Source organism: Cervus elaphus, chromosome 30 (assembly GCF_910594005.1).
Source record: "Cervus elaphus chromosome 30, mCerEla1.1, whole genome shotgun sequence".
In the NCBI taxonomy this organism is placed as follows: Eukaryota; Metazoa; Chordata; class Mammalia; order Artiodactyla; family Cervidae; genus Cervus; species Cervus elaphus.
This window is the reverse complement of record NC_057844.1, coordinates 30,731,838-30,876,016: the sequence shown is the minus strand read 5'-3', so window position 1 is coordinate 30,876,016 and position 144,179 is coordinate 30,731,838. Positions and strand designations below refer to the sequence as shown.

General features: G+C 42.5%; 1 protein-coding gene, 1 non-coding gene and 1 pseudogene across 11 annotated transcripts; 1 reads left to right on the top strand and 2 right to left on the bottom strand.

Annotated features, from left to right (window-relative positions):
* Positions 1 to 14,416: 14,416 nt before the first annotated feature.
* Positions 14,417 to 14,489, bottom strand: TRNAG-UCC. The gene has a single exon. It is a non-coding gene; the product is annotated as a tRNA-Gly (tRNA).
* Positions 14,490 to 21,738: 7,249 nt separating this feature from the next.
* Positions 21,739 to 21,853, top strand: LOC122687139 (annotated as a pseudogene).
* Positions 21,854 to 46,460: 24,607 nt separating this feature from the next.
* KATNAL1 (katanin catalytic subunit A1 like 1) lies at positions 46,461 to 104,189 on the bottom strand. Of its 10 annotated transcripts, XM_043891939.1 has the most exons (12): positions 104,131 to 104,189; positions 103,993 to 104,063; positions 87,824 to 87,996; positions 85,766 to 85,926; positions 71,561 to 71,729; positions 65,183 to 65,310; positions 64,689 to 64,794; positions 61,103 to 61,261; positions 60,251 to 60,377; positions 58,067 to 58,201; positions 52,216 to 52,342; positions 46,461 to 51,073 (listed from the first exon to the last, which is right to left on the bottom strand). In XM_043891939.1, exons 3-12 carry the CDS (start codon positions 87,983 to 87,985, stop codon positions 50,875 to 50,877), a joined length of 1,473 nt encoding a protein of 490 aa, XP_043747874.1. In that variant the 5' UTR covers positions 87,986 to 87,996; positions 103,993 to 104,063; positions 104,131 to 104,189; the 3' UTR covers positions 46,461 to 50,874. The 10 variants fall into 10 exon arrangements, with proteins under 10 accessions (XP_043747874.1, XP_043747876.1, XP_043747873.1 ...); XM_043891941.1 differs by lacking the exons at positions 103,993 to 104,063; positions 104,131 to 104,189 and adding an exon at positions 103,664 to 103,768; XM_043891938.1 differs by lacking the exons at positions 103,993 to 104,063; positions 104,131 to 104,189 and adding an exon at positions 103,605 to 103,724.
* Between the last annotated feature and the right edge of the window lie 39,990 nt (positions 104,190 to 144,179).

Sequence of the window (144,179 nt, the reverse complement as noted above, 5' to 3'; positions counted from 1 at the left end):
TTTTCACCATAACAGTCCCAAATAGGGCCTGGGGTCAGGCTCTTCTGTAGGACACGCTGAGGTCTGCCTGGGGGGGGGTACCTTCCCGTCAGTGAGCGGTCTGTGAAATGGGCTGTTGACTTCTTGTTTCGCAGATTGTTTGCAAGGATCAGTGGACATCCTGGATACACCAGATGGCCAGTGGCAGAGGTGCGGGAATGGGCTTATTGTTAGGGCAGCTCTGACCAGCCCCCAGAAGTGCGTCATGGCCTAGGAGGCCTGAAGAGTTACCCCGTCTCTCCAAGGGATCGTGCCACAGAAAACCTGGCTTTGAGGCTGTCATTCAGCTACCATCACCGTCAGGCCTGTGATTAGCCATGTCTGGTGGACTTCAGAGGCCCTGCTTGGCTACAGCCTAACAGCCAAGCTCCCAGGACCCTATTAGGAGAGGCACAGATGCCATGGTTTCTCATGAGAGACCATCGTGACATGTATTAACAGCTCTGAAATCCTGAGACCCACCAGGCCTGACGTTAATAAGCAATGTTCCCCCTGTTTCTTTCCTGTTCCCTCTCCATAAGTGGCTCCTAGTGAAGAAGATTGTCATGACAACCTGAGCGCGGGCACCACGGCAGGCGGGCAGCCACCAAGGGGCCCCGCGTCCGGATGAAAGAGCCTGATGAAGTTGAGGCTGCGGAGCTCGGCGGTGTGAAATCCAAGTGAATGTCGAAGGTCACGGCTGGTTTCATGAACAGAAAGCTGGGTTAGGGGCTTCTCCACACACAGGCTCCCGGCCCCAGAGAGGTCTGAAGGATGCTCAGAGCCTGCGTGGACCTGGTCCTGCCCCGGGGTTTCTGGTCTCTTTGTGCCTTCAACCTGGGTAACCTTGGTGCCAACAGGGGAGCAGCGCTCCTTTGATGCCTCTGACCCAGAGCTGTTGGAGGAAGCAGGTTGCTGATCCCAGCAGAGCTGTGAGAATGCTGTAAAAAGCCTGGCGTGCTGTTTGGGACAGTGAGTTCTCTGTGGTCCGGAAAAGAAAGAGCAGGCCCAGTCTCCTCTCCCTGGCTGTGCGGGCAACCTCTTAGCCTCCAGACCCCTATCCAGTCTCCAAGGTGGAGCTCTTCCTGCCCGGAGGCAGATGCCCCTCCCCCCCACCCCCCAAGGCACTCTCCCTGGTCCTTCTGACCAGAAGATCCGAGATCCCTGGAAACCAGCTTCTGCAGTGGAAAGGACAGGCCTTGCTTGTCAGGACGCCCTGGATGGAATCCCGACTCTGTCCTCCGCCCTGTGTGACCTCAGGCAAGTCACAGAAACTTCTCCAAAACGCATGCTCTCTCTCAGGCTCCGGGTTTCCAGGCCCAAGCGGCACTAGGCTGACCTCTCAGCGGACACTTCTAAGCACTATACACATGCCCCTCACCGAGTCCCCACTATGGACCAGCTCTATTATCATTCAGTCCCATTTTATAGATGAGGAAACTGAGGTCCAGAGATGTTAGAGTTCTTGCCCCATATAGCAGGCCCATGAGAGGCAGAGCCCAGAATTGGACCCAGGCGGTCTGACTCCACATCTGTAAACAGTTAGCCCCACGCTGGATTGTTCTAGAGCCTACCAGCTCCTGCAGGACCCTCACCAATCTTGGCTTTCACCACGCACCTCTGTCCCTACATTCCACTCACCCATGCTTTCCTGAAGCAGCCAAGCCCACACTAACCTGGGGCCTTTGAGTCCGCAGACCCACTGCCCAGGTCTCCCTCTTCCTCAGCGCCTGGCTGCATCCTCCCCCTTTGCCCCTCTGCCTACACACCTCCTCACAGGCTATGGGACCAAGAAGGGAATCGCCTAGACTTCCATCTGGGCCTCCTGTTAACTTGGAGGCGTAACTAGCCTGTCCATTCCCACCAGGGGGTCTCACTGTCCCCCACTCCTGTCTGCTCTGGGGGATGATCCTTTCCATCCTCCTGGCCCAGTCCATGCCCCCTTGTGGTCCACAGTCAGCTCGATTTAGGTCAAATCCCCTAGCTTGCTTTCTCATCTGTAAAATGGGAAAAACAACACTGACATCCTAGGGCTGTTGTTCGGAGCCAACGAGAGAGTGTACGCACGGCCCACACGGCCTTCAGCTTCCATCATCATTAGCATCACAGCGGAGGCGGCGACGGTGGTGGGGGAACTTGTTTTCAAACAACTGTCCTACTAAGGAAACTTCACACACAGAGAAACACAGAACTATAGCAATCCTGGAATGGCATCCCAGCCATTTCTTCACCTGGATCTCAGATCTATTTGTCTGCCTGTTTTGAAAACTGGAAAGGCTGCATATAAAATTATAGCGATAATCTGAGCTTTTAGATGACGTTATCTGCCTGACTCTAGAGATTTACTTTTGCTTTGAGTAGGCACTTCGGCCAGGGGTAGATTATCTTAATCCGTCCTGGATGAGCTGATTCAAAGCTGGTTTCAGTCTGTGAAGGCTGGTCCATTCCTGGTTCACCCTTGTGGCCGGCAGTAACCCCTCTGTTGCCCCACCCAAAGGCCTGGAGCGTTTCCTAAGCCCCCTCTGCTTCTTGACAGAACCCAAACTCAAATGTTTGTTTCTGCAGTCTCTTTTCAGTAGACTGAAAGTTCTAACCAATTCCTCAGCCCCTCATCTGGCACATAGAAATTGGCAAATGCCTTGTGGGGTAGGGGACGGGAAGGCTACCCTCTCTGTAATACCCTCGTTTTCTTGATTCTGGCCCCTCAAGTCCCAGCCCCCGGGAGCTCTCTGATACCTTCAAAAGAGTTTGTAAAAAATATTTTATCTGGTTTTTCTAGCCTCAAGAGAGGCGGGTTGGATCCTTAGTTATCTCAAGGTGGGGGTTGATATGATATAAGCTAGTCCACCATATTGGAAGTGAACATCTCTATTTGAGTTATTCTTCATTTAGGTTTTTTCCCCCTAATTGTTCTGTTTTCCAATGCTTTGGTTTTTTTTTAAATTTATATATATTTTAATTGGAGGGTTATTATTTTACAATGTTGTGTTGTTTTCTGCCATACATCAACATAAATCAGCCACAAGTATCTTATGTTTCGTTAATTTAAAGGTCTCACCAGAGTGTCTGGGGGAAGTGAGAATCCACATTTTTCATGCTGGTCTAGGATCGAATTCCTCAGGAGGCAGACAGGGAGGGTGAGGAGGGTGTCTGGCCATGGATTCAGATGGCACCTTGTCTTAAGCCAAGATCAAAGAAGGTATGTGGACCGAAGGTTTCTATAGCAGCTGAATTCTCCAGGCATTTTTCTTCAACAAGTCCACAAACTAGTTCGATTAATGCTAACTTTTCCTCCAGATAATGCAGCTTAGAAGCAAGGTAAGAGGGCCATCTCCTGGTAAGAAATATGGTGATGTTGAGACCTACAGAGATTCTCAAACTGTGCAGGACCCTGAGGGTCCCGGGAAGAGCAGGTTTGGGAAGGTGTTCAGAGGGAGTGGGGCCCTGTCTCTGTCTTCAACAAGTCCAGCTCCCTCTTGGTCTATTTTATGCACTGGGTTTCTGACCGAGGTTTCCACCATGTGGACTCTGAGAAATTGTTCCATCAAAAAACTTTGAAACAGTTTCATCTTATTGATAATCTGAGTTCTCTAGACAGAAGTGACTTTCCTAGGGCCATACAAACGGTTCCTGTAAAACCAGGACATAAACCAGCTGTTTTGATCATGGATCAGGCACTTTTCACCACCTCACATGGAGTCACCTGGAGATTCAGTTTCCCAAAAGGTCCTTTGCTTTAAAAAAAAAAGTTTCTCTTGAAGACCACTGTTCCTTGCTTTTTGTAGTTCTGCAGGCCCTTCTCACAAGCTCCCCCTAGAGGACATGGAATGAACAAAGCTGCCGTCTTTCTACTGATGGGACCAGACGCAGCAAACCTCCCTGGGAGCACAGTGATGCCCTGCCTCAGAGACCCTAGGAGACCCTGCATCCTAGCTCCCAACAAGTCAGGCCACCTCACTGGTCCCTTCTCCTCCATAAAATTAGAAATCCAGAAGGCTGAATATCTTTGCACCTTCTTGTGGAAGGCCCCTCACAGAATCCCCCCAAGAGGGCTTGAATCACCTGGATATGGACACATGATCCTTCCTTCTCTTGGGAAACCAAGGATGTCAACAAGCCCAAATGAGGATGTCAACAGCTCCAAGAGAGGAGCTCTGTCTCTGAGACCAGGGAGGAGGATATACAACATCAGTGTTCTGGGCTAAAGTGTGCGTGCTTAGTTGCTCAATCATATCTGACTCTTTGCGACCCAGTGGACTGTAGCCCACCAGGGTCCTCTGTCCATGGGATTCTCCAGGCAAGAATACTGGAGTGGGTGGCCATGCCCTCCTCCAGGGGATCTTCCCAACCCAGGGATTGAAACCAGGCTAAACCGTGTCCCCCACCCCCCCACCCCCACCACCCAAATTCCTGTGGTTCCCCTGATAGCTCAGTTGGTAAAGAACCCGCCTGCAATGCAGGAGACCCCAGTTCAATTCCTGGGTCAGGAAGATCCATTGGATCTTCCAGTATTCTTGGGCTTCCCTTGTGGCTCAGCTGGTAAAGAATCCACCTACAATTCGGGAGACCTAGATTCGATCCCTGGGTTGGGAAAATTCCCTGGAGAAGGGAACAGCTACCCACTCCAGTATTCTGGCCGGAAGAATTCCATGGACTGTATAGTCTATGGGGTCACAAAGAGTCGGACACAACTGAGCGACTTTCACTTTCACCCAAATTCCTATATTGAAGTCCTAACTCCCAGTACCTCAGAATGTGACTGTATTGGATGCAGGACCTTTAAAGAGGTTAATTAAGATACTGAGATCACCATTTTAGGTCTTAATCCAATATGTCTGGTGCCCTTATGAGAAGCCAAGGGGAGAAGCCACAGGAGAAATCAGATCTGCTGACACCTGGATCTTGGATTTCAGCCTCCAGAACCATGAGAAAATGAATGTCTGTTGTCTGTCACCCAGTCTGTGGTCCCTTGTTATGGTGGTCCTAGCAGTCTAACACAATTGGCAAATCCCCTGCTCAGCAACGTCCCCCACCTCTTTGGGAATTATTCCTGTTTGCTCTTTTGACAATCTCTCTTGCGAATGAATTGGAGAGAAATTCAATCCTTAGAAAGAGTGAGATAAATAAAGTTATAATGAGATGTTGCTATGGACCCACCATTTCTGCCCTGGGGGAGAAGTCACAGCAATGAAGACCCAGTGTGGCCAAAATTAAATAAGACAAAATAAAGATATTTAAGTTCTTTTGTCTTCAACTGCAAAAGTAAGATTAAAACAACTTCCTTGCCCTGGTGCTGTAAGCATTGTGTTCAGTACGTAGTTAAGCTCGGGCATAGTCAGAAATAATTTTTGAAAATAACGTACAGTTGCATGACATACAGGCATAAACATATCTATTTCATGAATATCCTGTGACAAAGCTGAATGTAGAGATCTGGGCTTCCCAGGTAGTGCTAGTGGTAAAGAACCCACCTACCAGTGCAGGAGACTTAAGAGCCGTGGGTTCGATCCCCGGGTCAGGAAGATCCCCTGAAGGAGGGCATGGCACCCCACTCCAGTTTTCTTGCCTGCAGAATCCCATGGACAGAGGAGCCTGGAGAGCTCCAGTCCATAGGGTCACAAGAGTCAGACACGTCGGAAGCGACTTAGCACGCACACAATGAAAGGATACAATAGCAGTTGATTTTTCATTGAGAGGGCAAAAGTGGTGTGTTTCTCCAGCCCAGAACCAAGAGTTGGTCAGAGGAAAGGATGGGGGACGATTTCAAAAGATAAATAACCAAATGTCTGAAAAGAATTTGCAAACACAATGGATTTCCTTCCCAAGGACTGGAAGTGGCGTGGGCAGTTGGGCAACGAAGGAGCTGCAGTCATTTTCCGCTCCATTTCTACAGACGGCAACAGAAACATGATGGCGGAGAACAACGCCAAGTGACAATCTTCATTTCATTCCTCGGGGATAGAAAACACACCCGTTTATTAAGTCTTTAAAAGCTGTAACCACAGATTGCGGCAACAAGACGCGACAGAGAGAAGAGAGCTTGGGTTGAGCCAGCCGTATGTGGCAACTGAATGAAAAGACGATTCCCGTCTGGTGGAGCAGCAGCCAGGCCCCGGGAAGAGCATGAACAAAGAGCTTCTCATTTACAGCGGAGATGCTGACATGCAGTGTGTTTTCCTTGGCAGACGGGCAAGTTCCCCAGAAAAAGAAGATTAATGCAAGCAGGGAATACGAACACACTCTAGCAAACCATGTCCATTTTCTGCCTGGGGAGATCTCTGAGAAACAGAAGGCCTTGGCTGTTGATTAGGAGGACGTGAACAAGTTCTGCCCTAGGACCTTCTCCCGCGTCTCCACTCTGCCCAACCTGACTTTCACAGTGAAGTCTCTCTTGTCTCAACATCCCTGGGCAAGAGGCAGCCCACCTGAATTCATTTCACCACAAATGGAGACTTTCCCATATAAATTTCTAACAATTGGTCATCAATAAATACTTGTTGAGTGAAGATTTTTTTTTCACTGTAGTCATTGAACCTGCTTCTAGACACAGAGGATACTGATTATGAGCAAGGATTTTAAAGTCAGACTAATGAAGATTCAAAAAATAGCTCTAACCCCATTTTAGCTGTGTGACCTTGGGGAAGGTGTTGAACTCCTCTTAATGTAGTTTTATCATCTTTTAAATAGGCATGATGGGGCCTTTCTGGTGGTCCAGTGGCTAAGACTCTGAGCCCCCAAAGCAGGGGACCCAGGTTTGATCCCTGGTCAGGGAACTAGATCCCACATGGCATAACTAAGAGTTCACCTGCCACAACTAAAGATCCTGCATGCAGCAACTAAGACCCAGCATAGCCAGATAAATAAATAAATAAAATAGGCATCAGTTCAGTTCAGTTCAGTCGCTCAGTCGTGTCTGACTCTTTGCAACCCCATGAACTGCAGCACGCCAGGCCTCCCTATCCATCACCAACTCTCGGAGTTTACTCAAACCCATGTCCATCGAGTTGGTGATGCCATCCAACCATCTCATCCTCTGTCGTCCCCTTCTCCTCCTGCCCCCAATCCCTCCCAGCATCAGGGTCTTTTCCAGTGAGTCAACTTTTCCCATGAGGTGGCCAAAGTGCTGGAGTTTCAGCTTCAGCATCAGTCCTTCCAATGAACACCCAGGACTGATCTCCTTTAGGATGGACTGGTTGGATCTCCTTGCAGTCCAAGGGACTCTCAAGAGTCTTCTCCAACACCACAGTTCAAAAGCATCAATTTTTCGGCGCTCAGCTTTCTTCACAGTCCAACTCTCACATCCATACATGACCACTGGAAAAACCATAGCCTTGACCAGACGGACCTTTGTTGACAAAGTAATGTCTTTGCTTTTTAATACGCTATCTAGGTTGGTCATCACTTTCCTTCCAAGGAGTAAGCGTCTTTTAATATCATGGCTGCAGTGACCATTTGCAGTGATTTTGGAGCCCCCAAAAATAAAGTCTGACACTGTTTCCACTGTCTTCCCATCTATTTGCCATGAAGTGATGGGACCAGATGCCATGATCTTAGTTTTCTGAATGTTAAGCTTTAAATCAACTTTTTCACTCTCCTCTTTCACTTTCATCAAGAAGCTTTTTAGTTCTTCTTCACTTTCTGCCATAAGGGTGGTGTCATCTGCATATCTGGGGTTATTGATATTTCTCCCGGCAATCTTGATTCCAGCTTGTGCTTCTAACAGCCCAGCGTTTCTCATGATGTACTCTGCATATAAGTTAAATAAGCGGCATGACAATGTACAAAAAAGTATGTAAAGTACTGAGCACAGAACATAGCAAACTCCTCATTCAGTACATATATGTTGTATTATCACTACGACGACACCTTAGTGCAGGTAGCCATCATCTGTCCCCTGTTGGCTGCAAAACCACCAACTCATCTCCCCGACTCCAGCATTTCCCGACACCCCAGATACACACTAGGGCCAGAGTGATCTTCCAGCACACAAATCTAACTGGTATTAAGGAGATCCAAAAATCCTCTCTTCCAAAAAAACTGATCATAAATTGTTAAAACCAACTTTGCCTGAGGTCATGAAATTATCCAAAGGCTTGCAGTCATCTGGGAAGCTTACAAATGGCTAAATCTTGTAAGAACAGTGAGATATATGGGGGTTTAACTTGCTCCATTCCAGTCTTTCCACTTCCAGCTCCATGGTTGCCTTGAAAAACTAGTCATAGTAACACCAGCAACCTGATAGCCACCAGACCGGTGGAGATAGCCCTGGAGTTCCTTTAAAACTTCATTTCCAGGGAACCATCAGTATCTGACCTCTCTGGTAGTTCCCTGCAAGTGTCCACCTGCGAAGTCATCTTTATTTCACCTGACTTGGCGTTCATTCCATGCAAAAAGCCTTTTCCCCTGGGCTGGGTGGTGGGGCTGGGTGTTGTGGACAGTGGTGGTCAAAAAAAGAAATTAAAGGCAACAGTTTAACTTTGCAGCTGGGTGCTTTGTGGCCGCCTGAGGCAGTGAACAACAGTTGGGACAAACAATTAGCTGGCCAAAAAGCTTAAAGGGAAAGGCTGAGGAATGAATTTCCAAAGGGACTTTGAAAAATTTCGACACTTTCCTGGGCATCTCGCAGGCCATGTGGACCTGAAGGGCTGTGAGTGTGCCCAGGGCTGTGTGGGATGTTGCTGTTCAGTCAGCCAGTCGTGTCCCACTCCTTGCGACCCCGTGGACTGCAGCATGCCAGGGCTATGGAAATGCTCTCAAAGCCCCTCAAAAGGCCCTAAGCTCTCGCCTCTCCCCAACCTTGATGCGCTGCACAACCAGGAAGTGATAGCTAAGACATACCTGTCAACTTCCTGGCTGAGCGTCGAAGATGAGCCCCTCCGGGCACAAAGAGCCCTTGGCAACGAATGAGAGATTTTTTTGGTTATAGAAATTTAAGGAAATCTCTGTCCATTCATTAACTGACCAGTGAGCTAAAGAGTTTAGTGGCTAAACACAAAAAAGACGATTTTGCAAAATTCATTCAGAAAAGGTATTAAAACAGCAACAACAACAAACCCTGGAGACAGGGCAGAACCTGATTTTTGGAAGTTATGTCACATTATTATTGCTGCTGTTCAGTCACTGAGTCGTGTCCAACTCTGCAACTCCTTGCATGGCAGCACACCAGGCTTTCCTGTCCTTCACCATCTCCCGGAGTTTGTCCAAACGCGTGTCCATTGAGTCAATGATGCTACCTAACCATCTCATCCTCCGTCGCCCCCTTCTCCTCCTGCCCTCTATCTTTCCCAATATCAGGGTCTTTTCCGATATCATATGACATCATTTTAAATGTAATCAAGAAAGGAGGAGGGTCTTCCCTGATGGTCCAGTGATTAAGCCCCCGAGCTTTCAATGCAGGGGGCACTGGTTAAATCCCTGGTAAGGGAACTAAGATCGCAGATGCCTCACAGTGCTGACCAAATAAATAAATAACAACTAAAAAAAAAAAAGAAGAAGGAGGAGGAGGAGAAAATAAGACTCTGGTGAAAGGGGAAGTTACTGTGTGCCAGACACTGAGCAAATGCTCTGCACTTGCCAACTCAGGTAACTCTCACACCCACCTGCAAAGGCATTGTTCTTTTTTTTTTTTTTTTCTTTTTTTTTTTTTATTATTATTATTTTTTTCCAGTAGGTTTTGTCATACATTGATATGAATCAGCCATGGATTTACATGTATTCCCAATCCCGATCCCCCCTCCCACCTCCCTCTCCACCCGATTCCTCTGGGTCTTCCCAGTGCACCAGGCCGGAGCACTTGTCTCATGCATCCCACCTGGGCTGGTGATCTGTTTCACCATAGATAGTATACATGCTGTTCTTTTGAAACATCCCACCCTCACATTCTCCCACAAAGTTCAAAAGTCTGTTCTGTATTTCTGTGTCTCTTTTTCTGTTTTGCATATAGGGTTATCGTTATCACCTTTCTAAATTCCATATATATGTGTTAGTATGCTGTATTGGTCTTTATCTTTCTGGCTTACTTCACTCTGTATAATGGGCTCCAGCTTCATCCATCTCATTAGGACTGGTTCAAATGAATTCTTTTTAATGGCTGAGTAATATTCCATGGTGTATATGTACCACAGCTTCCTTATCCATTCATCTGCTGATGGGCATCTAGGTTGCTTCCATGTCCTGGCTATTATAAACAGTGCTGCGATGAACATTGGGGTGCACGTGTCTCTTTCAGATCTGGTTTCCTCAGTGTGTATGCCCAGAAGTGGTATTGCTGGGTCATATGGCAGTTCTATTTCCAGTTTTTAAGAAATCTCCACACTGTTTTCCATAGCGGCTGTACTAGTTTGCATTCCCACCAACAGTGTAAGAGGGTTCCCTTTTCTCCACACCCTCTCCAGCATTTATTGCTTGTAGACTTTTGGATAGCAGCCATCCTGACTGGTGTGTAATGGTACCTCATTGTGGTTTTGATTTGCATTTCTCTGATAATGAGTGATGTTGAGCATCTTTTCATGTGTTTGTTAGCCATCTGTATGTCTTCTTTGGAGAAATGTCTGTTTAGTTCTTTGGCCCATTTTTTGATTGGGTCATTTATTTTTCTGGAATTGAGCTGCAGGAGTTGCTTGTATATTTTTGAGATTAATCCTTTGTCTGTTTCTTCATTTGCTATTATTTTCTCCCAATCTGAGGGAGCAGAAAAAGAAGTAAAAGGAATCCAGATAGGAAAAGAAGAAGTAAAACTCTCACTGTTTGCAGATGACATGATCCTCTATATAGAAAACCCTAAAGACTCTACCAGAAAATTACTAGAGCTAATCAATGAATATAGTAAAGTTGCAGGATATAAAATTAATACACAGAAATCCCTTGCATTCCTATATACTAACAATGAAAAAACAGAAAGAGAAATTAAGGAAACAATACCATTCACCATTGCAACAAAAAGAATAAAATACTTAGGAGTATATCTACCTAAAGAAACAAAGGACCTATACATAGAAAACTATAAAACACTGATGAAAGAAATCAAAGAGGACACAAACAGATGGAGAAACATACCGTGTTCATGGATTGGAAGAATCAATATTGTCAAAATGGCTATTCTACCCAAAGCAGTCTATAGATTCAATGCAATCCCTATCAAGCTACCAACGGTCTTTTTCACAGAACTAGACCAAAGAATTTCACAATTTGTATGGAAATACAAAAAACCTCGAATAGCCAAAATAATCTTGAGAAAGAAGAATGGAACTGGAGGAATCAACCTGCCTGACTTCAGACTCTACTACAAAGCCACAGTTATCAAGACAGTATGGTACTGGCACAAAGACAGAAATATAGATCAATGGAACAGAATAGAAAGCCCAGAGATAAATCCACGAACCTATGGACACCTTATCTTTGACAAAGGAGGCAAGGATATACAATGGAAAAAAGACAACCTCTTTAACAAGTGGTGCTGGGAAAACTGGTCAACCACTTGTAAAAGAATGAAACTAGAACACTTTCTAACACCATACACAAAAATAAACTCAAAATGGATTAAAGATCTAAATGTAAGACCAGAAACTATAAAACTCCTAGAGGAGAACATAGGCAAAACACTCTCCGACATAAATCACAGCAAGATCCTCTATGACCCACCTCCCAGAATATTGGAAATAAAAGCAAAACTAAACAAATGGGACCTAATGAAACTTAAAAGCTTTTGCACTACAAAGGAAACTATAAGTAAGGTGAAAAGGCATTGTTCTTATGTTACAGACTATTAAAACCCAGTCCCAGGGGGTTAGCCTGATTGGTCATACAGCCCGGAAGTGGCAGGGGAGGCAGGGCATGGCCCCCAAGAGTCTGGCCGGAGCACCCCCACTCTCCACCTTTGGGCGATCTGCTTGGGGACCACCTGTTGTGTCTTTAGAACACCCAAGAGCTGTTTGAGGTAGTCATTAGCTGAATAAATGCTTTTCAGCAAGGGGTAATCATTATATTAATTATCATAATAATCAGGTTCATCAGGCACTGGGTGCCACTCTTCCTAACAGAATAGAAGTGCTCTCGGTGCTTTTCACAGGCACCAGGCAGCTTAACACAGCCCTCCAGCTTCACTGGATATTCGTGAATGCTTCCTGACCAAAAGTCCTGGGTCCCTTGGAAAGTCACTGGAGCAAAGTTCAAGCCCATGAGTTTCCAAGCGTCACTTCATCAGGCTTCCATCTGGAGGCAGTGTGATGTTGGCATCACCCTAGGTCCCCTGTGGGTGAGGGGACAGACCTGTGTTACCCACAGGTAACCCACAGACCTGTGTTAATGCCAAACTGGTAGGTGGAGCCCAAGGGGCCCTTTTTTTTAAACGGCTCAACTGTGAACTGGTTAACTTTTGCTTGTGTTCCGTAACTCTCAAAAACTTGAATATGTTCAGGGTTAAAAGACTTTCTCAACATCTCTGCCTCCTAGCTAAGGAGTGCAGTATTAGAGTTCACCGTGTGCCATAACCTGAAGGTGACATTCTGACCCAACTTCGGAATAAATAGACTTAAAACAGAATTTCACAAGAAGCAACAATTCCATTATATCTTAAATTTTAAGAGCTTTTAACTTTGTCTTTTTTCTCCCCTCATAACCATTAGTGTTGATGGAGCATGGAAATCATCTGGGGAAAGAAGAGTGTCCTTTGTTGGCTAATGTTTTTTCCTTTTCCTCACTATTGTGAAATGCAATTTTCTAATAGATGATGTTTAGTGTTCTTTGTTCACCTCTCGTAAGGCTCTGTTGAGCATGACAAATGTAGGGATGATTGCTTCTAGGGTTTCACTGAGAAGATAAAACATTAATATATTAAATTGTATTTAATCAAGTTCTTCTACATGAGCCCTTCATTGTTTGGCCTTGTTGACACATGTGAGTTGCCCAGTTTCTAGCTGATGCTACGCTTGCCCTTCAAGGTGCTGGGCACAGTCCAGCTTCTCAGGAGCCTTCTCATCCGGATTCCCAGGAGGTAGAGCTGGTGTCCCAGGGTGAGCTCACTTCTACCTGTGGGAACAGCAGAGCAGTGGGGTGCCCCTCATCATCTGGGGCAGGAAGGCGTGCTGCTTTCGAATCCCCTCTAGCCTGAACTCCATCCCACACGTGAAGGATTGCAAATTCACTTCCTGTCCCAGTAACTTGTCATGGAAAGTTTTGGGCTGCAAAACAGCCCATCCTTTTATCTTCAAAGCTTGAAAGCTCTTGGATCTAAGGAAATAGCTTATTTGGGTTGAGAAAAGACAATTTGATTTTAGGATGGTTAAACAGAGGGTTAGTGAAAAATTAAAACCAAACAACTGTAAGCTTAATAAAAGATTTGAGTGGTTGTAAATCTGCTGGTGACTCGTTAATGCCACCTAAAAGCAGGCAGCCTTCTGTAGAGGAGGCAATACTGAGGGGCGTGCTGAGTGAGGGGATAGGAAGCACCTTAGAGGTTCTGATGAGAAAGGTTGGGACAGCATGTGTCGGGACAGGACTGTGAACACGAGACAATCACATCGTGGTCCAACATATACATGGGTGTGTGCACACATGCACGTGCGCACACACACACACACACACACACAATCTGTGTTTGCAAAAGTTACTTGCCCACTAAGCCAGCAGGACTTCACTAACCACATGGTCTGCCAGGACTCTGACAGTTTAGGTTTTCCCACAGTGATTTAAAATCTTATTATTACCAGGCTGTTAAATCACTTACTGTGTGACCTTAGACAAAGTGTCCAACCTTTCTGGGCCTCAATTTCTTAATCTATGAAACTGATTAAAGAATTCCTTGTAGGCAGGTTGTTGGTGAGGAATAGCAATAATGGCTGAAACATCCAGGGCAGCAAGTGGACCACAGGGAGTGCTCAGTACACAGAACGAATTGCTTCGACTTTTATTCTTATTTTTAATCAGGGGATGAAGATCAGGGATTTGAGGGAAATTAATCTCAATTGTCGTTTTTAAAGAAACGTCCTAGCGCTGAAGTAGTTTTTCTTTAAAATGTTGCCTATAGTGTCCTTATCAGAGCTTTAAGACTGTGTGTGTATGTGTATGATAAATCCTGCTTATGTGTGTGTGCATGCCCTCTCACTTAGTTGTGTCTAACTCTTTGTGACCCCAGGGACTGTAGCATGCCAGGTTCCTCTGTCCATGGGATTTCCCAGGCAAGAATACTGGAGTGGGTAGCAATTCCCTTCTCCAGAGGATCTTCCTGGACCAGGGATCAAACCCATGTCTCTTGAGTTTGCTGCGTTGGCAGGCAGATTCTTTATCACTGAGCCACCTGGGAAGCCCCAAACCCTGCATAAATAGCTATTTTTAAATCTTTTATTTTTTAAAGTATTTTTATTTATTTATTGGCCATACCTCAAGGCATGTGGGATCTTAGTTCCCTGACCAGGGATCGAACCTGTGCCCCCTGCAGTGGAAGTGCAGAGTCATAACCACTAGACCACCAGGGAAGTTCCTAAATCTTTTAAAATGTGTTGTGATTATATGTTTACAGGAAAGAATGGGACATCAGATTTCTGGTTCCTCAAGTAAAGAGCTTGGAAGTTGCCCCTCTGTTCTAGTAAGTCAAAGCTTAACAGACTGAAAATTCAACAACTCTCTAGGATGCAATAAGAGAGGGAGTGGGGACACGGGGCAACCACTGCCCGCAAGACTGGAGACCCAGCCAAGCAAGTACAGGAAGCGGCAGCCACCCGGAGCAGGCTCAGTGGGAGCCAGTACTGGGAAAAAAACCTCAGCCGTGATGTTCAAATCCCCTAGATGCTCCATGTAGACAAGTCTGAGAGCTAAAATCTCCAGGGGGATGCCATCATAGCAGGCCCCCACAGTCTTGCAGGATTTATCTCCAGGGTCTCAGCCAGGTTCCCACAGTAAAAATCAGAGAAAATCTCCCTCATGCTCCCAGCAGTGGGAAGGGAAAAGGAATCATGTTAAAATACACCAGACATATTTCTCCTGGGACTGACACATACACACTGCAATATATAAAATAGACGACTGATAAGGACGTAAGTAAGTACAGCACACTGTGCACCCCGTGCTCAGTCATATTTCCTTGCGACCCCACGGACTGTAGCCCACCAGGCTCCTCTGTCCATGGAATTTCCCAGGCAAGAATACTGGAGTGGGTTACGATTTCTTACTCCAGGGGATCTTCCTGACCTGGGGATCGAACCCGCGTCTTTTGTGTCTCCTGCATTGGCAGGCAGATTCTTTACCAGTAGTGCCAGACAATCTTGGCTAGCACAGGGAATTGTACTCAATACTCTGTAATGATCTGTATGGGGAAAGAATCTAAAAAAGAAAAAAGAGTGGATATATATAAAAAAATATATAAAACTGATCCACTTTTCTATATACCTGAAAATAACAACATGGTAAATCAACTACAGCCCAATAAAAACTTTTAAAATAAAAAGAAATACACCATAGCCCTCTGTTCTTCTTAACAACGCCCGCCCTCAGGGGAAACTAGGTAACCAGAGCCTGGCCTGCTGGGGTATGATCTGAACCAGACTGCCTGGGGAAGGGAAATCCCCACCTCCACCCGCCCTAGCCATCCTGTGCCTCCTAAAAGAGGAGGAAAAATAAACCGAGAAACACTTGTGAAGCTCACAGTCCAGAGACACAGGCTCACGGAAACACCGTGACCCTATCATAGGACTAGAACGCTTTCCCACCCTTCACACCTCACCAACACATCACTCAGGGCCTGTTTATGGCTGTTCCTTTTTACCCAGCACATCACGTCTGGCTATTAAGAAAAATCACAAGGTCTACCAAAAGGCAGAAATCACAGCCGAAGAGATGGAGCAAGCATCAGAACCAGACGTGGAAGGCATGTCGGATTTATCAGACCAGGAATTTAAAACAACTCGGATGACTATGCTGAGAGTTCTCATGGATAGAGAAGACAGACACAAGGACAGATGGACCTTGTAAGCAGAGAGATGGAAGTCCTAAGAAGGAACCAGAGAGAAGTGCTAGAGGTCAAAGGCACTGTAGCAGAAATGAAGAGTGCCTTTGATGGGCTTACAGGCAGACCTCATTTTATTGCACTTTGCTTTATTGAGTGTCACAGACACTGGGGTTGTTCTTTTTTTTTTTAAACAAATCGAAGCAACCCTCCTGCATAGAACTAGTCTATCTGCACCATTCTTTCAACAGCATTTGCTCACTTTGTGTTTCAGTGTCATATATGGGTAATTCTCACAATACTTCAAACTTTTTTCATTATTATTTATTAGAGTACTGTATAGTCAGAGATCTTTGATGTTCCTACTGTAATTGTTTTGAGATGTCACACACCCACAGTAGATGGAGAACTTAATCAATGGCTCCACCAGGACTGTTACCCTGTCTACTTCCCTACTCCTTGAGACACAACAATATTGAAATTAGGCCACTTAATAACCCTACGATGGCCTCTAAGTGTTCAAGTGAAAGAAAGCATTGCACATTTCTCACTTTAAATCAAAGGCTAGAAATGGGGCTTCCCTGGTGGCTCAGAGATAAAGACTGCCTGTCAGTGCAGAAGATGTTTGATCTAATGCCATGTTTGATCCCTGGTCTGGGAAGATCCCACATACCATGGAGCAATTAAGTCCATTTGCCACAACTACTGAACCTGTACTCTAGAGGTCAGGAGCCACAACAAGGAATAACCCCCACTCTTCCCAACTAGAGAAAGCTCACTCGTAGCCACGAAGACCCACCACAATCAAAAAATAAAACAAACAAATAAGTCAATCTTAAAAAAAAAAAAAAAATCTATCAATATATTGGGAATTCCCTGGCAGTCCAGTAGTTAGGACTCCAAGCTCTCACTGCCAAGGGTCCAGGTTCAATCCTGGCTGGGGAACTGAGATCCCACAAGTGGTGCAGCCAAAAAAAAAATCAATATAATCCATCACATCAACAGACTGAAAAAGGAACACAGGAAGGTTCTGGAAGAGTTATAACCCAGGTCTCACCGTCCCCCACCACACTGCTTTGGGACAATCCAAGCCCTTCTGGTCCCACAGAAAGAGGAAGCAACAGCCCAGCTCTTAACATGAGCCCCCTGAATCCAGCTGAGCTGAGGGACGATGGAAGCAGGGGGACTGGTCTCAGAACTGGAGCCCGGCAACCTGAGGGCCCTGAGGGTTGACAGGCACAGCTCTGGGCAGGAACAGAAGTGATGGGGTAGCTGCAGCGATTCCAGGTTACTGTGGTCTACTGGGGAGCTTCCCTCCTCTCCCCTCACACTCATCAGGGCAGACACACAGAGTCCTCCATCTCAGTAACACACGTCAGCAAAGAGGGGAATGGACAGGTCAGGGAGACAGAGCTCATGATCCAAACTGCACCTCTGCAGAGAACCACCACTAGAAGAAAGACATCAAGCCAACAGCATGAACCTCAGGAGCAGAACTTTTGGGACAAATGGACCAAGAGGGAAGTTGACAGATGTGTGCGCTTAGTTGCTCAGTTGTGTCCCACTCTGCAACCCCCTGGACTGTAGCCCGCCAGGCTCCTCTGTCCATGGGATTCTCCAGGCAAGAATACTGGAGTGGGTTACCATGCCCTCCTCCAGGGGCTCTTCCCAACCCAGGGATTGAACCCAGGGCTCCTGCATTGCAGGCGGATTCTTTACCAGCTGAGCCGACAGGGAAGCCCAAATTGACACAATGAATAGGCTCAAAGAGGTGAGGGAGTACAAAAGTAATGCGAACCAGGCGGAGAAGTTATCAGATAGGAAGCAATGCCTGGTCTACTAAAGGTGGGGCAGGCAGTCATTCCAAGGTCCAGCAAACTTCTCAGCACAGCAGATGGAACTCCAGCCCCATTTGTACCTCCCCAGTGAGAGTGGGACAGGTTACGGGGGATGCTGTCAACCCTACCCTTCCTTGGATGCTAAGGGCCTCCTCTGCAGACCTTAAGCAGTCCCCCACCACACGTCCATGAGCTGCAGTGCTGAGGTGGAGAATGGCGCACTGTTCTGCGAAGAGAGTTTATTTCTTAACCATGGATCTGACAGGGTGATTCTCCAGCCCAAACTTCAGTGGCCTTCCGCCATCAGCCAAAGGTTCTCGGAATGACTCATGAGGCTCTTACATTCTGACCCCAAACCACCATCCCAATTTCTCCTCCTGCCACCATCCTCCAAACACCTGATGGTCCTGCAACATGAAAGCCTGCATGAAAGATGTCAAAGCACAGAGGTCCCTTCCAGGCACTGATTCTGCAGGTCTGTGATCGCCACCTGGAACTGCTGGAGAGAAGTGGGAGAAATGGCCATGGTCCATGAGCATGTCTGCCTGGGGGCTGGCAAGATGGGGAAAGCTTGCCGTGCTGAGAGAAATGAGCTTCAGCTAGAAGCTCACACATGTAACGTGGTTTTTCATAGCTTCACGCCTTGGAAAATGCTGCTACAACTGCCTAGAAGGTTCCTCCCCACTCCATCCACCAATTAAACTCCTACTCATCCTTCAAGACCCCAGCCCCTCACAAGGAGCTTTAGTGCTTTATTTTCCTTGAGGCTGCAGCTGTGATTTCAGGCATACAACACACGGCGCCAGGGTGTGGTCTATGGACCCATCTCTCCAACAGTGAGCGCTTGGAGGGCAGGGACCAACTTTATGCTGCTCTGGATCCACTGTTCCTGTCATGTAGAGACCATTTAATAGATGCTTGAGTCATTAATTAAATACAGATGTCTAGCTAGCTAATTAATCATAAAGGAAAATTATACTCTACTAGGAGGTCTGTCCAGCGTGATTCTTTGGAATTCCTGCCTTGAGGGAGAGTAGAATTAGTCTAGTCTGGATTATCCTAGAGGTAGGTCAGCATCATTTAATTACAAGCCCTGTTAGGCCTCCTCTGAGCACCTGTCTGTCTGAGACTGGAGGCTCCCCCAGAAGGGTCCCCCAGTTTCCACCGCAGAGGCTACTGCTCCAGCAATGCCGACCAGTATCCAGCAGGGTGTGCGTCCAAGATTGAAGGGTTGATTTTCAAATCTCCTGGACCCCACAGATAATCTTGTTCTGTGGGAGAGAAACTTCATGCTCTTTTATAGGCATAGAACTCCTGCCTATCTGACCAGCCATAATGAACAGTTTTCAGTATACATTTCAGTGTAAATAAATGATTTTCAGCTTCCTTGAGGGTCGGGGCTGTGGATGGTGTGAACCCAGGGGTCCTGGGTACCCTTTGCCATCTCGCCTCTCTGTGCATCCTCCCACCACCCCACCCAGCCCCCCACACATCCCCTGGCTGCCTCACCTCTGGTCCAGGTGTTTCTTTGACCTGGAAATCTCGACCCACTCCCGCCCAGCCCACCCTCTGATGGTAAACACCTACTTACTGGTCTTTCAAAACTCAGGTCAATAGATTCATCTCTACCGTTATTTTAGATTCCACATAAGCAATATCCTGTGATATTTGTCTTTCTTTGTCTGACTTATTTCACCCAGTATGTCAAAGGAACAGGAATGGAGTCACAGATGTAGAAAACAAACTTATGCTTCCTAAGAGGGAGGAAGGGGTAAATTGAGGGGTAAATTGAGAGTTTCGGACTGACATATACGAATACTATCTATTAAACAGATAACTAGTAAGGACCTGCTGAGGGTCTTCCGTGATGGCTCAGTGGATAAAGAATCTACCTACAATGCAGGAGACACAGGAGACGTGAGTTCGATCCCTGGATTGAGAAGGTCCCCTGGAGGAGGAAATGGCAACTAACTCCAGTATTCTTGCCTAGAGAATTCCATGGCCAGAGGAGCCTGGCGTGCTGCAGTCCGCGGGGTCACAAAGAGTCAGACACAACTGAGCACACACACGTGCACACATATATAAACTAGATAACTAATAAGGACCTACTGTACAACACAAGAAATTCTGCTCAATACTCTGTATGTAATGGTCTCTACGGGAAAAGAATCTAAATAAAATAGTGTCTTCCTTGCAAGGAATGTAAACCTCCTTGGTAGGCTGTAGAGGCCACCTGTGGTTAAGAAAATGATGGAACTCAATCCTGAGGGATGGACCAGAGTGACGAGCCAGCAGCAGCACAAAAACCCCCATCACAAGAGCTTTGGGACTTCCCTGGTGGTCCAGTGGTTAAGAATCCACTTGCCAATGCAGGGAACTCAAGTTCAATCCCTTGTCCAGGAAGATTCCACATGCCACAGGGCAACTAAGCTTGTGAGCCTGCAACAACTGAGCCCTCATATCACAGCTACTGAAATCCACCCTCCTTGAGCCTATGCTTCACAATAAGAGAAACCAACGCAATGAGAAGCCCTCTCACTGAAACCACAGAGGAGCCACTCACCACAACTACAGAAAGCCTGCTCACAGCAACGTTGGCCCAGCACTGCCAAAAATAAATAAATAAAATGCCATCCATTTACAAAAATAAAAAAGAAAAGCTTTGGAGCCAAGTTTCTAAGTCAGTTGACAGAGGAGAATAAGAATTAAAATGGCACTAACTTTTTGTGGCATTTCTTCCATGGTTGTTCTTCAAGAAAAGTCTGGTTCAGGAGTTGATATTAAGTTCAGCTTTTTTAGGGGAGAGAACTGTTTTTGAAAATTATAGGCAGAAAAGCATCCGGATTGCCCTCCCCCTCCCCTAAACCTGGCTCTGATCTTAGCATCCCAGTCCAGGCTGAATGGCCAGGCGCACCAGGAGTGACACAACAGAGGGACTCATAGAATTACAGAAACAGTGTTTCACAGCTGGCTTAGCTTGTAAAGATTAACTTAGAAAAATAGTAAATGCGTACCACTTATGTACTGGCCTCTCTTCTAAAGGCGTCACATGAATTATTTATTGAATCTTGCCAACAACCCTCTAGGGTAGCTACTGTTATATTGTTGTTATTCAGTCACTAATTGTGTCCGACTCTTTGCGACTCCATGGACTGCAGCACGCCAGGCCTCCCTGTCCATCACCAACCCCCAGAGCTTGCTCAAACTCATGTCCATTGAGTCAGTGATACATCCAACCATCGCAGCCTCTGTCGCCCCCTTCTCCTCCTGACTTTAGTCTTTCCCAGCATCACGGTCTTTTCCAATGTGTTAACTCTTTGCATCAGGTGGTCAAAGTATTGGAGCTTCAACATCAGTCCTTTCAATGAATATTTAGGGCTGATTTCCTTTAAGATTGACTGGTTTTTTCTCCTTGCTGTCCAAGGGACTCTCAAGAGTCTTCTCCAACACCACAATTGGAAAGCATCAATTCTTTGGTGCTCAGCCTTCTTTATGGTCCAACTCTCACATCCATACATGATTACTATTATGATCCCCATTTAATAGATAAGGAACCTGAGGCTGAAAACTGTGTCAACTTGTCCCAGGTCTCCCAGCTAGAGAGAGACAGCTGGGGAGAGCAGCCAGGTAGCACCCAGCCTCTGGAGCCCCTACTTTTAACCCCATGCCATCCCACCCTCAGCATGGAGGCAAGAGTGAGGGATGCAAGACAGAGGATGGTCACCTCATCCTTGTGGGGTAATGGAAAGACTAAACTGGATTTGGGGGTGACTCTTTCTGGGTGAGGATGGATGAAGGAAAGGAATGAGGAGCTGGGCCATCTTTGGGAGCTCTGGTCAAAAAGACAGTTGGGTAGGTGATGACTGAGAGCAGCCAGGGGACCAGTGTGGATGCATCCCAGGGAATGTCAAACATCAGAACTAGGGAGACCTGGAAGACAAGGAAAAGCCAAGATGCACCCTAAAGTTGAGGATAGCTGTGGCTGCAAACAGCAACCTTCTTGGTAGTGTATTCAGCCTGTTGTCTGTACAGGTTGCCCTAAGGGACCTTGAAGACAGCTCTTTCCAGTGGACATTCATGACTGGCCTGGTGTCCCCAGTCTAGGCTCCAGCCAGGTATGCGTGGGGCCTTTGGAAGCCCCAGGGCACAGTGGCCAGGGTTCACACTGGCCGAGTCATCATGCCCACCTGCACCAAGCTGCAGAACAAGGAGCGTGTAACTGAGGCCCTCCTCAGGGCCAGGTTCGAGTTCCCAGGCTGCCAGAAGATCCATATCTTCAAGAAGTGGGGATTTACTAAGTTTAACAGGGGTGAATTTGAAAACGTGGCAGAAAATCAGCTCACCTGGGATGGCTATGGGGTCAAACACATGGATAATTGTTACCCCCCTGGACAAATGGCAGCCCTGAACCATGAGAGCCTGGGCGATGTCCGTTCCTTACTCGGGCCCATCAGTAAATCTCAGTTCTCTGTCAAATCAGTAAATCAGTAAAGTTGAGGACAAGAGCAGACGCCTCAAGGGCCGAAACCCACACGGATGAGGGAGCAGGAAGCAGGACCCCGGTGCAGAGGTAGTGCTGGCCTTGTGGGAGCCTCCATGTGTGAATAATCAGCCAGTTGCCGGCCAGAGGGTCAGGCCAGGCACAAGGAGGAGGTCTGGGTAAAGGAGTGTCATGGTGAGCTGACCACAGGCATTTGAAGTCTGACCATCAGCAGTGAAAACGGCCCCCTAGAGCAGCGGTCCCTAACCTGCTTGACACGAGGGAGCAATTTCGTGGGAGACAATTTTTCTACAGACCAGGGGTGGGGTGGTGGTTTGGGGATGATTCAAGTGCATTACATTTACTGCACACTTTATTTCTAATCTGGGCTTCCCTGGTGGCTCAGACAATAAAGAATCTGCCTGCAATGCAGGAGAAGTGGGTTCGACCCCTGGGTCAGGAAGATGCCCTAGAGAAGGGCATGGCAACTCACACCAGTATTCCTGCCTGGAGAATCCCACGGACAGAGGAGCCCAGTGGGCTACAGTCCGTGGGGTCGCAAAGAGTTGGACACGGCTGAGCTTCAGAACACTTTGACTTCACTTCTTTCTTATTTCTAATCTAATGCTGCTATTGATCTGATTGGTGGTACTGGTCCACGGCCGGTAGGTTGGGGACTCCTCGCCCAGAGAGATGAACCAGGATGGGCTGCTTGGAAGCACGTGGTCAGGAAGTGCTCAGGCCTCTGAGTTCCCCCTGGGCAGGGAGGCCATAATTTCAGGCTTCTGAAAGGCCCCCAGGGAAATCTCCCTCTCTGACCACAGGCTCATGTGCCCTGGCCTCACTCACCAAGGGTGCTGCCAAGTTCTGTCCTGTAAATTTTGGGCACTGAGCAAATATTAAGCCGTAAAAAACGGGAGCAGAGAAATCATTAGCGATGTACCAGTGATCGCGTAATGTCACTGCGGAGACTTCCCAAGTAAATAATTTCCTTTCCAGTCACTGAGTATCATAATGACACAGCCAAGATGGGTTTCTATTTATTCCTGGCCAATCTCTCTCAGATTTACGTCCCAATCATGAAATGGGACCTCTCACTGCATTTCAGAGCATTACTTAATCAAATGGTATGCCGGTTGACCCCAGTGTGTCTTAAAGTTGGGGTTATTTATGGATATGGTTTCTCGTGGAGGGTCACCGTGGGGCCTAATCTGCATATGCCTCTCAGGAGAGCTGGGACGTTATTTGCATAAGAAGCCCTAGGTTTCTGGGGAGGACCCAGAAAGAAGACTGCGACACAGCTGAAGGGCAGAGTCCCTGCGTTTAGGGACCAGCTACTCAAGGGAAGACTCTAGTCAAGCGACCAGGAGAGCACGTGGGGCAAGTGGGGCTCCCACCTCACCTCAAGTCTAAAGTGACCAGTGAACCAGTGCTCTGCTTCGGAGGCCGTCTTGGTGCCCTGCGCCATGACACCATGAACAGTCCCCCTAGTTCCTCCCAGGCTCTTCCTAGAGAATTTCTTGTTGTTTAGGCACCAAGTTGTGTCCAACCCTTTGCATGGACTGTAGCACACCAGTCCTCCCTGTCCCTCACCATCTCCTGGATTTTGCCCAAGTTCATGTCCATTGAGTCAGTGATGCCATCCAACCCATCTCATCCTCTGTCACCTTCTTCTCCTTCGGCCCTCAATCCTTCCCAGCACCAGGGTCCTTTCTAATGAGTCCGCATAGAGAAGAGGGTGTCTTTATGAGCTACCTTGCACTGTCATGGACTTTTTACTTTTTTAACTATTTCACTGGCATTTTATTCTTTTTTAAGAATTTTTAATTGGAGGATAATTGCTTTACAATGTTGTGTTGGTTTCTGCCATACATCAACATGAATCAGCCATAGGTATACATATGTCCCCTCTCTCTTGAACATCCCTCCCATCCATTCTTATCTATCTAGGTTGTCACAGAGCACCGGATTTGAGCGAATTCCCACTGGCTCTCTGTTTTACATATGGTAATGTAAATGCTTCAGTGTTACTCTCTCAATTGCCCCTCTCTCCCCTCCCCTCACTGTGTCCTTATGAGCCACACTGCACTGCCATGGACTTTCACTGAATTTTATGCAAATCGTTTCTTAATGATGTTCTGGGTGAAACAGCAAGACCAGTAGGTGTGGTTCCTGCCCTGGAAGGCTCTTACCATCCAGGGAGGAAGAGAGACGTGTGCCACGGAAGCCGGGGCAGTGGTTTATCTTACTGCGGTATGTCTCCCTGGGGGCCTGAGCCTTCTGTCATATGTAACGTCCCTCTCTGTCTCTAGCAATTTTCTCTGCTCTAAAGTCTACTTTACCAGAAGTCAATACAGCCACTCCTGCTTATTATTATTTACATGGTATATTTTTTCTATCCTTTTACTTTCAACCCACCCATGTTGTATTTGAAGGGAGTAACCCAGCAGGCTCCTCTGTCCATGGGATTTCCCAGGCAGGAATACTGGAGTGGGTTGCCATTCCCATCTCCAAGGGATCTTCCCAACCCCCGGTCTCCTGCACTGCAGCTGGATTCTTTACCGTCTGAGCCACCAGGGAAGCAACTCAGGTATGATCCCTGGTTGAGGAACCAAGATGCACATGTTGTTGTTCAGTCGTTCAGTCGTGTCCGACTCTTTGCAACCCCAAGGACTGTAGCCCACCAGGCTTCCCTGTCCTCCACCATGTCCCAAAGCTTGCTTGAATTCATGCCCATTGATTTGGTGATGCCATCCAATCATTTTATCCTCTGTCACCCCCTTCTCTTCTTGCCCTCAATCTTTTCCAGCATTAGGGTCTTTTCCAGTGAATTGACTCTTCAAATTAGGAGGCCGAAGTATTGGAGCTTCAGCATCACTCCTTCCAGTGAATACTCAGGGATGATTTCCTTTAGGACTGACCTAAGGATCAATCTCCTTACAGTTGGATCTCTTTGCAGTCCAACGGACTCTCAAGTGTCTTCTCCAGCACCACAATTCAAAAGCATGAATTCTTCAATGTTCAACCTTTTTCTTTATGGTCCAACTCTCACATCAGTATATGTCTACTAGAAAAACCATAGCTTTGACTATATGGACCTTTGTTAGCAATATACTGGAATATATATATGTTGGCAAAATCTGAAATCTACTGGATGTGACAAAGAAACCCGGGAGACCCACCACTGTGATGTTCCTCAAGTCCTGAGGACCCTGGGAAGCCTGCCTTCTTTCTGTCTTTCAGAGTCTTCTGGGGACTTCCCTGGTGGTCCAGTGGATAAGATTCCACGCTTCCACGGCAGAGGGCACAGGTTCAATCCCTGGCTGGGGAACTAAGTTCCCGCATGTGGTGTACCTAAGAAAAACACACAAATCCCTGCCAAAGCAGAGTCTTCTCAGACTTTTCTGTTGTGTTATGTCCGTGGTCTTTTAGTTGTGAGAGTGAGGGGCTGGAAGGAATGCAGCCAGTTCATCTTGACTAGAACTGAAGTCTGACTGTATCTGGCATGTTTGGGAGAGATCAGATGTGTTCCGAGACCTAAGGCAATCTCAGAGCTCCCTTATGACCAAGTGAGTGGAGAAATAGCTGAGAGAAAGAGCCAGTGAGCTTGCCAAAAGGTTGCCGTGACATGGGAGGAAAAGTTTTTATTGCTTTAAACATAATGCCTTTCCCACAAATTAAAACTCAGTCATGATCCAGGAACCCTGCACCCTGAGCCAGCTTCAAACCATAAACTACAGACTTTATAGAGCACAGTTCACTTTCTCATGTTGGTCGGATACATTTGGTTATTATTAATTACTCAGTAGGCGAGCTAAGGCACTTAAAACACCACCATGAACACCATGAGTGAGCCAACAGTTCTAGAACCTAAATTCTAACGTTTTTTGACTGTGGCTTTTTCAGCCTTTGTCTTCGGAGGCACTTTATGAAGCACAGCATACACAAGGCCCCACAGCTGCACCCAAACAAGTAGGAGCAGCACGCGTGGTTAATTGAAACGGGCTTTACCGGGAATGCAGTGTGAAGAAACCGAGTCAATCAGAGGCTCATTGAAAAGGAAGACTTTGATATGCTGCAAGAAATAGTGACTTTTGTCCCCAATTTCTGACATCTCTTTCAATGTGACGTTTTAAACATCTGTTTCTAGAGCAGAGCAGGAAATCTCTAAGCAGCCATAACTCTTTGCTTGGTGTCACATGGAAACTACAGGCTGTAATTTTTTTTTTTTTTTAATCCTACCATGAAATCTTTTTTCTTTTAAGCCAGTTCAAAGCAGAGCATTTAATGGGCATTTATACACAGGGAGAGTTTGAGAGGCTACTTTTTACAAATGGCTGTCACGAGATGAGTCATGATAAATGATGAGATTCTGCTTTAGGCAGGGTTATGAATGGAGCTGCTTTATTGGCAAGCTAGGGGCAAAGGGGGAGCCACCTGATTCTGAGTCAGTCCTATAGAAAAGAAAGGCAAACTGCAAATGGATCGATAGGTACCTCGCTTCTGGGCACCTCTTTGAAGCAAGAATAACTCTTCTGGCCCTTTGTTTGACTGCATGCTTTCAAAACTGTGTTCCCAGTCCCTGTGACCGAAGTTTCTATGGCTTCAGTGGCTGTGGATTACAGAGAGGGGAGTGTGTGTGTGTGTGTGTGTGTGTGTGTGTGTGCCTGCTCAGTAGGCGGAGGTCAAGGTAGTTTTTTTTCTCCTTGATGAAATATATGAGGTGCCATATGGTGGAGCAACCTGAGAATACCAGGTGTGCCTGCATCAGAATCTAAAGTGCCGTTACCATGGAGACCAGCACTCCCTCAGCGATGTCGGGCCTCTACTTCCGCCTTCAGAGGAGCTTACTTGTCTAATAGGAACAGGTGCTCTGACATACAAAAGAAGTAAACCTTGAAGGCAAGCCTTTAGGAATTTCTAATTTTTTTTTTCCTGATTCTTTCTAAAGAGTTTTCTCCCTCTCTACTTCATGAGTGAAGGCTTTGTTGAACTAACAATAATAATAATAGTAGGAAATGGCAACCCATTCCAGTATTCTTGCCTGGAGAATCCAGGGACAGAGGAGCCTAGTGGGTTGCCGTCTATGGGGTCGAACAGAGTCGGACACGACTGAAGCGACTTAGTAGCAGCAGCCTTTGTTACAATGGTGTTCTTCATAGGCGGTTCAGTGGTAAAGAACCCGCCTGCCAATGCAGAAGACATGGGTTATATCCCTGGGTTGGGAAGATCACCTGGAGAAGGAAATGGCAACCCGCTCTAGTATTTTTGCCTGAGAAATCCCATGGACAGAGGAGCCTGGCAGGCTACAGTCCATGGGGTCACAAAGAGTCAGATACGACTGAGCAACTAAACAACACCAAAACAAATTAAGATGATGCTTTGTGTTATATATACTCTATCTATCCTTGGATTAAGTGTTTTATCTATATTTTACAGATAAGAAAACCAAACCAAGACTTCAAGAAAGTTTCCCAAGTCATAATCTCACAAACAGCTGTCCAGGTTGGAACTCGAACCCAGAACCATCTAACTTCTGCCTGTGCACTTAACTCCTTGCCAAAAGGTGATGAATTCATTACATCTGGAGTATGTCTATCTGTTCAAAGGATCATCAAGTTTTTCAGTCCTATGAACTAAGAACTGAGAAGCAAAAGAAAAAGGAAGTGAAGTTCCTGAAAGCTTTCCAGTGGCCAAGTGGTGACTTATTGACAGGACAAGCCACAACTGCATTGAGAACCAATGGCTAAGATTTATTGAGCATCTGTATGTGTCCTTCATTCTTTCATCAAATATGTACTGAGACCTACCCTACGCCAAGCATTGCTCTAAGTCCCGTGGATGCAATGGTGACGAAAACTCTTAATAACAAATCAGACAAAAATCCCCGCCTGGGGGCACTTCCTAAACTCCAGGTTGTGACTGTGTCAGACACTGGACTGTGAGAACTCAGAAGCAGTAAGAGTTTATGATTAAGAAGCCAAGACAGAGATACAGATAACCTAACTGCAATGTGCTGAGTTAAGAGCTAGATTCCAAGGAGGTGCAGAGCTCTGGGATGGTGCTACTAGGTGGGCACCGGGGGATCCAAGGTTTCTTTCTCTAGCTTTAGATGGCTAGAGCCCTCAAAGATCCCAGATCCTCTGACCTCCCTGGAGCTCCTTTGGGACCCTCTTGGTCAACTCCTGAGAAGCTGGGACCCCTTGGGTGGGACATTCTAGGGCAAACCATTGTCATGGGGTGACTGTCATACCAGGGCCCCCACATTTGTGCATCAGACAGATGATTGATAAGCATAGGATTTGACGTCTGTGCCTAACTCATGGTGTTTCTTTACATTTCATTTTGATCATTCTGGTCTTCCTTCCACCTGAGCTCTGTTTAAATATTGTTTCAACAACCTTAAATATAATCTGTTCTTAGCTTTGGGTCATCCAGAAATTTGATATCTTCACCTTCACTTGGAGGGAGTTCTCTGATGGTCCAGTGGTTAGGACTCCACTCCTACTACCAGGAGCACTGGTTTCATCCCTGTGCAGGGAACTAAGATCCGACATGCCATATAGCCAAAAAACAAACAAATAAATAAATAAACTAAAAAAAAATGGGCATGGGAAGGAGGCTCAGAAGGGAGGGCATATATCTATATACTCACAGTTGATTCACACTCTTGTGCAACAGAAACTGACACAATTGTAAAGCAATTATCCTCCAATTAAAACTAAATTGGACTTCCCTGGTGGCTCAGTGGTAGAGAATCTGACTGCCATTGCAGGAGACGTAGGTTTAATCCCTGGCCTGGGAAGATCCCCACTCCACTATTCTTCCCTGGGAAATCCCAGGGACAGAGGAGCCTGCTGGCATACAGTCCATGGGGTCGCCAAAGAGTCAGACATGACTTAGCAACTAAACAACAAATTAAATTTAAAAAAAAAAACAAGCACCTGGAGAACAGTATCAAGGACAGGCCTAGAACAAGGCACTAAAGTCTTCTTTCCAGCCCAGCGGAAATCCACTAAGTAATACACTTTGGTGCAGTCATTTGCCCCGCCAAGAACCCATGGACCTATTATTGAAGCTACACCTCTCTACCTTGCCCTGAGGACATGATGAAGGATGTTGCCAAAAACCTTGGCAAAACTCCTTCTCCCAGCCCCAGAGACAGAGCGCTTCTATATTGGGAGAAGGCTGAGGTAGGGAGATTGCAATTGCTTTGAAATCCAAAATGTAAAATGAGAAAACCGAACTGTTTGGCTAGAGCCAGGAGAGTAAACTCAGGGCTGTTGTTCACACCTGACTTCTGATGACCCAGTGCCAGTCTGTCAGTCAAGCACAAATGAAATGCTACTAAACAACTGTCTCACTTTGTTTCATTAACGTTTTCGTAGACAAGCAGTATCAGAGCAACATATAGACAGAGTTCATTGTTCGCATTCAATAAAACTTACAATAAAGTAAATCTAATACATTTTAATGAAATGCATGACCACGATTGTGTTGTATGGTAATTAAATAGAATTACAAGAATTTACAGCAACTGAAATTATTTCTTCCACAGTACAAAATTCTAGGGGTAAGAACTGGATAAAGAAAGGTCCTTGAAAAAAAAGGAAATGAGATGGATTAACGGGGAGGGAACTAGGATCATCTAATAAGATCAGGGTTATGGGTGGGTTTTGCCCTGTTTTAAGCAAAGCAGTTCCAAAGACTGTAGAATTTCCAGTCCCTGCCCTTGGCTAAATTTACAAGCTAGGAACTTGGGCAGGAAGTATAGAGTCTAAGAAGACACATTCAGTTCTTCTAAGAGAAAAGAAATGAAAGAATTCTAAGAATCAACTACAATCAGCTAAAGCTGATTCTAGGAATATTGTTAAGATACTGAGGTGAGGGACTTCCCTGGTGGTGCCGTGGTTAAGACTTGGCCTTCCAGCACAGAAGGTGCGAGTTCAGTCCCTGGTTGGAAAAGTGAAGACCCCACATGCCTCGTGGCCAAAACACCAAAACATAAACCAGGAGCAGTATTGTAACAGATTCAACGAAGACTTCAAAACCGGTCCACATAAAAAAAAAAAAAAAACTTACAAAAAACAAAGAAGATTCTAAGGCGAAAGGCAATGCCTCCCTCTATTATGGCGACAAGAGGAAATTGGGCCTTCGTGTGCAAGAACTTGGGGGTTGGATTCAGATTATCCAGGAGCTCTTTAAAAAGTCAGACACCTAGATCACTCTGAAGCCCACTGATCAAGGTCTCAAGGAAGGACATTTAGACCTGCGTATTTTTCAGAGCTTCCTAAGTGGTCCTGACAGACACCCGAGCTGATTATCTAGAACCTTTAGGTACAGAAGGTTTATACCTGGGGGAGATTAGAACGCACAGCCAGAGAGAGGAAAGAGTGGGGAGAGACAGATGAAGAAGTAGAGTGTCCCACGTGCTACAACACCACTGTGTGTAAGAAAATCTAATCAGATTGCATTCCTAACACCCACCGCCACTCAGGGAAAAGGCTCTCTGCCTGAGACGGTCAGGTGCTCAGCCGCTTCAGTCCACTCCGACTCCTTGTGACCCCATAGACTGCAGCCCGCCAGGCTCCTCTGTCCATGGGATTCTCCAGGCAAGAGTACTGGAGTGGGTTGCCATGTGCTTCTCCAGTGGATCTTCCCGACCCAGGAAGACGTCTCCTGCATTGACAGGTGGGTTATTTGCCACTAGTGCCACTGAGACGTCACTGTGGGCGGTGGGGGAGGTCATTTTAAAGGCGATACAGAGCAGGCTGGGTGGGATGTTAAAACACAAGGTTTGAGAAAACCTATGTAAGGGAACTGGCACTTGATTCACAGGGAGAAGATGCTTCAGGAGGTGAGAGGAAGTGATAAAACAGAAAGAGGCCTTTCCAAAACTGAGTCAGACTAATCTTGCCTCTAGTCTGCAGATGCCAAAGCAATTTTCAAAGAACTCTTTTTAGGTGTGTCCCTTCCTCCTCCTCTCCCCTTCCACTGCCGTGGGCTAAAGGTGGAGACTCCGTCCTGGGAGGGGTGCTCTGTCTGTCCCAGAGCACAGCCCAGATCAGCCACTCAAGCTCAGCTATGCTGGCAGTTCTGCCAGAAATTTCATACTTCTGTGATCTATTTTGTCTAAGATGCTCAAATGCAAACAAATATTTAAATTACGCTGGTCACCGACTTCCCTGGAGGTCCAGCGGTGATGACTTCATGCTCCCAACACAGGGGGCACAGGTTCGATCCCTGGCTGGGGAACTAAGATCCCACAAGTCACATGGCACGGCCAAAAAGGATATAAATTATGCTGGTCACACACCTAAGAGCTTTTAGAATGTGAAATACGGTTGTTGCCAAGTGTTGTGCATCAGTAGGTGCTTGCCTGTGAGCTGCCCCTCAAAGAAAGAGGCTACACTGTACCCTGAAACCTTCCTGGGTGTACGGGAGGTCACGCCATTCACTTTCCTCGTGGATCTTATTTGTGAGCCTCTCATGCAACAGGCAGGGCTTCCCTTGTGGCTCAGCTGGTAAAGAATCCACCCGCAATGCTGGAGACCTAGGTTTGGTCCCTGGGTTGGGAAGATCCCCTGGAGAAGGGAAAGGCTACCCACTCCAGTATTCTGATGTGGAGAATTCCATGGACTGTATAGTCCACGGGGTCACAAAGAGTCGGACACGACTGAGCGACTTTCACTTTCATGCAACAGGCTGGAGGAGGAAATTGTAACCCACTCTGGTATTCTTGCCTGGAAAATCCCATGGACAGAGGAGCCTGGTGGGCTACAGTACTTGGGGTTGGAAAGAGAGGGACCCGACTGAGTGACTGAGCATCTACACGAGCAGCAGGCCCTGTGCCGCCCCTGTAACCAGCCCCTCCCCGGAGTAGTGGCAGCTCCTGTTTTGCCTCTTTCTGTCATGTCACAATCCTAGGCTTCTACACGGGAGCTCTTCCAGGAACTTCCATCTATTTTATCACTTTTTCATTGGCCATTCACTTCAGAACTTGAAATCTCTGGAGAGCAGAAGTGGGGTGCTGGGAAAGTCAGTGGCTACATAAAGGTTATCCGCGTTTCCCACAGGCAGTGCTGGGTCTTGTTATTTCTCCTCAGTTGAGCCATGGCGGAGCATTAGAGGCCCACGGAAGCCCCGCTGAGCAGTTTAATGTCTCCAGCGTTGACAGTCATCCCCCCACTGTTACCCCACAAAGGCTAAAGGAAGCACATTGCCTACTCCATATGGGGTTTAAATCAAATCGGCGCAGGGCGACATCTATTTGTAAAATAGAGATGCTATTTGCCTTGGCAGAACTGTGCCTTCCTATTGTACTAAACGGCTCCCGGTGCTCTGTTGACGCTACGTAATAAATTTAAGTAAGTTACCTCTAATATGAATGTGGCTGGGTAAAAAAAAATTGATAGAAAATTGAGCCAGTTTTCATCCCCAGACCGAGCACCAGGTTCGAGGCTGTTTCTGTCTCCAGAAGGGGTATGATTTCACTAACAGTAGAAGCCTTTTCTCATCCAGTTAGCAAAGCACTTCTTCCCTTACGGTTTTTCACAAGGTGATGATGTGAAGAGAGGGCTGCTGGGAGATCTTGCTGCCGATCACCTCCCCAGACCTCAGTCCCTCTACCAGAAAAATAAGAGCAGGAGATAAGACCTCTAGATATCAACCCCGCCCTAAAGCTTTCTGGCTTTCCAATTCTAAAAATTCCAAATAAGAAAAAATGAAAGTTAAAGACAGAAAGCCATGGGGATTGACGCATATACACGACTCACACTATGTATACAGTAGATGACTAGTGAGAACCTATTGTACAGCACAGGAAACTCTAAATGCTCTGAGGTGACCTAAATGGGAAGGAAATCCAAAAAAAAGAGGGGAGATATGTATACATATAGCTGATTCACTTTGCTGTATGATAGAAACTAATGTAACATTGTAAACAACTATCTTCCAATAAGAATTAATTTTTTAAAAAATTAAAAAAAAAAAAAAAAGCAACCGGGAAAACCAAATTGAATAGCCGGGCCAGCCAAAGCGGATGAGTGGCTGTGAAGCAGTTACCTGGTGGGTACCACCTGTGTGGAGTGCATTCCTGTCCCAATTATTTGAACCAAGCCCCTGATGCTGGGAAAGATTGAAGGAAAGAGAAGGGGACAACAGAGGATGAGATGGTTGGATGGCACCGCCGATTGAATGGACAAGAATCTGAGCAAACTCTGGGAGTTTGTGAAGGACTGGGAAGCCTGGTACACTGCAGTTCATGGGGTTGCAAAGAGTCAGACACGACTCAGCGACTGAACAACCACCACCATCCCGGGAGGAGGGCTATACCTCTTGATGCTTCTCAGAGAGAATAGTTCCTGATTCCACTGACAAAAAGTTTGGCCATGTGACTTGTTTTGACCAGTGGATGGTAACAGACTCGATGTGTGTGACATCTCAAGAGGAGTTTTAAGAGCCTCTGAGAGCTTGCGAACCCCCTTGCTCTCTTCCCGATGCTGTGAGAAGAGAGTCACTAAAGGTTTTAGGGATCTCAAGAAGGGACCACTGTATGGAGCAAAATCGCAGCTGTAGCAGAGCTGCAGATGATGTGAGAATAAGAGTCATACCTTTGCTCTTGCAAGCCACTGAAACCTGGGGCTTATTTCATCCCTCAGTCATACTGAGAGAAAGCTGACTGATTCCCCACCCTCCATGGGGCACATATGATAAATACTCAAAGAAGGACAAGGATGACATGGCTAACGTGTGCTCTTAGGCCGAAAGCTCCTGGCGGCAGCAGCCTCATTCCCATGGATGCCGGAAATGCACAGCTCTCCAAACACACAGCCCCAGCTGCCGCCCACAGGAATTTGAGGCTGGAATGACACCACTATCATGGTGATGCCCTCCATTCGCTGTATTTTAAACTGGAGTTCAATGGGGGTAAAGGCAGGCCTTGGACTTATCATCAGAGTCCCAAGCCACTCCCTGATCGCTGATTGCCCACAGGTCTGCAGGAAACCTCGAACCTAACCCTCAAGTCCTGTCACGTGAACTTTGAAATCTCACGATGGATTCTCGGTTCAGAGAGGTCATCCCCCAGGACCAGACTGTGTTCATTTTTTTTTTTTTTTTGGTGGTGGTTCATTTGAATGAAAGCATAGTATTTAAAGGTTTCTCATAGAACAAATGGGTTCTCTTGCTCAATATGAGGAACACTGGATTCAACGACCTGCAAGGTCCCTTTTGGCTCTGAAACAGATCAGTCTTACAGCATTATCTAATTTAGATATCATTTTCCTCACCATTTGACAGGCAGATATCAAATTTATTAGTAGCACATATCAACTTTATGCAGTTAATTAGGACAGAAAACAGACGAATTTTCTGAGTGAATTGACATCATAATCTAGGTGAGATGAACATGGTTATAAGGCAAACCTGTCTTCTTATCAGTCTTTGTTCAGAGAGTATTGTGTATGTTACTTTTAGAGAAAAAAAGAGAGAACTAATTAGATTAACAATCTGTGAACAAAGTCAAAACAAAGAATTCAATATATATTTTTTCACTCTTATACAGCCTGAGGGCAATAGCCAAAAGAAATTACTATAAAGTGTGAGTAATGCAAAATAGATTTTGTGAATTTCCATCTGAAATGTGCGAATTTAATATACAACTGCAAATTAAGAAATGCTTTTTGATTTATAAAGTAGACTTGATTCATATGCAGAAAAAATTATGTCCGGGAGACAACTCCAAGATGAACCCCAGGCTGCGTGTGGAGAAGTGGAGGGGAATTTCGTAGACTGAGAAGACGCTGTGACCACAGAGCCGGACCTTCATCCATGTTCGTCAGAACCAAAGCACCGAAGGCCACCACCACCTGTCCTGAGAAGATGGGCCAAGCAGTCTGTCAGTGACTCCACGACCAGCTGTCACAACAACGGACCTCTAAGCCACGTAAAGATGAAAGGAACTGAAGTTCTGTGCTTACTTAGGTCAGGTATACAGACTAACACCCAGCCTCACCCTGGGCTTTCGGCTGAGGAGCCAATGTCCAATCCCAGCTTCGCCATCACCACGTGGTGAATAAGTTTCCTCGTGTCAGTGTTTTTCATGAGGGCTTTTGCTTACAGGGTCACAGTGAAGACAGCCTTCTAGCAGGAGTCTCACTGCCCACCGGCCACAGAGTCACGACGTGTGCGAATCCTGCAGGGGGGACAGCAGTAACCAATGCCCCTGCCTCCCAGAGTTCGCGGCTGTCTAGTGTGTAAAAGAACCTGCTCTGAGAGAAGGCAGGCTAAAACAAGTCAGCAGCGAGGCAGGACCGTCACCTCTCTCACCACATGATAAGCTTTTCGTGCTTCAGAGCCTGGCTGATATCACCTTCTCTGTGAAGCCTTCTCTGCACTTCTCCTCCTCCACGCTGCTGCTTGGTCACGTGCTCACCGTGGCTGATGGATGGATCTGGAGATGGTTTGTTTCAGGGCTTTCTCTATGGGATGAGTTCTGTAAGGCAGGGGCTGTGCCTCAGATTTGCTGGGCATTCAGTAAGCTAAACTGACTTTCTGAAGGTATACATAATAGACTAAGGATGTGAATGTTAGTCGTTCAGTCGTGTCTGACTCTTTTGCAACCCCATGGACTGTAGCCCGCTGGGCTCCTCTGCCCATGGAATTCTGCAGGTAAGAATACTGGAGTGGGTAACCGTTCCCTTCTCCAGGGGATTTTCCCAACCCAGGTCTCCTGCATTGCAGGCAGATTCTTTACCATCTGAGCCACCAGGGAAACCCCCTAATACACCTAAATAAATCAATAAATATCTGTATTAGATTCACATGCGAAAAATACAGAAAAATAAGTCCAGGCTAGATCTTTCTAGACACCCTCTGTGCATAATCCCCTGTGGATTACACAGAAGACTTCCTTATACAGAAAACTTTGGGAACCCACCCCCCCTCTTTAGGAAACCTGAGACCCTCTGACATGATGTGATGCTTTTTCTTTCTATGAAGAGCAAACCGCAGCTCTGGTCTGTGATTCTTGTGTGAGAAACACCAAGGTCTTCCCTATGTGACCTCCTCCAGGACACACACCTGTATGTGCAGTAAGAAAAGACAGTGGGACAGTGTGTAGTTTGTCAGCTCCCTGTTTAAAGTGCTTCTTTTCGAGGAAATTATGCTTGCTTGTATTGTTCCTATTATAAAGAGGGAGAAATCTGGGTCTTAGTGTGGTGAACAGGGCAAGAGCGCAACCACCAACATCCCTGCTTTGGTTCGCAAAAGGGACTAAGAGAAGTAAGAACAGAAACCTCTCTCCTCTAGCCTCTTCTACCTTTGCTGGAAAAATAGCCCAAGAGCTCACGGAGCATTTGGCAAAAACACTTTAGTGTACACGTGTCTACTGTGGCCACTGGGGCCACTAGGCCAATTTGGGGGTCCAGAAATTTTAGGGTGACTTTAGGATCCCACTTTTGGTAAAAGTAGTGTGGGGACCGCCTCAGTACAGCTCAGACTATGTCTGTCAGCAAATGAAAGGGTAGTGGGACACTTTGGGCTATTTCTGGTGTCCTAAGATTTCTGTTCCATCACAATAGAAGCCTCAGAGCCAAGTCTAGTTCAAAGAAGAGAGTGGTCCCTAACTGCGGCAGATCCCTTCCCGCCCTTGAGTCAAAGTGGCTCACTGCCAAGCAAATGGACCCCACGCACTCTGACTGCAAGGGTCATCACTCCACCTACTGATCCCAGAGGCACTGACAGGGAGCAAGGATGGGCAACCAGAGGCGCTTTCTTTGCAGGAAAAAACCCAAACAAAACCCAAACAAAATAAAAGGAGCTACAGTGATGTGCCCAGAACTAGCTCTGCAAGGAGGCCTTGTGGAGGAGGAAGCCTCACTTGTGGTGGTTGCTAGTTTTCACGGTGTAATTAATCTCACCATAGCTGATTTCAAGCCATCAGCAGGTTGAAAGACTGGCAATGTTGCTTTCAACAGTCAACAGTTGGCTCCGAAAAAGCCTGTGATGAGCCAACTCTAGCACACTGTGCAACTTACATTTATTGAGGGTTTATGATGGGGCCATGGGCTTTCTCTCGTAGCTCAGATGGTAAAGAATCTACCTGCAATGCAGGAGACCCTTGTTTGATTCCTGGGTCAGGAAGATACCCTGGAGAAGGGAATGGCTACCCACTCCAGTATTCTGGCCTGGAGAATTCCATGGACAGAGGAGCCTGGCAGGCCCCAGTTCATGGGGTCACAAAGAGTCAGACATGACTGAGCGACATTCACTTTATGGTGGGGCCAGAGACTGATAAGCACTTTATATTTCAAGTATCTCATTTTTTCATCTTCCCAGCAGTCCTATAAGGAAGGTCCATCGTCATCATCCTCATTTGAAGGTGAGAAAACAGGGGCACAGAGAGGCTAAGCCACTTGCCCCCCTGCGGCTGGGAAGCAGGGGCTGGAATCCTAGTCCTACTCCCCAGCTGAAGTTCTCCCAGCCCCACAGTGCTCTTGCGAGACAGGCCCTTATTTCCATAGTAACAGATCTCTAGCCAAAGGGCAGCACCCTCTGACCAGAGTCCACAGGGCCCAAATGAGTCCAGACATCCCTCACCCAGGCACAGAACACATGAGGGGGACCCCTTGCCTTTGCGAACTCTGCCTCCTCCTCCCATTTTCTTCCCTCCAGTCTGACTCTCACCCCTTCATGGTTCCCTACGAGGAACAGCCGCCTCTGTCCTGCTGGTGGTGCCCCCGCAAGCCCACTCAGGTTTAGCTGACCTGCTAAGCGTATCAACAAGGATGGGTCAGTCAGCAGTGTCCTCCTTGGGAGCCTCACACTGGGAGAGGCCCCTGCATTCCCAGGGCAGGAGCCAGCGAGGGCACGGCCCCAGGGCTCGCTGTCCGCAGGAGGAGGAGGGCCTCTGGTGGACGCAGCACAGGGATTACTGATCAGTGAAAACAAAGAGGTGGATGGTGATATATTCCTATATCCTAAAGTCAGGAATTATTCCAAATCTGGGGAGACACGAAACTCAGGATGGGAATTAAACTTGTCCTAAGTCCTTGAAGCGATCACCTCTAGGCTGAGCAGAATCAGGAAAACCATCAGTGGGACTGACTGACAAGAATTTATGGGCAGATGAGGGTCAAGGAGCCAGGTGGAAGCAAGACTCCCAGGCCCTGACCCCAGGATTTGTTTCCATTGTTCTGTGATTTTGTTGCCAAAAACAGCCAGTCTCTTATTAGAATCTCTAATATGTGCAATTTAACTTGACATGATTTTCCCTATTTAAAAATCTTCCCAGTGAAGAGGTTCAGTGGGTTTTTAAACTATTCATACAAAATGCAACCTTCCAATTAATTTACAAGAACTGACTGATACCAGGAAAGATGCAAATTTAACAGCCAAAGTTAAATGAACACTTCTGCATATTCAATGGCCCATAATTAAAAAAATGAAGCTCATGATTTATAACTGCAGCCAATGATTTATATTTCTTCCACCTGGATCTACACACTTTTGTGGGGTAACTTTTTCATTACAAAAGTCATTAAAAGTAAGCATGAAAATTAACAGAATCACTGTACCTAGTTAGCCTAGACCAAGGTTTGGTTTTTTTTAAATGAAGCATATTTAATCTCATGGCTCTCAATACAAATATTATTCATAATTTTTGGAGGGTATTTTGTATCAGTAAAATTATTTTCCATGTTTTCATATTTATAGTCCTTAAATTTTTTAATTTTTTGCATATTTTTAGAAATTAAAGACTTAATTACAAATATTCTGTAAATTATCAATTAGTAAATATAATACAGTGTAAAACTCACAAGCATCTAACTGGCCGAGAGCCACCATCACAGGAGTTTGCAAGCACGCAGGAGTTTGTGGCCCAGGTCATACAACGTGACCAGCATGATCCTGTCCCATAAGTCAAAGGCCATGAGGTCAAGAGCCACGACTAACTTTGCCAAGGGCTTTTCAGAGGCAAAAGTGAGGGCAGGGACCGACTGGATTTCTATAAATACTGCTCTTTAAAAACCACCTTAAGGACTTTCCTGGCAGTCCCGTAGTTAAGACTCATTGCTTCCAAAGCAGGAGGCCCTGGTTCCATCCCTGGTCACAGAACTAGGATCCCACATGCCAAATGGTGTGGCCAAAAAATTTTTTTCTTTAATTTTTTAATTAAAAAAAATCTTAATATTGTAGGCATAATTCCTTTGAAAAGTAAAATAATTATCATATAAAAGCAAAAGGTAAAAGTTGCCCTTTCAAGAGGTTTTTCATTTTGGTATGAAGAAAGAAAAATTCAGGTATTAAATTTTATTTCTATTTTTTAAGATAGCTTTCTATTTTTATTTTTTTTTTAGTATAGGCTGCAATTTTATTTTTATTAGTTGAAGGCTAACTACTTTACAATATTGTAGTGGTTTTTGCCATATATTGACATGAATCAGTCATGGATTTACATGTGTTCCCCATCCCGATCCCCCCTCCCGCCTCCCTCTCCATCCCATCCCACTGGGTCTTCCCAGTGCACCAGCCCTGAGCACTTGTTTCATGCATCCAACCTGGGCTGGTGATCTGTTTCACCCTTGATAGTACAGGTATTAAATTTTAAAAGGAACTTATCTAATCATAAAAGACTGTCCAAAAATATTAAAAATTAACTTATAGTATAAACTAACCAACTATGTAAGAAATAGGTATATTTTGAAAAGTACTGAAAAGATGTTCTCATTGTTTAATAATCCCACACTGAAAAATTCAGGGTGAAATGAGGTTTCATTAAGAATAGTAACTAAAGAGGTTGCTTCTTATGATTTGCAAATATGTATTTCATACCATTCTCTAATGAGAACCTAGGAAAATGGTGCTTTTCTTTTACTGTGAATATTTATGGATGCAGTTTCTAGCTGCCTTGAGCAAACTCCATTCTTAAGTTGCTGTGTCTCTACAAATCTCTTAGAGCCGCTGTTCGGGATGACATTTTGTCCAATTAGTTGTCAGCGTACTTCCTTTTACCTTCCCAGCAATAACCTTACTTTTTCTAAGACAATTTCACACAGTCAATCCGTTCAATTAAAACTATACAAAAAGCTGTTCTGAGAGACCCACTGCTAGGCAACAGAAACCTGTTGAACTAAATCTCAGGTGGAAAACATTCCTGAAGACAGATGAGAACAATTACAGTCATCACACAATAAATTATCAATTTAACCCAGAGTAGAATACTGTTTTGTTAGAATTTAGAGGTCCAAACAAAACAAAAAAGACAACCTATGAGGATGTGAACATTCTTATGAATGTGTACATGTGTATTTGAATATGTACAAATGTGTATACATATTCAGCAGACATGACAGATCCCCAATCAATAGCTAATTGGGCTTGCTCTGTTTGATCAACCCACACCTGTTCCCTGTGCTGTGACTCCGGGAGACAGCTCGGAATGTCAGCGCGCTGGGTTTTCAAGAGAGTACTTCGATCACCAGTTCTTCACAGAAACGTGCTTTGAAGAGACATAAATGAAGCGAGTTCTTACAATAAAGGCAGAACAACTTATTACACGAAATTCAGAGTGAACTTAGATTCTGAAATATAGGCTCTGCATTATAAACCAAACTAAAACACTGCACACACGTTCATCTTGGAGAAAATAGTTTGATTACGGAAAAGGCTTTTAAAGGCTCACAGAATTTATGAGAAGGGTTTCCTAAGGACTTGGAAACTAAATTTTTAAAAATTATTTTTGGCTGCATTGGGTCTTAATTGCAGCATGTGGGAATCTTAGTTTCCTGACCAGGGATCGAACTCCCGTGCCCTACATTGGGAGGCAGATTCTTAAATCACTGGACCGCCAGGGAAGTCCTCTAAATTGTTCTTTAAAAATAACAGTGATGAGTTACGCACCAATGAATCAGAAATGTGAATTATATTCCCTTTAAAATACACTAGGGCTTTAAAATTAGAGGAAATATTCTTGTTGAAGTATGTTTTAGAAATGTTATAAAATGTATTTTAAAATGTTTGAAAAATAGCTGGAGGTATTTTTATAAATCCCAAATGAAGCCTGACTCATCCATCTTTAATTACAACAATTACTAACACTATTGTTTAGGATTTATGTTATGGAATACGGTAGTCAGACCATGATTAGTTATTTGCTGAAAGAAGATATTTAAGATGTGCTAATCGAAAGCATTTTGAACATTCAGAGCTAAACTTATAAACTCAGTTCTGGGGTAGTTTTTCAAAGGTGGACACTGAAGCCAGGGCAAGTCATAGAGAAACATTTAGAATGACCAACTCATTTCATAAAGCTTGCCCTGAAAGAGAAGCAGGTGTACTTTTACCCTTAGATACAGCAAAGGGCAACAATATTCCCAAAGTCATGGCTTTTATTTATTTGGCTGCACGGGGTGTTGGCTGAGGCACAAGGACTCTCTGGTTGCTGCTGACTCAGCAGTTTGTGTTCGGGCTTAGTTGTTTCTGGGCCTGTGGGACCTTTGACTGTGTGGATCACAGTGAACTGTGGAAAATTCTTCAAGAGATGGGAGTATGCGGCCACTTTACCTGCCTCCTGAGAAACTTGTATGCAGGTCAATAAGCAACAGCTAAGAATCAGGCATGAACAATGAACTGGTTCAAAATTGGGAAGGGAGTACATCAAGGTGGTGTATTGTCACTCTGCTTATTTTACTTCTATGCAGAGTACATCATGTGAAATGCTGGGCTGGGTGAAGCACAAGCTGGAATCAAGATTGCTGGGAGAAACAGCAACAACCTCTGATATGCAGATGACACCACACTTCTGGCAGAAAGTGAAGAGGAGCTAAGGAGCCTCTTGCTGAAAGTGAAAGAGAAGAAAAGTGAGAGTGAAAAAACTGGCTTGAAACTCACCATTAAAAACCTAAGATCATGGCATCCAGTCCCATTACTTCATGACAAATAGAAGGGGAAAAAGTGGAAGCAGTAACAGATTTTATTTTTTTTATTTTTATTTTCCTGGGCTCCAAAATTCACTGCAGACGGTGACTACAAGCATGAAATTAAAAGATGCTTGCTCCTTGGAAGAAAAGCTATGACAGCATATTAAAAAGCAGAGACATCACTTTGCTGACAAAGGTCTATATAGTCAAAGCTATGGTTTTTCCAGTGGTCATGTAAAGATGTGAGAATTGGACCACAAAGAAGGCTGAGCGCTGAAGAGTTGATGCTTTCCAATTGTGCTGGAGAAGACTCTTGAGTCCCTTAGACTGCAAGGACATCAAACCAGTCCATCCTAAAGGATATCAACCTTGAATATTCATTGGAAGCTGAAGCTCCAATACTTCACCTGATGTGAAGAGCCAACTCATTGGAAAAGACCCTGATGCTGGGAAAGATTAAGGGCAGGAGGAGAAGAGGACAACAGAGGATGAGATGGTTCACTGGCATCACTGACTCAATGGACACAGAGAGACTGGAGAACAGAGAAGCCTGGCATGTTGTGGTGCACGTGGTCACAAAGAGTCAGGCATGACTCAGCAACTGAACAACAAAATGTAGATCTTAGTTCCGTGACCAGATTTCAAACCTGAGTCTCTTGTATTACATGGCAGATTCTTAACCACTGGATCACCAGGGAAGTCCCTCAAATTCCTGTTAATCCCCCAACACAAGCCACTATTTTTTCCTATCATTAGAAACATAAATACTGTGAAAGAATATATCACTGTAGTCTGCCTAAAAGTCTCTTGGTTAAAAACAAACAAAAAAAAGGGCACTACAGGAAAGGGACAGTAAAACAGTGAACAATAACCTCAGAAAAATGGGTGAATGTTAACATTTATTTCAATAATTGAGAACTTTTGCATTTAACACTGTTTGGAATATGGCAAAGGCCTAGGCTTTGGAACTAAACTGACTTAGATTCCATTCCTTTTTCCTGCTTCTTAGGAGCCAAATGACTAGAGCCAGTTACCCTATAAGCCTCACCTGCTGCTTCTGCAAAAACAAAAAATGTGAATGTGAAAGTCACTCAGTTGTGTCGAACTCTTTACAATCCTGTGGACTATACAGTCCATGGAATTCTCCAGGCCAGAACACTGGAGAGGGAAGCCTTTCCCTTCTCCAGGGGATCTTCCCAACCCAGGGATTGAACCCAGGTCTCCCATATTGCAGGTGGATTCTTTACCAGCTGAGCCACAAGGGAAGCCCAAGAGTACTGGAGTGGGTAGCCTATCCCTTTTCCAGCAGATCTTTCCGACCTAGGATTTGAACTGGAGTCTCCTGCATTGAAGGTGGATTCTTTACCAACTGAGCTATCAGGGAAGCCCTCTGCCAAAAAAAAAAAAAAAGGATAATAGTAAATACATCTTAAAACAAATGTGTGGACTTAATAAAGCAATAAAGGTAAAGTTCTAGTGTGCAGCAAACATTACAAATGTCAGCACCAGTGCTGTATGATGTCAATTCATCTGGTACTTCTTATTCTTAACTACCATCTATTTGGATGAACCGCCTCTATCTGCGCCACGCTGCAGAGGTTTGAAGCCCCTTCATAAATGTGCTTACTGTCTGGCATGCTTTCTTTACAGCTTACCTGCAGCATTTATCAAGAGGAGAAATAGCTGTCCTGTTTCCCAATTCAGAATGTGATCCTGAACACACATCTTAAACTCTCTGTGGGCGCCATTCCTTCACCTGTAACACGAAGGGCCTGGACCAGGTCATTTGCTCCCCATTTCAGGTCTCAATGCCCGAGGCTGCTGCTGAGCCTCTCAACAACTCACAGGAAAGGTCCTAAGAAGATCACAGAAGATCAGAAATCAGGGAAGAGCTAGCCATGACTTTTCAGATCACAAAGAGGATGCGAAGTGGGCACCGAACACACGTGTTCTCAACTCCCGCTCTCACCTGGCCGGCGGAGCAGCACTGGCTGGGAATCGGAGGGGGAGGCGTCGCTGGTGAATTCCGGCCTCTGCTGGGCGGGGAGCAGCTGATCACGGGGGATACCCAGGCGGGCAGGGAGGAGAGCTCGGGGTGCCAGTCTCTCAAGTCTGAACCTGGGTGGATGGGATCCGCCAGAGGAGACTCGAGCCCACCCTGCCTCTCTCCCCATCTGTTTGCAAGCAGAGGCTGCCCCTGGCCAGGCAAGGCTTCCCTCACCGTTTGCAACTGAAGTCCTGGCCCAGGCAAGCCCCCCAGCACGCGTGTCCTCTGCAGCGTAGCGGTCAGCACAGCGCTGGGTCATGGGAGGCAGCACTGGCCGCGGGCGCTGGAGAATGTAGAAGAGACTGAAGGGAAGAAGGCTCTAGCCACGCGTGTGTCCTCTTTTTGTCCTTAATTAATTTTGTACCTCATTCTTTTCCTTTATACCCTCTAAGAGATCAAAACCTCAACAGTCACAGCGAAGAAGAAAGGGGAGCCGTGGAATCAAGTTGTTGCTAGATGCCTTCCAGCTATAAATATCATACAACATGACAAAATAATGATGCATAAATAACTGCTTCACACTTGGGTCTACCTGGAACACTCTGGGAACCAGAGATAAAGCCAAAAGGCCACAGATAGCCTAGAGAAACAACACAAACACTGAACACTCAACCAACACACCTCCCTATCACTCTTCATCCCCAAATGGCTGTACTCCTAATTTACCCATAATTCTAACATGTCTAACAACGTGTTTCTTTCCATTAGGTTCATTGAAAGACTGCAGGTTGGAAATTGGAAGAGAAATAAAGGTTGACAGCCTGATAACAGGAGAGTAAAAATGCTATGAAAGCAAACGCCACAACTCAAAGACCACGGAGTGACAGGCAGAAAAGCTTGCTCGCCCCTCCACTGGCTGCTGAGGGGGGCGCATCACAAGGAAAACTCTGAATCACAAAGAGAAGGAGATGTTCAAATTCTCTGTCTTACAAAGTCAGAGAACAAGTGTGACACCTTTTAGAAAGCTTTTAATAAAAGTCAATTAAAAATAGATAAGCATATGAAAAGATGTTTGACCTCATGTCACTAGAGAATTCAATATTCAAACAGCACTGAGAACCCAGGAGACCCCTGTTAGCATGGCACAGTGAGAACCCCGACAACACCAAATGCCAGCGAGGACACTGGTGGGGATGCAAATGGTGCAGTCACTTGGAAGGGCAGCCTGGCGGTTTCTTACAAAACTGAACATAACTCAACCACACACTCCAGCAACTGTCCTCTCAAGTATGTACTCAAATGAGTCAAAAACTTACGTCCACACAAAAACCTGAGCAGGAATGTTGACAGCAGTTTTGTTCATGAATGTTAAAGCCTGGGTGGGAGCAACCAGGATGTCCTTTCAGTGGGTGATGGACGACCAGACTGGCACATCCACGTAATGGAATATTATTCCCTGATGAAGAGAAATGAACCATCAGCCACAAAAAGACGAGGAATCTTAAATGCATACAGCTAAGTGAAAGAAGCCTGCCTAAAATGGGCACGTGCCGTGTGACTGCAGCTATATGGCATCCTGGAAAAAGACAAGCTGTGGACACAGTAGAAAGCTCACTGGGTGCAGGGGTGAAGAGGAGGGGCAAAGGTGAAGATTTTAGGTCAGTGACGCTATCCGTGTGACACTGTAATGGTGGGTTTATGACATGATGCTTTTGTCAAACCCAGTGAACTGAAATGTAACCTGTAAACTTTAGTAGTAATCAATACTGACCCAACTAACACAAGTCAATCACACTGAAGTGAAGATACTGATAAAGGGGAAATGGCAGGGTGGGGTGAGGACAGAAGAAGTGTATGAGAACTCTACTGACACACAAGCTTAATTTTTCTGTAAACATAAAGCTGCTCAAAAAATAAAGCCTATGAATTTTTAAAAAAATAGTTTTGGGGGATTCATAAAATAAGACACAGTCACCAAGAAAATTCACCTTATGGAACACCCACTTTGCAAAATGGTCCTACACAAGGAAGACAAATGTATTTGTTAAAACAGAATTAACTGAAAAGCCATTCTTATCTTACCTGTATCAAGCTTGAAGTTATTAGCATAATGCATGGCAAACACAAAATAACGGGTTTACAATATGTGATTTTATAAGAACTAAAACTCTGGAAAAAGTCATCCCTTGTAGCGAGGGATCTGTTACTCCCGCTGGTGGCAATAAGTGGACCGAAGACTGTAGATCAAACATGAACCACAGAGAGAACACCGACAAGCCACGCTCTAGAAATTTATTACCAAATTACACTCTACGCACAGACACAGCTCAGCTCATGAAACTGGCGGCCTGGCCACACAAAATGTGAGGAGAAGCACATCCAATAAACACAATTTGGAAACATCTTTTTAAGTTAGGTTCAAACACTGGGACACAGACACTGAAATAAAAATCTTAACAGAACACCAACGGTCACAGCACAGAGCGCTCTTCCTGGACGCTGTGTCCACACAGCATTAACCGAAGGCATCAGTTGCTGCCGTGTGAATGGACGTGTTACACGGCCCCCTCTCTGTGTTGTCACGAAGCACTCAGGTCCTTGTACAGGAAGGGCTAGGTCCTTGCCACACGAGTGTGTGTTTATGAAGCTATTGAGAAGGTGCACTGTGTCTGAAACTTCTCCTTGAATGGAAGCACCGGTGGTGAAGCTGCCGTGACAGAGGTGGGAAGACTAACATAGACGTTCGCAGAGGCTTCACCTGGAGGGTGTGGCTTTGCCAGAGGAAGAACCACCAGCATCTTCAATTAAACTTCCAGTGTTAAAAAAAAAAATAGTGAGTGAGAGAGGAGAGAGAAGGAAGCGATTCAGGAGACAAATCTGCCTAGATGATGAACTGAATTTCAACATGGTTCAGTTCATTCCCACATGAAACTAAGCTTGTTGAACTGAGGTAGACTCCAGAAATAACATGTGCAAAGACTCAGGTTTTCCAAAGGGCAATATTTAGTCATTTCAGAGCTTGCAGAACAAAAGTGTGTTTTATAATTTTGAACATAAAATCAGAGTCCTTTCACAGGAGGAAAACCTCCATATTAATTCCCTATTTGTTGTGCCAAATTTCCATAAATGTACAGAAACGTACACACTGCTGGTGACAAAGCAGAATCTAGGTTATTTTTATACATATAAAATAAAATCAATCAAGAAATGAGAAAGGTAAAATAAAAAAACTAAATCTGATGACATTACCTTCATATTTTTCCCGTTTTTATTAACAAGTCAACTGGAAATTAAGAAATATCCCTAAAGAGTTGTCCAGAGCCCAAAAAAACTAATAAAAATGCAAAGAATTATTGTCAATTTGTGAATGTTTAAAAACATAAGTGTTACTTAGGGGCTTTATTTTTTAAATATTCATATCGTTTCCACAAGAGAAAACAACATTAAAAGCAAATGTCCTAAAAAATTAAATAAATAAGCATAAAAAGCCTAATTTAAAAGTATAAATAAGTAAACACAGTAATTATAATGTGGTTTTTAGCTTTTTCTGAAAAAAAGTTAGCAGCAATGGGACTAAAACATTTGGGGTTTAAATATCTGAATTCCTCCAATATGCCTTCCAACTGTAATTCCTACCCTTTTCTATTGTGACAGATTTTTAAATTCACATAAATATTATGTACATCACAAAGTAAGTGTATATATAGTATATAAACAAATCTATACAATCAAAACATTATGGAGCAGAAGATACAAAACGAATGTTAAAAGAATGATTACCATTGCTTCCTTATGTGGTTAAAGTGTCCCTTTCTTGGAAAAGGCCGGCAATTACCCTTAGCATTCTATGCCTATCACACAGGAAATACCCTAAGGTGACTTATCATTCGCAAAGAGAAAAGGAAGTGTGGGAATCTATTATGCCAAGACTCAATGATCAAGACAACCTGGAAGGAGCCAAAGCCCACAGGACAAGCAATGTCTGCCTCGTCCTTCACCGGACCTCAAAGTCCTTCGGGGTCAGGAGAGTAAAAACAGAACTGTGTCAGCTGATCTGTGAGTCTCATCATGGATTCAGCAGCGTATACAGAAACCTCCCAGGAAGGAATTCAAACAAACTCAAGCTGTTCAAAACCTACAGTATCAATAATGTCATGTTTCAAAGAGTCAGCCTACATGTAGCAAAGTGGAAGAGTGGCAATTACACTGAAAATCTGGGCGGTGTATTTTTCCTGGTGTAGCAGCTATATGTTTGTTTACGGTAGATTCACCAGACACTTGCTCATTTTTTTTTGAATAATTAGTGATTTCAGCCTAGTTTTTTGACAGTCAAGTATCACATCATAAAAAGTGCAATCTCCAGAGCTCAAACAAAGCCCCCACTGGCAGCTAAAACATAGCATGCTACTTCTTCCAAGCTGTCCTGGCATTTTTGGAGGCAGAGGTCCAAGCCCAACATGTATCTGGTCATTCTGGAACGCTCACGATGCTGCTGACTAGAAGACAAAATCTGGGACGCCAACGTCTACTTTCTACTTGGATTTCTAGAAGGTTTCAGCCATTTGTCTGGCACATTTCATGAATATTAATTTCCTTTTAAAAACAAAGGAATTATGCAAGCAAAATGTTTGCTATAAACATGTAACAGTTTACAGGTTCTCCATAATTACATGTGTACATGTTCACAATAAACATGTAGCTTGGGAAATGGCAAAAATGGTTCTTGAAAACATCCAGGTCTATAATAGTTGTATTGTTCAACAAAATGGATTCCAGTTCTAATTTTAAAGCAAATTTAAAGAGAGAAAAACTTTTATATATTATCTTTTCAAAGCACACACAGGTTACTGTGCCTTTCATTTTCATTAGCTAGAGCCAGGATCCTTTAAGGGGGTTAACACCTACAAAGCATTCACCATCCTCTGACAGAGAAACCAGGGAAGTAAAAAAGAGCACACGACTGACAGAACACAGTAAAGACAAGCTCCCAGGAATTAATCAACTGACAGTTTTTTTAAAAAAATCACAATTACCATGTTATTGTGCATGAAGAGGTCAGGAAAAATTGAAACATGAGCCAAGACAAATAACATAAAATCTAGAAATATGGTCTAACTAATCAACTAACATATACAAAATTTTTGGCAATCAAAACACTAAGGTTTTAATGACGACTCCTAGAACTTAAGGAAAAAAATAAGCTACTGCCTGGCAATAGTCTGCAAGATGATGTTAGTGGGATTATTTCTTTATTTTAAAAGTTCATGAATAAAAGGAATTAAGGTGAACTAATTCAATTAAAAAATGATTTTAACTCTTAAAATCTATGCCTCAGAGGAAAGGGGGAGGGTGATTTAAAGCATCAGATGAATACTGCAGTTCAGAGTCAGACTTACCTAAAAATTATATAGTTCTTAGTAGGGGAAAAGCTCCTAAGCAAGTTGCTAAAAGTTATCTTCAACTGTCAAAAAAGCTGTATTATTTTTAGTTAAACTAGTAGCTACTGTCTAAAATTGAAAATTCAGGATACCATCCAATACAAATTTTTTTAAAGCTTGACTATCAAAGCACAGGTTGCCCAGTCAAAATAATGCAATTTTTAAAAACTAACATTCGGCTACTCATAACTAGATACACGACCTCTCTTTTTCTGGCCTCCTTCTTGTCTAATTTCTGCTGAAGTGAATGAGCAAGGCCGATTTCTAACCTAACCTTAGTGTGCGTACAAGCACTCAACCTAGACAAGGAATGGTTTCTAAATGTTCAACTGAACATCATTCATTACACATGATGCTGTTTTGTTAATAAACAAGCTGTCCAGAAAACCATAAAGAGTTTGCTTTGTTTTGCATTAGCCACAAGAGAGTGGACTTGTTTAGAATACCAAAGCATTTATTTAGAATATGAAAGGCAAATTCAGCAAAAAACAATGTTAGAGCAAGGGTTGATCTGTTGAACTTATTGAAAGAAGAGTGAAAACAAACTCAGAAGTCTAGAACAAAGAGGAAGTTCTTATGCAAACATGATACTTTTCCTGCCCTTCCAATATGAAGTACTGCCAGCAAAAATACTCCAGATCAGAGGAGCCACCTGGCAAGATGATTCAAAAACCACAAAGCATGAAGCTATACACCCCCACAAAGCTCAATAAGTGATTAGCTAGCAGAGGAAATGGTGAGGGAAGGAAAGGTAAACCGTGTTAACAGCCTCTAACAGTAGTGGTTGACTGCTGAAGGTTTAACTAGCAGATTCATTATTTAATCCAAAACTATCTACTCTTCAAAACAAGGAACAGACCTGATACAAACCCAGTTTTGATGCTAAAAGTCAACAGAAAAGGTCCTTCATGTTCAGAGCTAAGAAGAGGAAAAAAAATGCAAAGTCAGAAACACAGTTCCTTCTAGATGTTCTGTAAACAAGTTTCTACAACAGCACATGGGTCACTTTCTTCAGCCCTCCATACTCTGGTGCGGGTGTGCAATTGTAACGCATGGATATGTGAATGTCAGGCTCTCTATGTAGGCTTTTCTTATTTCTCTACTACGTGTATACTCTTTGTGGTTTTACTGTTTTCCTTTCAGAGAAAAATCTCTCCAATGAAAAGTTCCAAACCTGTTTAAAAAAAAAAAATTGCTGGAATTTCTTCACATTTTATAGACAAAAATACCAGAAATGAAAGAGCTGACAGAAATTCAAGCAGATCCAAATTCTACCATCCACTTTTCATATTTCTCTAAGTCTGCTGCAGAGACAGACTTTGCGATTTTCTTAAGAGCCAACTCAAAGTCTCCTCTGGTCACGGGCATCTGAAGCTCCTCTTTAGAGAGTGCACGGATCTCTTCTGGACTGAGACCATTGATTCGCCGTCTCATGGCCATTAAGGATGCATCCCTAAAAACATACCAGGATCAGTGAGAATTTACTGCTGTGAATGTTTCAGACACATTCGATTATGATAAAATTAAGGGAACACATTCAAAACATCATTTTTACATGTTTTTACGATGCCACTCAGAATTTTCCACTTCAGACATCCTGAGGGTTCAGGAAAGGTGAAGACAGGATGCTAAGGACTTAACATAAAAGGGACTGTTGGTGAATCCTAAAAGTCTAGGTTGGGCTCAGATGGTGCTGAATTTTCTTTTCCCTCACTTGCTCTTCACAGACAGCCCAGAAGTCTAGGAAACTGAAGGGGAATTATGAAATACTGAATTGCGGATTTGGAAATAAATATAAGGCTAAGGTTAGAATAACTTAAATCTTATGCCAGTTTGTCTACAATCTAAGCAGAGGAAGAAAAGTCAAGAACCTTTCTCCTTGGAGCATGAATACATGTACACACAGTAGATATGGAATTCCCCACAGGGAATATTTGTGGGCAAGTGAAGAAGTAAAATCTGACTTCTCCAGATCCTATTTTCAACTCTATTCTTGATCACTTATAATTATGCAGGTTAAGTAGACACTGAGTGTTCACAAGATAGCGAACAGGCAGCCAAGCCAATCAAAACTTCACATTTTTATACATTTTACTATAGTAATAGTAGAAGCTATTATGAGCTTACTGAATGCCACTAAACTTAGATGCATAGAAAAGTAATCGTAGAAAAAAGGAGTAACATAGATTTCACGGTTTTTACTGATGTCAACTTAAGTGTTGTCAGGAAAGTTAAGTACTAAAAAAAATCCTCTTGAGTGATGTGAACTGTCTAAAAGTTATGTTACTAAACTGAAAGGGAAATTTACATATATATATATGTAAAAGTGATCACTTTTCTTCATATGTGTGCAGTAAAATGACGCCAACCCAAACTAAATGATATTATTTTATGTTGATGTAGCTAGGCTCCAATTTAGGGCTAAATTAATCTCAGGTTGTCGAAGTCATTATTACCAAGTTAGGCAATACAATTTCTTAAAAATAAAAAGTTATACAAGGTGAACATATTGTTATATAACTATCCATCTAACAATGACCAGTGAAGTTTCACAGAAAACAACAAATACAAAAACCATTAAAAAAAACAAAATACCTGCAAACGTTAGTTATATCAGCACCAGAGTAGCCCTCAATCTTCTCTGCTATATCTTCCAGTTGAATATCTGGATCCAACTCAACTTCACGAAGATTGATTTTCAGAAGCTCAGTTCTTCCTTTTGCTGTTAAAAGATTTTTCTGCTATTGTAGATATTTTACTTTACAAACCATTTTGTTAAGAAATCATCTATTAACATTCAGGAAATGAAACAGAGTCTAATGCAAAGAATAGTAAATAACTCTGAGTCTACAGATAACTACTGATATACCCCATGACTCGTGGAAGCATGTAACTTCCTGTGTGCCTTAGCTGCAATGACTAATAACTGAAACAAAACTCAAGAGTTTTCCTAAAAGATTGTGAAGACACTTGCCATGAGAACAAAGGGTCTGAGATCCTTTATGAAAAATAAAAACATTAGTATTCTAGCACCAGAAATGCTTTTGTAAAAACAAAAATGTATTTAGCCTAGCTTTACGAAACTAGAGTGCATGGGGTGTAACTCCTGAGTTACTCTGCTCATCTTTTAGTACGACACAGGAAAAACTTTCTAGAACTCTAATCGGTATTTTTTTTAAAATCTAGTTTTCTTTTCCTAGAAATCAGCAATTGGCACAAAATGCTTATTAATATATATTTTTTTTACTTGGAGAGCCAGTGCACAGACATTCGTTGTTCCAATGTGACTGAAAATGCATATGAAGTAAGCCGAAACAAACTACAGACTTTTTAATGTAACCACTCTTGCTGTTTTACCACCAGTTTTTGTGGCAAATCTGCTTAATACAGCACAGTAAGATGATGCAAAATTAGTTCAGATGTGGCTCTCTATTATTTTCTAATAGGCAAAATGAAATTTAATTCTCTCAATTTTTATTTTGAAAATTTAAATTTTCAAGTAAAAACAGAATCAGTGAACGCCATCTACCTTTTCTTTAGATCCCCCAATTGTTACCCAGTTATCACCCCCTTGCCTTCTCCTCTACTCCCCTACCTTATCAACTGTGAGGAGCTATAGGCATCACAACACTGTACCTTAAATTACTCAGCAGTGTCTCCTAGGAACAAAGGTATCCATACAATCATCTCATTAAGCAGGAAATTTAACACTGGACGTGAGGATTATCTAATACACAATCCAGACTGAAATGTCCACATTTGTCCCAGGCTTTCATTCCTTTCTTAAAGACCTAAATTACAGATGGCATTGAGTTACTGTCTCCTTAGTCTTCTTCAGTCTAAAACAGTTCCCCAGTATTGTTCTGTTTGTACTGTCCTTCACAACACTGACAATTCTCCCTCAGATGATCTTACAGAGTTAAGGCATTCCAATAAAACACTCTATCAGGTACATTTGAACCTGACAGGCAGACAGATATGAAAATGTTAAGGGAAAGAACCAAGAATAACCAAGACACTCCGGAAGAAAAATGGCAAGGTGGGAGGAACTTCTCTACTTCAGAGCAATAAGATTCAAATCTCTGTAACACTCTTGCAGAGGCAGATAAACAGATCCAGGATAGAGAATGGGAAGCCCAGAAGCAGAGCAGGGCATTCAGTGTGGACACCTGATTCAGGCAGTGGGAGAAAAGGTGTCTTTTCAATAAATGACACCAGAAGTGACTATTCACAGAAGGAAAAAATTGAAATTGGGTCATACCTCACCATACATAAAAATCAGTGCCAGATGTATTACTGATCTAAATATAAGATGCAAATTCATAAGCATTTCAGAAGATAAAGCAGGAATCTATCCTAATGACCTCAGAGTAGGTATTCATAACACATAAAAGAAATTGATTACAAACAAAAAGACTAATAAACTGACCATATTAAAATCAGGAACTCCTGTTCATCAAAAGACACGGCTTATAAACTCAGTGAAAACATACAATCTACAGTTTGAGAAATACAACAGACTAAACAAAAAACTTATATCTAAAATAGTTAAAGAATTCCTACAAATCAATAAGAAAAAGTCGGACCACCTAATAGAAAAATGGGCAAAAAACTTGAACACATATATCACAAAACCCAAATGGCCAATCGATAAAGGAAAAGATGTTCAAATTCCTTAATAGCAAAGGAAAGACAAAGGAAACCACAATAAGCACTGGTACACATTTACAAGTCTGACAAGACTAGGCAATGGAGAAATGTCAACTACGGGAACTCTCATACGCTGCTGGGAGGAGTGTACACTAGAGCAACCATTTTGGAAGACAGACTGGATTTATCTACTGATGTTTCAGCCATGCTACACAACGCAGCAATTCGCTCCTAGGACGGAATGCTCCATCCTGGCCTGAGGAAACTTAGGCACTGGCACCATTATAGCATATAGAAGAATGTTCAGAGCAGCATAGCAGCCTAAAACTGGAAATAAGCATTAACATCCATCAAATAACATGATGGGTAATTGTGGTATGACCACATAATGGGACATTATGGGCTGAACTGTGTCCCTGCTAAATTCTTAAGTTGAAACTCTAGGCTCCAATGCAGTTGGTAGTGCTCCACACACAGCAGGTGGATGTTCGTGAATGAACATCACTTTGCTCTTTTAGTCCCAATACTAGAACATCATTGTGTTTGTAAATCAGAATGTTTTACTGTGGCCTGTCCTAAGAACTTAAAACACTGAGTTTAACCTAACGTGATCTTACAGAAATAAAACTCCCAACAGCCAACTTCAAGGAACTCTGGGGCATAAGCCTCCCCTACATGAGGGCCTGGTAGGACTGAAGCTCAGTAGGCAGCACGCTCTTCTCCTTCAGCGACCATGACGTGGGGAAAGTAACTTCTGACACTGGTTCTATCAGTGATTTGTTAGAAGATTCTAAGTAGGATTTATCATCTGTATAAAACCGAATTAATGATACTTAATAACGTTGTGAAAGTATTTAATGAGGGGTTAATGTGGTAACAACAGTATAAAGAACTGTCAACGCTACAGGACCAAGTTAATACACATTTGAAATTTAAATAAACACTGTTAGATGGATCACACACTTGTAGTAACAATTCTTCTCGAGTACCCAAGGCTGTCCAGCACCGCGGATAACCAGCATGTGCTCCGGGGCCGGGCACACATCCAGCTCTGCTGCCCTGGAAGGACACCTAACCCTCAGGGCTTCAGGCTCTCACGAGGAAAGGTGAGAAGAGAATCGACCTCACAAGCCTCGCGCCGTGAGCTAACACCTGAAAGGCGCAGCCCACAGGCAGCAGGCAGTAAGTGGTCATTGTCCCACCACCCCCAGTCAATCAACAAACAGGACTAGAGGGTGACAGAGAAAGCAGAGCCCTTCTATAAAGGACCAACTGGGAGATACAACACAGAGGAAACGGCCACGGGAGTGACGCCCACACAGGGAGAGGGGCCAGGGCAGAGAAGACCTCAAAGAACTGGTGTGTTCTCAATGACTCAGAAAAACCAATAAAATTTAAATAGAAAGGAAGAGAGAAAACACCCTGGGAAGTGAGAGCACTGTAAACCATGACATGGAAGTAGGAAGAAGCACGCGTGGAAAAAAATGTAAGTAGAAAAGTACAACAGAATACTAAGAAATGCAAACAGACACAAAGAGGAAAGATAAGGTACTGAAAAGAGAGCTTAAAAAAAATACTCTAACCCTGATGTGATAGGAACTAAGAATCATTTGGAGTCTAAGAGACTCTGTGATGCCCTGGTGGTTTAGGGAGGCGAGTCTAAAAGCCAAGCGTAACTAAATGAAGGTGCCGGAAAAAGGCGGTCTTCAGGCTGACAAGAGGTTGCTGCCGTCATTCAGATGCATCAAGTATTCAGTGCTCGGCCAAGCTCCACCCGAGCCTGTTGCCTGACTTCCTCCTTCTGTTGACCACGGAAGATGGTAGTCACCAAGATGGTGTGACAGCCTCTCATCCACATGCACTTCTACAACGTGGTGTGCATCCCCACCCACTGGTGGTCTCATTCTCCTCCACGTGAAAATGGGTGGGCTTGTAAATGCTTCTACCCAGGGTACAAAGAGGTGACACTACTTGACCTCCACGGCCAGGTCAAAAAAAACAGTGCACTGTCTACCTTTTCCAGTGGAACAGTCACACCTGGGGCCCTGAGCTACCATGTATGAAACGTGATCAGCTGAGGCCGCCATGCCTGAACAAGCCCAGGCCACATGGAATAACCCCAAGTAACACACAGAGGTGCTCCACCTGAGGCCCCAGGTGTCCGCCCCAGGTGGAGACACTCCAGATGAGTCAGGCTCCAGTGTGGAGTCACCTCCTCTGCTGACCTTCCAGCTGTGACCCCAGACATGAGGGGACACACACACAGTATCCCTGCGGTGCCCTATCCAAATTCCTGATCCACAGACTCTGTGAGCAAAACAAGACTGTTTGCAACGGCAAGAGTAACCCATCCACTGCCTTTCCTTGCCATCAAGTTCTAATTGCCTCTCAAACTTAAAGAAATCTGCATATTTCTTTATGTAAATTATATAACTTACAATATGTCTTTTTGGGTGGCTTTTCTTGTTTTATCTATTTTCATTCCTGTACTTCTTGCCTTTTCCAACTAAAAACGTCTTTTCATGGCATAGATTTTGTTCATAAAATGTCCTTCCATTTTTTTAACTTTCTAAATCTACTTTTCTTTCCATTCCTTTTACTCTAGATTTCTAAACCGTTCTTTCAGGCCTGTTGTCTTCCCACATTTTCTTTATAGTTCTGTCTCTTCCATACCCTTTACCCATCAGATTCTTCCACACCCTTCTATCCCACCAGACTATCCCACAATAGCTGTCTACTCATTTTCAAACAGCCATGCCTCTGTTTTCATCCTTCTCTATGGAAACTCAGTGAAAAATGCAACTTCCTCCATGAAGTCTCCCCTCAGCACCTCAGTCAGAATTTACTATTCTTCATTTCCACCCCAAAAGACTACGGGCAACCCCAGTATTATGTGTTCCCTGGTTTCACTGCAGTTAAACTGGGTAGGTGTATGGCCCCCTTCCAACCATACAGAATGCTCTAAGGACAAGGGTCACACATCTTTACATTGACACAATATCTAATAACAAATGTCCTGCAAACAGCAAAGAGCTAAATAACACTTGTGACATTAATTAACACAGATGAAAGAAGTTAGAAACAGTGGAGTTCTAATTATGAGTATTTGTTTGGGAGCCCTTTAGGAGAAAGCAATTTCTCCAGTTCTATGGTCATGAGCTACACATGTTCAGACTAGTAATGAGCAAAGAGAAGCACCTAAAAGTCATTACCCACGATGGACATAACCTTTTCATACAGGAAAATAAGTTCAGAAAAAAAATCTCAATAGTCAGCCAGGTCTATGTTCCCCAATATTTCAAAGAAAGCTGAATCTCTGCCTTCTTACCATCCACTTGTATCTTTCCCCCCAAGCTAAGCTTTCCTCAGCAGTTTATAAAATTCTGTCATCAATTATCTTTCTAATTATATATTTTCTGTCTCACAGGAGTACTGGGTAAGTACATCAAGGAGCTAAGCCAGGAGAGAGCACAGTATAAGCACACAAATATCAGCTATTACTATGCCTGGGTCTGGGGCCTCGGGAACACGGGTCACCTGTGAAGTGGGATCAACATTCCCTACCTAACAGGGTTGTATTAGTGTTAAATAAAATAAAGCATGTTCCATGGGGGAAAAAAATACCGCCGCCCTGAATGTAAGAAACTTCACTGTAGCCTCTGTCTCCATAAATAGCAAATTGGTTATTTATAAACTTCTATAAGTGAAATGCCAATGGAATGAAGACTTAGAGAAACAGAGAAAGGTAACAAGAAGTAAATGAAAGATCAAAATGGAGTAAAAGAAGGCATCATACCTGTTGGCAGAGGTATATATATCCTTTTTTCTAATCTCCTCCGCAATGCTTCATCAATGTCCCATGGGAAATTAGTGGCAGCCAATACCATGACCATTTTGGAAGGATCATCATTCTCTAAAGCTCCTCCGACTCCTATGGACAACAAGGGTAAAGAAGAGCATTTTTCTTACAGTCCCTTATTCTTTGATTCAACCAATACTTCTAAGCATCAGCTATAGGCTTGGTGGGAGGCTCAGGGACAAACATGATGTGGTCCTTCTCACCTGTGTGGTGTCAGAAACCAGACAGATCCACAGGTAAAGAAAAGAGACAGAAGACTTCCCATGGTCTATCGCAGAAGTCTAATCTGATAAGAAAATCTAATTTTTTTCTGTAATCTTTTCTGTGTGTTTTTCCTCTGCAAAGAGGAAGCAAGGGAGATTATGCTGTTTTACTACTTTATTTTTTTTTAATCAAGAATTTTTTAGTTATTACTCTCATTTGTTCTTCTCAAGAAAGGAGAACAGAATAGGGCTCACATTTATTTAATACTAGCATGCAATCATAATTTTGAGAGACATTATACTGCAATAATTTTGTCCTTATAATTTTAAGTGACTGAGAAAAAATAAACAAGAAATTTAAGAATGAATGTAATAATCAACTGCTACTGAAAATAACCATTCTTTTTACACAAAACCAAATATATGTACACAGGGTCTACCTTCTCAGAATTAAAATTCTAGAACAAAAAACTAGGTTTACAGAACGGAAACTCTGAAAATAAACAATAAACAAAAAAAATTATCAAAAACGCACAAACTTTATTGATATGAATTTTGAGTCTGATATAACAAAGTAGTAGATTCAAAACAACTTAATTCAATGGTATTTTCTTAACAAATTACTAAACTCCTATTTCAATCGTTATAAACAGTTAAGCTGTCCAACTAATGGTCACAAATACCCAGCAATAAAATTCAGCTAATACAAATAATTTTGTATTTGGTGATGTTTTTAAATGTTTTGTGTGTTTTCCTCCATATCCCTTCTTGCAAAAAAATACAACACAGACATTCCTTTCTTTTATACTTCAACAGACATAAAAATGGTAAACTCACTGAGGGAAGGGTCTCCTAGTACTGAATTATTTTATACCTCTTACACTGCCTGGCAATCATAGTCACATATCTCTAAAAAGTAGCTCTGGGTCCATTACTCTCTTCCTCCAATTGGCTCCCCAAAGCCTTTCCTTCTTAATCTGAAATAACTTCTACCAATACTTCAAAGCCCCTTGGCTATTCCCTTCTATGACTTCCTTTGTCCGGGTGGTACCCCTCCTATACTGGTTTTCACTACACTCAGAGTTTAGTTCTACTGCAGAACTAGCGATACAGTGTACTCGTCTATGAAGTGTCTGCTTCTCAACTAGAACAGTGGTTCTCAAACTTTTTGGTCTCAGAATCCTTTTTACACCTTTAAAGATTACTGAGCTCCAAAGAGTTTTTGTGTGTGTGGAGTATATCAATATTCAATACTTATTATTAAAAACTAATACTGAGACTTAAAAAATATTAATTCATTTTAACAATAAAAAATACATTATTTGTTAACATAATTAACATATTTTATGAAAAATAACTGTTTTTTTAAACCAAAAAAAATTAGTAAGTAGGAAGGCTCTTTTTTTTTTTTTTTTTTTTTTTTGCATTTCTGCAAATCTCTCTAATGTCGACTCAACGGAGAAGAGGTGGATTCTTATATCTGCTTCAGCTTTTTACCTACTGTGATATTCCACATGTCTTATACCCTCTGAAAGTCTCCACTGCTCTACTTACAAGAGAATGAGAGTGAAAAAAGTAAGTAACATCTTGATATTATTATGAAAACAGTTCAGCATCTGTGTACCTTTTAGGAGTTTTAAAGACCCCTGGAACCCTGGACCACATCTTTAAACAGTAAGCCCCTTGAAGGCCACGACATTCCTTTTCTTTGTAACCTCAGAACCTGAAACAGTACAAGTATGTAGCAGACGCCTTCTGAGTGCATGAAAAAATGAACAATTAGGTGGATGAACAAATGACTACAAATAAACTCCAGCGGCCATCTGGTCCATTCACTAAGAATTTCCAAAAAATCAATTTACACAAAATTCAAAAAGGAACTAGAATAGTTTTGAGGCAGTAATTAAGTATCAATTACCATCCATCTGAATGAGCAGCTCAGACTTGACTCTGCGACTTGCCTCATGTTCATCAGAGGTTCCTCTTCGACTGCAGATAGAATCTATCTCATCGATGAAGATCGTGGTCGGGGCATAAAACCTAGCCTTTGTGAAAATATTTGAAAGAAATCATTTAATGATCTCATAAAACAAACTGAATTTCTAAAATGCCATTTTCCTCCATCTAAAACAACAGTAAAAAAAGAGCAGAAATTTCTCACTGCTTTAATGCCATTCTTTGGTTACTGATATGTTAATCATATCAGAAAAAGGAAAATCCTAAAAATAAAAGATAAGTTATACAGTTGGTGAAGTCAGGTGACAGATACACGAGGATTCATGGTCCTATCTTTCTAATTCTGTGTTTGAAAACTTCCATAATACAAAACGCTCCTAAAGATAAATCATCAATGTATCCTCAAATATACATTCCTAAGTAACTATTGCAAATGTTTATGAAAAAGGAACAAACTTTAATAATAGATCAATTCCTAATTGGTTTTCAAAATATATATTAAAATAAACTTCTGCTCAATCAGCTTATTAGAGAATCAGAAATAGCCTCCAAACTACACACATTTCCCAAGTCTTTTCTACTCTCCCTGGATGAGATGCCACGGGGCTTCAATCTCAGAGAGGAATGCAAGCTAAAGACACAAGAGCCATTTCACAAAACTCACCACCCCATGTCTTACTAGTGTCAAGAACTCTGAAACTACAACCACACTTGACCTTTTTTAAAAAGATACCTAGGTGAATGGATCTAGGTTACAGGGATACCATGTGCCTACACAAACAGGACTCTGAAATCCAAACATATCATCACTCACCATTTCAAACAACAGACGAACCAACTTCTCAGATTCCCCTCTATATTTAGATGTCAGTGTGGAAGAGGAGACGTTGAAGAAGGTTGTGCCGCACTCAGTGGCCACGGCTTTAGCCAGCATGGTCTTACCAGTGCCTGGGGGCCCAACCATCAGCACTCCCTGAAATTTCAAAAGATGTATTAAGTGATTTATCAGATTAAAATGCTTTCTTATAAAATATCATCAGCTAATAATGTACATGAAACTCTTCCATCAAAAGAGAAGTTCAACTGTCACAGTAAAATCATGGTGCATGTGACACATTTCATTTTATAGAGAGAAAAAACTAAAATGACGAATCACTTCGCAGAATGTCTCAAAGGTATCAGAGGTACTGAGAGCTGGACTAACAATGGGCCTAGACAACAAGGAATCACCTGGGACATCTGGAGAGGACCTGGCAGAAGACAAACATGGATGGTCTTGGGCATAGCTTAAGACTTACTGCTCTGTTTAAGCAATGAAAATACATGACATTTTCTACCACATGGAGCAGAATTATATATCCTTTGCCCTCCTTAGGCACAAAACCTATCTTCCACAACACACAATATATACTTTCAATCAGAAATAAAGATCCATTTTTCAGCTTATAAGGTAGCTAAAATCTACTGGTGAGTCAAACAATCAAATTAGCTAGCATTTAAACTGTGCTGGACAGTTAACAGTTTACATAAAATACTGTTAGTAATGAAAAAGCCAAATATAACATAGACAAAAATCTAAATTTTAGTTATTTCTCACCTTTGAAAGCAAATAAATGGAAGTATTCTATAAAAATAAATCGAGGAGTACAAATTATTCAAGAACACTAATTTTCCAGTCCTGAAAACTAGAAGATTTTTAAATACTTACCATTTTCTTCTAATACTTTCAATGAGAGTTCAGATATATACTTAACACTACATTTTTTTGGCCTAATAGTTGGTGATCTTAAGATGAATTCTGAGCTATTTGTTAATAAGCTTTGGAGGAGTTAAACTTTGAAAACTACGTGCATAGCAAAGTTTCATAAACTCTAAATTCAGAAACTGTCCAAACCTGCTTCTAGCTATGAAATTTTGATACCCAGGACAATGAGGGGTCAGTAGGATTTAAAACACTAGTTTTATAAAAAATTTTTTTTGCTTTGCAAGAAACCTTTAACTACATGTGACACTGACATTTCAAAACCTGTAAAGACAACTAACGGCACAGGCACAGCTACAGGAAAGGCCCTGTTTCTCTTCCCACTGTCCTCTCAACGCCCTCAGCTCTCATGATGTCATTCACATGGCCACGACCAGGAGATGATTTCCAGTGTCAGCATCTGTGCACAAACATAGCTCACAGATACAGGACAGCATTCAAACACGTCACCCCCTCATGATGTTACTCCATCAACTGTCTCCTCTCTTTCCTGGATCTCCTCTTCTGTTTATTCGAAAAATGATATCCTTTACTTGACCCTACAAATCGTCTAATGATTATCTATCTCTCCCTTTCCCTTCCTGGCCAAGCTTCTTAAAGAAATGTTTTATGCTTACTGTTTCTTCATGAGCTACAGTCTGACTTCTGCCCCCACTGCTTCACAAAAAATACCAGACTGACTAACCCAATAGTCACTTTTTAACTCACAGCTTCTCTCTTCCCTCTGACCTTTGATGCTGCCAATACCCGTTCATTCCCTTCTCCCTGAAACTATTCCTCCCCAGGCTGGTTCTAGGACACAGGACTTGTCATGCTAGGGAGGATACACCTACCATTCCAGGTGTTTTAAAACCCCTTTAAACACCTATTTTTATGAAGGCCTTATTATTTCTTTTAAACATTGTTTTTAAAGTTATAATAAAGGGGGAAATTTATGGTACTGTTTCCTAAATTAGTAATCTCTATAACAAATAGATATCTATATCTAAAACAAATAGATAGATATCTATAACAAATAGATATTACAAGCACAAGCTGGAATCAAGATTGATGGGAGAAATACCAATAATCTTGGATATGCAGATGACACCACCCTTATGGCAGAAAGTGAAGAAGAACTAAAGAGCCTCTTGATGAAAGTGAAAGAGGAGAGTGAAAAAGTTGGCTTAAAGCTCAACATTCAGAAAACTAAGATCATGGCATCCGGTCCCATCACTTCATGGCAAATAGATGGGGAAACAGTGGAAACAGTGGCTGACTTTATATTTTGGGGGCTCCAAAATCACTGCAGATGGTGATTGCAGCCATGAAGTTAAAAGATGCTTATTCCTTGGAAGGAAAGTTATGACCAACCTAGATAGCACATAAAAGGAAAGACATTACTTTGCCGACAAAGGTCCGTCTAGTCAAAGCTCTGGGTTTTCCAGTAGTCATGTATGGATGTGAGAGTTGGACTATAAAGAAAGCTGAGCACTGAAGAATTGATGCTTTTGAACTGTGGTGATGGAGAAGACTCTTGAGAGTCCCTTGGACTGCAAGGAGATCCAACCAGTCCATCCTAAAGATCAGTCCTGAATATTCACTGGAAGGACTGATGCTGAAGCTGAAACTCCAATACTCTGGCCACCTGATGTGAAGAACTGACTTATCTGAAAAGACCCTGATGCTGGGAAAGACTGAAGGCAGGAGGATAAGGGGATGACCGAGGATGAGATGGTTGGATGGCATCACTGACTCAATGCACATGAGTTTGAGTAAACTCCGGGAGTTGGTGATGGAGAGGGAGGCCTGGAGTGCTGCAATCCATGGGGTCGCAGAGAGTCAGACATGACTCAGTGACTGAATTGAACTGATAACAAAGTCTATTTAAGTTGTGAGAGGCAATCAAAATGCCATGGTATAAACACACAATTTCTTCTCCTTTCTCCTTTTGGGCACAAACAAGGAGGAGGTATTGAGAACATAAAAGACCTTCCAGCTAGTCTAGAAGGGGCAAAGTAAGATCACGCTTTTATTTCATTCTGCCAGTCAGAGCAAAGCAAGACTCTGCCTATGGCTAAGACCAAAAACAGTTCAGGCAGCAGCTATTGGAAGGACTTTTTTAATACACTAGAATGAAAGCACTGAACTTAGGAGGTGCGAGTCCTGGCCAGGCTTTAGACTATAAAGCACAGGGCAAGCTAGAAAGATCTAAACATTCTCATTACCTCTGAGAATTTATACCTGGCCTAGATGAAGTGATCAAAATAATTAATTACCGAGAAACAGGTCAGCTTTTAAAAAGATATTTATTTGATCAAACACTTATTCTATGACTATGTACTAGTACTATTTAATTTGTTTGGTAACTTTCCATTTACAGAAACAAACACCAGGAAAATTCTTAAAACTCACCTCCAGCTCAGCGCCCTTGAGGGAAGTGACTCTAAAGATGACAGCATCAACACTCCCGACCCCTCTCCTGCCAGGCAGAGGCAGCATCTCAACCACAAATCCTCATCCAGGTACCCGAGGTACACACCAGCCTCCCCCAACCTTTACAGACCATGCTAATAAGTGCATAAGGAAACTACAACGCTGGCTTTCTTTATCATGCAAGCTGCAGTTTTATGCCTGTATTATTTTAATAAATTCTCACCTTCCACGGCCTTCTAATCCCTTTGAAAAAGTCAGGCATCCACATGGGAAGGACGACAGCTTCCCTCAGCAACTTCTTAGCTTCTTCCAGATCTGCTATGTCATCCCTTTGGAAGAACAGTCACGTTACAGGCTTATTCGGGGTCACCTTTGATTTATAGTCAATAGCAGCTCTTTGAATTGTTTTTCACTTAGGAAATTATTCTTATAGGAAGAACAGTATTCTAATTTTTACTGTATAAAATGATCAGTGAAAACATACTACAGTTATAAATCAGGACATTATTCAATTAGCAACCTTTGTTGGTTACATCAACATCAAATTAACATGAAAATGTCTTGGCTGTATTCTGAAAGAACAACTGTTCTGCCAAGTCTGCACACTCATATTACGGGTGAAGTCATAATCAGGAGGTGAAGGATAGCAAGACAAGACACACGAAGCCAACCTACAGCCTTCTCCGCAGCTGTGATTCAAGAACCTAACAGACTCACCAGTGAACGCTTGGGTTCCTGGAGACGATGTCTCTCTCAAGGGCTTCTACTAGGTCCTTATCATATGCGGCACCATCAAATTTTGGAATTTCACCATCACTTGTACCATCTTGCATATTTTTCCTTCCCTGGGGACAGGTGTAGAAAAAAAAAATCAATAACAAGATAGTTTTAATAAACATCATTAAGCTTTCAAAATACTGCAGTGGAACTATTTTAAATGGCTTATTTTTTTTTTAATAGTGTTTTCTAATTACCCCCAAGGCCATCCTCCCCTATCTAATTCATCAGCAATAGACGAACTGGCCAACCTTAGGAGACACTACATTCTTGAGGGGAGAAGTGCACATTAACACTAAACAATATCTCTTGATATCTCTAAATTTGGGATTGCTAGGGATTTCTGCCACTACTAGAAAATATTTCAAGCGTTAATACAGAGGAAGAAAAAACCGACTTACTGAAAACCTACTGCACAGCAAGAAGTCTCAAACATATTATCTCGTTTAGTACAACAACCCTAAAGGTAAGGTTGTATTATTACCCTGTTTTTACAGATAAAGAACTGGGACTCAGAAAGTTAATTAAGTTCACAATTATTAAATGTCTGAGGATAGATTTTAACTCAGATCTTCCTGACTCCCCAAACTCACGCTTTTTCACAACATCAGACCACCTCATGCCTGTCTGGGTCATTTTAAAGCTTAAAAGCAGGTTATAGAGGCAGGAAGGGATCAATTAGGAAGATGAGGTTAAAATATACACACTACTATATATAAAATAGGTAACCAACAAGGACCTACTAGCACAGGGAACGATACTCAGTATTTTATAATAACCTATAAGGAAAAAGACTGAAAAAATATATATATATATATATCCAAACCTGAATCACTGCTCCGTACCCCTGAAACACATTATACATCAAATATATTTCATTAAAAAAAAAAAAGAGTAGGTTACATATGGTAGAACTATTACATCCTCCTAAGCATCTAAGAGGCTGCAGATGAGGAAAGACTTGTGACGTTGAACTGCAGCTTACAAAGCTTTTTCCCACTCAGTGTAAGTACACACTTAGGGTTCAGGGTTTCTTCCTAGTAAGGTCCTTGGACCACATCATAAAGTCACTATAATGACAAAGATAAAAGGATCTTTTAAAATAGTATCATTAGGGTCATTAAAGCAGTACACTTTACCCCAAATTCTTTATTTAATAACACACTATCTTGGAAGAAGAAAAAAAAAGAATTACATGCTATGGTTTCTATGGGGTTCTGCCAACATTTACTCAGCTCTGAAGAGCTTTAAATGAGACGTGCCCAGCTGCCAGGAACAGTTCAACCACTAGAACTACTTTAGCAGAGCCAAGCACCTCCCCAGAGCTTCAGCCCCACAGTTACTGTTAAGGCAAAAATGAAGGAAAAATGGTCCAAACACTGATCAATTTCCTAAGCTTCAATATGAAGAGAGAGAACAGGATGAACCTCACCTACCACACTCCATCTGAAATAAACCATAAACTAGACCCTAAGTGCAGAGAGAACTAAATCGCTCCCTGTGGGCTGACGCTCCAGTTCTTTAAGCCACTGGTTAAATGACCAAACAGTACTCTGGTAATTTGACTCCAGAATGAATAATTTACTGTCTCTGGTTAGCATGGTATGAAACTGAATTTTCAGGAAGATTCTTGTACTTCAGATGACAGATCCCAATACTGACAACTTAAAAGGAGTAAATTTCTGGCGTGCCTATGCAACAAAGATAACGTCAACAAATTTAAAATAAGCTCAGCCTAGAATCATATTTTATAATAAAGATGGGCCAAGGATAGTCACACTCAAACAGATCACTGCAAACACTCTGTTATCGTTTTTAAAACTCTTCTAAAAATAAATCAACCAGAGAATGCAACAGAAACTGATATATCTGGGATTTAACAAGCTTTGATACGACATTGTAATTGGAGACTTAACAAAAAAAAATATTAAAAAATATAGGCAGAGAGTCATTTTAATACGAATATCCAAGTGGTGGGGAGGATTTGATAAACACTATCAAGGGAAAGTAAAAGGTATACACTTGTCCGGAAGCAACAGGAATCATAGGATTTTAAGAAAAATAAATATATGACTATCTATGTCCAAGACATTCTATTGTGCCTTCAGCGTAAGATCAGTGCATGAAAATAAGATTATCTGCTGGACTACTGGCAGGAAGTTAACAAGTAAACCCCAAACACACACAAACTATGAAGTGCTGTGAAAAAACCGAGTGGTCAGTATAGTTAAAAGGTACCACGCAAAAAGGAGAGGCTGGAGGGGGCCTCCCCTGGCAGTCCACTAGTTAAGACTCCTACATTCCACTGAAGGGGGCACAGGTTTGATCCCTGGTTGGGGAACTAAGATCTTGAATGCTGTGCAGTGTGGCCAAAAATAATAATAATAATAATAAGAATAGGTTGGGAAGATGGTCAGAAGTCAGCACACTGGGCCCTCTAGCCCATGGGGAGAGGTTTAGATTTTATTCTAAGCAAATGGGGAAATTTTTGAAACTTGCTAAGAAGGGCAATGACAGAATCTGATTTACATGTTAAAATGACCCTTGTAGTTGCTATATGGGAAAAAGGGTGGGGTGGAGAAAGAAGGAAAAGCAGGGAAATAAAAGCCTGTAGCAGCAAAGTCAAGGATCTCAATTCACAGAAGATACGTGGGTAGAAAGTCAGTCAAACCACTTGCCCTCCCACCCAAAGTTTCTCAATAGTACAGATGAGACCTGAATACAAAGTAAGTACTCCAAAGAAGATTCTAGATCTTTTTCAACTCAAAATGGTGAGGTGACTAAAAAGCAAAACTAGGAAACTAAAAATAAATAATCTATTTGGTGATACTGGGAGATCAACAAAATGGGTGACAACTATCCTTCTTAACAAACAGATCAATTAAAATAGGAAATATCAAATATGAGTGAAAAGCTGTGGTTTCAGTTAACCCACTAGATTAACTGCAACCAGAAGAGTGGTTCTCTTTGGGAAAGCAGTAAGTGGCAGAGATCAGAAGGGATCATGAGTATGGCTTCTGAGGAGCTCAATGTTCTATTTTTGACCCCTGAGCGATAGTCACACGGATTACATGGTAGTTACAGAGGTTGCATGCAATCAGTCCAAGTTGACTCTTACTGGTTTGTAAGAGCCAGTTATCAAATTTTCAGGAATTTTTCAAGCCAACTGTGAAAAACAGCCATTAGTAAAAATTATACAAACTTAGAATAAATTATACTAAAAACAGAAGAAGTAATTACTCGAAACTCCTCACTGCCAACTATTGAACTATCACTGACGTACTAGTACTGCGTCTACGCTGCAGAATGGCAGGCTGCTACTCATGTCAACTCTGAGTTCAGTGATCTCGTGTTGGTAGCCTGGAACCAGTCATAGTGGAAGTGTTTATACCATAGAAACCAGCAAATACTACAAAGTGGGGACTTGATTTCTTGTTCTGTTAACTGTCTAGACTTAAACTAATGGGAGAAACATTAAACTAAAGAGTGTGTCATTTCTATAGTTTTTACGATGTAAATAGCACAAAAAATTAAGGAAATAAGTTTTCAGTATTTGAAAACCATGATATGATTCATCAAAGTTGTTCAAGTGATTGATGGAGGAGTGAAGTTCTGACATATGTTTCTGTTGTCTCATTTTCAACTGACTCACTAATAAAAACAAAGTATCAACCAAATCCTGTCAGAACTACATTCCTAAACATCTGTCAACTGCAACCAAAGGTACCTACAGATGCGAGAGTTAAGTAAGCAAAAAGCAGCAAAGGCATCTCATGAGGGTCCATGGGCCCTATAAAAGTTTACAATAAACAGTCTTACCTATTTTATTATTTGTAAATTATATGTTGTACATCCTTTATTATCAGATTTATAATAAACTTGTGTGACTATGTATGCATACTTGCATATATATGACCTTTTTTTTCCAAAAAACTAGTTATGAGACATTTACCAGTACACTACTAGTTAGATGATCATCATTCATCAAATACTACCCTTATAATCTATATAGTTTTCTTCAATAAAGAGATTTTTTAGATCATTGTTCATTTGTATAACTACCGATCCACATTTCTCAAAAGAATACTTCAACCCAGTTTATATCTCTCCCTATCAGACATTCCTAGACTTAAGCAAGAGGAAGAAAATATTCAAAAAATGGCCATTTGCTAGTAAGTAATTCAATCAATTACTTCAATCAATTACCAGATAACCATGATGGTGTGATCACTCACCTAATCAGACATCCTGGAGTGCGAAATCAAGGGGACCTTAGGAAGCATCACTACCAACAAAGCTAGTGGAGGTGACGAAATTCCAGTTAAGCTATTTCAAATCCTAAAAGATGATGCTGTGAAAGTGCTGCACTCAACATGCCAGCAAATTTGGAAAACTCAGCAGTGGCCACAGGACTGGAAAAGGTCAGTTTTCATTCCAATCCCAAAGAAAGGCAATGCTAAAGACTGTTCAAACTACCACACAATTGTACTCATCTCACACTAGCAAAGTAATGAAAATTCTCCAAGCTAGGCTTCAATAGTACATGAACTGAGAACTTCCAGATGTTCAAGCTGGATTTAGAAAAGGCAGAGGAACCAGAAATCAAATTGCCAACATTCGCTGGATCGCAGAAAAAGCAAGAGAGTTCCAGAAAAACATCTACTTCTGCTTTATTGACTATGCTAAAGCCTTTGTCTATGTGGACCATGACAAATTGTGGAAAATTCTTAAAGAGACGGGAATATGAGACCACATTATCTGCCTCATGAGAAATCTGTATGCAGGTCAAGAAGCAACAGTTAGAACTGGACATAGAACAATGGACTGGTTCCAAATTGGGAAAGGAATATGTCAAGGCTATATATTGTCATCCTGCTTATTTAACTTATATGCAGAGTACATCATGCAAAATGCCAGGCTGGATGAAGCACAAGCTGGAATCAAGATTGCTGGGAGAAATCTCAATAACTTCAGATATGCAGTTGACACCACCCTTATAGCAGAAAGCAAAGAGGAATTAAAGAGCCTCTGGATAAAAGTGAAAGAGGGGAGTGCAAAGCTGGCTTAAAACTCAATATTTAAAAAACTAAGATCATGGCATTTGGTCCCATCACTTCATGGCAAATAGATGGGGAAACAATGGAAACAGTGACGGACTTTATTTTCTTGGGCTCCAAAATCACTGCAGATGGTGACTGCAGCCATGAAATTAAAAGACGTTTGCTCCTTGAAAGAAAAGCTATGACAAACCTAGGCAGCATATTAAAAAGCAGAGACATTACTTTACCAACAAAGGTCGGTCTAGTCAAAGCTACAGTTTTTCCAATAGTCATGTATGGATGTAATAGTTGGATCATAAAGAAAGCTGAGCGCCAAAGAATTGATGTTTTTGAACTGTGGTGTTAGAGAAGACTCTTGAAAGTCCCTTAGACTGCAAGGATATCAAACCAGTCAATCCTAGAGGAAATCAGTCCTGAATATTCATTGGAAGGACTGATGCTGAAGCTGAAGCTCCAATATTTTGACCACCTGATGTGAAGAACTGACTCACTGGAAAAGACCCTGATGCTGAGAAAGACTGAAGGCAGGAGGTGAACGGGATGACAGAGGATGAGATGGTTGGATGGCATCACCAACTTGATGGACATGAGTTTGAGCAAGCTCCAGGAGTTGGTGATGGACAGGGAAGCCTGGCGTGCTGCAGTCCATGAGGTCACAGAGTTGGACACAACTGAGCAACTGAACTGAACTGAAGCACAGCACAGAATCTCTACCCAGAATTATGTTTATTCACCAATCAATTTCCCAGATAAATGTATATAATAAAGGAAATTTTCTCATGAAAGAAAAAAAAATCTTGTTCTACTCAAAAATTTCCAGATAAATCTAAATTTTAAAAATCTGTATCAGTAATAAACTGTATCCACTGTCTTATTCTGTGAAGACTATATATACATCTATTTCCTTATAAATCTTTCCCCTAGTTATGTTTAATTTATTGTTCATTTTACTTCAGAATACTAGCTAAAATATTTTTTTAAGTTTTAAAACTTTATTTTGAATATTTCTACAAAAGCTCCATTTTACTTACGATTTGTACACACAAATTTGTGTGTGTGTTTATTTAATACATCTCTGAGTTTACTGGCACTGCAAAATGGCCTTCAAAATGCAAAGACCACGTAAGTTTTTAATTCAGAGTTCTTTTTTAAATCTCTTCCATGTCAAAACCAGAGTCCTCTGAAAAGCCTACAAAAATTACAATATGCACCAAGGTCATGGGCTTAAAGTGAATGAGTCAGGAAGAGGGAGGCTTGCCTTGTCATCTCTCCCTCTGGCTCTGCAGTCCTTGTCCCGGCTGGTGGAGGGCTTTTCGCTCTTAGATATGGGATGTGCTCGGCCTACGGGTCCCCGGGCACCGCCTCCTGGCATCTCTTTCCTCAGAGGTCTTACTTCTCGATTGGGACGCCTTATCTGAGGTGGAGCTCTAACCAAAAAAAAAAATAAATAAATAAAATTAAAATTAATCAAAGGCAAAAATACTTCAATACTACCTCAGTTAATAAAACTATTAAATCAATTAGCCCACAAAGTCAATTTTTCCCCTTTTGCCAATTCATGGTCACAACTATTAGGTCAGTTTTTGAAAGTACTTTTCTGTAAAAAATCCTGGTTGATACAAATATCAAATACATATAAATGATACATATAACAGCAATTACTTTGTCAAAGTAACAATTAATCACCAATAGAGGGCAATACAGACTACTCCCATATAATAATACTGTAATAGAATATCAGTTCCTTATTCATTACTGTCCTAAACCAAATAAGTAACTTTAAAAAAAAAGTATTAAAAGCTGAAAAGACAAGAATTGAAAATATGTCTATCTGCATAGCTTACTAGTTTATCCTTTACAACCAAAATTATTTTCTCTGCTTCTGTATTGGAAAAACCAGCATTTTATTCATCAAATTACAAATAGCAAGGCTTAATGAAACCTTAATTTAGGTGTATCTAAAATTCATGCTTTGACGGTGTCAAAAATCAAGAATCATTCAAATCATACAGGCCCCCAAACGTGAATCAAGAATTCTGACAACTACATGCGGCAAAAGACACTAATTCTATTTATGGTGGTGACCACTTCACAATACATACAGATACTGAATCGTGACGCTGTGCACTTGAAACCAACGTAGTATGTCAATTACACGGCAATTTTAAAAAAGAATTCTGATAAACATATAAATATAACTATGTTGACAAAGTGGCACACTCTGTCTCATGTAATGTGAAATGAGTCTTCTTCAAACAGTAAAGTCAGAGGGCTCCTCAGCACAGTACTTACTTGCCCCTCTCTGGGTGCTGGCTGAGACACTGTCACTTTGTGTCTGATTTCCTGAGCTGTCTCTGCCTGTTTTCTACCTTTACTCTCTCTACAGTTCCACCTGTATTTGTAGCCCCTCACATCCCATATGTATATCCCTTTCTCCACCCACATGCCAAATCTATCATTATCTCTTTTCCAGCTTCTTGCTTTTAATTCATCTAACTCATCATGGAAGTTTCTCTCTCTGCTATCAGGGAAGGCTCACATGTGTACAACTCAATAAACCCAGGAAAATGGATGACAAGCCAGGAAGGCTGCAAACTCAAGGTGAAAAATGGGTAACATACCGTGGCATCTTCAGACCACTGGAATCAGACCACCGCGTGAAACTGTTACGGATGAGAAAGCCTGGTGGAAAATGTGTGTCTACCTACTAGGGTACCACACACTGACATGGGAGTCCTTGGAATTCAGTCCAATTAAACAATTATGTACTGAACACCCAGACACCCATTAGGAGGCAGATAGTTCTCGGAGGAGACAAAGATGAAAGAGCAATCTTGTGGGGGAAAAAATCCACAGGAAAGGAATTCAAAAATCATGTAGAGTGAAATGGTTATACGACATTTTCAAATTTAAAGGCATTACTACGTTTTTGGTTCTAGAGCATTATTAGCCTTTTAAGTATTCTGACTGCCAGTAAGATTAAAAAAAATGTGATGAGACTGGCAAAGAATAAAAAAAAAAGAAAAATGTTACACTGCTCTGTTCCTAGTATTTCATTGCAACCATTATTTTTTGACTGAACTCCCTTTTTGATGAAGAGGTATCAAGTAGGCGAGCAGAACCTTATTATTCTACATATATATAAATAAAACAGTAAATATATATATAACGGTAAATAAATATATATATATGTAACAGTAAATGCATATCTGCATATATATAAATGTCTCTCCTGAATCAGATTCGTGGCCAAAGACAATCAAATGCAACCAACAACCTCCTTACGCAGAACACACTTGAAGTGTGTTTGCCTTCTGCCAGCAGCTGTGCCTGCTATTTAAGTAGTCCGTCATTGTTTGTGGTCCTGCTCTTCCGAGGCACAGCCAGCCTGAGGCTTTCGCTGGCAAACAGCAAGCCCGTCCTTCACAGCTGCGCAACAGGCTGCCGCACGGCTGCTGGGCTGGCCCGGCTGGGCCTCTGTGAGGAGGGGAGAACTGCAGTGAATCCTCAAACAGCTCTTCTGCCTCCTCAGCTTGTGCCTTCCCACCTCGGCTGGCTACTTAGCAGTCTTGGAGGAGTCCTGCTGTAGTGCATTTTGCACACACATCCAGGTCAGTACAGCTGTGCTGCGAGAGGAATTATTTCAAAGCTCGTACACAGGCGGCACTCCAAGAGTGCTGCTGCCGACCTTGTCCTGCCGCTCAATATTCTGACAAGCTCATCCCCGGCCTGTGTGAAACTGCTCAAAGAAGCCAGACACGCCACTGGTGGCCAGTCCAGAGTGGCACAGAGAGCCTGCCTGTGCTCCGCAGGTCTTCGGTTCCGACTCACTGCAGTTTGAAACTACACTTGAAACAGACTCTGTCAGCTTCCCGAAGGACACCCCTGATTCTGTCTGTACTTACTCCTCCATCAGCGCATCACTGCACAGTGTCACGCTTCAATTAAGGACTCAGTGACAGCTTCCAGGCTGTAAACAGTAAGGCTCAAGGCTGGTTTTACTGGTCTCTTTTTTAAAAAAGACTTTATTACTAGGGCTGCACTGCATAATCAGAGCTTCCCTGGTGGCTCAATGGTAATGAATCCACTTGCCAATGCAGAAGATTCAGGAGACAAGGGTTTGATCCCTGGGTTGGGAAGATCCCCTGGAGAAGGAAATGGCAACCCACTCCAGTATTTTTGCCTGGAGAATCCAAAGGACAGAGCAACCTGGTAGGCTACAGTCCGTGGGGTCACAGTCAGACAGACACGACTGAGCGACTCAACCCCCACCTGCCACAGTGTCATCAACCTCTGCCCCAACAGTCAAACCCAGGCTGACACCCTCCTAGCTTACAGCATTTCAAATCAGAGAAGCACTGGCAATCTGCAGAGAAACAAGCAGCATGTCTACACGGAGCTCAGCTCTCCCATGGGAGGATATCTCCTTGTAGGAATGGGAAGAAGGGTGCCTTATTCTATCATGTGCAAACAACCCTGATTTCCTTCAAAAGTCAATTCCTCCTGTCTAAGCAAAATTAATCATCAATGTTGTATGTAAACGTTCCTATCTGGGAGTGGTGGCACTGCTGATCGGTAAACACCATGAAATAACCCAAAGGTCCAGAATCAGAACAGATGCATGAATCATCATACACATAATGGAATACTATATACACGTGAACATAAATCATAGCCATGTGCAATAACAACAGATCAATCTCAGGACCATAATGCTGGGTGAAAAAGTAAGGTAAAAGAACAGACAGTAGGATTCCAAGAAAAGCAAGATACTGTTTGGAAATAAAAACAAATACCTGAACCTTTGATGAATGCAAGACACTACACTACATAATATAAAAGGCTTTTGTATATTGGGTTAAGTTTTCCCTCATTATCTAACGAGCAAATCAATCCCATTCAGAACCCAAGGAGAACCGCAAGCCAGGCTGATATGAGTAGTTCTGTGTCCTCAAGGCTGTTTCTTGTGAGGAAAATCTCTTCAGAGCTCTGCTTCGATTTTTTTAAATATTCACCTTACTAAAGTTAAAAATGTAAAAAATTCAGTAAGTCCTTAAAGTTTGTGGATTTGTTTACAAATCTTTTTCTATGCATAAAAGGAGCAGATTTTAGAAGTCACTTTTAAGAGGCTCCTGAATAATCTTGAAGCCATTTAAAACCTGGCTAATTAAATGTCACTAAAAATTTTAACCTACAATTATAAATGTAATATATTTCACAATCTTCTTAGTTCTTCAATTATGTTTCTTAACAAAGCACAGCTTATATATACATACTTTCATAAACTTAGTAACTTAAACTTACAAATGAAGCCTCAAATTCTCCTAAACGTTCCGCCAAAGTACTTAACACAAATTTTTATGTAAAAATCACAGATTTAAATTATTCCACAATACATCTGATTGGAATTGCATGCTTATCACTCTCAATAGCCATATTTTCTTAAATTATAGGTACATAAAAATAATAAACATGTACATATCTCCTAACAAAAAAATACTACTATAACAATTTTGATTCTTTTAAGACATTTTTGTTCTTCATTCTAATGACACTGGAATTGAAAGATGCTTACCCAATACAGAAGATAATTATTGCTCTAGTTAACCAAGATGACATTTAGCCAGAAACTTAAAATGTATGAGATCTGGGGCTGCAGACACATTTCTCACACCAAATATTATACAATCCCATTTAACTATCATCGGGGCTGCCCTCTTAGCATTTTGATGTCACCCACAACTAGGAATTTCAGCAAGGACAGTGACTAAATTCTTGTCAGAGACTCTGATGGGATGCACTAGGCCTCATTCAAAGAGCTACTAAGCCAGTCATTCTATCACTTCTAAGATAGTGTGGGAAAGGGGATGATAACATCACTGATTATTTAGTCTAATGGTAGGATGCCACCACTCCCAGGCAGGGTGATAATTTATTAATTTTACTTTGCTCTTCTTTGGGTCTAAAGACTGGCCCTTGCCTTTTCTATTTAACTCTAAAGAACTTTGAACTTAAAAAACTTAAAATACCTTTCTTCTGCCTAACTCTAAAGACCCTAAAACTAGATGACAACAGCACTGCTTCAGGATATAGAAACAGTGTATAGAGACAGGCCACAGAAATCTACACAACTTTTACAGATTATATTAAAATACTATCACGTTGAATTTTAAATGTCTCACAGTTCTTTGTCCATAGTCAAGTTCTGAAATTATTCTACTGATTTGCAAAACATGGGAATACAAAAAAATATGAATAATCACTGCACTCAAGAAGCTTATAGTTTAGCTAAAAATATATACATATTTTATGTATTGTATTGGACATCCCTTTTCTATCCACATATAAATCCTACAACTAAAGTCTTGCTGAAGAAGATTTCCCAATTAAACTATAAACAAGAGTCCTCAAAAACAATAAAGTGGAGGGTAAGGCCCTCAAGAACTTAAGTATATAGATATAGTTTATTGCTAATGAATTGAATTTTCTTTTAGTTGTTTTTTCCTGTAACATTAAAAAAAAAGATAGGTATTCTGAATAAAATGTGACAAATATCCTCTTTATACATAGGTGATCTTTCCAGAAGATAAAGAGAAATACAAAACAGCCAAAAGATAAATAAAATATAGCTGATGGCATTGTGGTTCTTGAAGGTTCCAGGTCTCTGCCACCTCAGGGCTTGAGACTTTAACGAGCACATAGTGAGGCCTGAGAGAGGCCTGAGGCCTGCACTGCCGAAGATGACCAGAGACTAGCACGTGAAGCCAGGACTCTCAAAGGGCACATTTAAAGGTGCACACGGAGGAAATAAGTACGTCTGTCCAGCCCAGCTTATACTCTCTCTGTGTGCAGTAAGCACAAGTCTCCCCTAGAAATAGTAACCAGGGGTCTGCGCACATGAGATTTGGGATTTAGTTTCACACTCACTTAAGCCAAGAAATTTACCTAAAAGTGGTCCAGGCAGGTGACATCCCTAAGGCAGCTGGCTGGGGCCAACACAGACCCTCCAAGAAGCGACATTCCTCTAAACAAGCCACTCGTCAGAAGGGCTCAGATCTCGAAGGGACACTCTCAACTTGACCACAAACAAGAGCCATCAGAAATAACAAAAAAGATAAGGTACTAAATAACTTCTAACAACAGAACTATTAGTTATGAACTATAAAATGGCTAAAAGCATAAAAAAGAAAAAGAAGCATCATTCTTAAGTAGTGTTAAATAAAAATAAATCCACAGTTAGATAATCTGTAGTGAGACTACTTAACACCAAGACAAAAAATAAAATCATAAAAACAATGAGAGAGAAAACAGAAGGTATCTATCAGTACAAACACCAGTGTGAGTGCTCATGCAAGCCAGCAGGCAAAAATCCCGCCATCACTAACATCTCATCTGCAAAGCAGGGTGAACAGGCTGGGGCTGAAGTGAACAAATCAAGAGCACAGGCCAGCACCAGCGAACGACGAGAGGACGGAAGAGAAGCAGAAAAGGCCAGATCCCGGGGGCGGGGGCGGGGGCCAAGAAGGAAAAGCGAAGACAGCAGCGTTGGAGAAGCCAACAGAAGAGGAGCACTCCAGAGAAGAGAGGTGGTGAACACAAGCAACTGCTAACAAATGTAAACACCGTAACTCTTGAGAACCTGGCATTCCATTTTACATTAGGAAGCTATCTTTTAAGAATTCAGTCCCAATGCTGCAATGAACAGAGATCTAGGACCCCTACTTCTTAGGGAACAAGAAGCAGTGAAAGGCAACAGAGGGAGTGTATACATCACAGCAGCTGCCAAAGGAACAAAGAGGGAAGAAGACAGAGGAAATTAGAGTGCAGCAGGGCGAAGACTTCTTTCAGGAAAGAAGAAACAAAATGAACACGTTATGATTTCAGTCTGACTTACCACTATCTTGTTCCCACTCCTTAGTTTATCTCTAATGAATTAAAATTTCTATCTTTCAGTTGTCTTTTCTGTAACATAAAAAAAAGATAGAAATACCATGTTTTTAGGCACTTATTATAATAAACACCTCGAATACCAAAATAAAAATTTCAAATGAGTGACTACTGAGTCCTACAGAGTAAGACAAATGCTCCCTAGAAAACTTACATAAAAGAAATAAAGTAGCCAATTGGATGGAAGTCCCACTCTTGGGACCCTTCAGCTGAGAATTTAGACCCTGGAAAACACCTGCACCCCTGCCCTCACTCTCAGACAATCTTGCTGCTTCTCTTCGTAACTGACTGTCTTCCCTACAGCTACTCTGACCAGCTGTCCTGCACCCCCTCCCGCACACGGGATCCCATCCCCTCTTGCCTATGCGGGGACACTGCTCCAGCATGGTCCCCTTTCTCCCCTGCACCATCACTCTGCCCCTTCCTGTTGCAGCACTCGAATCAGCACACAAACATCTCTAAACAACAAATTCTGATTCCACGTCTTCCCCAACTACTACTCAATTTCTGTGCTCAACAACACTTGTTGAAAGAACTGCAAGTACTCATTGATTCCAATTCCTCTCTTCCCATTCTCTGAACCCACCGGCCATTCCACCAAAATCACTCATCAGGGTCACCAATGAGCTCCACACTGCTAAATCCAATCCAATTCTCAACACTTATCTCATGTAACCTATATGCAGCTTTTGATAAAGTTGCTTAGAATCTTCAAATTTCAATTTCTTCTAAAAAAATATAGCGATGATATTAATAGTACCCATTTTAGAGGGTGGCTGTTGAAGATTAAGAAATAAATCATGTAGAGAGTTTATCAGCACAGTATCTTGTTCATAGTTAAAAACTCAATAAATGTTAGTTATTGTAGTTAATCAGCACTGCTAGCTACATTCTACCATAGTCTGTATGCTCCATACTCCAGAAACAGAATTCTGGAAGAGACTAAGACTCCAGAATGTTTAGAAGTGAGTATAATCTCAACCTGCCCATCATATTAGGCAATAACCTATTCCACCATATGAAGAATGACCCTAAAATTTCTTTCTTAAAATGCCTTACTTGCTGATGATTCCCAAGTAACTAACTACTAGTCCCAATCACTCTTAAACTGGCTCTCACTTTCAATTCCTATTCAACAGTTTCGTCTAGATGTTTAATTATCTAATTTTTCTCATCCTCTAAAGCTCATTAATCACCATATCCAGGCAATCCTAGCTCACTAACGGCTCTTACACCACTTTACGAGACTGCAAGCTCAGGAAGGCTGCACCCCGCCATATCCCTACAGCGGGACTGGCCCCCAACAGAGCACCTGGCATATGACAGGGGTCAGCATCATAGGTGAAGCTTTCCACAATGTCTGGATTATTTCTCATTTAGCTCCACTTCAGGGATTTGAACCTGGCCTACACTGCAGGCAGATTCTTTGCTATCTGAGCCACCAGGGAAGTCCCTAACACAGATGTTGGATAGATCAACAGTAGTGTTTTTTTCTTCCTAAGATTTCAAAACGATTTTACAAAACAATCTCATCATGATATACATTTTAAAGAGGTGAAAACTGAGGCCGGTAGAAGTGAAATTAACTTGGAGGACCACTCCATTAGCAGTGGCACTGATACAGAAACTTGCTCTCCCATCTCCCAACCTCGGGAAAGTTTCCCAGAGCCTTGGTGAGACACCGTAAGGATGAGAAGGCAGGGTACTCTGTATCAGTACCCAACCTTGGCCGTGACTGAGTTTTTTCCAGTGAAAACTGGGATTTTAACATGCAAGCAGTTACTTCATCTATTAGGGTATCCACAGAAAACATAAAGCAATGACTTTAATACCGAGTCAACAAGAATTTCCTCTTGGCTGAAATTCTACAGAACAGCACAAAGTTGCAAAAATCAGTCTTCCCACCTATCTGTACGCAGAAACACATTATGCCATTTCCCTTGGTTCCAGGTGAAACCGCATTAGAGGGCCTGTTAGAGTTATCTTTTTAAACCTGAATGGAAGAAACCAAGATGATGCTTTTCAGGCTGGGGTATCCTATTGCTACCACCATCTCTCCCAAAAGATGTCACTTTACAAGACCTAACACAATTATTTTTGAAGTTGAATAAAAAATACTTCGTTGAATATAATCTATGTCACATACTGCTCCTATACAGAAAATCTTAATGTCATGGCCTTAGGTCTCACTGGGAAAGATCATTTCTAAATGGCCTCATTAAAGAAAGTATGCTTGAAAAACTTACATGGCAAATATTATAAAACAATGTAATTAACACAAGATAGCTTTTAACTTGGGACACTAAGAATAATCTGGAAGCTCCATCTCTTTTGAATTTAATTCTAATATTGCCAGTACTCCCCATTATAATCCTACTTTTGTAGCTCAGTTTCCCCCAAATTTAAAGGCAATAAATCTAATTCATTTTTTAAAAGGCTGCTTTGATTTATCCAAGCAGCTGCTAGTGATCTAAAATAGGATCATGATTAAACTCAGAGGACATACAACATATGAGGTATAATCTGTAACGACAAGGCAAACTACTACCAGAGACCACCAGGGGTAACAGAAGAAGCTCTGTGTGAAAAGGACAGACCCACAAGCAGGGCTACCAAATTAGTGGCTAACAGCAAACATCAGATGCATCCTGGAAACACTTTATACAGAACAAGGTAAATTATATTTTCCGACTGACCCACACTGCAATTTCAGTGCGGTATTACCAGAGAGAAATTTTTTAAATTACATTATTTATTTCACTAAGCATTTTCAGTTTCTTTAAGCATCTTTAAGTACTTCATTAAGCATTATTTATTTTCCTTTTCTCCTACCCCCTCTAGTAAGAATTTAATCAAGTGCTTAACAGAATTATATATTATGTATTAGGATATACAGACACTTGTCAAAATATACCCACAAATATCACCAAGTATGTGTAGGAAAGTAACATGGCAGAGTGGATATAAACAAGACTCCTAAAGTTGAAGAGATCTGGGTTCAAATCCTGGCTCTACCACCTTCTTGTTCAGATGACTTTGGGAAAATAAACTCTATAAGGTTCAATTTCCTTAGCTCTAGATGGAGTTCATAACAGTAAATGAGCAATAGGAATATGGGTACACAGTACAAGTAGCTATTTCATAGGATCACTGGAGGTTTAAATAAGAGAATGCTTGCAAAGCACAAAGTGACCGATAACTAGTTATCTCATCCTTTTCCTGAAAATGATCACCCACTTCATGAGGCTTCAACATCTAAAAAAACCACATCCTGTCTGCCAGAGTTATTCAAAATGTTTCAGAAAACTAAGGATTTATGTAGAATACAAGAAGGACATAAAATTCCTTGCGGGATTTTATGAATGAGGCAGTATCATTTTTTAAATTCTGTTAGCTCTTACTATTTACATGAAAGAACACTGTAGCACTTTATTTCAGAGTTGATGATTCATTTTAATTATTACATGCCAGTTACTGTCTTAAACATTAAAATTTCTTAATTAATTTCATGAGGTAAATATCCCATTTTACAGAGAGTGAAGCTAAATGTTTAGAAGTTAAATAACTTGTACAAGGTCACAAACCAAGGTGGTGTCAGAAGTAGAATTCAAACTCAGATCTCATGGACTCAAGTGTCTTCCCACCACACCAAGAATATCTAAGGGCTATATTCAGTTTCACTAGCTCTAGGTGGATATTTTACTACATTTGTTTTATATGATCTGTAGAAGAAATGAAATTGTAAAAGGAAAAAAATTATACAAATTCAATCTCCCATAACTTTTAACCCTAATTCTATCAGCACATGCACACATTCTGTGCTACAATGAAGTTTACTTCATTCTACCTTACATAGATATCACTAATGCTGATATTACTTGGTAAAGGATCTGTGGATTTGCTGATATAAAGATTTTAAAGTTTAAAACTCCTAATTCTATATTACTCATGGTAATAGCATTCCTTCACTAGTAGAAGCTTGCAAGTCTTAGATTTGCTTTTATTAAGGATTTCTGATCCACAGAGAAAATATGTATATACACAATGGCTACACACCCACCATTATGGCAGAAAGTGAAGGGGAACTAAAAAACCTCTTGATGAAAGTGAAGGAGGAGAGTGAAAAAGTTGGCTTAAAGCTCAACATTCAGAAAACTGAGATCATGGCATCTGGTCCCATCACTTCATGGGAAATAGATGGGGAAACAGTGGAAACAGTGTCAGACTTTACTTTTTTGGGCTCCAAAATCACTGCAGATGGTGATTGCAGCCATGAAATTAAAAGACGCTTACTTCTTAGAAGGAAAGTTATGACCAACCTAGATAGCATATTTAAAAGGAGAGACATTACTTTGCCAACAAAGGTCTTGTCTAGTCAAGGCTATGGTTTTTCCAGTGGTCATGTATGGATGTGAGAGTTGGACTGTGAGGAAAGCTGAGTGCCAAAAAATTGATGCTTTTGAACTGTGGTGTTGGAGAAGACTCTTGAGAGTCCCTTGGACTGCAAGGAGATCCAACCAGTCCATCCTAAAGGGGATCAGTCCTGGGTGTTCATTGGCAGGACTGATGTTGAAGCTGAAACTCCAATACTTTGGCCACCTCATGCAAAGAGTCGACTCATTGGAAAAGACCCTGGTGCTGGGAGGGATTGGGGGCAGGAGGAGAAGGGGACGACAGAGGATGAGATGGCTGGATGGCATCACTGACTCGATGGACATGGGTTTGTGTAGACTCTGGGAGTTGATGCCTGGCATGCTGCAATTCATGGGGTTGCAAAGAGTCGGACATGACTGAGTGACTGAATTGAACTGAACTGAACACACAAGGGAAACTTTTTAAAATTTAGTATGGAGGAAGGAGGTTTGGAGAAACATATTCTGGTCCATTGATCTTTCACTTTCATTAAGAATAAGGCTTAAAAGACAAGTATAAAAATAAATCAAATCTGTGCTACAAGCCAGTTAAGGGAGGTCAAAGAAAAAGAAATAACTGGGTTGGTGTTTCTCTAATGAGAAGTTTTCAGGAAAGTGTTCATCAATGGGAAAATGCCAGCCACACTTTTTATTCAGTTTGAGCCACAGATATTAGTGTTGTTATCTGTGGCCACTGCTTTCTGCAGTATATCATGGTGCTCCAGCAACTAAGAACAGGTACTTCCTACACCGAAAGTTACTCCTAGATCCAGATGGCTTCACTGGAAAATTCTCCAACCATTTAAACATAATTAATGCCAATCCATCTAAAACTCTTCCAGAAAACTGAAGAAGGGAGAACACTTCAAACTCATTTTATGAAGCCAGCATTGCCCTGAAACCAAAGCTAGATTAGGACATGACAAGAAAAGAAAACTATAAATCAATATCCTCAATGAATACAGAGGCAAAATTTCTCAACAGAATATTAGCAAAGCAAATTCAACAACACATTAAAAGTATTATACATCATGACCAAGTAAGATTTATCCTTGGGATGCCAGGCTCAACACATACAAATCAATAAGCATGATCTCTCCCATCACCAGAATAAAAGATAAAAATCATATGATCATCTCAATAGATGAAGAAAAGCATTCGACAAAATACAAGATCCTTTCATGAGAAAAACCCTCAATAAATTGAAGGAACATACCTCAGCATGATAAAGGCCATGTACGACAACAACTAAATTACACTCAACAGTGAAAAATTGCAAGTTTCTCCTCTTATATCAGGAACAAGACAAGGATGACCTTACTCTCATCACTCTTATTCAACAAACACTGAAAGTTCTAGTTAGAGTAATTAGGCAAGACAAACAACAGGCACCCAAACTGGAACAGAATAAGCAAAAATCATCATTATCTGCAACTGGTAAGATTTTAAATACAGGAAACCTTAAAGGCTCACCGGAAAACTACTGAAAACTAATCAATGAATTCAGTAGGATACATGATCAACATAAAAAAATCAGCTGTGCTTCAATATATTAACAATAAAACATCTGAAAAAGAAATAAAATTATCCCATTCACACTGGCATCAAAAACAATACTTAGAAAAGAATCATCTTGTGTTTTTATAATGGGAATCATAAAATTATCTCTAACTCAGTGGAAAAACTCCTGACAAAATAAATTAACTACTTTTCAGTTCTTTAAATGCTTTTTGAAAATGTTAAGAGATCAACAAGCTAAACACATGATCACAGCTACTAATCAAAAGGAAATTTTATTTTCTGTGATGCAACACTCGGACCACAATATGACTTCACAAAAAAAGGGACTGAAAGCCAGAAAGAACTAAACACAGCTCCTGGTCTAGCCTAACTTACGGGTCAAGGTCTCCCAGGCCTCAATTTCCTTACCTGTAGAATTAATGAAGTTACTCGGTGTTGGCTGAATGCCTGCTGCTGCTGCTAAGTTGCTTCAGTCGTGTCCGACTCTGTGTGACCCCATAGACGGCAGCCCACCAGGCTCCCGCGGCCCTGGGATTCTCCAGGCAAGAACACTGAAGTGGGTTGCCATTTCCTTCTCCAATGCGTGAAAGTGAAAAGTGAAAGTGAAGTCGATCAGTCGTGTCCGACTCTTAGCGACCCCATGGACTGCAGCCCACCAGGCTCCTCCGTCCATGGGATTTTCCAGGTAAGAGTACTGGAGTGGGGTGCCATTGCCTTCTCCGAGCTGAATGCCTACTATGTGCCAAATGCTGCGTGAGCAGTGGAGTTTGCTATCTGTTATTTGTGTTGAGTAAATAAAGCCATGGTCCTTGCCCTTGCAAACTCCTACCCTTGTCAAGAGACAAAGAAATATAGCATAACTGGGATGAACACACTGTCATGCCTGGGCAAACCAGAAAAGGCTGCAATGAGGAAAAACAGTTTAACTGAGACTTGAAGAGTGAATATGAATTTCTTAGATGAGGATTATGGCTATTCCTTAAGGAAGAACAGACTGTGCAAAGACAGGAAGGTAGCAAAAAACAAGAAGAGAGAGGTTTAATATAGATGGTACACAGGCTGAGCATCAAGGAGATAAACCTCAAGCCTTACTGCCACACTACTGATTCACCCTTCCACCTTAAAGGAAAGGTAAGGTTCCTTCTATACTAAGATTCTGGAAACCGGCTGTAGGCCCAACCAGATGGATCCAATTTGTCCACCATTTCATCTGAAATTGTTAGTCTTTCAAAGCAAAAAAGCTTTGATGTTGACATTATGAAATCTAAAAAGAACTTGCTTAACTGATAAATTTATCAGTTAAACTAAACTTTAGGACCAGAAGTGGATTTCTACTGTTATGATTACAGTAGTAAAATATTTCAAAAGCAAGATATATGACAAATGACATAGTTCTGTTCTTTATCAACTACAAACCCTGTAGACACACATGTGTGAAAATTATAAACAGCTACTAAATTTACATGGGGCATGCCGCCCCAAAGAGTTTTTCATACTTGGTTCAAATAAAGCTTTACTTTTCACTCTGAACATCAATTAATTCAAGAAGTACCTAAGGAGAACAAACATAAAGTTCCACTTACCTGTGTTCCGCAGGTACGGGGGGCGGCCACACGGCAGGATCTCTAAATGGTTCATCTTGACAGGACACAGGGAAATCTGGGGGCCTGTCGATTTTAAAACTTTCCAAAGTACTGACAATACTTTTAACTTGTTCATATTCTTCCAATAATTCCTGCCGAACCTTTAAAAAAAATAGCCTTTATGCTATGAGCTATTTACGTAAATTGCCAACAACAAACTGCTATAGAATGTTAGTTTTCTTAATGCCATTCAAAGTATGCAAAATGAGTCATTAAAACACAGTCAAAAAACCAAAGAACTATTTAAAGTAATATAGATAGGAGGGCAGGAATTGGTTTGGAAAAAGACATATACCTTTTCTTAAGGCAAGTAGTTATATATCTTTCATAAAGAAATTCTTTCTACCAAAGAATGTGATGACCATTAAGACAATTCAAAACAAGCAACTAAGTTATTAACCAGTAACCATTCCCAGAAATCTATAATGTTATGCTAAATTCTTTTAATATATTTGTAAATAACACCCTCAAAACTTGTCAGCCAAAATTTTCATCAGCATTTCCTATCCCTATTATCACAAGATATGAAATGCCTCTCACGGGCATCTTAAAGCCCTGAGTGGCATAATACCCATTTCCAGTTTAAGTTCTGCTTCATCAAAGTCTGAATTCTTTTGGCCTTGTTTAAGATCTTTCAAGTCCAGGCTATAGTTTATTTTAAGCTCAGAGGCAAGATTTTTCCCACATTTAAAAAACTTTACTGAGCACTATGTGGAAATTCTTATGTTTTCAAATTTTGAGCCCAAATTAATTTTCAAAGGCAAACAGATAACAGATTGAAAATTACATTTATAAGCTAATTTCAATCATTCCAATTTTTTAACCAGAAAGCACACTTTATTATAAAGCAGAGCATAAGAAGCTTTCCCTTAACTTTATCTCAAATAACATATAGAAACATATAAACAAGTCACAAAACCAAAGAAAAATCTAAATTCACCTAATATATGCAACTATATGCTATACTAAGAGAAATGAAATTTCAGAACCTAATGGCAATAAACATAATAGAAGTACCAGAATAGAAACGCTCACCATTTAACACAATTAAGAACATGTCAAAAATATTTCCACGCTGGATTAGTAAACAAGTCTTGTCTGTGGCTAGGACACCAGAGAGAAGAACTCAAAAATTTCAATTTGAGTTAAAACCAATATATTGTTCTCACTCAACATAATTTGGTAACACTTAAGTTGGAAAATAAGCCAAATTTACCCTGAAAACTTAGTAAAACATCAATTTCTGACCAGTGGAAAACTTAAAAGAAACACTTGAAAGGCATTAGCACATAAATGAAACTTCAAAGAAATGCTTGACTTTGTTCTTTTAATTTTAAAAGGATTTTAAGTTTTAAGAGTAAATGGGGAAATTGTAATTCAAGTTTTTATTAACTAATATTATAAAATCAAATTGTATAGTCAAGAGACAGAGTAAATATATTAGTGTGTTTTATTAGATTACTGACTCCTTTGTATTTGTAAAGAGTCTTTCAAAAGAAGAGGAAACTTTCTTAAAGGAAAAGTTTTGTGAAATGGGTCAAAATTACATGTAAAAATGAAAGGGGAAAGGGCAAATAGAAATACCTCATTTCTACAACTTGTAATCACACACAATTAGTCAACTGAAGAGGAAAGAACAATGAGAATCAATTTGAATTAAGTGGCTTTGAAATACATCTCAAAAATACTGAGTTGACCAAAAAGTTTGTTCTGTTTTAAGTAAACCTAAAAGACATTTTTTCATTTTCACCAAGGCTTTTATTGAACAATGTGTTCACTAACTGAACAAACTTTTTGGCCAACTCAATATATTATGAAAAACATATACATATTAACTAGGAAAGACAGAAAAACTATCCAGAGTACATTTTTAAATATATTTCAGCATACAGACAAAAGAGAACTATTCGCAAAATCTCAAACTGATTTTCCAACTCAAATCTTTCCAGTGTAGCAGACCGCTGTCCTCACCCACTGAACACTTCCACGTGCTCTTACCTGCTGCCATCTGCCTTTGACCGCCGGGTCTCTGACTGACTGGCAATGTCTCTGAATCTGCTGGATCACCCCCTGGTAATATACCATGGATGAGTCATAATTTCCAAGAAGTGCATATTCTCTTCCTTTCTTTGCGTTGTCACAAATCTCAGCCAAATTCATCCTTCAGAGATCTAAACATAAAATATAATGGCTTTTTATTAAGTTTTCAGTACTGACTTTAAAGCATTTCTTATTACACTTTAAAAGATCTGCTTAAAACTACTTTGAAAGTCAAAATGTTTCTCTCATTCTTTGAGGTTATCTGAATGCATCTTATAATGATACTGGACAAAGTTCCCAATTTTGGAAATGCACAGACTACAAAAGAACACCCACGGAGATAACCAGAGAAATGACACAGATCTGCACTATCAATTTATGTTCCAGCTACATAAATTAGACATCAGTTCTCCTTGCTCAGTCATAATCACCACAAGCTATACTAACAGTAAAGATCAACTTGCTTTATTTTAGTCGGTTTACTCTTGACAATGTAAAGCTAAACATATAAATAGCTCACATTTTCCACCGACATCAATTAAAACTGCAAAAATTATTTTTCACTAAAACTATCTGGCCCCAAGAACAAAAAGGGCAGGAACTTTCTGACTTAAGGAATACATTTTAAAACTACAGCCTATAGTTGTCCATGCATCATTTATATGCATTTAAGTGTTTCATACAACTTAAATCTAAGCAAAAACCTGAATTTAACTATCTGATGTGCCCCAATCTGGTAATCTATGCTCCTGCCATTCTCTAGAGATTTTTGCCTGTGCAAATCACTATCATTAATCTTCCCCTTCTACAAGAAGCTAGGAAAAATACCATCTGAACCTCTCGTTTCCACCAAAGCCCTCCAGCTCAATAATTCTGGCTTTTTCCCAGGCTTCTCAACAGTCTCCCAAGATCATCCAAGGCTTCTATGCAAAGATACTTTCCACTGAAAACTGTCCAGAGATCCAGAAAAATGAAATCTTGGGAAGGAGTCCAAATTGACCTACTCTTACTTCCTGGAACAGTAAACCAAGAAATACACTTAGAGAAAAATCATTTTGTCCCATGCTTTCCTGAGGGGATTAAATTTTGATGGGAGTAGCCTGGCTCTTCCTCTCTACCTCTTATCTGTTCTTAAGGGGCTCAGAACCTCTTCTTCAAAACTAACCACAACTACTTCTAGGCATTTTAGCTGACTCCAGTACATTCTTGAAAAGATTAAAGTCGTTTCTTTTTATTTGTTCTGCCATTTTAGTTGCCCCTTCTCCCAGCATAGGTTCCTTGAAGGCAGCATTTATGTTACTTGAGAATCACACTGCAGCAAATAGTATGCTAGTCTTACATAGTAAGAAATTTCAACATTCAGTAGATCTACCCACAGAATATAGGACAACCATGGAAAGCCTTTTCTTCAAATTCAGTTCAGTTCAGTTCAGTTACTCAGTCATGTCCGACTCTTTGCGACCCCATGAATTGCAGCACGCCAGGCCTCCCTGTCCATCACCAACTCCTGGAGTTTACTCAAACTCATGCCCATCAAGTCGGTGATGCCATCCAGCCATCTCATCCTCTGTCGTCCCCTTCTCCTCCTGCCCCCGATCCCTCCCAGCATCAGAGTCTTTTCCAATGACTCAACTCTTTGCATGAGGTGGCCAAAGTATTGGAGTTTCAGCTTCAACATCAGTCCTGCCAATGAACACCCAGGACTGATCTCCTTTAGGATGGACTGGTTGGATCTCCTTGCAGTCCAAGGGACTCTCAAGAGTCTTCTCCAACACCACAGTTCAAAAGCATCAATTTTTTGGCACTCAGCTTTCCTCACAGTCCAACTCTTACATCCATACATGACCACTGGAAAAACCATAGCCTTGACTAGACAAGACCTTTGTTGGCAAAGTAATGTCTCTGCTTTTTAATATGCTATCTAGGTTGGTCATAACTTTCCTCCAAGGAGTAAGTGTCTTTTAATTTCATGGCTGCAATCACCATTTGCAGTGATTTTGGAGCCCCCAAAAAAGTAAAGTCTGACACTGTTTCCACTGTTTCCCCATCTATTTCCCATGAAGTGATGGGACCAGATGCCATGATCTTAGTTTTCTGAACGTTGAGCTTTAAGCCAACTTTTTCACTCTCCTCCTTCACTTTCATCAAGAGGCTTTTTAGTTCCTCTTCATTTTCTGCCATAAGGGTGGTGTCATCTGCATATCTAAGGTTATTGATATTTCTCCCGGCAATCTTGATACCAGCTTGTGCTTCATCCAGCCCAGCTTTTCTCATGATGTACTCTGCATATAAGTTAAATAAGCAGGGTGACAATATACAGTCTTGATGTACTCCTTTTCCTATTTGGAACCAGTCTGTTGTTCCATGTCCAGTTCTAACTGTTGCTTCCTGACCTGCATGCAGGTTTCTCAAGAGGCAGGTCAGGTGGTCTGGTATTCCCATTTCTTTCAGAATTTTCCACAGTTTAAATTACAATTCTTCAAATGAGTCCTTAGACAAAAGCATTAATTCTGCTAATATATGCAAGAACACAAAGATGCACAATGGAAATATTTCCATGTAAAGTAGGGTCAGCAAACTTTCCCTGTGAAGGGCTAGAGTAAATATTTTTAGCTTTGAGGGGCAACAGGAAAATTTGAGGGTATTATGTAGTAGTTATATATAAAAGAGACAAAAATGTCCATAATTTTTATCAACAAAATTCAAACTATTATAGTAGTAATCATTGAGTACAACTTTTTGCAGAACAGGGGATATGATTTCATGTAGTTGGGATTCAGAGTTAAGTGTTTCCTATCATCAAGATCAACTGTAAATGTTCATGTGTCAGTACTGCTTTTTAATAAGATTTACACATTTCATGTTCAAAAGTGTCTGTTTACCAAGAGAGGTATTGTCACATACTGATATCAAATCACAAGCATATAATTTCAATCCAGCATATTCACTGTTTGAAAAACATTTGAAGGTTTTATTCTTCTCTTGGTAAGTCATTACACTGCATATTAATCAATTCCAAATGAAGGTTAAGTGGAAGTATCTCCATTACACAGTTAAATGGATTTTGTAACATGGAAATTTCATTTGACTTGCATCAAAGTAGTTTGAGCTCAAATACACTGAAAATCTGGGTGGGAACAGAGATCTCACTTCTTTGCTTTAACTTTTGACAGTGTAGAAAGCTATATATTATAAAATAGCACAGTACTACTTGTGATTCAAACATTAGCTGGCACCAAAATAACTTTAGGTTCGCACGTAAGCAGTCTGATCCTGAAACTTTCCATTGAATTTATTAAGAAACATTATCAAGTCTGCAGCAAAGCTGCTTTCCAAAGCTATTCAGTGTTCAGTAACAGTGGATGAGAACAGTTCCTCTCATTCAGAAAAATTTCAGATTAGCCCATAACTCAAGACTGCAATAGAACTTCGCCACTACAAGCCACGGAACTGCTGTGTGGCAGGGAGACGTCAGGATATTCTGCTTCTGACAAAAATTCAAGGAACTGACAATGGTTAAGCCCTCAAGAGTAACACTCCTGCGTCTTAAGACACTAACGGTTTCTTATCACATGATAGATTCAAATATTCTCTGCAAAATACCTGCTGATTATAAAAAAGAACCATCAACTTTAACCACCCTATGTTTTCACAGCTTTGTAAATTTGTTCACGTAAGCCTTTTTCTCTTCTACACATATTTTTATTTTTTTACCACCACTAGCTCCAACACATCAGATTCCACTTCAGGTTGTACAGAATAAGTGTATTCTCAACTTTTTAATAAATATTCCTGTCTGTAGCTATTCCATGAACACTATTCATTAAATATTATTTCTTCAGTAACTTCAAACTCAGCATTGACTTTGCAAATAAACACTTGAGCTGTTTTGGTAACATCTGTCAATTCACCAAGAGCCAAGGAAAACCACTCAAAATCATTTGCCTTGTTTTTTTTAATTGACTGATGTCCTCAACTATTCTAGCAATTGTTCTCACCAAAAGGCTAATAGTCTGAAACAAGTTTATTCTCTCCAGACACATTTCTTTGGCTGCTACAGTCAAATAAGATTTACTTAAGTCACCATCAGCAAATGATTCCTTCTTTGGCCAACTAATGAGACACTCAAGAAACTTACTCCGGGTGCAGCCTGATTTTTGTTTTTTAATTTCGTGAGGAAATTCTGCTTGAAAAGATACTCCTTTTTAAGTTTTCTAGCCACTGCTTTCCTGTGAATTAGGAATACCACGATGAGTGATTCGTCTGGTAATATCAGTATAAACTGTATTTCTTCAGCACACCTGTAGAGTCATTGCATAATAATCACAATGCTTTGTCATCCTGTTCAATATTCCTCACTTCACTGTGCTTTAAAAGTATAAATACTTCAAATCCATTTTTCTTATCTTTTCTGTTTTTAACATGACGGGAATCCGCTGATAATAAAGTAAAATGTCAGAGTACAGGGATATGGAGGGCACACGAGACACTGTGACGATAGTGAAAGCAAGCAGCAGTTTAAAGCACTGAAACACCACCAAGTCGCTACTGGCACTACTCAACTTTGTACAAAAGCATCCACAGACAATATGAAAACAAATGAAGAAAAAAAAAGAAAACAAATGAGTGTGGTTGTGTTCCAATAAACCTTTATTTATAGACACTGATAACTGAATTTCATTTATTTTCACATATCACAAAACGTTATTCCTCGTTTGACTTAACTGTTAAAAAAAAAATGAAAAAACATCCTTAGTTCATGTGTGTGTGGGTGTTAGTCTCTCAGTATGGTCCGACTCTTTGTGACCCCATGGACCATAGCCCACTGGGCTCCTTTGTCCATGGAATCCTCCAGGCAAGAATACTGAAGTGGGTTGCCATTCCCTTCTCCAGTGGATCTTCCTGACCCAGGGATCAAACCTGGGTCTCCTGCTCTGCAGGCAGATTCTTTACCATCTGAGCCACCAGCTGTTCAAAAACAAGTTGCAGGCTAGATTTGGTCCCCAGATTGTAGTTTGCAAACTCCTGCTTTCAGCTTGTCTTAAGAATCTAGGAAAATAAAGGCACATTAAATCCAAAAGAAGCATGTATATTATCTACGGTGAAACAGATCACCGGCCCAGGTGGGATGCATGAGACAGGTGCTCAGGCCAGGTGCACTGGGAGGACCCAGGGGAATCGGGTGGGGGGTGAGGTGGGAGTGGGGATCGGGATGGGGAATACATGTAACTCCATGGCTGATTCATGTCAATGTATGACAAAACCCACTGCAATGTTGCGAAGTAATTAGCCTCCAACTAATAAAAATAATTCCAAAAAATAAATAAATAAAATAAATAAATAAATAAATCCAAAAGAAGTAGAAGGAAGAACATAACACAGTTGAAAGCAAAAATCAATAAAATAGAAACAAGAAAAAAAATTTCAATGTAGTAAAAAGTTGGTTCTTTGAAGAGATCATTAAAAATGATTAAACCTTTAGTTATACTAATCAAGAAAAGGAGAGAGAAAACACAAATTACCAAAATCAGGAATGAAGGAGGGGCCATCACTACAAACTGTAAAGATAAAGTCACAACATACCAAAGCTATTTCTGAAGAAATAATTAATCTGAATAGTCCTATGTCAATCAATGAAATTCAATTTGTAGTTTAAAATCTTCCCACCAAAGAAAAACAAAAAACAAAACCAACACTCCAAATCCAAAAGACTTCATGAGTGAATTCTTCCAAGTATTTAAGGAAAAAAAAACAATTTCCAAACAAACTCTCAGAAAAAGAAACAGGTGGAAAACTTCCAACTCATATTTTAAGACCAATGTTAGCCTGATACCAAAACCAGACATTATAAGAAAAGAAACTTACCTACCAGTATCCCTCAGGAACATAGATACAAAAATATTTAAATTTTAGCTAATCAAATCCAGTACATAAAAAGGATAATGCATTATGACCAAGTGGAGTTTACATAAAAAATTCAAGGTGGTATCTATTTAAAAAACTAATTTTAAGAGACTAGAAATAAAACATGATCATCTGAACAGATGCAGAAAAAGTAGTGGACAAAGCTCAATACCATTCATGATAAGAACCCTTAGCAAACTGAGAATAGAAATTCCTCAATCTAGCAAAGAGCAGCTATCATCAGATTAACTGTGAAAAAACTGAATGCTGCGGCTGCTAAGTCGCTTCAGCCGTGTCCGACTCTGTGTGACCCCATAGACGGCAGCCCACCAGGCTCCACCATCTCTGGGATTCTCCAGGCAAGAACACTGGAGTGGGTTGCCATTTCCTTCTCCTATGCATGAAAGTGAAAGTGAAGCTGCTCAGTGGTGTCTGACTCTTAGCGACCCCATGGACTGCAGCCTACCAGGCTCCTCCCATGGGATTTTCCAGGCAAGAGTACTGGGGTGGGTTGCCAATGCCTTCTCCAGAAAAAACTGAATACTCTCTCCCAAAATCAAGAAAAAATACGCAAGGCCAGTGAATCTCCTCTCAACCCTTCTATTCAAAATGAGAACTATAGGTTCTAACCAGTGCAACTAGCCAAGAAAAAAATAAAAGGGATACATATTAGAAAAGCAGAAGGAAAATTGCTCTTATTCACATACGATGTTAATTGTTAATGGAGAAAATCCTAGGGAATCTACAATAATTACTAGAACTAGTAAGTGAGTTTTGTAAGGTGCAGGATACACAGTTAATATTAAAAAATCAATCATATTTCTATTAACAATAAAAAAATTGAAAACTAAAGTCAAAACAGTAAAATCACTCAAAAATACTAAATACTCCAGGGAGAAAAGCAACAATATATGTAAGATCTGGGCACTGAGAAATTAAAGATGACCTAAGTTAATAGATATACATACATGTGTGTATGTGCACATGCATTTACAAATTGAAACCCTCAAGGTCAATTCTCTTGAAAGTGATCCACAGACTCAACGAAATCCCAATCAAGATCCCAGCAGCCTTTCTTATAAAAACTGACAAGTTGATTCAACACTTAGATGGAAATACAAAGGACATAGAACAGCCAAAACAGTTTCAAAAATTACAATAAAGTAGGACAACTTATACTGATTCCAAGATTTATTGTAAAATTAACAGGAATCAAGACGGCATGGGACTGGCATAAAGCTAGACACAGACCAATGGAACAAATCAGAGTACAGAAAGATCGAAACGTATATGGCCAATTAATTTTTGACAAAGTTGTCAAGGCAAATCAATGAAAAAAAAAAATATATATATATATATTTTTTTCCAAAAAGGGTGTTGAAACAGCTGCTGCTGCTGCTAAGTCACTTCAGTCGTGTCCGACTCTGTGCAACCCCATAGACAGCAGCCCCCCTGGCTCCCCCGTCCCTGGGATTCTCCAGGCAAGAACACTGGAATGGGTTGCCATTTCCTTCTCCAATGCATGAGTGAAGTCGCTCAGTTGTGTCCGACCCTTAGCGACCCCATGGACTGCAGCCTACCAGGCTCCTCTGTCCATGGGATTTTCCAGGCAAGAGTACCGGAGTGGGTTGCCATTGCCTTCTCCATTGAAACAGCTAGATATCCATATTAGGGAAAAAAAAAATTCTGAATCTCAAGTCTTACCTCACAACATATACAAAATTTAACTCAAATTGAATGACTCAAATATAAGAGTTCAAACTACAAAACTTGCAACTTAAGATTGTGGGGGTGTTTTGTACTGGTCCCCCAAACCCCAGTTTCTACAAAGCAACGTGTAATGGGCCATGTGGTAACAGCAAATGCAGCAGACTACATTACCCAAGAATCCTAAATTTAGGGAACCCAAATCTATCATACTGAATACCATGCATGCCTACCCTTTGTTCCAGATGAAGATACTTTCTTTCTTTCAAGGTTGTAAGCAAGCCTAACCTTTTCTCTGGACACTCTATCTACCTCCCAAGGCTGTTCAATTTGGTATTTCAATTACCTAGGGTAGTCTTTGTCTTTTCTATATTGAATCTTTTTTTTTTTTTTTTTGGTCTATCACATGTCTTTCTTCCTTTCTTGGTTTACTCTCTTGTTGTTCAGTCATTAAGTCGTGTCTGACTCTTAGCGATCCCACAGACTGCAGCAGGGCTTCCCTGGTGGCTCAGATGGTAAAGCGTCTGCCTGCAGTGCGGGAGACCCGGGTTCGATTCCTGGGTTCAGAAGATCCCCTGGAGAAGGAAATGGCCACCCAGTCCAGTACTCTTGCCTGGAAAATTCCATGGACTGAGGAGCCTGGTAGGCTACAGTCAATGGGGTTGCAAAGAGTCGGACATGACTGAGCAACTTCACTTTCAGACTGCAGCACGCCAGCCTCCCCTGTCCTTCACCATCTCGTAGAGTTTGCTCAAACTCATGTCCATTGAGTCAGTGATGCTACCTAACCAACTCATCCTCTGCTCCCTCCTTCTTCCTTTGCCTTCAATCTTCCTCAGCATCACAGTCTTTTCCAATGAGTCAGCTCTTTGCATCAGGTGGCCAAAGTACTGGAGCTTTAGCTTCAGTTCTTCCAATGAATAATCAGGGTCGATTTCCTTGAGGATTGACTGGTTTTATCTCCTCACTGTCCAAAGGACTCTCAAGAGTCTTCTCCAGCATCACAATTCAAAAGCATCAATTCTTCAGCACTCGGGCTTTTTTATGGCCCAACTCTCACATCTCTACATGACTACTGGAAAAACCATAGCTTTGACTATATGAACCTTTGTCAGCAAAGTGATGTCTCTGCTTTTTCATATGCTGTCTAGGTTTATCAGAGCTTTCCTTCCAAAGAGCAAGTGTCTCCTTTATATAATACATTTTCCATAAATGGGGAGTAAAATAAAATTTTGAGACTATGCATGTCTTAAAACACCTTTATTAAACTATCTTCATACTTCAGTGATAGTCTGGCTGATTACTGAATTTTCATTTGCAAATAATTTCCTTTAAAAATGTAAAAGCATTGCTCTATTACCTTCTAAGTTTCAAGATTAAGTTGAGGCAACTAAAGTCATTCAAATTTCTGATTGCTTATATATGTCTTTTTCCCTTTCTGCAAACTTATAGGATCTTCTCTTTGACACAAGTTTCCTAAAACTGTTGATGAAATGCTTTGACATGGGTCTATATGTGATTCTTTCAAACTAGAAACTAGTGTCTTTCAATTTTAGGAAAACTTCTGAATTAGTTCGTTGATGATTTCTTTTCATTTTTCTCTCTTCTGAACACCTTTTATTTAGCTATTGGACTTTCTAGGTTAGCCCTCTAATTTACTTATCTTCTCTCTTTGCTCTTTTGCTCAACTTTGTTCTAGATTTTCTCAACTTTGTGTTCTAGCTCCTCTCTATGAAATATTTTTCTCCTTTTGCACTTTATTATTGAAGTATATGACACACAGAGTAAACATATCTTCAGTGAATTTTAAAACAGATTACACCCAGGTAACACCCACATTAAGATATGGAACATTTTCTTACCCCACTGAAGCCATGACTCCTCAGTTAGTACTTGCCCTCCAGGGCAGCCACTATTCTCACTTCCGTTGCCATAGAATGCTGCATGCTTTTTTTTTTAATCAGCTTTACTGAAGTATACTTTTTACACCATGAAATTCACACATTTTAAGAATAAAATTTTATTTCTTTTGAAAAATGTGTACAACTGCATGCATTCTTCCATTCATTAATCACCACAGAGTTGTCTTTTCTGGAATGTGACATAAATAGAATCATATAGCATATATTCTGGTGTTTGACTTCTTTCATTTAGAATAATGCTTCTGAGATTCAACCATATTGTTGTATGTATCGGTAATTTGATGCTTTTATTGCTGAGTAGCACCTCATTATGTGAATATACTAAAATGCATTTATTCATTCACCAGTTCTCCATAAGGCACTTCACAGAAACAACCAAAAGTACAGGATACATCCTTGACCAAGACTTCACAGTATTTGCACTGAGGTCATATCTAAAATTTCAAGGTACAAAAATTACAATCTATTATAAGAGTGAGGCAAATGCTACAACATACAGCAGAATTATTGCTATTATCAAAAGCACTTGATAATCTAATAGTCACTACAAAATAAGTATACCTAAAAACATAGGAGCAAGCCATTTAAAAATGAATAGACAGGTCTGAAAAAGAATCAACAACAACTTTTAGCATTAAAATGAAATGTTCACTGAAATGAAAAACTCAGTGCACTGAGGAAATAGCAGATCAGGCACAGATGAAAGGAGGATCAAGAAACCAGACTACAGGGCTACAGAACTTGCCCAGAATGCAGCATATAAACACAGAACAAGTAAACAAAGATAAGAAGTGCAGAGAGTACAAAGACATGGCCCAATATATGTCTATTACGAATTCTAGGAGAAAAAAAAGAAGACAGCAATATTCAATACATAATGGCTAAAACTTTTTCAAAATCTATACAAGACAGTAACTCTGTTTCAAAATAAATAAAAACAAGTCCACATCTAGGACAATGTAGTAAAACTACAAAACCTAAAACCAATAGAGAGAAATGATATATTATCAACAAAGGAAAAATAATATATTGACAGCTAACTTTCCAAAAGGAATACTGGAAGCCTGGAGGCAGCAGAATAATGTCTCTCATGTGCTACTAGTTGGAGGCTGCCAATCTAGACTTGTATACCAAGCTAAACTATTCAAGTGTGAAGGCACTATTAAAATTTCAGGCAGAAAAGCCTGGGTATGAATCCAGGCACCACAAATTTTTAGTTGTGATCTCAAGCAAATCATGTAACTTGTCTCAGTCTCTACATAGTTCTACATCTATAAAATAGGGAAAATAATATTTATCATCACAAGGTTATCGCAAAAATTAAATGTGAAATACATTAGCATCATTCCAAGCACGTAACACTGACCCAATGTAAGCTATTATTTTCACTCCACACTCAATATTAATGCATAAGTTTGAAGCCGCTTTCAACTAACCCAGTTTTCATTGTAATTCCTAGAAGCTCTACCACAACTTTAATTACTTTTAACCATAACTTCTGTGAATAGAGGTTTTAAAAGGTTTAACCATTTAAACTCTTTGAAACGTAAGAGGATTTTTTAAAAAATCTCCTTGAATTTAAATTAGAAGAGTTTCTAGGACTTTTAAATGGTCAGGTTACATCTGAGGGAGGCATAGATATTTTAACAATGCCACATACTTGACAAGTTATTTTGAGCATTATTATGTATTCAAAAATGAATCAGCATCTTCTTACAATATTTGCAATTGAACTGACCCAGTAATGTTGCCCTATATACAACAGTCCAAGTAATATCTTCAAGGAGAGTTTTAGTCTCAGAAGAAAAAGAAGAGCTCAGTTCAAGTTCATGCTCAGACTAAGAAGAAAAAATGCTGCCTCATATGGTTCTACATAATTATGACTTGTCTCCTTCATGACTCAGATCTAAACCTAACAAATTCCTGGTTCCAACCTATCTCTTCAGCAGCATCTCCAACCACACCCTTCTCTTCTTTAAATCTACCATCAACCCACAAAACAAATGCATGCACACAAAGCTTTTTCCCCAGCATAACTGGATTTCTCTCTTATACCACGACTAAGACACACATTTGGGAAAACTAAAATGTGAAGTCATGTGGGCCTTAGGAAGCATCACTACAAACAAAGCTAGTGGAGGTGATGGAATTCCGATTGAGCTATTTCAAATCATAAAAGATGATGCTGTGAAAGTGCTGCACTCAATATGCCGGCAAATTTGAAAAACTCAGAAATGGCCATGGGACTAGAAAAGGTCAGTTTTCATTCCAACCCCAAAGAATGGCAATGCCAAAGAATGATCAAACTACCACACAATTGCAGTCATCTCACACACTAGCAAACGAATGCTCAAAATGCTCCAAGCCAGGCTTCAGCAATACGTGAATCGTGAACTTCCAGATGTTCAAGCAGGATTTAGAAAAGGCAGAGGAACCAGAGATCAAATTGCCAACATCAGCTGGATCATCATAAAAGCAAGAGAGTTCCACAAAAACATCTATTTCTGCTTTATTGACTATGCCAAAGCCTTTGACTGTGTGGATCACAAAAAACTGTGGAAAATTCTGAAAGAGATGGGAATACCAGACCACCTGACCTGCCTCTTGAGAAATCTGTGTGCAGGTCAGGAAGCAACAGTTAGAACTTGACATGGTACAACAGACTGGTCCCAAAAAGGAAAAGGAATACATCAAGGCTGTATATTGTCACCCTGCTTATTTAACTCATATGCAGAGTACATCATGAGAAATGCTGGGCTGGATGAAGCACAAGCTGGAATCAGGATTGCTGGGAGAAAATTCATTACCTCAGATTTGCAGATGACACCACCCTTATGGCAGAAAGTGAAGAAGAACTAAAGAGCCTCTTGATGAAAGTGAAAGAGGAGAGTGAAAAAGTTGGCTTAAAGCTCAACATTCAGAAAACTAAGATCATGGTATCTGGTCCCATCACTTCATGGGAAATAGATGGGAAAACAGTGGCTGACTTTATTTTTTCAGGTTCCAAAATCATTGCAGATGGTGACTGTAGCCATGAAATTAAAAGACGCTTACTCCTTGGAAGGAAAGTTATGACCAACCTAGACAGCATATTAAAAAGCAGAGACATTACTTTGCCAACAAAGGTCCGTCTGGTCAAGGCTATGGTTTTTCCAGTAGTCATGTATGGATGTGAGAGTTAGACTATAAAGAAAGCTGAAGGCCAAAGAATTGATGCTTTTGAACTGTGGTGTTGGAGAAGACTCCTGAGAGTCCCTTGGACTGCAAGGAGCCCCAGCCAGTCCATCCTAAAGGAGATCAGTCCTGGGTGTTCACTGGAAGGACTGATGTTGAAGCTGAAACTCCAATACTTTGGCCACCTGATGAAAAGAACTGACTCATTTGAAAAGACCCTGATGCTGGGAAAGATTGAAGGCAGGAGGACAAGGGGACGACAGAGGATGAGATGGTTGGATGGCATCACCAACTCAATGGACATGAGTTTGAGTAAACTCCAGGAGTTGGTGATGGACAGGGAGGCCTGGTGTGCTGCAGTCCATGGGGTCACAAAGAGTCAGACACGACTGAGTGACTGGACTGAACTGAAAAACCAGCTTGTTCTCAGAACCCAAAATTGCTTCAGAGGTCACTATAATTTTTATATTAACTTTTAAGTTAATTCTTTTGTCTTCACAGTAATGGTTTTTAAGTAGGAAAGCAAATATTTTCAAACAAATTTTTAATGTGAGTGAAAGTTGCTCAGTCGTGTCCAACTCTTTGCAACCCCATGGACTATACAGTCCATAGAATTCTCCAGGTCAGAATACTGGACTGGGTAGCCATTCCCTTCCCCAGAGGATCTTCCAACCCCAGGTCTTCCGCACTGCAGGTGGATTCTTTACCAGCTGAGACACCAGGGAAGCCCAAGAATACTGGAGTGGGTAGCCTATCCCTTTTCCAGTGGATCTTCCCCACCCAGGAGTCAAACCAGGGTCTCTTGCATTGTGAGCAGATTCTTTACCAGCTGAGCTATCAGGGAATCTATCTAGTTCAGTTATAATATTTACATGTGAGGTTTAAGAAAAAAGTTCTACTTTAAACTATGTTTATCTTTCTAAAATACAAACCTGTTAAGGCCACTGCATGTGTGCTCAGTAGCTAAGTTATGTTACACTCTTTGCAACCCCACGGACTGTAGCCCACCAGGCTCCTCTGTCCGTGGGATTTCCCAAGCAAGAATACAGGAGTGGATTGCCATTTTCCTCCTTCAGGGAATCTTCCTGACCCAGGGATCGAACTTGAGTCTCCTGCATCGCAGGCGGGTTCTTAACCACTGAGCCACCTGCGAAGCCCAATAAGGCCACTACTCCACTGGAAATTTTTCAATGGTGACCCCATGTTGAAGAAAAATTCTAAATTCTTTATCATGGTACCAAGTACTCTGATATCTGGTCTCTCCACTACATTGCAAGGATTCTGGGTTTCAGTCATCAGAACAGTCAAGGATGCCCCAAACACAAAACACTCAAATCTCTCCTTTGCTTTTGTTATGCCATTTGCCTAGAAAGGCTTTCCTCAGCCTCACTCCAATAAAAGCTTAATAAACTTTCCTAGCACAAGTCAAATGTCACATCATTCTGGAGATTTCTCTTAATCTCCTTAGAGTCACAATCCTCCCCAAGGGTACAAAGGATGCCATCAATGGTTGAGATCATTTAGATGAGTTAGACCCACTTGGGTTGAAATCCCAGGTTCACACCTTACTCAGCTATGACCTTATTCAGCTATGGGCAAGGTCTCTGAGGCTGTTTCCTCATCTCTAAATAACAGGAGCTACTTCATAGGATTGTTGTGAGGATAAAATAAGGGGCTGCATGCAAAATATGCCTCCCAGAGAGTAAGTATTCAATACATGTTATTGTGATACAATATCACTATAACATATTCCCACTCTGGGCTCGCAATAACTTGCACCCGTCTCTCTACACTATTATGATGACATGACTGTGTGCCCATGCAGGACACAGATTACCTTCTATCAGCTCTTAATTCCCACCACCTGGCATATTGCCTTGTGCAATATGATATGTGATAATAGATCCTTAACAAATCCTGAATGAATGAATGAATGAATCCTAAATGAATAAATATTTCAAATTCCTTACGTATAAGGCCTCGATTTTATCCCCAGTGGTCTTATTAAAGTTACTTTTTATCTCCTCCTACAAAACTGCTTCTTTAAATCAAGTTTACAGTGACCAAAGAGAAAATGAATCTTAGAGTGAGAGAAAATTAATTTCATAGTGACCTTAAGTTGTCTTCTTGTTTAGAAACACACACACACAAAATAAGCCCATACTGCACCAATAATTTTCCAACACACCATTGTAAAATACCAGATTTCTAGGATAGTTATCTATCTATTGAAAAATTTTAAAAGGGTGGATCAGGGAGGTTTTCTAAATCTGTATCAGCTTCCTTACCTCCAGGGCCTGGGCAAACTTTAGGGACTAAAATGTATTGCAGAGCATTAAAAAAGAAAGAACAGGGGACTTCTCATTCTGAAAAATGGTCCTAAGAAATTTCGAAAAACATTGTAATAATAGAAGAAAATAATTATTACTACCCACTGCTAAAAATTTAGTTTAAAAACACAATCCTGTACTTAAAAAAAAATTTAGTAATTCAAAGTTGAAATAATCATAAAATGGCATAAAAATATGTGTAGGTAGTGTTCAGGCTAGTAGGCGGAGGTAAAGGAGTGCTCACTTTGTAATCTTGGCCCTCAATAAATAAAATGCAAAACGGAAAAAATATCAGATACTACTACACAACAGCATGGTACCTTTTATCTACTTCCACACTTAACCTTTAAACATTAATGCCCTTTGAATAATTATTAACCAATGGGTTTAATTAATGCAAACACCTCTGAACTACTTCAGAATAAATCTGATCAAGTACCTAGCAATAAAGGAGGAAATCAGGGAAAGGAGAAAAATCGGTTAAAATATAGTTTTTCGGTCGCCCATCAAAAGTGTGCCATACATACGGTTCTGCACCAAGAGGCAGCAACTAGGGAGGGTGAGAGGCGCCGAAGGCCCGAGGCCCCGCAGCCCCGGAGGCGACTCCTCCCCGACTCTATGTGGGGCGGTGGCCGGGTCGGGGTGGAGACAGCGCTGCAGCCGGGGCGGGACAAATAGCAGGGCGGAACGCCCAAGTCTCACCTCCACTTCCCCTTTAGCTCTCAGAACCCCATTCAGCGACCACCCCAGAATCCCCTCACCAGAGAGAGAGACTCTCCCTGTCTCCCCCGGCCGGCTCAAAGTTTATCAGTCTTGCCCAGCTGTCGGGGCCGCCGGGCTTTGTAGTTCGCCCGTCCGGGCAGAGCCACCAAGGCCGCAGGCCCGAGGCGCCGCTGAACTACAATTCCCATAATGCCCCGCGCGCCCACCGCTCGCGGTCTCTCTCTCACCCCCTCTCGCGCAGCACGCAGTCTCCCCCGCCGCGCATGGCCCCAGCGTCTCCGGCAGCGGGAGCTGGGGTGTGGCTGTCCACCCAAGCACCCCACCACCGGCTCTCTCGCTGGCCCCCGCCCCACCTCGGATTCATTACCTAGGTGGCGCAGGTCGGCCGACCGTTTTTGCCGCGGTCCAGGCGGGGTTGGGGTGGGATACAGGCCGCCGCCGCCGCCGCGGAGTCCGTTAGTTCCCTACGTGCGTGAAGAGGCGGCGGCGGCGGCGGTGGCCGCCGGTTGCCATGACAGCCGTGGGCCGCGCGGTGGGGCTGGGGGGTAGCGCGAGGGTTCGGAGTCGGCTCGGGGAGGAGCCTGGGCAGCGGCCGGGGCTGCGGGAACAGGGAGGCGCGAGGGTGTGCCGGAGAGCGGAGGGAGACGGCGACACTGAGGCGGACGGCTGACGAGCTGAGCTCCGGGGCCGCCGATGAGTCCTGCGCTGCAGCGTCCAACCCCCGTGCCAGGACGCGAGTCCGCTCTCTCCTGAGAGAGAGATGCGACTGGCGTCAGAGGAAGGAGCGGCGCCGGCTCTGGAAAGGTCGCGGGTCCAGCCCCTCCCTCGCCGCCCATCCTGGCAGCCTCCTCTGGCCCGGCCGTCTGGCGTGTTTGGAACCTAAAAGCCACCTCATTGGGGCTTCTTCACCAGTAAAAACCAAATCTGCAGCCTTTCACACCTCCTTTCTGCCATTTTCTGAGTGGGATAAAGCGAATCATTTACTAAAACGTAATGCACACGGCCTTTACAATTATTCAGAAGGCTTGAGAATGTGTTAAGTGGCGTTGATTTCAATTGACAGTTGGTCTCTAATAACCCTTGAATAATCGGTGTGGGGGAGAAGGAAATGACAACCCACTCCAGTGTTCTTGCCTGGAGATTCCCAGGGACAGAGGAGCCTGGTGGGCTGCCATCTATGGGGTAGCACAGAGTCGGACACGACTGAGCGACTTAGCAGCAGTAACAGCAATCGGTGTGGACTGGTCGTGACCCACCTCAGAGATGCTGTGAGGTTAAGAGCAACAACTTCTAAAACACTGATAACCAGGGGCAGGTGAATCACACTGATGCTCAACGTTTTCGTATGCAAAATGGAGGTAATAACTGCTTCACAGGACTTGTGAGAAATAAAAGCTTTGATACTAATGAGGCACCCTAAAATGCTGGGATTTAAACATAATTTTTAAGTATTAGTTCTTTGATACGTGGTGATCAGAGCCAGAAGGGTGGGAGCCTGGAGGAGAGGGTGTAGTTTGCCTGAAGAGAGAATTTTTCTGTGATGGAAAAGTTCTGTATCTTACTTAGGATTTGGGTTAGGAGGCTTCTCTGGTAGCTCAGCTGGTAAAGAATCCACCTGCAATGCAGGTGACCCTGGTTAGATTCCTGGGTCGGGAAGATACCCTGGAGAGAAGAAGGGTCACCCACTCCAGTATTCTAGCCTGGAGAATCCCCATGGACAGAGGAGCCTGGTGGGCTACAGTCCATGGGGTCCCTAAGAATCCCACACTACTGAGCAACTTTCACTTTAGGAGGGTATATGCATTTGTCAAAACCCATGAAATGCTACCTGTAGATCTGTATGTTTCACTGTAAGTAAATTTACCTCAAAAAGGAACATTAAAAATGTTAGCGATTGTTATTAGAGCTGTTGTTGTTAAGTCTTTTTAAGTCGTGTCTGACTCTTTATGACCCCATGGACTACAGCACCCCAGCCTCCTCTGTCCACCATCTCCCAGAGTTTCCTCGAATTTATGTCCTTTGAGTTGGTGATGCCATCCAGCCATCTCATCCTCTGTCGCCTTCTTCTCTTGCCCTCAATCCCAGCATCAGGATATTTTCCAGTGGGTCAGCTCTTCCTATCAGGTGGCCAAAGTATTGGAGCTTCAGCATCAGTCCTTCCAGTGAGCTGTAGATGCTAATAAAGACCATATACATATTCTAGCTCCAGTTTCCAGAAATGTAGATGAGGAAAATGAGGCCTACAGATTGAAGTAAATGGAGGAAGAAGTAGGTATTACTGGCCCTGTTGTTTTCTAGTAATAAATGTCTCTCCAGAAATCATGATTAAAAATAGCAAGCTGCCATGTATGTCATCCAGTTTTCAGCTGGGGTCACCTTGTCCACAGGGGTTTTGTGGAAATTGACTCAAGTCCCTTTTCCAACTCCTGCAGAAGGCCAGGGTTCTCTCCAAGGTCACATGTTCCCTGGGGGCTTACAGTTTCAGGGTCAATTCTGGTTCCAAGCTCTAGTTTTCTCTGAACAGTTAGACTCCCTCACATCTCTCCTGCTGCCACACGATGTGGAAAGCAGACTCTTTGGTTGTTTGTATAGCAGAGTCTTCTGAAGGTTTGGAGCAACTGAAGTGTTTTAAATGAAGGATATACTCTCCTTACTTAGTACTCTTACTTATCTTTGTCTCCGAGTCTATACTTAGAGCCACCTTCCATTCCTAAACTGTTTATCAAAGTATGTTCCTATACCAAGAAAATACATTGCCAAGAGAAACTGTAGTGCCAGCTATTAAAATAATAGTCTTCACCCCAGAATATATCTGCATATTCTATTTGATTCAGCCCACAGTATAGTTACTCAGTAAGTATTAAGCAGCTTATGCACATGACGTGTTTAGGCTATCGACAGAGTGGTAGCCTGTAAAACTATTTAGTATAAAACTAGTTTTATGAAAACTATTTAGTATAAGTGAGAAAGGGGTTGCCAGTAGCTGAATCTGATGTCTAGGAGGGAAAAAAGAAACCAAAGTCTATAAGATCACAGCTTCTATTGTGCAGAAGAAATGACAGCATTCAAACGAGAAAAATCCAGAACAAAACCTGATTGTGTAACGAGCACAGAAGCAACACCCAGACCTGTCACCTCTAGCAATTTGGTCACAACTGTGCATATACAATAAGGCTATAAATAGACTCTCCTTTTCTCCTGGGGAAGCTGATACTGCTCGGTGCCCAGCTGAACACATGTTTAGTTGGGGTGACAGGTTCACCTAATCCATCGATCCCTCATCTGATTTCCCTCGTTCGCAGTTACTCGCAATTGCAAGGCAGCTGGCTGGGGTCTCAGTGCAGCCCACAACCATGAACAGGCCTCCAAACACAAGGTCCCATGTGTAACTCCTCCTTGTTTTCTTGAGTCAGGATCCCAGAGCCTCTGCTCATAAGGACAGGCCCCTTGAGGAGAGTGGATGACAGCAGCAAAAGGGAACAGCTGCTTTGCAGGAAGCTGAAGGAGAGCAGTTACACACGAGAAGACCACGAGCCACTGAAGCACAGCCTTAAAAAAACCTAACTTGCTCTGGACGGCTGGGAAACCATGCGGACTGGGTGTTTTCTCTCAGTACTTTCTACCAGTTCAAGTGATAGTTAAACACACCAAGCAAATTCAAATGATTGATCCACTGAGATAGACAATGTGGTCAAGAGCCATTACCCTCATCAAAGAGACTTCATGAGAATTCCCTGGCGGTCCAGTGGTTAGGGCTTGGCGATTTCACTGTGGGGCCTGGGGTTCAGTCCATGGTCTGGGAACTAATATCTCACAAGCTGTGCAGCAGCGCCCCCCCCCCCCCCAAAAAAAAGAGAGAAACGACATGCTTCTAACACGAACCAGAGTTTTCCCTCAGTCCTCAGTTCCTTGGGCTCAGCAGCCTTTGACTTTGCAGGTTTCAGCACCACACCAGACATGCAGGGACTCGTCCTGTTGCTCCTGGTGTTCTCTTCACCTGGGATGCTCCCTTCCTTCCCTAAACTCTGCCTGTTCCATCAAAAATAACTCAGGCCTTGACAAGAAACCTTCCCAGATCATTCCCACTCACAATCCTATACTACCCACTATTACTCCTTTATGTCATCCACTTGACATCTAACCAGGCTGCCTAGTGGCTGATCAAGTATTGATTACTCATTGGCTTTTGTCTTTTCTCCTTATTAAATTTCAAGCTCCTCTGATGTGCATTTCTGGATATTCCCCAAAACACCTTTATAATATCTTTTGCATTAAAAGGACAGAATATTTTTGACTGGTGGGTCTTTAGCTTTTCTTCTTAGTGAAACCTCCTCTCTGATGGCCCAGCTCCTCAGCACCTCACCTTAAAGTTGCTGGCCCTTCACTGTTCTGATCTCCAGTCCCCAAGGCAATTATGATGTATGGGTTACTCCAGTGTTCCTTTTTAGTTTTTTAGGCCCTCCAACTTCTGTTCAACCAGTTCCCTATGTTAAATTCTCTCTGTTAAAATACTTAGTTTCTTTTTTTCCTGGCTGGTGGACCCTGACCAACACAGATGGTAAAGTAACATATTTCCTACTGTGAATGTCAGTGAGAAAGGGTCAAGAACACTGCCTTAGAGGAGTAGGGTTCTTAAATAAACATGTAGCTGCCCTGCGTGCCAAGGGGCCACTCCTGACAGGTAGAGGCGCTCTGTGTTTCAGGTCTGTGAAGAGCAAGGACCCAGCTCCCCAACAGCAGTCTCTGTGGGGCCCCTGGCCTCACCTGGCCCTGAGTCTCACTGCCCACGAGCCTGCAGTGTTCTCCCAGAGCTTGGTCCGAACCCCAAGCTTCATCTGGAATGTCACCTCCCTTTAGAATGTGGAAACTCAGCCTTTTCACTTGCTAATCTTCCTATTTCTGGTTGGCAAGTTGGGAGGAGGCGAAAAGTTAATGATGAGAAAAGCCAGGAAGTGGTATGAGTCCTCTAAAGTGAACTGGAATTTGACTAAGTGGAGGGAAAGGATTAAAAAGGTTTTCAGGGTGGCAATTTTGTCTCTCTGATGTTGCCTTTTCTTGAAGGGAATGGGAGGAGATAATAACCCAGAAAAGGAAGTGAGGCACCTTGTACCTCAGTTTCTGCCTTATCCACGCACCATGAGGCTTTGCTCTGTTTTCTTCATATACTTCTGCGTCAGTGCTTTCGTTAGAAGTGAGACTTTTTTGAAAGCCCAGAACCATTTTAGGCCAGCCTCAGTTATTCCTAATGAAAAGAACTGCTCCCCACTTCAGGGATTCAAAAAGATTTCTTCTGAATGCCAAAATAAACACAAAACCTCTTGGCAGCAGCCTATGGGAATTCTCCTTGCTTGTGAGTCTGTATTTCTTTATGTTAATTTACAAATATGAACAGAAAACCCAGAATTCGAGGTTGTTAAGTGGATTTGTAACACTCTGGAGGGTTGCCGGTAGGGAACTCAATGAATGAACACAGTCCCCTGTGACAACTGAGCCCTGGCATTTCATTGAGCTCCACAGGAAGTCGTCGTGAATACGCTGCAAGATGCTAATACGTTAGCAGCAACGCTTCCTCCCCCTCTCTGCTGGAGGACCTTATGTTTAGTAGAGGGATCCATAACCGAATAGGCTGTACTGGAAAATGCTGGCAAGAGTTACTTGGTTTGTGACAAGCAGGATATCTTCTAGCGAACTGAAAAGCACGTCACCTTCTGATTGAGTCACCGAAGCATGTTACGGTGTAGGTGGTGTGTCACAGAGGAAAAGCAGCCTGTGATCAGGTTTTCTATTCTGGGCAGCCAGTGCTCTGCCAAGCAACCCCAAGCGGGAAACGTTTCAAGTCTGAATGAAAAACGGAGCAGTACAGCTGGGACCCCCGTTTCCCGTTCCCATTGTACGAAGCTACAAGCCACTCTAGAGGGATCCTCCTGTCCCTAGAATCCTTTCCCTGCGCACCCCCCCCCCCACCGCCCCTGATTTTTCTGTGTCCTGTTCTACTTTGACTTTAGAATGCAGAGTGATGGGGTTGGGGGAGGGGAGAGCAAATTCCATTTCCTTTTTGGCTCTTGTTTCTCTGCTACATTTTAGGTCGTCTCTGTGATTTATGTGCATAAGTGATACATCATAAATATTGGCTGCATGAATCACTCCGAAATGGCTCACTTCTCAAGCAGACTGTTCATCATCCGATCTCTCCTTGGTATTCTCTGCTTTATTCACCAGGCTGCCTCCTTCCTGTCTCAAACCTCACCTCAAATTTCCAGAAAACCCTCACAGACAGCTGTAATAAAGAATTCTAGAAGCCCTTATTCAACCTCATCTCTGTCCCTTTCCCCCCAGCTCACCGGTTACTTGTTCTCACTGTCTGAAAGTGAAATTACAATGACATGAAGTAGAACGGCAATTACACTGGGGTCCCCAACCTGTGGGGTCTAATGCCTGATGATCTAAGGTGGAGTTGCTGTAATAACAATAGAAATAAAGTGCACAATAAATGTAATGCACTTGAATGATCCCAAAGCCATCCCCTGCCTCCTGGTCCATGGAAATACTGTGTTCCACGAAACCGGTTTCTGGTGCCAGAAGGGTTGAGGATGTCTGGATTACCTAAGTTTCGTAAAGTGTCTTCCAACTTGATCTGTGCCAAGCTGATAAGCATTTCAGCTGTGCTTTGTTTAACATGTAAAACATTCATGAAAATTATAAAGTTGCATAACAACACCTGTACCCGCCACATCCTGATTTTGATTATTTTTTCAGATGCATGTTTTTTCCTACTACTATATATACCTCTATTATGGGCATTCTATAATAGTTTTACATGTTTTCAAGCTTTATATAAATGTCACATACTATGCTTTCTCAAGATTGCTTTTTTCTGTTCACCATTGTATTTCTGAGGTTTATACATGTTTATAAATGTAATGTTGCATGCATGCTAAGTCACTCCAGTCGTGTCCAACACTTTGTGACCCTATGGACTATAGACTGCCAGGCTCCTCTGTCCATGGGATTCTCCAGGCAAGAATACTGGAGTGGGTTGCCATGACCTCCTCCAGGGGATCTTCCCAACCCAGAAATCAAACCCACATCTCTTATGTCTCCTGCATTGGCAGGTGGATTCTTAACCACTAGCACCACCTGGGAAGCCCAAATGTAAAGTTAGCTCATTTTAATTACTGTAACAATATAATACAGTTCTTCCATTTCCTATCGATGGATGTTTATGTTGATGTCTTAGTGCATTCAGGCTAGTAACAAAAAACCATAGACTGGATGGCTTATCAACAACAGAAATGTGTTTCTTACAGTTCTGCAAGCTAGGAGCAGCAGATTTGGTGTGAGATTTCTCGTCATGGACAACTGTCTTCTTGCTGTTTCCTGATGTGGCAAAAAGGGAGAGGGAGCTCTCTGGGGTCTTTTTCAAAAAGAGCACTAATCCCATTCACGAAGGGTCCACCCTAATGACCTAATTGCCTCCCAAGGCCCCACCTCTAAACACATACCACTACATCGGGGGTTAGGATTATAACACATGACCTGGGGAGGTGGGACAGAAATATTCATGTCATTGTATAATAACTTCACTTTCAGATAGTGAGAACAGGTAACTGGTAAGCTAGGGGGAAAGGGACAGAGATGAGGGTGAATAAGGGCTTTTAGAAATCTTTATTACAGCTATAATAAAGCCTGTAGCAGTCCATGTGGACCCTCCAGAATTCATGTCCTACTCATATGTCAACTCAAAAGTCCAAAGTCTCCTCCAAATATCATGTAAATCAGATATAAGTGAGACTCAGGGTAAGATTCATCCTGAGGCACATTCCCCAGCTGTGTGTCTGTGAAACCAAACCTGCCATGTGCTTCCAAAATACAAAATGGTAGGAGGGGCACAGGACACACACTCCCAGTTCAAGAGGAGAGACGGGAAAGAAGGAAGGAGTGACAGTCCCACCCCTGTGGCTCCACAGGTGGTTGGTCCCATCCTTCGAAACCTAGGTGGAGGCAGCCATACACCCAGGGTGGGTGCACTCCCTGGGCACAGCATGGATGCTGCCAAAGTCTGCTGCCCGTGCCTCAGCTGCACCTGCCCGCACCTGGGGCAGCTGAGGAGCACCATGCCCGAGTGCAGGTTGCAGACACATGATGCCAGGCGGTGCTGGTGGGTCCCCCTGAGCTCCAGTAGGTGCCAGCAGCCCCTGCTGCTCTCCCACCCTAAAGGCAGGCCTGTGATGGAAGCAGCACCCCTGATAACCTCTGAATCAGTTTGGAGGGAAAGGAGAGTTAGTCTCCCATCGTCTTGGAGAAGAGCTCCTGGTTTCCATGAAGATGGCGGAATAAATCTCTTTATTGAAGGCTCGCCTGGACCCATCCTTGGTGTCCTCTCCTACACGGCACTTCTCATTTGTTCTGACACGGACACTGTTGTTGTTCAGTCGCTCAGTTGTGTCTGACTCTTTGCAACTCCATGGATAGCAACACGGCAGGCTTGCCTGTCCTTCACTGTCTCCCGGAGTTTGCTCAAACTCACGTCCATTGAGTCGGTAATGCCATCTAACCATCTCATCCTCTGTCACCTTCTTCTCCTTCTGCCTTCAATCTTTCCCAGCATCAGGATCTTTTCCAATGAGTCAGCACTTCGCATCAGGTGGCCAAAGTATTGGAGCTTCAGCTTCAGCATCAGTCCTCCCGATGAATATTCAGGGTTGATTTCCTTTAAGATTGACTGGTTAGATCTCCTTGCGGTCCAAGATCTCTCAAGAGTCTTCTCCAGCACCACTGAGATTTTCCCAGATCTTTAATTTCTATTTCTTTTTTCATTAACAATTTCATCTGAGTCATTTCTCTTTCTTTTCACATTTTATCCTGAAGAGTCAGAATCAGGCTACTCTTGCAACTCTTTGCTTAGAAACTGCTTCAGCTAAATATCTCGTTTCATTCCTTGCAAGTTCTAACTTCCACAAAACACAACAACGTGAACACCATTCAGTTCTTTGCCACTTTAGGAGGACAGCCTTTCCTCCACTGTCCAATAAAATGTTCCTCATTTCCAGTTAAGACTTCATCAGAATGGCTTTTTCCATCCTGATTTCTGCCAACATTCTGTTCAGAAGTACTTAAGAAGATTGAGGCTTCCTCTGTGTCTTAGATCCTCTGAAGGAGGACATGGCAACCTACTCCAGTATTCTTGCCTGGAGAATCCAATGGACAGAGGAGCCTGGTGGACTGTAGTCCTTGGGATCGCAAGAGTCCGACACAACTGAGGTGACTTAGCAGCAGCAGTGGCTACATCTCATCAGAATCACCCCTAATGAACTTGAATAGAATTTGTATACTACTATTGTGTGAAAATTGTATAAATCTTAATTATGTTGAATTGATTCGTGGTGCTTTTCAGGTCTGCTATATCCTTCTACTTTTCTGAATAGTCATTCTATTAATTTTTGAGAGTTTGGTATTGAAACTTCAACTAAAAATCTTAATTTTAGATAAATTATTATATATATTACTTAAGATAATTGTAATATATAGGGGAAGTATATGTAACTTTGTTCTGTATTTTCCAAGTCTCCTGTAAATGTGTTATCATACTTTCATAATTTAAAAAAATAAAAAAGAAATAGAAAAAAATCACCCAAATGGTCTGTTCATAGCAATGATGGCTTTTTCTAGCAGGTACCTCAAAACTCTTCCAGCCTCTACTCATCATCCAGTTCCAAAGCTACTTCTGCATTTTTGAGTATTTATTATAGCATCATACCACTCCTGGGTTTTCACTAATACTACAGATTGTGCAATGAATATTCTTGGATCTTATGATGTGCATACGTATTAAAGTTTTTCAGGTTTATATCCAGAAGTAGAATGGACAGTAACAGAGAATGTCAGGTAGCAAAGGATGCTGGGCAGCAGAACTGCTGTTGTTGTTCAGTGGCTCAGTTGTGTCCGACTCTTTGCAACCCCATGGACTGCAGCACGCCAGGCTTCCCTTCCCTCCATCTCCGGGAGCTTGCTCACACTCACGTCCATTGAATCAGGGATGCCATCCAACCATCTCATCCTCTGTCGTCCCCTTCTCCTGTCTTCAATCTTCAAATATGATGGGTAGCAAATGACATTGGGTAGCAAGAAAGATGGGGAGCGAAGCACATTCCTCTTCAATTTTGCATTCATGTTCTGCTCCCCATGAAACAATCAGTTCCTTAGAAATGGAAACTGTCTTTATGGCTCTTTACCTCCAGCTGTATCCACCCTGTCCCACTTGTACAGTGCATAACATCAAGTCAAAATTAATAAATGTTTCTTATATGAATATAATATGTGAATGAATGTCAGAGACAAAAAAGTTCCTGCCAACATTTCTTGAAAATCTATTGAATGTAGAGTATTATACTGGAGAGAATTATGGAAAAAATAGTGGAAGTTGACAGTGATAAATTTTTAAAAATAGGTGTAAAATGACCTGCATTTATAAATAAGAAGTGTCCTTATATACAATTAAGTGCCATCAGGAGTCTCACTGACAGTATGCTGAATGATGAAAGTGGGATTGAAGGAACACATTCCTTTCAGCCCTTTGCTTAACCGATTCCCTATTTTTATCTCTTATGAAAGAAACCTCAGACATCTCTCTCCTAACCCAGATCACTGCAGATGGTGATTGCAGCCATGAAATTAAAAGACACTTACTCCTTGGAAGGAAAGTTATGACCAACCTAGACAGCATATTAAAAAGCAGAGACATTACTTTGCCAACAAAGGTCTGTCTAGTCAAGGCTATGGTTTTTCCAGTAGTCATGTATGGATGTGAGAGTTGGATATAAAGAAAGCTGAGCACAGAAGAATTGATCCTTTTGAACTGTGGTGTTGGAGAAGACTTTCAAGAGTCCCTTGGACTGCAAGGAGATCCAACCAGTCCATCCTAAAGGAAATCAGTCCTGGATGTTCATTGGCAGGACTGATGTTGAAGCTGAAACTCCAATATTTTGGCCACCTGTTGTGAAGAGTTGACTCATTTGAAAAGACCCTGATGTTGGGCAAGATTGAAAGCAGGAGGAGAAGGGGACGACAGAGGATGAGATGGTTAGATGGCATCACCAACTCAATGGACATGAGTTTGGGTAAACTCCAGGAGTTGGTGATGGACAGGGAGGCCTGGCGTGCTGCAGTTCATGGGGTTGCAAAGAGTCGGACACGACTGAGCGACTGAACTGAACTGAACTGAACTGAACTGAACCCAGATCTACTCCCCAACAGCAAAGCCCAGTGCGTGGCAAACAACAGAGCTCCACAAGTTCCCACATGACTGACTCAGGGCCCTCCATGCAGGCCTAGGAACCGTAGTGAGATACCAGCTCACACCTGTCAGAATGGCCATCATCAAAGCCACTGGGGTGGAGACAGACAAAGGGGAACCCTGATGCACAGCTGGTGGGAATGCAAACTTGTGCAGCCACTATGGAGACCAGTATGGAGATTCCTCCAAAAATTAAGAATAGAACCACCATATGATCCAGCTATTCCACTTCTGGGTATTTATCCAAAGAATATGAAAACACTAATCAGAAAACATATATGCACCCTCTGTGTTCATTGCAGTATCATTTACAATAGCCAAAATACGAAAACAACCTAAGTGTCATCAATGGGTGAATGAATAAATATACACTACATATACACATGTATACGTGTACATATATACATATACACTATATGTATATGTGTGTGTGTGTATATATATATGCACTATATGGTGGCACTAATGGTAAAGAACCTGCCTGCCAATGCAGGAGACATAAGAGATGTAGGTTCAATCCTTGGGTTGGAAGATCCCCTAGAGAAGGGCATGGCAACCCACTCCAGTATTCTTGCCTGGAGAATCCCATGGACAGAGGTGCCAGGTGGGCTGCAGTCCATAGGGTTGCAGAGTCAGACACGACCAAAGCAACTTAGTACACACACATATATAATGGAATATATAATGGCATATAATGGAATATTACTTTGCAGTAAATAGGAATGAAATCTTTCTGTTCATGACAACATGGGATGAATCTTGAGGATATTGTGTCAAGTGATGGCAGACAGAGAAAATTCGACTACCATATAATTTAAAAAAAAAAAAAAAGGCCCAGGGAGCCTAAGTACTTCACTTGTTATGAAATGTTACATGTATGACATGTTACAGATTTTAAGGTGGCTTAGGACACATACAGCAACTGCTTCAAAAACCATTAAGACCCAGAAAATTCAGAAATGCAGCAGGAAGGGAAGTGTGAATCCAAAATGGACTCAGTGCCTCACTCAGACGGTCCTTTTACCCTGGGAAGGCCAGTTTGTTCTGGTCAATTCTGCAACCGCGGCTGGTAAATCAATGAACAAACCAGACCAAAAACATACACAGACCACCAAGTAACAACTTAAATTTTGCAGTTTATGTTAAGTCCCAAGAGTGGGAAAAGAGTGCTGTAAATCACCTGACATCTCTCAAACCACTGCCTCTTCCCTGTAGAATAATAGCAGCAGTTTATATTTGTGCTGCAGTTTATAGTCTACGAGAAACCTTGTTCCACGTGAGCCCTATAAGGTAGGTCCACATAGTATCTGGATCTTACAGATGAGCAGAGAGGTCACACAACCATGCATGGTCACACAGTGAATGAACAGCTGGAACTATATGGGTTGTTGTTGTTTAGTTGCAAAGTCGTGTCTGACTCATTGCGACCCCATGAACTGTAGCCCTTCGGGCTCCTCTGTCCGTTGGATTTCCCAGGCAAGAACACTGGAGTAGATTGCCATTTTCTTCTCCAGGGGATCTTCCCCACCCAGAGATCAAAGCTGAGTCTCCTGTATTGGCAAGCAAGTTCTTTACCACTGAGCCACCAGGAAGCCCAGGACTATGCTCATAATCGTACCACTTGTTACAACAGAAGAGCAATCAAAAACCTGGATTCCAACCCCAGCGCTCCTAGCTACTTAGCTGTGTGATCCTGGACATGTCACCCAGCCCTTCTGAGCTTCCTTTCCTCATCTATAAAAAAAAATGTGCATAATAATACTTTCTCCATCTGCCTCACAGGGTCCTTATGAGGACAAAGCTGGTGGTATGTTGAACATGCTTTATAACTGAGAGGGTTATTATACAGATGTCAGGTTTTAGCAATCTTTTCTAACAAAATGATGAGAGTCATACTTGTTATCATCTTTCTACTTTGACAGGGTCTTTCATTGCAGCCTTTTGATGATTTTGCAGCATATTATTCCTATATAACACCCCTGTTGCTACCATTTCTACAGGTATACCAGCAGCTGACCAACGAGGGAGGGGCAGGCTTCTTTCTTCTGGAATGAATTTAGAGCAGTGATTAGCATCACCCGCAGAACTTTAAATACACAGGCGTCTAGGACCCTCTCTGTGGCCAGTTAAAATCTTTAACGGGGGTGGGAAGGAACTGGGCATCAGTCGTTTTTAAAGTTCCCCAAGAGGTTCTGATTTGTAGCTAAATTGGTAGCCGCTGCTGTAGAGACTATGTGTGTGCATGCTCATTTGCTCAGTCGTGTCCAACTGTCTGCATCCCCATGAACTATAGCCCACCAGGCTCCTCTGCCCATGAGATTCTCCAGGCAAGAATACTGGAGCGTGTTGCCATTTCCTCCTCCAGGGGATCTTCCCAACCCAGGGATCAAAGCAGCGTCTCCTGCACTAGCAGGCAGATTCTTTACCACTGAGCCACATGGGAAGCCTGTAAAGACTCCAAGTCTGTCTGTTTGTTCCAGAGGATGAAGCACATAAGCTGAGGATGTCTGAAGTTACCTGGGAAAGTGATTCAGGAATTGAGCCTTGGACCACAAAGATCCTAAAGTCCTGTCATCACATCGGTAGCCCGGCTCCTTTCTGGACCGGCACGGTGGGCGGAGAGTATGGGCAATGTGTGCCGTGGGAAAGACGCTGAGCAGAGAAGCTTGAGCAATGCAGAGTCCATGTCCTCATCCTCATCTCAGTCTCTCTACTAAGATCTGCTTCTCAGAAACATGTCCCCATGTCTTCCCTATGTCTAGGGATTGGAAAATTGAATACATTTGTTAATAATAATAATAATAAAAGAAATCTCAGGAGATAAGCAAGTATTCTACAAGTGTCCAATCCTGTCATTTTTCCCACTGATCAGAAAGAAATAATCATTTAATGTTAACTTCTCCCTCTCAATTCCAATGCTCTTGCAAATTAACATGTTCTATCTGTTTTGTTTTAGAGTTAACCAAATAAGCATAAAATTACTTTACAAATGCGCTTCCTGGGTGGTGCTAGTGATAAAGAACCCACCTGCCAATTCAGGAGACATAAGAAACGCGGGTCTGATCCCTGGGTGGGGAAGATCCCCTGGAGGATGGCAACTCACTCCAGTATTCTTGCCTGGAGAATCCCATGGACAGAGGAGCCTGGCGGGTACAGTCCATGGGGTCGCAAAGAGTTGGACATAACTCAAGCGACTTAGCACACATTAACACGAACATACTTTACAGATGGGATATTTTCATAGCTATTAAAAGCATTTCCTTTTCAGTAGAAACATAGGTTTGACTGTTTGGCTCAAGTTTCTTAAAGAAATTTCCATTATTGGAAGAAAGGAGCCAGCAAATAAAGCCACCTTATTACTTTAATCAGACCTTTGCCTTTGTGATACAGTAACACTTCTTCAACTATTCACTTCTAAATTCTCTTCTCATACCAGAAGTGGAGAAACAAAACAAATACAAGGATTTGATTTTTCAGGATCCCCTATTAGATGTGGGTACCAGATTTTTAGTAATGAACATCCCTCCCCTTAAAGTGGTCCCATTAGAAAAGATCTTGAGATGAGTTACACTGTCTCATTTGATCGCTCCTCTTACAAGACTGGAAACGGTTTGGTGGGAGTAAACTCATGTTACAAGACCTGGAGTTAAATACTGAAGAGGTTTATGTCTCATCTGAGGAGAGTTTATGGTCCAAAGCAATGGCCTGGAGACAAGTACTGGAGCCTCTGGGACCCCACAAAGGGGGTAATTAGGCAGCATTTTATTATGATGCAGTGAGGTTGTGAAAGCTGGAGCAGGGCTTAGAACCAAATTGGCTTCCTGGAGAGCCAATGGAGGAAATCTGGCAACCTAAAAATATTTAAAGAGCTAGCACGCCCAAGGGAGAATTTCCAGCTATTGAAGTGGAAAAGATTAAGCATTTACTGTGTCCAAAAAGGAGATTTTTAATGAAAAATTCAGCAAAGTGCAGACTTATAGGACATCTTTAAAATGATAATAATTAAGATAATACCTATCATATATAGCATAATCAAATTATAGAGACTTTATATTTTCTCTATGATGACATTAAAAAGGAGCTAAAAATAGACTGAGCTATAACGAACCACTCTTTCCCCAGAGTTCATTAGAATCCAACACCTTCGTTATACAGGACCTGCGTTCCATCTCACCATCTCCAAGGCGTAAATCTTGACATGGACTTCAGGATCTTTTCCTCTGGCCTCTAATTACAATTCTGCTTCTTATTCCTCAATCCTGTCTGCATTTCATATGCTCCTTATATGAATGAGATGCAGTGTGTACTGCAGTTAAACTTTCAGGCACCAGGCCCACATGCGTGGCCCAAGTTCTCTGACCTTGGCAATGACTTCCCCGCTTTGGACCTTGGTCTCCTTGGCTGTAAAATGGGAGTGATAGCCTCAGTGGGTTGTCAGGAGAATTAAAGCAGTTGTGTTGCAGTCCATGGGGTTGCAAAGAGACGGACACGACTGAGCGACTGAACTGACTGACATGGAAAAGTACTTGAAAAAATTGTGACACACAGTCAGCACTCAATAAATATTTGCTGTTGTTATCACTAGATTTTGCATTTCTGTGGTGCCTACAAAAATACTTAAGATATGCTTAAAATTTTTTAAAAAGATGCTTGGTTTAACAAAGGATTCTCTACAGATTCTTGGATTTGCTTGTGTTCAAAGTCTCAACCACCACTGAATTGCACATTTAAAGTATTTTTTTTACCTATAATTCTAAAGCCCCAAAAGTATTCTATGATGTGGCCTCTAATCTCAACCAGCTTATACTGGTTTTTTAAGAGATAGAACGTAAGTTCATGAAACGCTCATTAAGAAGCAAAAGCAGTTCACGATTGTGTATAAAGTAAGTAGTTCAGACTGTAACAGCTACAAACATTTGGAAGAGAAAGAATTCAGAGAGACTGGAGCCTTCATTGTGTGCATAAAGTTGACAGAGAACAGCATGTAGAACATAGAACACAGAGAAGGAGGATGAAGGGATGTTCCAGCAGGAGAGACGCCATGAAGATGAGAGCATTCCACTCACCTGGAATGTGGGAACTGTGTTTGGAATTTGGTGAGATGGGCCAACAAAGTCATTCCAGGTGCAGGCCGCATGGTCAAAGGCTTCAAACACCAGACTAAAGAGTATGATTGCACTCTAAGAGTTCTAGAAATTGTGTTAGTAGAGATGTGGCATAAACATAATTATATGCAAGAAAGGTGATGTGGGGGAGTCCAGAAGCATGGTGCTGAGGTGATGAGGTCCTGGGCCAAGGTAGGGACACTGGGAAGAGAAAGCAAGTGACAGCCATGAAAGGCATGGCAAAGACGTGTCTCCTCTCTCCGCTCTCGCTGTCCAAGTGTTCCCTAGACCGTGTCATCTGAGCCAACTAGGTGCATTCCCAAAGTCTCCCGGGTGTCTGGGATCTGATGCTTCTCCCCCTTCTCAGGTACCTCAGAACAGAGCCCCACGTGCCCCTAGGAAGCGACTCCAACATCCTGGTAGACCCTCTTGTCCTGATTCCCTCTTGCCCCTCTGTCATTCGTGTGTCACATAGATCCCAGACAGAATTCATATTCATAAATTCACACTCATAAAACATGTTTGTCTTGCTCCCTCTCAAGGTCACATAATATTTCCCAATTGTGTTGGATTAAAAAAATTTTCTTTATTTGTGTCGGTGAATAATCTGGGTCGGAAAGATCCCCTGGAGAAGGAATTGGCAACCCATTCCAGTGTTCTTGCCTGAAAAATCCCGTGGACAGAGGAGCCTGGCGGGCTACAGTCCGTGGGTTTGCAAAGAGTCAGACAGGAATGAGCAACTACACCACCACCACCACCACACTAAGTAGTTTAAAAGGTTAATACTTTACATGGATACAGTTTATTGTACCTACATTATTCCTCAATAAAGTTAATTTTAAAAAGGTTTGATAATAGAAGATACAGAGAGGTGAAAATTAAAGCTTGTAGATCAAGTATTAAGAAAAAAAAAAAAGCTTAGCCTTAGTCCCAAGGCATTAGAGCTCATAGCTGAGAAGTTTGCGTCGTTTGTTTCATGTATGATAATATATCTCATATTGTATCACGGGATCATTTTTTTTTAAATCCAAGATTAACAAAATGGAACAATCAACTTTTATTCCCATGAGTATCAGGACCCGGGGCTTCAGTCACCTGTGCTTATTGAACACTGCACTGGAGTACACGCTGTCTTGCCTCGGATAGTAGTTTAAAGTGATGATGAGTCTAGATAGCCTCTTAAAATGCCTTTCGACTCAGCAAGCCATGTTCATATTAGTGTTTTCTGTGCTGAATTTGATGATGGAGATAGTAGCCTGCAGAGCAGTGCTACTCAGAGAGTGGTCTCCGGATGAGCAGCGTCAGCATCCCTGGGGGCTTGTGTTGGAAACGATTGAAAACGCAGATGCTCAAGCCCCAGCGAACACCTTTCCAATCAGTGGCTGTGCTGTGCTTAGCCACTCAGTCATGTCTGACTATTTGCGACCCCATGGACTGCAGCCCGCCAGGCTCCTATGTCCATGGGGATTCTCCAGCCAAGAATACGGGAGTGGGTAGCCTTTCCCTTCTCCAGCAGATCGTCCCAACCCAGGGATCGAACCCGGGTCTCCCGCATTGCAGGCGGATTCTTTACTGGCTGAGCCACCAGGGAAGCCCCCCCAAATCAGAAGAGGGGGGCTCCAAATCCAGTGAAGCTGTGTGTGTGTGTGTGTGTGTGTGTGATGGTCCATCCAGCAGGCAGGAAGCAGAAACATTATGAAGAGCCATGTGTCCAAAAATAAAATAAATTTAGTTATATAAAACGTAGATATATGCTATAGGTAAGTGTTTTGTAGTTATATATCTGTATAGAAATGGAATCGTCCTTTATTTTAAAAATTCTAAGAATTTTTTTCAATGTGGATCTTTTTTAGAGTCTTTATTAAATTTGTTACAATATTGCTTTTGTTTTATGTTTTGGGTTTGGGGCCTGGAGGCAAGTGGGATCTTAACTCCCCGACCAGGGATCAAATCTGCCATCCCTGCATTGGAGAAGTCTTAACCACTGGATTGCCAGGGAAGTCTCTAAATTTTAGAACTATTTCCAGTCAAATTTTTAATAGCACTTATATATCTCAAGTGCTATCTTCTGACAGTCTCCAGGAGTGGAAGGGGAGGAGGGGAAGAGAAGGGGATACCTAGTTTATTTCATATATTGTTCCAAGATCTGAGAAACAAACTCTTACTCTTTCACTAACACTGCGATTGCTTGGGGGAGTGAGAGTACCCTTTAGCTTAAACATGGTTCTGGGACTTCCCTGGTGGTCTGGAGGCTGAGACTCGGCGATTCCAAGGCAGGGGGCCAAGTTTTGACCCCTGGTCAGGGCGCTAGATCCCACATGTCGCAACTAAAGCTCCTGAGTGCTGCAACAAAGACCTGGTGCAGCCAAATACATTTTAAAGATTTTTCTTTTTTTTTAAGTGTGGCTTCAACTGATGTTACTATCAGCTGGCATTCTTATCTAAATGTGTAAAAGCATACATCTTCCTGAAAGGCTCAGCCCCTGGAATCTAATCACAGAATAGTCTCTCACCTCCCGCCCAATACTTTGGTGTCTGTCCTTGTCCTGTGCTCTGCCTCACAAGCAGCCCAGGTGCCACCAAAACCCACAGCCGCCTCTCACAGTCTGCATCCCATTCATACGAACCCTCCCTCCCCAAGGTGCCCTGCCGGGTCACAGCTTACTGCCTTTGCTTCTATCCTTTCTTCTGCCTGAAATTCCCGCCTGCCACTTGTCTACCAGACAGACCCTGCTGATCCATTAAGCCTGAACTCAGATACTCTGTCCTCTGGAAGCTCTTCCAGAATCGCCCAAGCAGTCTGAGGGGCCTCTTCTCCTGGACCCCTCACACAGTGACACAGGCACACACAGAAGTCCACTACAGCCATTGTATCTTCTGTCATTGCATGTATGCATGCTAAGTCTCTTCGGTCATGTCCAACTTTGTGCAACCCTGTGGACTGTAGCCCACCAGGTTCCTCTATCCATGGGATTCTCCAGGCAAAAACACTGGAGTGGGTTGCCATGCCCTCCTCCAGGGGATCTTCCCCACGCAAAGAATGAACTCATGTCTCTTATGTCTCCAGCATTGGCAGGCGGGTTCTTTACCTCTAGTGCTACCTGGTAAGCCCCCTCATTGCATATCTTTATACTCAAATTCATCTCTCCATTGGACTAAGTCCTTTGAGGATGGAAGGATGTCTCTCTTTTGCATTCTCAGCAGTGGACTTATTGCCCAGTAATAAAGCATTGCTGAATGAATAGATTCAATGAATGAATGAATGAATGCTATCTAAACAAAGCCCTTTAGGAGCAAAGGAATGGGAGCTTTAACCTCTGACAGATCACACAGAAGAAATAACACTTGACCTGAGTATGGAAGGATAAAATTGATTTTACTGGAAGAAAACAGAAGAGAAGAATTGCAAACAGAAGAACAGGAAGAACAAAGTCAGGAGATGGGACAATGGTGGGCCTCCTCCAAGAGCAACCGGCATTCCCGGTCCAGTAGAAAACAACACGAGAGAGGAAGTTGTGCAGACTCAAGGGCCAGAACAACGTGCTCAGGGCTTCAGGCCTTGCTCTGGTCGTGATGGAGACCCGAGAAGGGATTCCGAATAGGGCAGGGATGTGATCAGATTGAACTGGAGATTGTTTTGGAGGAAAATGCGAGAGTCCAGACAGCTGTAGTAAGTGACACTCTGATGGAGCCGAGAGACAGTGCAGCAAGGAAAACAAAAGGAATTTGAGAAGCTCTTTTAGAAACAAAGCTTCCCTGTGGCTCATGTGGTAAAGAATCTGCCTGCACTGTAGGAGACCTGGGTTCGATCCCTGGGTCGGGAAGATCCCATGGAGATGGGAATGGCAACCCACTCCAGTATGTCTCATCTTCACAAGGAGATTAAAAAAACTCAGAGAGAACAAGGATCTTAGCATGTTCTCTGTGTGCCCCTCGTTCAGAGGCACTTCGCTAACATTCGTTGAGAGAATTATATGCATTAATAATTAATATAACTAATTAACATAATATAATTAATAATTAATAATTGATGTCTATAATTCTCTCAATGAATATATATAAAAGGAAAATAGTGCTATATTCATAGTAATGTCTCTTCTTCAGAGAGAAACTGAGTTTTCCTTGGATTCTCAGCATATTTTTCAAGCACAAAGGAATTTACGACTGCGTCAATCATATTCTTCAATTGTGCACCCACTGGGTGGCCCCCGCCCTTACTGCCCCAACAGAAATCTCCTTTATGATTGTGTGTGGGTGGGCCAGGCAGGGGGTGGGGGCGAGACAGGTAACTGGTGGTGTTTCCACTTTTTTTGGAGGGAGGGCTATGATAGTTTCATTTCTCTGAAAAAATGAATCCAAAACAATGAAACAGGCTGAATGTTTTCCTCCAGTGGAAGAAAAGAAAGCAAACCCAACTACAGGTAAATTGAAATCTTCAAATAGACTCATAACGCATTGCTGAAACAGTCTTGAGATAATGGCTTTAGTTAGACTGGGGCCACAAATCTTTACATTTCTTTATCCGCCTGGCAGGACTAATGAGATTTTATGGCGGGCAAGCTGTTTATCCCTTGGGTGACATTGGCGAGAACAGCTATATCTTTATCCATCAAGAGTTTTCTGCACTGCCGCTTCCTTCCCCACAAAAGCCTGCCCCAGCCCATATCACGACACTTACAACATGTAAGATCCTCATTTTGTCACAGAAACACTCTACTCATTCTCTTCTGCTGTCCGGGTCTAATCATTCCTTCCTACCGTCACATCACTCCATAAAAGGAGCTGGCAGAAGAAATGGGTAAATGCAGAAGAGAAGAAAGGACAGTTTCGAAAGGGTCCTGGCAAGAGAAGGGCCTTCCCTGGTGGTCCAGTGGTTAAGATTCCACGTTCCCAAAGCAGTGGGAACAGGTTCAATCCCTGGTCAGGGAACTAAGACCCCAAACATAGCTGATGGCCTGGCCTAAGACATAAAATAAAGATTAAAGTTTCGGGGACTTCCCTGGTGGTCCAGGTTGAGAATCTTGCCTTGAAATGTCGGGGACACGGGTTTGACCCTTGGGAACTAAGATCCCACGTGCCGTGGAGCAACTACACCTGTGGGCTCTAGAGCCCGTGTGCACCACAACAAAAGATACTTCATGACACAGCTAAAGCCCAGTGCACTAAATAAATAAACAAATATTATTTTAAAAAAAAAAGATTAAAGTTTCACATACACAAAACCAACAAAAACAAACAAATGGAAAGGAGATGCTGGGATAAGATGCTGGGCTGACATTTCCCCACATGGAATATCACAGGCGCTCCACAGGCCATTAGGAGGAGAGCCACCCCCAAGCAGCTGTCCAAAGTACCATAACACCAAACAGGACGGACAAACTCTGCTCCCATCAGCGGTGTCTGGGGATGAGAGGAGGGTGACCGCCACTCTGGTCTGGGACGAGGGCTGGGCTTCTCTTTGGAGGTTTCACGATGCCCACAATAGGCTGCGGTGTCTTTTATCTGTACTTCAGAAGTACTCACACACACACAGATGTACAGACTCACATACTCGACAACTGTCATCACAAACTCCTATGATGATACATCCGCTCTCCCTTTGTAACTAAGAAAGGGTCCCCAGTTTTTAGACCAAAGAGCTTTGGAGAAATGGCTCAGCAAAGTCAATGAGCAGCTTCTAGATCTGGGTAAGATGAGATCTCCGTTTCTCTATCCTGGCTCACCCAGTGAGTTCCCAGACAGAATGAGGGGGGCAGTGATCTGAGAACCAATCTGAGGACCAAGCAGAAAACACCAATCCGTAGCAGCATCAGCTGACTTGAGATCCACCGTTCCCCTCCCACACCCTGGTATTCCCTTGAAGAGACGCAAGGAAGCCTGAAGCCCAGAAGTGGATGTCAGTGTGGACCGAGGACACGCCAGCAGAAATCTTCAAGTTCAGCCTCCTGGTGTCAGTGGTATAGGTTCACAACCTCCGGAGCTTCCTTCGTGAAATATGAAACTGGTGCCCATACAAGGCAGGTAGGGAGACATGGAGGTAAGAAGTAAGACCCTACAGGTTGGCAGGAGGCAGGTTTCATGAACAAGGGAACTTACATAAGGCGTTCATCTCGAGCAGCTGCGAGACAAACAGACACTGCATCCACCCCCCAGAACCTTGAAAGATTATGCAGAGCCCTTAACTGGGTCCAGTCACATACACCATCTGGATGGCCTCAACAACACCCCCTCCCAAGGCTGAGTTCTGGGAACAGCTCCCACTGCGGGAATCATGGGCAGAATGTACATTCACGAGAGGGGAGGGGGGTGAGGAGACTCTGCCTCCCCAGATCCAGCTCATGGGTCACCTGAAGGTCACATGTTCTCCATCACCTCCTCTGACAAGCATGGAAAATGCTGGGGACGGGGACTCTTCCTCTCCAGGCTCTAAGAACATGCTTTTTCTTCTCTGTGTCCCCCATCCTCTTGGCCGTTTGTTGTTGTTGTTCAGTTGCTCAGTTGTGTCCAACTCTTTAAGACCCCGTGGACTACAGTACGCCCGGCTTCCCTGTCCTTCACTATCTCCCAGAGTTTGCTCAGACTCATGTCCATTGAGTCGGTGATGCCATCCAACTATCTCATCCTCTGCCTCCCTCTTCTCCTTTTGCCCTCAATCTTTCCCAGCATCAGGGTCTTTTCTGATGAACCGGCCCTCGACAGAGGCAAAGTCACAGGAACTGCACAAAAGAATATCGAAAAGAAAACCCCAGGTTTCTGCATGGACGGCCAAAAATGGGAAACCCCAGGAAACTGGAAAATACCAGGGAGATTGTACAGAGAAAGGGGACTGGGGAAACAAACTCATGATGTTATCATCTAATTTCTGGGCTCACCGCCAAGCCAGGCATGCTTGGATTCTATCACAAACAGAGCTGCAAAGACAGAGAACTGAACTAACAGGCTGCTTGCCCTTTAGGTCTCACCCTGACCATGAGATGGTGGGCATTCAGGAGAAATGTGAATAGCACTGCAAAGACTTTGAAAGTGGAACTGACATTGGAGCCACAACCCACAGAAGCCAGTTCAGAACTTGCATCCCGAGCCCAACTGTGTCGATGGTCTGCCTAAAAAAATCAACATTCTCTACCAGATTTCAACAAGACCCAGTAACTCCTAACGTAATACTCAGAATGTCTGTGATATGATCCAAAAATATCTGGCATATGAACCAGCTAAAGCTCAGCTCACACGGGAAAATACAATCAACAGATGACAGTGCTGGGATGATACAGATGTGAACGTTATTTGACAAAGACTTTAAAGCAACAATTATAAAAATGATCCAAGAAGTAAAAACACACACTCTGGAACACTTCAGCCAAAAAATAAAAAACACAAGGCAAACCAAATAGATATTTTAAAAATTAAAATAGATTCACAAAAACGTAAAATTCACTAAATGGGTTTAAAAACAGAATATAATTAACATGAAAAAGTTGATCAACTCAAAGTAGAAAATATCCAGTCTTAACAAGAAACAATGAATATGGGGGGATGTGTGTGTGCATATAACTGAATCACTTTACCATACGCCTGAAACTAACCCAACATTGTAAATCAACTATATTTCAATTAAAAATAATTTGAAAGACAGGAAAAACCAAAAAGCAAAAAACTAAAAAGAGAGAGAATAAAGACTGAAAAAAAAACGAACAACCTTCCAAGTTATATGGACAACTCTAAAAAGTCTAGTATTTGTGTCATTTGAGTCTCAGGGGACAGAGTATGATATAGAAAACTAAGTGAAAAATACAGACTGAAAACGTCCCAAATTTATCAACAGGCATAAAACCTACCGGTAAGATTCCAGAACCTCAGCAAACCCCAAACAAGATAAACCCAAGAAATCTATGCCCAGACGCATCATAATCAAACTGCTGGAAATGGGGGGGTGGGAATCATAATCACAATCAGAAAAAAACAACAGGTTATGTTGGAACAGCTGAACAACTGGAATTCTCATCTGAAACAACTGGAGGAGAGCAGGTAGTTGAGCAACAGTGTTTAAGTGCAGAAAGAAGAAAAAAAAAACCAGTCATCTTGGAATCCTATATTGTAAGAGAATATCCTTCAGGAATGAAGGTGAAATGCAAACCTTCTCAGGTGAGTGAAAAATAAGAGCATTCACCAGCAGCAGACTTGCTCTAGAAGAACTGCTAAAGGGCTAAAGAAAGATCGTCGGATAAAATTACCCTGGGTGAAAAAAGCCAGGCTCAGAAGGTATGTACTATAATGATTTCATTTATATGATGCGCTCAGAGAGATAAAGCTATGGTGATACAGAACGCCTCAGTGGTTGCTAGGAGTCAGAGGTGAGATGAGGGTGGGAGTAAAATGGGACAGTGGGAGAGAATTTTGGCGGGACGAGACTGTCTGTATCCTGACTGTGATGATGGTTTTAAGGAACTCTACATGCAGTAAAACGCATGAAACTCTACAGACACACACAAAGTCAACACTGTGCTTAGTCGTCATTCAGTCGTGTCCGACTCTGTGACCCTATAGACTGTAGCCTGCCAGGCTCCTCTGTCCATGGGCATTCTCCAGACAGAATTGGTTCATATTAATTTCTTTTAAAAAGCCAGGGACTTCCCTAGTGGTCCAGTGGTTAAGAATCTGCCTTCCAATGCAGGGGATGCTAGTTCGATCCCTGACCAGGGAACTAAGATCCCACATGCCATGGGGCAACTGAGCCCACACACAACTAGAGAGCCTGTATGCCACACATACAGAGCCCACGCGCTCTGGAACACATGCACCACAGCTAGGGAGAAGCCAGAACGCCACAGCGAAAGACCACATGCAACAACTAAGACCTGATGCAGCCAAAGATAAATAAATAAACATAAAAAAAGTCAACAGAGACATTGTTCCCTAGAATGCTTTGTTCTCTTGGACTGCAAGGAGATTCAACCAGTCTCTCCTAAAGGAAATCAGTCCTGAATATTCATTGGAAGGACTGATGCTGAAGCTGAAACTCCAATATTCTGGCCACCTGATGAAAAGAACTGACTCACTGGAAAAGACCCTGATGCTGGGAGAGATTGAAGGCAGAAGGAGAAGGGGGTGACAGAGGATGAGATGGTTGGATGGCATCACCGACTTGATGGACATGAGTTTGAGCAAGTCCAGGAGTTGGTGATGGACAGGGAAGTCTGGCGTGCTGCAGTCCATGGGGTCACAAAGAGTCAGACACAACTGAGCGACTGAACTGAAGAGGCTTCTGGGCTTTGAATCATACCTAAGGCTCCACCATCTCCCTTGGGCTCCTGCTTGCAAGGGCAATCAATGAGGCCAAGGCCACAGCCAATGCCAGGCTATTCCTGCTGCCCTTGAGTGCAGCCAGTAGCTGAATTTACCCTCCCCATCTGCCCAGCTACCAGTTAAAGGGAAGAATATATCACGCACTTGAACTAGACAACGAGCAAGAAGTCTGGGATCATTTTGTGTGACAGCCTGAGAGTTCTATGAAAACCATAAAATTGAGCTCCCTTCAGCCCTGCCACACAAACAAGAAAAAAAACCCACTGGACTCAAGGGCTTCAGGGCTTATGGATCTATATGACCCCTTACTGCTGGAGCTTCTGGGGCTGCTTCTTAGCTGCCACACCCACAGAGGTGCAGGAAAAGCCCGAAGGCCCTGGCGTCCCTCCCGCACTGCACCACTCTGGCACCTGGCCCGCATGTAGAGCCTCCCTCTGATAACAGATCCCTTCTCAGTCACAGTAATGAGCCTCCTGTTGTGTTTAGTGGTTGGCATTACGAGTCACGCCTCCGGCAGCCCCATCTGGGAAAGAGGAAATCAGCACATCTGCAGGGGAGGAATGAAGATAAAAGCTGGCCTTGAGCTCCACGTGGACACTGCTGCTCCACAGTGTACACAAGGACCCGGTGTAGAGCGCAGGCAACGCTGCTGAATGCAGTATGGCGGCCTGGACGAGAGGGGAGTTTGGGGGAGAAGGGGGACATGGATGTGCACGGCTGAGTCCCTTCTCTGTTCACCTGAAACCATCACAACATTGTTAATTGGCTTAAAAAAAAAAAAGATGTGCTTATGTCCTACCGCATAGCCCAGGGAACTCTGTTCAGTGTTATGCGGCAGCCTAGATGGGAGGGAAGTTCAGGGGAGAATCAGCTCAGTTCAGTTCAGTCGCTCAGTCGTGTCCAACTCTTTGTGACCCCATGGACTGCAGCATACCAGGCCTCCCTGTCCATCACCAACTCCCAGAATTTACTCAAACTCATGTCCATTGAGTCGGTGATGCCATCCAACCGTCTCATTTTCTGTCATCCCCTTCTCCTTGCGCCTTCGATCTTTCCCAGCATCAGGGTCTTTTCAAATGAGTCAGTTCTTTTCATCAGGTGGCCAAAGTATTGGAGCTTCAGTTTCAGCATCAGTCCTTCTGATGAATATTCAGGACTGATTTCCTTTAGGATGGACTGGTTGGATCTCCTTGCAGTATAAGGAACTCTCAAGAGTCATGGATATGTATGGCTGAATCCCTTCTCTGTTCAACTGAAACCAAAATAAAATGTTAAAAGCCATTAAAAGAAAAAAAGGCGTGTTTATGTAACTCTCTCCCCTGGGGGGCAGAAATGGTGCTTGACTCAGTCTTGTGTCCCCAGAGTGGGACACAGTGACGGACAGAGGCACTGACATCAGTGTGGGCTGTGAGCTGGTGAAGGACGCAGGTGTGACGGAATGAACGGACTGCGTGGCCGAGAGAGCAACGTCCTGCAAACACACTGGGAGCCGGGCTCCCCTGTCTAACCTTGTCTCTTGCCACTGACAGGAGGTGATGGGCAGGGGTGATCGGAGAGATTAGGGTCCAACAGGGGTGCTTGGTCCGGCCAGGGGGAGTCAGGGGAATCGGGTCATGGAAGGTCCCTCACCATCCTGCCCCGGGCACTGGCCTGAGCTGCCCCTCTCTGTGTTGAGGAGGAAGGAAGGAAGCAGAAGAAACAGTCAGTAGGTGAGAGGCGAAAAGTCAGCGTGCAAACCCATCCGTCCTCTAAAGCATGTTTCATTCCCCAGATGCCATCAAAGTGCGGCCTGTCTTCAAATATGGTTAAGGAATACTCTGTCTTGTGTCTCCTTCTTAAAGAAAGATGGTATATATTTGCTGGATTGATGCCTCTGAAATGTACCACAGTATAGGAGTATGCTGAACTTTTTGAAAGATTTAATTGAGGTATTATTAACATAAGCGCAGACCTTAATCGTTCATGTCGATAAGTTTTAACAGTTGAATGCACACTTCCCTGGTGGTCTAGTGGTTAAGACACCGTGCTTCCACTGCAGGGGGCGCAAGTTCAATCCCTGGGTGGGGAACTAAGATTCCACATGCCACACAGTCAAAAAATAGAAGGAAAAAAAAGAGTTGAACGAATCTACCACCACCTGAAGCAAGATACAGGATGTTTTCATCATCCCAGAAAGTCTCCTCGTTCCAGTCCATCCTCTCTCCTTTCATCCAGCAGCAACCAGTGTCTGACTTCTTATCACCATAGTCTGGCTCTGCTACTTCTTAGACTTCACAGAAATCAGATCATGCCACGTGCATTTAATTCTGTGGGGCGGTCTGGTTTCTATTGCTCCATGTGAGATTTCTTACCTTCATCAAAGTTACTGTGTATATTGGCTCATTCTTTCTTCTTTTCTTTTTTTGGTAGTGATTGAGCTGTATTTCACTGTGCATATATGGATGCATGTGTGTGCATGCTAAGTCGCTTCATCTGACTATGTGACCCTACAAACTGTAGCCCACCAGGCTCCTCCATCCATGGGATTCTCTAGGCAAGAATACTGGAATGGGTTTCCTTTTCCAGGGGATCTTCCTGACCCAGGGATCAAACCCTTGTCTCTTGCATCCTCTGCATTGGCAGGCTCGTTCTCTACCACTAGTGCCACTTATATGTTTATATATCTCATGATCTGTTTATCCATCGGGTTGTTTCCAGGTCTCGACTGTCATGAATAAGGCAGTTACAGACATTCCTGTGCAAGCTTTTTGTGGTCATATGTTTTCATTTTTCTTGGGTAAATACTTAAGAAAGGAATGGCTGGGTCATAGGGTAGATATATTTAACTTCCTAAAAACTGCCAAGCAGCTCTCCAAAACAGTTGCACCTGTTAACTTTTTGAACATAGTGTATTTCCTTTATTCATGTGACCACAGAACCCCATGCATCTGTAAAATGAGCAGGTATGATGAGATAGCATTTAAGATTTCTCTCAACTATTCCCTGGTCGCTCAGTTGGTAAAGAATCCACCTGCATTGTGGGAGACCTGGGTTCCATCTCTGGGTTGGGAAGAACCCCTGGAGAAGGGAAAGGCTACCCACTCCAGTATTCTGGCCTGGAGAATTCCATGGGGTTAAAGAGTTGGACACGACTGAGTGACTTTCACTTTCACACGCTATGAGAAGATGGCCAACGCATTGAGAAGTGGAATTGTTTTGTCTTCTCTTTGTATACCTTGTTGACAAAAGCCAATGAGGTGAAACCCAAGAGGACCAGAAAGAGTTTTAAAAAAGTTTGGGGACAGGAAGAAAGGAGGCAGCCTTGAGCCCAGGGAGTGAGGAAGATGTTGTCAACAGGCAGTCATTTAGACAGAGGCGTGAAAAAGTCAGAGGGAATCTGAAATACCAAAGTTAGAGACAATTAAAGCAGAGACAATGGTGTACCAAGACTCCTGCAGTGTTTAAGAAGTTTCTCCGGATCTGGGGCATCAATAATGATAAGACATTAATAATTCTCTCCAACATCACTTTTTTTAAAGGAAGAATTGAGTAGACAATTTGGGGTAAAAGTAAAAAATCTTTCATTTAATTTTATTCATTCCAACTTCATTTATTGAGAGTTTTAGCTTAAAAAGACATTTCTGGAGGGATACAGTTCTTCATGGATATCTCAAATTTCTGCATGTCTTGAGCAGAGACTCTGACTGCCTTTTGTTATGGACTGTCTTTTGAAGGATGTGTATGCATTGACCAGCCTTGATAAAGAGAGACAGTGTCTCCCTTTGAAGCAAAATGCGAGTGTGCTTACATTCTTGTGAGACTGAGATAATGTCTACCCACGAAGCAGAGGGTGTTATAGGCTTACTGCTTTGTATAAAAGATTCAGATTCCCTAAACCCAGAGTTCTCCACTGTTTTGGGGACCAGAGTCTCACAGCCAGATTTCTTACTCCCTCTTCATTTCCTATCACCTGCCACCTTGTGGTATAACCATCAGTTACAACATGTGGAGAGGAAGGGACCAACCATCTTCTCCTGCGGAGAATGTAGGAAGACTACCTGTTGCGTTTTCTTTGTTACGCGTATCTTGTTTGTTGCAAAAACTCCTACATATATTGGCTCCACCCTTACCTCTTTGGAGCAGTTTCTCAGAGCTATCTGAGATGCTGTGTCCTGAGCTTAAGTTTTCAGTTTTGTCTGCCAAATAAAACATAATTCTCAATTTTTAGGCTGTGCATTTTTTTCAGTTGACAACAGTCAAATATGTTTGGAGAATATAGTAATGATCAAAAGTTTTGAATGCAGACCTTCTCAGAGCCTTTAATATGCTAAAGTGCATCTCAAGAGATTTGTGAAGATTATTTGGGCATGAAATTCTCTTTCATCCCCCTTTGGAGTACCTTATCACGCTACTGTTAAATGGAACACAGATTTTAAAACATTGCATTAAGGGGACTTCTCTGGTGGCCCAGTGGTTAAGAATCTGCCTTCCAATGCAGGGGACATGTGTTTGATTCCTAGTCCGAGAAATAAGATCCCACATGCCAGGGGGCAACTAAGCTTGTGCACGGAAACTATCAAACCTGAGAGCCAAAGCAAAGATCCCACATCCAACACTACCAAAAATAAATGATAAATTAAAAACAAAAACACTGCATCAAGTCATTATCTTCTGGATTAATTGATCAGATGTGCCAGCCAACTCGCCTCCATCAGAGAATTCTGTGAACGTTGGTTTGAAAACATGTCATGTATAAACTGTGACACTGGCAAGTCTGAGCATGACCCTTCTGTGCGGGGGTCTAAGACCCCACAGAGGCACCATTCACCTGAGTCGGTCACTGGAAAACAGTAGATACCTTTTGGAGGGGCTAGGAGAAAGGGCGGGCTGCAACAGCGCAAAGCTTTACCTACCTGACTCTTGTCACTGGCAGTTAAGCCTGTCTCATCTCATCCAGTCCAAAGAGACAAGAGTGAGGTTAGAGTCACACCTCTTTAATTCCTGGGGACTATGTCTGATCCCCAGAACCTTAGGACAGCACCCTTGGTCTCAGAATCCTGACGTGGCTCCTACAATGCTGATACCCCAATGCTGTCATGTTGAAGACTCCCAACATACACAAAGCTGAGCACTTTTAAAACTTCCCAGGTAATTTCAGTATGCAAACACAATCAAGGAAGGAACTTTTAAGGAAGGAACTGACTTGAGTATACAGAGTTTAATTGTGACAGCTGGTAAAAGATGTACTTAGCTGTTGCAATAATGTAAGCCTTGGGTGATCAAGGCAAAAAGGAAAGTAGAAATAGAAAATGGGAGATGGAGGCGAGGAAGATTTCAGAGAAAGAATCCGCAGGGAGGGGCTTAAAAATAACTCCTATTTTGAGAAGGTTGAAAGGATACTGCACCACCGAAAAGCACACGACAGCGATGGGAGGGGTGGGGAGGTCCTGAGTTTTGCAGAGAAGATCACTGCTTCAGTTGACATGTGGAGCAGCAGTTTTTAGAATGAGATGCTACTGGAAACATCCAGGAGGCAGTTGGAGATGGTAGCTGGGTCTTAGAAGGCAGATGATAAACTTTGAAGTCGTTTGTGCCCAGGCGCTGTTTGAAGCCTTGGGAGTTTAAAGACAGTCTTTCCAACAGTGTGGTCCTGTTCAGGTGAGCACACACTCATCACTGCCAGGAGTCAGTGGGAAAGACTAGAAGTTCAAGTTCAATGCTGCCAACCGGCTGTGTGGCCTAGCACAAGATCCTCTACCTTCTGAGCCTCAGTTTCTTTAGCTGGAAAACAAGAACAGCCATACCAAACTCCCTGGGCTGTTGCAAATATTAAATAAGCAAATCTTCATAAAGTACCTGGCATAATGCCTGGGTGAAAAATGTGACCTCGACTGGTCTCCCTGATGGCCTTGGTCTCATCCCGTGCAACACCCATGCAGGACACCATATAATCCACTTCTTTTCAGTGTCAAGAATGAGTCCACCCATGTACACACTGCTGTATTTAAAATGGATAACCTGGGGGAGCATGGAAAAATGTTTAGGTGTGGCTAAGTCCCTTCACTCTTCACCTGAAGCTATCACAACACTGTTAATTGTCTATACCCCACTACGAAATGGTTTTGGTGTTATCAAATGGATAACCAGCAAGGACCTACTGTATAACACATGGAACTCTGTTCAGTGTTATAAGGCAGCCAGGATGGGAGGGGAGTCTGGGGGAGAATGGATATGTGTACATACTTATGGCTGAGTCCCTTTGCTATTCACCTGAAACTATCACAATGCTGTCAGTCAGCTCTACCTACCCCAAAATAAAATAAAAAGTTAAAAAAAAAAAAAAGAGTGAGTCCACCATCAACAATCAATCAGTTTGCACTCACATCGACAGTATGTGAAGATCAAATCTCAGCAGGCCAATTTAATGTTCTTCAACAATAGATCGGCCATGTAGATAGGGAATAAGCAGGAGGTGTAACCTCTGTGCTGAAAGATGACCTTAGATTCTATTGCCAATGACTTTTCATCAATGAGATAGAAATAAGACTCCTTTCTTTTTTAAGAGCTGAATAATATCACCCAAGAGGTGGCTGATCGATGACTCAGCCTCCACCGGGGAGCATCCTGCTTGATCTCACTCGTGTCAGCCCAGGCTGAACATCTCTGTCTTCACCCCAGTGATGTAACTGAGAACTTCCTAATTAAGATCGCAGATGACACCCAGTTGTGAGGCATTAGTAAGAAGGCAGGCGGGAGTCAAAATAGCATGAACTGAACAAAGAAATAGTTTATAAAGAGGGTGAGATTCAATAGAAACAAGGATAACATTTTTTTAAAACAACCCATGTAGACAAAAAGAAGGTTATCTATGGACTAATTAACTGGATCATCAACTTGCTCCACCCAGAGCTCTAGCTAGGTAAGCAAGGATGCTCAAGGGTGGCCAGAGGGCCTGGGTGCTCCCAATGTGTTTAACACAAAACTGAGAAGAAAGGAGAAGACAGAGGAAAAGGAAGGCAAGGCAGGATGAGGAAGACAGAGTGGAAGATTCTAGCTAATTGGAATTCTAGTTCATTTACACAGTCAGACACGATTTGACTGAGCGATTGAACAATGTTACACCTTGCAAAATAGTGTTCTCCTTTTGGTTTTTTTCCAACCACTTCAAAGGTTAAAAAACAAAGACAAACAAACAAAAAACCTTAGCTCACAGGCTATATGAAAATAGGCATCTGGGTCAGATGTGGGGCTCAGTCAACCCTTAATCCAAGAGACACTGGGGGTTCCCCAGTAGACACCTGGTGAGCCACATCCTTCCCGCCCGACCCACGATGGCGCAGAGCACAGCAGAGAGTCTGCGTCCCATGGAGGCTAAAGACCCATGTGACTTAAGGCCAGGGCTTCCTTACTGGGGTTCTGAAGGCAGGACCCATGATGGAGCAGCCCTGACTCCGTGAGGAAGAGGACTGATTAGTACTTGTAACTCTTTCTCAAAAAAAAAAAAAAAAAAAAAAAAAAAACCTTGTATTTTTATAAAACTGCATCTCCTAAACTCCAACTCTTTCTGCAGCAAATGTAAGTTGTAGCAACATGGCTGCAGGTGATTTATGCAGTGGGGAGCTACTGCACGTATTTGGGCAATTTTCAAATTTCCACTATTGTTGGTGTAATTTAAAAAAGAAGTTATTCTGATGAAAACAGGTTAAGCACTGACATCAGTTAACAAGGGAGGCTGCAGAATGTCCATCCTGGGATCTTTAAAACTCTGATCAACAACCATCTGTTTTGGAGGTTTAAGAAGAGCCCAGCATGGCTCGAGGGGCTCGGGGTGGGGGGAATGGACAAAACCAACTCCAAGTTTTGTCCCTCTCCATAACTCCAGGGTACAAAAGGAGACAGACACCCACGGGGAACAGCAGCTAGAAAGAGCGGCTCTTCTTTCCTTCCCCCCGCCCCACAACCGAGACGGTGAAGATTAACTCCCCAAATCCCCATGTAACACTGAATACCCAGCAAAAGAAGTTTCCTTTGAAATTGCAGCCGCTTGCACACAAGGTCCACGAAGCCTGCATTTTAATGCCAAGATAACTCCAGTTATTGGAGCTGCTGTTACTGTTGAAAGATTTTTGAAGAAGAAGAAGAGAAAAGGGTTCTTAGGAGGACAAGGAATTTGTCAAAAAGGACGAGGTACAAACAAGGTGCTTCTTTCTCCCTACAAAAGGGGTGGGGGTAGCTGAGAAATTGTCCCCCCCTTTTCTTGGCCCTGAAGAGAAGACAGATGGGCCTCTTTCCGGTCCCCAATTTCTCTGCATCAGGTGGTCACTGAGTTTTTCTACTGAATGTCTATAAGTCAGGTCACTCTCTCTCTCTTTCTCTCTCTCTCTCTCTCTCTCTCTCTCTCTCTCTCGTTTCTGAGTTTTCCCTGGTGCAAGAGATACTGTGAATCCAGAAGTGATTGGCAAACAGTCTTGACATCTCAGAGAGCCAAATGCATTGCGGCTTGCTCTTCTGGGGCTGGTTCAAACCACTGTGTTAACAAGAGCCAGCACACGGGTATTTTTAAACTAATTCATTATTTTACTTATTTTTGGTTGTGCTGGGTCTTCATTGATGCCTGCAGGCTTTCTCTAATTGCTGCATGTGGGAGCTATTATCTAGTTACAGCGCACAGGCTTCTCAGCACTACAGTTTCTCTTGTTGCAAAGCGCAGGCTGTAGGCCCTCGGGCTCAGCAGTTGCGGTGCACAGGCTCAGCTACCCTGCGGCATTTGGGGTCTTCCTGGACCAGGAATCGAACCTGCGACCCCTTGCACGGGCGGATTCTTAACCACTGGAACACCAGGGAAGTGCAGCACTCAGTCTTTGTCCCCTGTTACGTAAAATCAGTTTTGTATAACCGATTTGAAAAAAAAAAAAAAAAAACACAGGGATAGATATTATGTAAGATTTTCTGACTTTTTTTTCTGGCCATTACCTTTTCATGACCAGGTTTACTCCTGCAGTACACAGCGGACGGTTGGCAGTTTCGTGATACTTTTTATGCTATGCCATCAGCAGTCAAGGTGTCCAGATAAATCAGGTAACAGGGAGGCAGCAGAGACACCGCTAAGTTAGCTCTGTAACCGCCCAGCTGAGAAAAGTCCTCACTCACTCACTCCCTTCTGTCCTGGGCAGAATTGCTGTGGTTTACATTTGCCAGAAATAGATGTGCAAATATTTTCTCTTGGCTAGACTTCCTTCTCTCTATTGTAGTATCAATAATTATGAAAAGATGAATACAGAAGAGGAGCAGTGTCGCTTTTGATCATCGCCACCCCTCCTGGAGCACCTACCGCAGACCTGCCTCCGTCACAGAGGCTCCCACCCCCACCCCTGCCCCCGCCCCTTCCTCCCCCTCCCCTCCCCCAACATCTGCACAAGTCGGCATTATTCATCCATTTTTACAGCTACATAAACTGAACGGCAGGAAGTTAAATAACTTGTCTGGGCTCATACTTCTGGTATGAACTGGAACCTGGCTCCCAGCCGAGCTGTTTGCCTGCAGCGCCTCCCTCTCGCCCTTTAAAGTCTCAAAGCCTCCCTGAGTAACTTACTGGGGCTGACCTAGCACTTTCTGACCGTCCCTCTCGCATATTCACCCTCCTCTTTCCACGAACCTCTTCCCACCTCTTTCAAAATGGTTACTTTTTCCTTGTAATCGCACAACGATGACTTTCAAGATCAATTGTAGATGCGGGGTGCCACTCTCTCACAACTGCGTTCAGTTTCTATGCTTTCTTCTGAAGTTCACCCACGTGGACTTAATGAGTATATCGTTTTAAGAACTAAAAATGTATATCCTTCTTTTGCACTTAACATATCATAAATATATTCCCGTGTTTCTACATAATTATTATTAACTAACTTAACAACTGCATAATATTTCATCAATAGATATCAACCTTAAAACCATTTCTCCTCTGTTCAGTTGCTTAGGTTCCCCTACCATAAATAATGTTACAATAAACATTTTTCAAGTATATACCCTTTTTCCTTTCAGTGGGATTTTTCTTTTGGTTAAATTTCCAAAAGTATGATTTTCGGACCAAAGTATTTGAATATTTTATGTCTGGCCATCTTTCATCCTGAAAACATAGGGATGAGTTCCAATGCAGACATCCCCCTCATCTGGTTTTTTTTTTTTTACAACTTTATTTTAATTTTTAGCCTCATGTGGGAGGGATCAAACTGGCACCCCCCTGCTGGCAGCTCAGGGTTCCAACCACTGGACCACCAGGGAAGTCCCCCTTCCTCATCTTCTAAGATTAATCTGAGAGACACAGATTCAACTCATGGCTTCATTTCCCTCACACTTGACTGGGCATCGGGCTGGAGTACAGCCTGTTCACACTCAAGAGATGCTGCCAATTTCTGAATGTAAGCTAGACTTCTCCTGAGATCCTTGTGTTACCCAGTCAGATAGCAGGCCAGAAAGATAAAAATCATTACTCAGTGCTGGCAAAGGTATGATTTAGACACACAAATAAACTATAAAGTGGAAGACTTCTCTGGAAGACAATTGGACAATATGTAGGAAAAGCTCTAAAAATGTATATATGCTTTAAGTCAACCAATCTACTTTAATAATTTAATCCCAAAGGGGGAAAGTCACGGAAAGGTACAAATATTTAACTACAAACATAATCTTTATAGCATGTCTAAGAAAAGTGAAAATAGAAACAAATTTATGTCCAACAAAAAGACTTGGCTTTAAAAATTATGACATCTGTATAATGGAGTGTGCTAGGCAGTTATTTTAAACTATGACTGTAGATGACAATGTGTTAATGACATAAACACAGGCTTATAGTATATTTAATGAAAAAACCAACTAGCACTAAATATTTTACCTATTTGTTTAAAATATATAGACATAGAAGTATAAGATGCTTCAGTTACTAACAGTATTTGTATCTGCATATTGAAAGTAAAGGTTTTTAATGGTCTTCTTTTTTATTCATTTAAATATTTATTTATTTATTTATTTATTTGGCTGCCCCGGGTCTTAGTAGCGGCATGTGAACTCTTAGCTGCGGCACATGGGATCTAGTTCCCTGAGCAGGGATCGAACCCGGAGCCCCTGCTTTGGGAGTGCAGAGCCTTAGCCACTGGACCACCAGGGAAGTCCTGCTTTTTAATTTTTTTATACCACAGATACTATTGCTTTTATAATAAGAAATGAACAATGAAAGTTTATTCTTATTTATACCCATTTCTGAAGCCTACAGGTACACAAAAACGCTTCCCGTCCTCCACCCAGTTGAGACAGGAGCAAAAAGGACCGTCTGCGTCATTCTGTAGAGTCTGTGTGTCCTTTCTCATCCATTCACCCAAACATCCAGGAGATAATGAAGGTGTAACCAGGACACAAAGGAAGGGGGGGACACAAAGGAAGGGGGATGCCTCCACCCCTATAATCAGGGGCCTGGACTGCCCTCCCTGCGGAAGGAAGGAGGGACTCCCAGAGACAGTAAGGGTAGCAGGGAATAAATACTGCATCGCCTTCCTGTAGTAACCGGCTAGCTATATGACTAACCATCCCCAGGCTCAGGAGCTTAAAACAACAGACGTGTGCCATCTCTCACAGTGTCTGAGGGTCGGGAATCTGGGCGTGAGCTCACCGGTGGCTGACTCAGGCCTCAGGAGACTGAAGTCAAGCGGGGACTACAGGCATCTGAAAGGTCCACGCCCCAGGGCATCACGCAGTCCACAGGGACCGCGGCTCCTCACTAGCTTTGAACGAGCAGTGTCTACTGCCTGGGCTTCCTCCTCACCTCCTTTTCTCTTCCTGGCTTCCAACGCAGGTTTTAAATTATGGCCAACAAGAATGACCGACAATCTCCTGACGCTCTCACCTGAATCCTGGAAGGTCATCAGGGGTATCAAGTGGAGCGAAGAGTGGGATTTTAGGAAGAAGAATCAGTGTGACTTTTGCAGTCATCCAATGATTTGACTATAACGTTGTTCAGGGCTTACAGCAAAGTATTTAGTAGACTTGTTAAAAGTGAATGCAGGAATGAAGAGTTGAAGAAGGATAAATTTAAGTCTACTAACTGTTCGGTAAAATAAAAAGTGGACAACTCTGTGATGGTCCCCCAACACTCACCCTATCAAAAACTATTTCTGGCCTATGTAATTCTGGCCAGTGCGCCATTGTATAATTGTATGATTAGTGCACCATTGTACAGTTTGTATGCTTAGTGAGTGCTAGGTTGCTTCAGTCATGTCTGACTCTCTGCGACCCTATGAACTGTAGCCCTCTGGGCTCCTCTGTCCATGGGATTCTCCAGGCACGACTACTGGAGTGGGTTGCCATTTCCTCCTCCAGGGGATCATCCCGACCCAGGGATTGAACCAGCGGCTCTTACATCTCCTGCTTTGTCAGGCAGATTCTTTACCTCTAGCACCACCTGGGAAGCCCTTTATGGTAAGTACCATGGTTTTTCTCCTGCCTCTTGAGATTGGAAGACAAAGTCCCGAATATGGACTCAAGCTGACCGCATGATCGCGATATACTCTATTTGCATCAGGAGTCTTGAGCCTAGTAACAAGAAAGAGAGAAGAATCTTATGGGCAAGACACAGAATGTGTCTAGGTGTAGAGAAAGGGTTGTACTGTGTGGAGAGTTTACCGGCTGACAGCTTTGAGAGAGACTGGGGGAAGTCCAAGGGGCCCAATGGTGGGCTCTCCTAACCTGGTAAACATGATAATATCTATCAGTGGGGTGGCAGGCGCTTAAACACAGTGTTGGTCAGGGTCTCCCAGGGGCCGAGGAGCCAGACCTGAACTCCCACTGGCTTGGAGAAGGGAGGTCGGGACTCAGAGGCAAGGACTTGAATTCCATCGGAGTTCTTTCTACCCATCCTCTTCTCTGCTTTCCTGGGTGTGGATTTCTTTCTCTCTGCCTACAGAGAGCTTTCCTCACACAGCAGTGGACGTGGGAGTCCACCTCACTGGGCTCCCAGTCAAAAGACTCTGACCAAAGAAGGAAGGGTTCTTCTGCTGGGTCCAGCCCAGAATACCCTGGGTTGGGACACTCTTCGGTGACGGGTCCATCTCTACACCAATCACTGGAGCCAAGAGGCTAGTTGTGTTTCCTTAAACTCTGTAAGTTTCACTTTCCTCATGTATAAAATAGAGATAGTATTAACACCAACCAGGACTTCCCTGCTGGTCCAGTGGTTAACACTCTGTGCTTCTAATACAGGAGACATGGGTTCGTTCTCTGGTCAGGGAACTAAGATCCCACATGCCATGTGGAGCGGCCAAAAAAAAAAAATTTGACACTAGCCACAGATGGTTATTATGAAGATTAAAATGATTTAAATGAGATAATGCATGTAAAGTATTAAATTCTGTAAGTGGCACATAGTAAATAAATGCTCGAGAAGTCTGTTGTCTATTTTGGCAATTGTTAAAGCTTTGTGATCTGCTCAAACCACAGCGTCTGGTCTTCTACTTGTAGCCCAAATGGTGAGGCCTTCTTGTCAACTCACCCCTATTCCTATGGCTAGACCGGAGTTATGTTGAATAATGTACATAAAATACCACAAAATCACATGTGTAGGAAGGTGTGAGAAGGTCAGCAAAAGTTAAAACCAGAATCATACAGTTTAGGACTTAAAAGAAGTTTTCACTATTTCAGAGAATAAAACTTGCATCCTTACTTGCCCAACTAGAGGCAGAAAATATAAACTAGCGCCTTGTTGTTGTTTAGTTGCCAAGTTGTGTCTGACTCTTCTGTGACCCCATGGACTGTAGCCCACCAGGCTCCTCTGTCCATGGGATTTCCCTGGCAAGAATACTGGAGTGGGTCGTCATTTCCTTCTCCAGGGGATCTTCCCAGACCAGGGATCGAACCTACAAGTCCTGCATTGGGAGGCAGATTTTTTACCACTGAGCCACCAGGAACAGCCCTGAACTAGTGCCTAAGATCCTGTTATCATGAAATGATAGCATACTGGATTTGCACGCTGGTGAGCCAGTCTCAGCTAGTCTTGCTTTGCTCTAAGGCCTCTGCTTTTCCCTTCTGTAAAATGGGGATAATGATATTCCCCTTCGACTCCCACGCTGGGTTGCGGTGAGACTTAATGAGGTACTTTTGGTAAAACGCTTTGAGATTAACTGATGCAAGGCTCTGGGAAGTCACTCAGCTCTATTATATAGACTCTTCATGATCACGTGTGTTTGGAGAAGCTGGTTGGCACTACTTCAGACAACTGCGAAGAAACACAGATACGCTAAACTGTCTTTTTTTTTTTTAACTGTCTTTTTAAAAATAGAGATTAAATCAAAATGGAAAGTTTGGCCCAGTCGCTGTCTTGTCCGAGTAAGGCCTCGTGCCGGCATCGTGTGGGATCTTTGTTCCCTGACCAGGGTTGAACCCATATCCCATGCACTGGAAACGTGGAGTCTTAACCACTGAACTGCCAGGCAGGCACTCCGTTTCCTCATTTTAACTCTTCCATTCGTTCTTTGGGTCAAGCATCATTCATTACACCAAGGTGTCAGACCTCCTCTACCACAGTTGGAGTTTCAGTTAGATAACGTGAATTTTGGATGAATTACCATTGAGTTAACAACATATGAGTTATATGCTAGTTATTTTATATCTCAATAAAACTGGGAGAAAAACCTCCAATATATGAGGAAAGATAATTGTGTGCTATATAAGAGCAAATTGAAAAACTTTTTGTTTTAAAATGAAGTATAGTTGATTTACAATATTGTGTTTCAGATGTACGGCGCAGGGATTCAGAATTTATACATGTTATAGTCCATTGTAGGTTATTACAAGATAATACGTGTAACTCCCTGGGCTATATAGTATATCTGT

Bases quoted from the DNA above. Each gene is read 5' to 3' on its own strand.
- KATNAL1 (XM_043891939.1), bottom strand. From the start codon at position 87,985: ATGAATTTGGCTGAGATTTGTGACAACGCAAAGAAAGGAAGAGAATAT. The intron at 61,262-64,688 runs GTGAGAATTTAT...TTGAAATTTCAG, and splicing joins GGATTAGAAGGCCGTGGAAG to GGAGTGCTGATGGTTGGGCC. The intron at 58,202-60,250 runs GTAATTGATACT...TGTTGTCCATAG, and splicing joins GCTGCTCATTCAGATGGATG to GAGTCGGAGGAGCTTTAGAG.